The sequence below is a fragment of the Coregonus clupeaformis genome, chromosome 30, assembly GCF_020615455.1.
Source record: "Coregonus clupeaformis isolate EN_2021a chromosome 30, ASM2061545v1, whole genome shotgun sequence".
Taxonomy (NCBI): domain Eukaryota; kingdom Metazoa; phylum Chordata; class Actinopteri; order Salmoniformes; family Salmonidae; genus Coregonus; species Coregonus clupeaformis.
The window spans coordinates 46,589,732-46,717,369 of NC_059221.1; the positions used below are offsets into that span (position 1 = coordinate 46,589,732).

General features: G+C 43.2%; 4 protein-coding genes and 2 long non-coding RNA genes across 6 annotated transcripts; all 6 read right to left on the reverse strand.

Moving 5' to 3' along the window:
- Positions 1-23,843: 23,843 nt before the first annotated feature.
- Positions 23,844-35,368, reverse strand: ddx20 (DEAD (Asp-Glu-Ala-Asp) box polypeptide 20). Its single transcript, XM_041857093.2, has 11 exons — positions 34,964-35,368; positions 33,912-34,006; positions 33,569-33,737; positions 28,211-28,325; positions 27,202-27,344; positions 26,912-27,050; positions 26,683-26,741; positions 26,468-26,550; positions 26,208-26,313; positions 25,693-25,794; positions 23,844-25,547 (listed from the first exon to the last, which is right to left on the reverse strand). The coding sequence occupies exons 1-11, from the start codon at positions 35,157-35,159 to the stop codon at positions 24,229-24,231; spliced, it is 2,526 nt and encodes an 841-aa protein (XP_041713027.1). The 5' UTR covers positions 35,160-35,368; the 3' UTR covers positions 23,844-24,228.
- Positions 35,369-43,692: 8,324 nt separating this feature from the next.
- Positions 43,693-45,212, reverse strand: LOC121546797. Its single transcript, XR_005996416.2, has 4 exons — positions 45,128-45,212; positions 44,694-44,932; positions 44,494-44,594; positions 43,693-44,370 (listed from the first exon to the last, which is right to left on the reverse strand). It is a non-coding gene; the product is annotated as an uncharacterized LOC121546797 (long non-coding RNA).
- A 1,619-nt stretch (positions 45,213-46,831) lies between these two features.
- LOC121546077 (V-type proton ATPase subunit S1-like protein) lies at positions 46,832-62,953 on the reverse strand. Its single transcript, XM_041857091.2, has 6 exons — positions 62,788-62,953; positions 51,909-51,964; positions 50,297-50,373; positions 49,821-50,071; positions 49,321-49,615; positions 46,832-49,217 (listed from the first exon to the last, which is right to left on the reverse strand). The coding sequence occupies exons 1-6, from the start codon at positions 62,886-62,888 to the stop codon at positions 48,951-48,953; spliced, it is 1,047 nt and encodes a 348-aa protein (XP_041713025.2). The 5' UTR covers positions 62,889-62,953; the 3' UTR covers positions 46,832-48,950.
- A 6,798-nt stretch (positions 62,954-69,751) lies between these two features.
- Positions 69,752-74,622, reverse strand: b4galt3 (UDP-Gal:betaGlcNAc beta 1,4- galactosyltransferase, polypeptide 3). The gene is made up of 6 exons (XM_041857090.2): positions 74,273-74,622; positions 73,783-74,018; positions 73,389-73,579; positions 73,179-73,301; positions 72,580-72,684; positions 69,752-72,483 (listed from the first exon to the last, which is right to left on the reverse strand). The coding sequence occupies exons 1-6, from the start codon at positions 74,553-74,555 to the stop codon at positions 72,078-72,080; spliced, it is 1,344 nt and encodes a 447-aa protein (XP_041713024.1). The 5' UTR covers positions 74,556-74,622; the 3' UTR covers positions 69,752-72,077.
- A 95-nt stretch (positions 74,623-74,717) lies between these two features.
- LOC121546796 lies at positions 74,718-76,334 on the reverse strand. Its single transcript, XR_005996415.1, has 3 exons — positions 75,967-76,334; positions 75,226-75,319; positions 74,718-74,990 (listed from the first exon to the last, which is right to left on the reverse strand). It is a non-coding gene; the product is annotated as an uncharacterized LOC121546796 (long non-coding RNA).
- A 1,075-nt stretch (positions 76,335-77,409) lies between these two features.
- On the reverse strand, positions 77,410-121,628 carry bgnb (biglycan b). The gene is made up of 8 exons (XM_041857089.1): positions 121,365-121,628; positions 90,181-90,450; positions 82,638-82,750; positions 81,674-81,887; positions 81,436-81,546; positions 79,779-79,872; positions 79,287-79,425; positions 77,410-79,096 (listed from the first exon to the last, which is right to left on the reverse strand). The coding sequence occupies exons 2-8, from the start codon at positions 90,425-90,427 to the stop codon at positions 78,899-78,901; spliced, it is 1,116 nt and encodes a 371-aa protein (XP_041713023.1). The 5' UTR covers positions 90,428-90,450; positions 121,365-121,628; the 3' UTR covers positions 77,410-78,898.
- Positions 121,629-127,638: the final 6,010 nt, after the last annotated feature.

Genomic DNA, 127,638 nt, shown 5'->3' on the forward strand with positions numbered 1-127,638 from the left:
AATCTGGTAATGCATGGTGTGGTTGTTGAACAAGTTGAGGAGACTAAATTACTTGGTGTAACCTTAGATTGTAAACTGTCATGTCAAAACATATAGATTAAATGGTTGTAAAGATGGGGAGAGGTCTGTCTGTAATGACGAGATGTTTTTTTGACACAGCACTCCACATAGCAAGTCCTGCAGGCTCTAGTTGTGTATTATCTTGATTCTTGTCCAGCCATGTGGTCAAGTGCTGCTAAGAAAGACCTAGTTAAGCTGCAGCTGGCCCAGATCAAAGCAGCACATCTTGCTCTTCATTGTAATCAGAAGGCTACTATACATACTAAGCATGCCAGTCTCTATTTGGCTAAGAATTGACGAGAGACTGACTGCATTACTTCTTCTTTTTATAAGAAACATATTGTGTTGAAAATTACAAATTGTTTATATAGTCAACTAATGCACAGCTCTGACACACACACTTACACTGCCAGACATGCCACCAGGGGTCTTTTCATAGTCTCCAAATCCAGAACAAATTCAAGAAAGTGTACAGTATTATATAGAGCCATTATTGCATTGAACTCCCTTCCATATCATATTGCTCAAATGAACAGCAAACCTGGTTTTAAAATGTTGTGTGTACGTATTGATATGTAGGCTATGTGTGCCGTTTTAAAATGTATATAGTTCTGTCCTTGAGCTGTTCTTGTCTATTAATGTTCTGTATTATGTAATGTTTCATGTTTTGTGTGGACCCCAGGAAGAGTAGCTGCGGCTTTCGCAACAGCTAATGGGGATCCAAATAAAATAAAATAAATAAATAAATATTGTAAAAAGAAATAACTAGCAGGTCTACTATGCTCAAGGAGCTAGAATTTGTCAGTCCACAATTCAGCTGTGGGAACATGGCATCTCTCAATACCAGACAACAGAAAGAGCTGGCCGGTACTATACGAGAGATTGTTCTTGAAGAGATTACCTCTGCCCTCGATTTACAATTAAAACCGGTAAATGAATCATTGGCAGTGATCACTGCTAAAGTGGATAGCTATCCGAAGTGAAAAGTCTGGAGAGGATAGCCAATGCGACAGACTTGGAAACAGCGCAAACTAGGTTGGAAGGGATAATCAAACTCCTAAAAGAGAAGATGTAATTAAATGTGCGGGTTACAGGACTTGAAACTGTTGTGGAAGCGGGCAACCCAACTTCCTTCATGAGCAATCTTTTCTATGAACTGTCTGGGCAGGAGAAGCTGGGTCCCATGCCACTGATTAACATTGCGCGTCGCACAGGTCCTCTCCAGAATGGATCTTGTGTATGATTGTACGGATCCACAGCTTTGCAGTCAAGCCGTGAATTGTTCGATTTGCAAACTAATCCAGGGGTCTGACCTACACTAGCAGTCAAATGTTTGGACACACCTACTCATTCAAGGCTTTTTCTATATTTTTACATTGTAGAATAATAGTGAAGACATCAAAACTATGAAATAACACATATGAAATCATAAAGTAACCAACAAAGTGTTAAATCAAAATATATTTTATATTTGAGATTCTTCAAATAGCCACCCTTTGCCTTGATGACAGCTTTGCACACACTTGGCATTCTCTCAACCAGGTTCATGAGATAGTCACCTGGAATGCATTTCAATTAACAGATGTGCATTCTTAAAAGTTAATTTGTGGAATTTCTTTCCTTCTTAATGATTTTGAGCCAATCAGTTGTGTTGTGACAAGGTAGGTGGGTATACAGAAGATAGCCCTATTTGGTAAAAGACCAAGTCCATATTATGTCAAGAACAGCTCAAATAAGCAATAGAAACAACAGTCCATCATTACTTTGGACACGAAGGTCAGTCAATACGGATCATTTCAAGAACTTTGAAAGTTTCTTCAAGTGCAGTGGCAAAAAACATCAAGCGCTATGATGAAACTGGCTCTCATGAGGACCGGTACAGGAATGGAAGACCCAGAGTTACCTCTGCTGCAAAGAATAAGTTCATTAGAGTTACCAGCCTCAGAAATTGCAGCCCAAATAAATGCTTCACAGAGTTCAAGTAACAGACACATCTCAACGTCAACTGTTCAGAGGAGACTGTGTGAATCAGGCCTTCGTGGTTTAATTGCTGCAAATAAACCACTACTAAAGGACACCAATAAGAAGAAGAGACTTGCTTTGGCCAAGAAACATGAGCAATGGACATTAGTCCTTTGGTCTGGAATCCAAATTGGAGATTTTTGGTTCCAACCGCCGTGTCTTTGTGAGACGCGGTGTGGGTGAACGGATGATCTCTGCATGTGTATTTCCCACCGTAAAGCATGGAGGAGGTGGTGTTATGGTGTGGGGGTGCTTTGCTAGTGACACTGTCTGTGATTTATTTAGAATTCAAGGCACACTTAACCAGCATGGCTACCACAGCATTCTGCAGTGATACACCATCCAATCTGGTTTGGGCTTAGTGGGACTATCATTTGTTTTTCAACAGGACAATTACCCAACACACCTCCAGGCTGTGTAAGGGCTATTTTACCAAGAAGGAGAGTGATGGAGTGCTGCATCAGATGACCTGGCCTCCACAATCCCCCAACCTCCACCCAATTGAGATGGTTTGGGATGAGTCGGACCGCAGAGTGAAGGAAAAGCAGCCAACAAGTGCTCAGCATATGTGGGAACTCCTTCAAGACTGTTGGAAAAGCATTCCAGGCGAAGCTGGTTGAGAGAACGCCAATAGTGTGCAAAGCAGTCATCAAGGCAAAAGGTGGCTATTTGAAGAATCTGATTTGTTTAACACTTTTTTGCTTACTACATGATTCCATGTGTTATTTCATAGTTTTGATGTCTTCACTATTATTCTACAATGTAGAAAATAGTAAAAATAAAGAAAAACCCTTGAATGAGAATGTGTCCAAACTTTTGACTGGTACTGTATGTAGGGAAGTGGATCAGCATCTACCCAGACCTGTGTGCCGAACTGCTAAAACAGAGGGAGACCCACAAAGAGGTGAGATCCCAGCTACGCGAGCTAAACCTTCATCCACCCGACAAAACATATCTTTCCCTTCCAGAATACAACACACACATTTTCTACTGCCAAGGAAGCTAAAGACTTCTTCGATAAGCACATCTAGTCCAACACACAAAGTGACGAGCTGACAGTTCTAGGCTAACCCCAATTCGGCTGGCTCAATATTCAGGTTTGCTATCCACACACAATCACGCTATGGCTGTGATGCTGCCATAGGACAACGATGAGGAAGCCCTCTCAATTGGGTAAAAGGAACACTATTCTATTTTTGTTATTATATTGTCTATGTTCCAGGACATTTAGACATTGATGACTCCACACCAATTAATGAACAATGGATAATATATTGAAGTGCCATACAATGAAGTGCTATACAGACTGGGGCTGCTTCCTTGTGGGGCTACAGCACATTGCATCCCTATGGATTAAACTCCTTACGATAGATAGCCAGTCCCATATGGGCTTCCACACAATTCCTTTTTGCTTGTTTTTTTTTCTTTCTTCCTATGTTTAAGCTAATTTAGACCATATTGCTAATAAAAATGAGGATATTCTAGTTTTTCTTAGACGAAAGAAAAGCTCCCACCCAAAAAAAAAAAATGGGTGGGGAATGACCAATGGGTGTAGGTCCTGCTTTTTGTTTTATATCCATGGGCTTATTAACACTGAAGATAATAATTACATCATTAATAATCCTTATTTTTTATGGCAATGCTAGCTATTCACTCTTGGAATGTGAAAGGCCTAAACTCACCAATTAAACGTTCCCGCTGTCTTGATATCCTAGCAAGAAACCACATTGATATAGTAATGTTCCAAGAAATCCATCTGCTCCAAAAGGACATGCAAAAGGACAAACTGGCTGCTTTTTCATCAGCCCCAAACAAAGCTAAAGTTGTAATCATAATTAACTCAAAATCACCATCTTGGGTAAAGGCGAAGACCAAGAAGGTAGAATCACTTTCCTTAAATGTATCCATAATGAAAAGAAAAGTGCCTTTATTAATGTGTATGCTCCAAATTAATATGATTCATATTCAGGTTTTTTATTATTTGAACAGCATATTGTTAGAATTAACTGAATTCCAACTAGTTATTGGGACAGACATAAATGCCATTCTGGACATATCTAATAAGACCAACTACAATCCATAGGCAACCAAGGCTCTCCAACATATACTCTCTGATTACAACCTCATTGACGCCTGGCGAGCTCATAACCCTAAAGCAAAAGAGGACACTTTCTATTCAAACAGGCACAAAACATTCTCCCGAATTGATTTCGTACTATTATCTTCTTTAATCAAGAAAATAGAAATTCGACCTATGAGCATATCTGATCATCATGCCTATTACTGCCAGATACAAATTTCAGAGTCTCCTAAATGAGCCACAAGAAAGTGCTTTAATGTTTCCTTACTATAAAATTCTACTTTCTGTGAACAATTTGAAACTGAATTGAATAATTAATTATGATTCACAAAAATTCAGTCGATGATCCTTGGATTTTATGGGACCCCATTAAAGGTTTAATTGAAAACAATGCAACTGCATTTGCATCTTGGCTGAATAAATCACAATTAAAGAAGATATCAGATTTGGAAAAGTTGTTAACGACATTAGAGCGTTCTCAACAAACACTTTTTTCAAACCAGGTAGCAACTCTTTTCAAAGTCAAGACAGAACTACATCTATTGATAAGACAGAGATTAGAATTTGCCATCCATCGAGTTAGACTCAACCACTACTTCCATGGTAATCAACCCAGTCGTCTACTGGCTAACGCGCTTCGCAGTAATGATCAATTAGCGGATATTGCAACTATTCAATCTGAATCAAGTTAAATACTATCTGAACCTAAATTAATTAACCAAAGATGATCCCATTTCTATAAAGAATTTACACCTCTGATTGTAAATCCACACCAAGCCAGATTGAGTCATTTTTTAAAAGAAATAAGAACTTCTCTCAACTGAGGAAGCTGGCTTGCTGGGAGCCCACATGTCTCTCCATTAACCTTAAAAGGGCATTGGATAACATGAATAAAGGAAAATCACCTGGTTGTGATGGTATTCCTCCTGAGGTCTATTTTAAAAAAGGTAAGGAGGACACCCAGTGCTCTCACTATCGCCCTCTATCTTTGATCAAATAAATTACGTCGTCCCATCTGGAAATTGGTACACCTGGACCAAAGCAAAGTTTGTTAAAAAACTATTATCCTCAGATACTCTCTGTCGTCTATTACATATCTTACATGCTTCATCAGAAACTAAAGCTCCTTGGGCAGTTCTATCTCTTGACATAGAAAAAGCTTTTGATAGACTAGAATGGTCATATCTTTGGTCAGTTTTGGAACATATGGGACTTTGCTCAAATTGTATTAATATGATTATAATACTATATGCCAATCCCTCAGCCATAGTAATAACAGGCAATGCCTGCTATGTTCCGCTCAGAATAACTAGAAGTAGCAGGCAAGGTGATCCCATCTCACCTCTGCTATTTTTATTGTCTATGGAGCCCCTGGCCCAGGCAATTCGACAATCAAAAGAAATTAGACCAATATCTCTCAATTCTACAGATCATGTAATCTCATTATACGGCGATGATATCTTACTTTATCTAGACAATGTATTTCAATCCCTCCCAAAAGATCAGAAGATCATAGACAATTTCAGCTCTATCTCAAGTTATAAAATAAATCAAACCAAATCTGACCTACTGCCTCAAGACCCCGATGCAGGACTACATCTCTACTTATGGAATCCCAATCATATCCCATTTTAAATATTTGGGAATAGATATATTTCCTTCCTTAGATAAAACCATTGTCAAAAACTTTAAAGGGAAATGTCAAAAATGTTCAACTTCATATTTGTAATCTCCAGCACCATCCCAACATCAACATATGTGAAAATGGTGCGTTTCCATGTTTTGCAGTAAAAAAGATAGAGGAAGATACATTAAATGTTTCCATTGACATTATCAATCAATTACTAGATTTGTAGGCAATACCTACTCATAATTGGTTAAAATCACATAATGCACATTGGATGATGTCATTGGAAACACTTATCTTCCTCTATCTTTTTTACTACAAAACATGGAAATCTCAAACCAATTCAATTAGACCTCAGTAGATGGACTAATATCCCAGTTGCTTTAACCGGACGAATATCTGTTGTCAAAATGAATATATTGCCACGGCTGAATTTCTGTAGTTCTATGCTTCCCTTGTCTCCCCTTCTGGCTGTTGGGATTAAATCCATAGTGCGGTTTAAAAATGTATATGGCAAGGTAAGCGAGCCCGGATAAAATTAACAAACTTTCAAAGGGGGGAAGACGTAGGAGGACTATCTGTACCAAACTTTAAATTGTATTTCCAGGCACTAGCATTTCGTCCCATCCTAAATTGGTTTAGACATGATTCTTCCATCCCCTGGCTGAGTATAGAGATAAATATGGTGTCTCCTATTGCCCTGGAAGAGGTGGTCTTCCCTAATATATCAATCAAACAATCCAAACTACGCTTTGGTCCTATTATTGCTCACGCAATTTCTATTTGCCGCAAAATTTCTATACAATGTAACTGGGAATCAAAATGGCATGCCCATACTCCAATATTTCACAATAGCGCCTTGCGATGTGGAGGGCGGCCTTTTGCAACCCCCCAATGGTCCAAATGTGGAATTCGTACCCTTGCCGATATCATGTACAGTAATGGTTTGAGAACATTCCAAGACTTGAAAGACACATACACATTACCGGGCAAATCAATTTTTTTCTATATTTACAACTTAGGACAGCTTTATAAATAAATTATCTGGGCTCCCGAAAGGACTGATCTTAATAATATATAAACAACTTTGGAAAGCTCATATTCTGAGCTAGCCATTAAAAAAGTATGGTCCACAGATCTAACTGAATCTGAACAAACCTTTAACTGGAACAGAATGAGGAAAAATATGACCTTGGCATCCCGTAATCCGAACCATCAATTTATAACTGTTACGTTCCTTCACAGACTGTATTTAACACCACGTTTTAAGATGAGATTGGCCCCAACTCCCAACTGTTCACTGTGTCCCCTAAATCAGGTAGGCACATTCCTCCATATGATGTTCGAGTTCGCACTCCACACTGCCCTTTCCCACCTGGACAAAAGGAACACCTATGTGAGAATCCTGTTAATTGACTACAGCTCAGCGTTCAACACCAGTGCCCACAAAGCTCATCACTAAGCTAAGGACCCTGGGACTAAACACCTCCCTCTGCAACTGGATCCTGGAATTCCTGACGGGCCGCCCCCAGGTGGTAAGGGTAGGCAACAACACGTCTGCCACGCTGATCCTCAACACTGGGGCCCCTCAGGGGTGCGTGCTTAGTCCCCTCCTGTACTCCCTGTTCACCCACGACTGCGTGGCCAAACACGACTCCAACACCTTAATTAAGTTTGCTGACGACGCAACAGTGGTAGGCCTGATCACTGACAACGATGAGACAGCCTATAGGGAGGAGGTCAGAGACCTGGCAGTGTGGTGCCAGGACAACAACCTCTCCCTCAATGTGAGCAAGACAAAGGAGCTGATCGTGGACTACAGGAAAAGGCGGGCCAAACAGGCCCCCATTAACATTGACGGGGCTGTAGTGGAGCGGGTCGAGAGTTTCAAGTTCCTTGGTGTCCACATCACCAACAAACTATCATGGTCCAAACACACCAAGACAGTCGTGAAGAATGCATGACAACACCTTTTCCCCCTCAGGAAACTGAACAGATTTGGCATGGGTCCCCAGATCCTCAAAAAGTTATACAGATGTACCATCGAGAGCATCCTGACCGGTTGCATCACCGCCTAGTATGGCAACTGCTCTGCATCTGACCATAAGGCGCTACAAAGGGTAGTGCATACGGCCCAGTACATCACTGGTGCCAAGCTTCCTGCCATCCAGGACCTATATACTAGGCGGTCAGAGGAAAGCCAAAAAAATTGTCAAAGACTCCAGTCACCCAAGTCATAGACTGTTCTCTCTGCTACCGCACAGCAAGCAGTACCGGAGCGCCAAATCTAGGACCAAAAGGCTCCTTAACAGCTTCTACACCCAAGCCATAAGACTGCTGAACAATTAATAAAATGGCCACCCAGACTATTTACCTTGACACACACCCCCCCCATTTGTTTTTACACTGCTGCTACCCGCTGTCTATTATCTATGCATAGTCACTTTACCACTACCTGTACAAATTACCTCAACTAACCTGTACCCCCGCACATTGACTCAGTACCGGTACCCCCTGTATATAGCCTCGTTATTGTAATTTTATTGTGTTACTTTAGTTTAGTTGGTAAATATTTTCTTAAGTCTTTATTTAACTGCATTGTTGGTTAAGGGCTTGTAAGTAAGCATTTCACGGTAAGGTCTACACCTGTTGTATTTGGCGCATGTGACAATTAAAGTTTGATTTGATTTGAGTGTCCTGCAGTTAAATGCTTCTGGAGCAAAGTTACACAATTAATTTCAAAGTGCATTATTAGGTACACCCATCTAGTACCATGTAGGACCCCCCTTTGGCTCCAGAACAGCCTGAATTCTTAGTGGCATGGAAACTTTGCTCAATTAGTATCAAGGGACCTAATGTGTGCTAGGAAAACATTCCCCACACCATTGCCCCACCACCACCAGCCTGTACCGTTGACACCAGGCAGGATGAGGCCATGGACTCATGCTGCTTAGGCCAAATCCTGACTCTGTCTTCAGCATGACGCAACAGGAACTTGGATTTGTCAGATCAGGCGACATTTTTCCACTCCTCAATTGTCCAGTGTTGGTGATTGCGTGCCCACTGGATGGAGACATGTTGGCTGGGTGGGGTTGGGGGAATGGGATGGGATGGGAGGTTGGGGGTGGAGGCACACAAAAAAAGATATATATATTCCTGTTTATACTGAATTTATTATTTATTATTAAACTGTGTGTATTTCTTAGTTTTTATTTTATTTTGAGTGGCAGCGACATTTTTACACTCCTCAATTGTCCAGTGTTGGTGATCGCGTGCCCACTGGATGGAGACATGTTGGCTGGGTGGGTTTGGGGGAATGGGATGGGATGGGAGGTTGGGGTGGAGGCCCCCACATAATTTTTTTCTATTCCTGTTTATACTGAATTTAGTATTTATTATTAAACTATGTGTATTTCTTAGTTTTTATTTTGAGTGGCAGCCTATGGGTACAGGTTTTATAAATGGATAATGTGAAATGGATAACATACTTGTAACCTCCCAACAAAAAAATAACAAAACAAATACAAATTTGGTCTCCAAAAAATATGTTCCTCATACCCTCCTCTTTCTTTCTCTCCAGTCGCTCCAGTCTGAACATGCGTGTGGACGAACCCGCGCGACTCAACTGCCAGAGCGGCAGGATTACCACTGCAATCATCAGCATTCCGACGCCCCCAGCGACCACTCCTGTGGGCGACGCCTACCCTCCACCCCCTGGCCCCGCCCAACCTCCACCCCCTGGCCCCGCCCACCCTCCACCCCCTGGCCCCGCCCTTCAGAACGTTGTGAAGGTGTCTGCGCTGTGAGAGTAGGAGCGCAGCAGGACGCGCAGACAGACAGACAGATATGATGGATAGACAGACTCATGCAGATAGACAGAAGGACAGTGTGAAGGACAGGACAGAGGAGCAGGCGAATGCTCTGAAGGCCGAAACCCAGACTGAAGACATGGAGAAGGACTGCCCTCTAGTGGAGATCTACTGTAATGACATGGACTTCCTGTCGAAATGGAGGATGGATTTTAGATACAGACTACTGTATGTGTCTGGGCGCTTCTGTATGTTTGAGTGGGCGTTTTGCGTGTGTTTGAGGGGTATAAGTGTGTGTGAGAGAGAATGTGTGTTAGAGAAAACAAAAGTGGTTTGAGTTTTTGGAGTGTATGAATGAGTGTATGAAAGAGAAAATGTGTGTTTTAGGAGAGTGAGAGAGACGCACTTGATGGGTCGCTGGAGAGATGTTGATAAGTAAAGTCATACGTGACCGTGTACACAGCACCTTTTTATGGTTAGTGCTATCCGGGATCATTGGGACATCCCTACACTAAACCTTAACCCTTACCTTAACAATAACCCTTACCTAACCCTAACCCGTACCTTAACAATAACACTTACCTAACCCTAACCTTAACAATAACCCTAACCCTTACATTAACAATTTAAAATTTCAACTTCAATGGATGTCCCAAGGATCCCGGATAGCAAGGACCACCTTTTTATGGTTTGGAACCTGAGTTTGACATTTGATCCGTCTGGTCTTTACATCGTTACAGCAGGAAACAGTGACCATATCAAAGAAAAGAACGCAAACATATCGAAATCATTAACATTTTCTTCTGGTTTGTTTAGTTATTTGTGGTTTGATACATTTTGATCCACTTATAGATACAACATATTTTTTCCTTGTTTTTTTTTCCCACCAGGTATATTTTAATTTCACAATGAAAATTCTTAACAGATCAAACTATGGTAGGTGTCTGTGTCAGAGATACTAGTGGGTTTCTTATATTTGTGAACGTTTATGTGTGTATGCCTGTATGAGCGTGTGTTTGAGGACCTGTCTGTAGTTTAGCTCTTCTGTAAGTGTCCGTGGCTCCGTTTATGTGCAACTAGCTGCCACTCATGGAATGCTCCTGTACACATTTCTGTCCAAAATTCTCAGCTGGAAGCCTTTTACACAATATGTGCCTGTTTCGTTTGAGTAAATTCTTGATTTTATTTCTCTTTTTTTTTTTTGGTAGGTCGGTTTCCCTCCCTTTGCTTTCCTCTGGGCTCTAATTGTAGATATTCAACAGACCTTTTATGTAAACTTGCTTCATTCTCCGACACCAAGACCAAAAAGGTTGTATTTAAACTCAAACTACGTCTAACTAAAAGCACAAGGTGTTTGCTGAGAATTTCTGGCAGAGATCTGTCCAGAGCCTGGGTTATATTGTGAATATTGTTAATAGAATATTTTGTAATATTTGCCCATTGTTTGGCAGAGCCAGTGAAGCTGTCCTCTCTCTCTCTCTCTCTTTCTCTCTCGTTGTCGTCCTGTTGTATCCTTCCCTCCGTTCTGTGTGAACAACAATATGCTTTTGGTAGTTGTTTTTAGTCGTCAATGTTTTCTCCCCAAACTCAGCTGGCATTTTTCAAAGTTGTTGGGTGTCTGTAATCTTCTATGTGGATAGAAACTTGGTGTTTGTACTTTTTCTGTCGCTTTCCATGTTTTTCCCCTGAGACATTCTCGGTCTTAAGATGTTTTTTATTTTTCTGGAGAACTTGAACCTGGGACATCTGTTGTCATGGTGACCACAGAGGCAGGGAGGACTGGACCTAAACCAACCTTTCCATCTAACACTAGCCCTTTATCTTCTGGGTTACAGGGTCTGACATGTCTCTTTACCAGAGACAAGAGTTGGGCTCAGTTCCACTTCAATTCAGTCTATTCAGACTAAATTCAGACCCCAACCCTTCCAGAGATACAGACACATAAAGGGGCAATGCAGAGTAGATCTATGGCATCTATCTACGACATGACACAGGACCTGTGAACCAACCAAACCAAAAGGGTTCAACTATGTTTGATCAGGAAGTTAATGGTATTGTTTATTTAGTGTATGTGCTGTATTTGTAAGCACAGGTATTGCTACTTTAGAACTCAATGATGTATTCCGTGACCATAGCTCCTAGGATCTAGTATAGACCCAGTCGGTATTAGATAGAACGTCGTAAACCTGCCCGCCTGTGGGGAAAACAACTTGTGGTTACCTACAGTGCATTCGGAAAGTATTCAGACCCCTTCACTTTTTCCACATTTTGTTACGTTACAGCCTTATTCTAAAATTGATTAAATAAATAAAATGTCCTCAATCTACACACAATACCCCATAACGACAAAGTGAAACCAGGTTTTTCAAAATGTTTACAAACGTATTCAAGATAAAAAAACAGAAATACCTTATTTACATAAGTATTCAGACCCTTTACTTTGACACTCGAAATTGAGCTCAGGTGTATCCTGTTTCCATTGATCATCCTTGAGATGTTTCTACAACTTGATTGGAGTCCACCTGTGGTAAATTCAATTGATTGAACATGATTTGGAAAGGCACACACCTGTCTATATATGGTCCCACAGTTGACAGTGCATGTCAGAGCAAAAACCAAGCCATGGAATTGTCCGTAGAGCTCCGAGACAGCATTGTGTCGAGGCACAGATCTGGGGAAGGGTACCAAAACATTTCTGCAGCATTGAAGGTCCCCAAGAACACAGTGGCCTCCATCATTCTTAAATAGAATAAGTTTGGAACCACCAAGACTCTTCCTAGAGTGAGCGGCCGGGGCAAAATTTAGCAATCGGGGGAGAAGGGCCTTGGTCAGGGAGGTGACCGAGAACCCGATGGTCACTCTGACAGAGCTCCAGAGTTCCTCTGTGGAGATGGGAGAACCTTACATAAGGACAACCATCTCTGCAGCACTCCACCAAATCAGGCCTTTATGGTAGAGTGGCCAGACGGAAGCCACTACTCAGTAAAAAGGCACATGACAGCCCGCTTGGAGTTTGCCAAAAGGCACCTAAAGACTCTCAGATCATGAGAAACATGATTCTCTGGTCTGATGAAACCAAGATTGAACTTTTTGGCCTGAATGTCAAGCAATATGTCTGGAGGAAACCTGGCACCATCCCTACGGTGAAGCATGGAGGAGGCAGCATCATGCTGTGGGGATGTTTTTCAGCGGCAGGGACTGGGAGACTAGTCAAGATCGAGGGAAAGATGAACGGAGCAAAGTACAGAGAGATCCTTGATGAAAACCTGCTCCAGAGCGCTCAGGACTTCAGACTGGGGCAAAGGTTCACCTTCCAACAGGTCAGCGACCCTAAGCACACAGCCAAGACAACACAGGAGTGGCTTCGGGACAAGTCTCAATGTCCTTGAGTGGCACAGCCAGAACCCGGACTTGAACCCGATCAAACATCTCTGGAGAGACCTGAAAATAGCTGTGGAGCGACGCTCCCCATCCAACCTGAAAGAGCTTGAGAGGATCTGCAGAGAAGAATGGGAGAAACTCCCTAAATACAGGTGTGCCAAGCTTGTAGCGTCATACGCAAGAAGACTTGAGGCTGTAATCTCTGCCAAAGGTGCTTCAACAAAGTACTGAGTAAATGGTCTGAATACTTATGTAAATGTGGTATTCAAGTTTTTTTTTTTTTTATAAATTTGCTAAAAACTCTAAAAACCTGTTTTTGCTTTGTCATTATGGGGTATTGTGTGTAGATTAATGAGGGGGGAAAACTATTTAATCAATTTTAGAATAAGGCTGTAATGTAACAAAACGTGGACAAAGTCAAGGGGTCTGAATACTTTCCAAATGCACTGTAGGTTATTCCATTGGCTCACAGCAAACACTTGACCTTTTTCAAACGCAATTTTCTTGTTGTCTGCTTGTTTTAGTCAATTACAAAACTACATTTAAGAGAAGTACAATATGTCTAAAGATTACTTTTCAACATTGCCTGCTCCCTAGCGTTCTCATTACGTATTATTGTAGGGCTTCCCTCATGCCCCATTTCATGACGATGCTAGCAGCCACGTGAGTGATTGCTAGCTAGCTACCGACCGGAACATTAAGCTAGCCAAGACCAACAACACAACCAAATGGACTATACAGCTACAAGTAGTGAGTGGAGTTACAAACGGATGCTACTAAACAAGTTCAATGTCTTACCTGTGATTAAATGTTTTCCACACACAGATATGTGTAGCCTACTTGGATACCGTGTCCCCACATTTCCCACATCGAATAGCCTGAAGCCACAGGGCTCTTCTCGCAGGCTCTATCTCCTTATGGGGGAGCATTGCGAACCATAGGTTGGGATTTTTTACCTAGCTACATGTACATTGAACAACACAGCAGCTTTTCAGCATGTTTTGTTATTTCGGTATAACAAAAATGTCACAACAAAGTTGCCAATTTTACAATGGGGGTCAATAGGAAAGAATGTTGGTTTTCCCCCAATTTGTGGGCCTGGTCGAGGGGAATTCCGACTATGACTATTAGTGTATTGCGTAATACACTGTCAGACGTTCTGTCACAGAGCAAACATTGGAAAACAAGCACAGACAGGCAGGCACTTTTCCGAAGTGAATTACATCTTACTCACAGTTTCCTGTCTGGTTGTAACACTATTTGAATTAGATTGACAGAAAAGCGGTCTACAACAGCGGTCAGTAAAAGTAGGTTCCCCATTATTGAGTTGAAATAGAAAGGTGTTATCACAAGTCCTGCATACCATGACTTAAATCAAATAAAATGGCTGACGTTGCAGTGTAGCCTACCATGACACTGTAGGGGGGTAGTGATCAAACACACAATACTCCCCTAAAAAGAGTCAAATGATTGTTATCTTTTCCCAAAGGATTAATGCGGAGGTCTGTTATTGTGTCGGTCCTCTCTCGCCTCATTTTTATTTTCCTGTTCCTTAGCCTACTCGTCTTTTCTTCGGCTCAGTCTCTCTTTGCATTCCCCTCCCTGACTCCTGTCGTTGTTGACACTAATGCTGTGCGTATCCTGTCAGTCGTTGGTTATTATTTATGACCTTGTCTTGTGTCCCGGCTGTGAAACGCCTGATAAAAACATCGATATCTGCCAAAACCACCTCTGACTCTGTCTTTTTGTCATCAACTAACAGACCTTGGGGGTGGCGGGGTGTAGTGTGTGTGTATGATAGTTGTAAGTAGCTTTTCTTCATTCACTAATTGCAATTTCACACATGCTGATGACAGTAAGAACAGATGCTTAACAGTCATAGCCCTCATAAAGGCATCAATACGGCACATACTGTACAATCCCATTAGCTATTGTATATTCAATTCATACAGTGCATTCGGAAAGTAATCAGAACCCTTGACTTTTTCCACATTTTGTTACGTTACAGTCTTATTCTAAAATTGATTAAATTATTTATTTTCCTTATCAATCTACACGCAATACCCCATAATAACAAAGTGAAAACTGGTTTTTAGAAATGTTTGCAAATGTATAAAAAATAATAAATCTTTTTTTTTTTTTTTTTTATAAGTATTCAGACCCTTTGCTATGAGACTCGAAATTGAGCTCGGGTGCATCCTGTTTCCATTGATGATCCTTGAGATGTTTCTACAACTTGATTGGAGTCTATCTGTGGTCAATTCAATTGATTGGACATGATTTCGAAAGGCACATACCTGTCTATATAAGGTCCCACAATTGACAGTGCATGTCAGAGCAAAAACCAAGCCATGAGGTGGAAGGAATTGTCCGTAGAGCTCAGAGACAGGATTGTGTCAAGGCACAGATCTGGGGAAGGGTACCAAAACATTTATTCAGCATTGAAGGTCCCCAAGAACACAGTGGCCTCCATCATTCTTAAATGGAAAAAGTTTGAAACCACCAAGACTCTTCCTAGAGCTGGCCACCCGGCCAAACTGAGCAATCGGGGGAGAAGGGCCTTGGTCAGGGAGGTGACCAACAACCCGATGGTCACTCTGACAGAGCTCCAAAATTCCTCTGTGGAGATGGGAGAACCTTCCAGAAGGACAACCATCTCTGCAGCACTACGCCAATCAGGCCTTTATGGTAGAGTGGCCAGAAGGAAGCCACTACTCAGTAAAAGGCACATGACAGCACGCTTGGAGTTTGCCAAAAGGCATCTAAAGGACTCTCAGACCATGAGAAACAAGATTCTCTGGTCTGATGAAACCAAGATTGAACTCTTTGGCCTGAATGCCAAGCGTCACGTCTGGAGGAAACCTGGCACCATCCCTACGGTGAAGCATGGTGGAGGCAGCATCATGCTGTGGGGATGTTTTTCAGCGGCAGGGCCTGGGAGACTAGTCAGGATCGAGAGAAAGATGAACGGAGCAAAGTACAGAGAAATCCTTAATGAAAACCTGCTCCAGAGCGCTCAGGACCTCAGACTGGGGTGAAGGTTCACCTTCCAACAGGACAATGACCCTAAGCACACAGCCAAGACAACGCAGGAGTGGCTTCAGGACAAGCCTCTGAATGTCCTTGAGTGGCCCAGCCAGTGCCAGGACTTGAACCCGATCGAACATCTCTGGAGAGACCTTAAAATAGCTGTGCAGCAACGCTCCCCATCTAACCTGACAGAGCTTGAGAGGATCTGCAGAGAAGAATGGGAGAAACTCCCCAAATACAGGTGTGCCAAGCATGTAGCTTCATACACAAGAAGACTAGAGGCTGTAATCGCTGACAAAGGTGCTTCAACAAAGTACTGAGTAAAGGGTCTGAATACTTATGTAAATGTGATATTTCAGTTTTATTTTTTTAATATACATTTGCAAAAATGTCTAAAAGCCAGTTTTTGATTTGTCATTATGGGGTATTGTGTGTAGATTGATGAGGGGAAAAAACAATTTGATCCATTTTAGAATAAGGCTGTAACGTAATAAAATGTGGAAAACGTCAAGGGGTCTGAATACTTTCTGAATGCACTGTACATCTACACATGTGGAAAGGGCTACCAGCCTGGCTAGCATGTTTTAATATCTACCTGACTAAACTCAGGTAAAGACCCTAATAGTGAGATGTTATTAGTTCATTTACACATGATGATAGACTTCTCAATTGTATGAAATTATACTGTGCTGACAGGGCACTGTAATTGAATCCCCTGCAGACCTGCCTTTAGTTCTGTCCAGGTTTCCCAGTTCTCAGTCCTCCCAGTCCTGGGTCTGGATTGGTTCCTCAGCCCCTGCAGTGGAGTGAGGAGAGCAGCTTGCTGAACTCAGAGCGGAAATGTCTGGTGACCATGGTGTAGATGAGGGGGTCCACAGCAACAGGGACACAGGTCAGGACCATGTCTCAGGTCTCCAGCTCCCTCAGGACCCAGCTCTGCTGGAGAAAACAGGAAAGGGAGGGGGTGCAGGGGCAGAGGGAGAGACGAGGGAAGAGGAGGAAAACAGGGAGAGGGAGGAGGGAGGGGGGCAGAGGGAGAGAGGGGAGAGGAGAGGGGATGAAAGAGTAGGCTACAAAATTAAACATTGTAAAAGTTGTAAATAAATACACTGCTCAAAAAACACTAAAATAACACATCCTAGATCTGAATGAATGAAATAATCTTATTAAATACTTTCTTCTTTACATAGTTGAATGTGCTGACAACAAAATCACACAAAAAGTATCAATGGAAATCAAATGTATCAACCCATGGAGGTCTGGATTTGGAGTCACCCTCAAAATTAAAGTGGAAAACCACACTACAGGCTGATCCAACTTTGATGTAATGTCCTTAAAACAAGTCAAAATGAGGCTCAGTAGTGTGTGTGGCCTCCACGTGCCTGTATGACCTCCCTACAACGCCTGGGCATGCTCCTGATGAGGTGGCGGATAGTCTCCTGAGGGATCTCCTCCCAGACCTGGACTAAAGCATCCGCCAACTCCTGGACAGTCTGTGGTGCAACGTGGCGTTGGTGGATGGAGCGAGACATGATGTCCCAGATGTGCTCAATTGGATTCAGGTCTGGGGAATGGGCGGGCCAGTCCATAGCATCAATGCCTTCCTCTTGCAGGAACTGCTGACACACTCCAGCCACATGAGGTCTAGCATTGTCTTGCATTAGGAGGAACCCAGGGCCAACCGCACCAGCATACGGTCTCACAAGGGGTCTGAGGATCTCATCTCGGTACCTAATGGCAGTCAGGCTACCTCTGGCGAGCACATGGAGGGCTGTGCGGCCCCCCAAAGAAATGCCACCCCACACCATGACTGACCCACCGCCAAACCGGTCATGCTGGAGGATATTGTAGGCAGCAGAACGTTCTCCACGGCGTCTCCAGACTCTGTCATGTCTGTCACATGTGCTCAGTGTGAACCTGCTTTCATCTGTGAAGAGCACAGGGCGCCAGTGGCGAATTTGCCAATCATTTGTTCTCTGGCAAATGCCAAACGTCCTGCACGGTGTTGGGCTGTAAGCACAACCCCCACCTGTGGACGTTGGGCCCTCATACCACCCTCATGGAGTCTGTTTCTGACCGTTTGAGCAGACACATGCACATTTGTGGCCTGCTGGAGGTCATTTTGCAGGGCTCTGGCAGTGCTCCTCCTGCTCCTCCTTGCACAAAGGCGGAGGTAGCAGTCCTGCTGCTGGGTTGTTGCCCTCCTACGGCCTCCTCCATGTCTTCTGATGTACTGGCCTGTCTCCTGGTAGCGCCTCCATGCTCTGGACACTACGCTGACAGACACAGCAAACCTTCTTGCCACAGCTCACATTGATGTGCCATCCTGGATGAGCTGCACTACCTGAGCCACTTGTGTGGGTTGTAGACTCCGTCTCATGCTACCACTAGAGTGAAAGCACCGCCAGCATTCAAAAGTGACCAAAACATCAGCCAGGAAGCATAGGAACTGAGAAGTGGTCTGTGGTCACCACCTGCAAAACCAGTCCTTTATTGGGGGTGTCTTGCTAATTGCCTATAATTTCCACCTGTTGTCTATTCCATTTGCACAACAGCATGTGACATTTATTGTCAATCAGTGTTGCTTCCTAAGTGGACAGTTTGATTTCACAGAAATGTGATTGACTTGGAGTTACATTGTGTTGTTTAAGTGTTCCCTTAATTTTTTTGAGCAGTGTATAAAAGCTGTAAAGACACATTTTCTGATAATTTCATGATATAGCCTACTCACTGAGTCTCTGCCCCTCGTCACGATGACGTGTATTAGCAGAATCACAACCATGGGCATCCAGAAGAGAGTGAAGGTGATGACGATGTACCCGAAGCACTTAGCCAGTTTCCCCTCCGTCCTCTTCTGTCCCCTCTCCCTAGCGGTGGGGGTGAGGAGACACACGGCCCCCACTATCTCCTGAGCTTTCTCCAACGCAGGGTTGCTGACTCAGACACTGTGATCACTGTGCACCGGGTGAGTTATAGAATCCGCGACGCTCCAGCCGCGGGTAAGGATCTGAACGTGTGCCCCGGTGCTATCCGTGGTGCTGAAATAAGAGTTCTGACAACTCCAATGTGCCTCAACACAGCTGAATCCTGCGGTCGAAAACTTTGTTACCGTGTTGCCTGACTACTTTAATTATCCGCACCTAGTAAATAACTATTAAAGTTAGGCTGCAGCCCCACACTGGAACCAAAACATACGCGCAAAACAGGTTCGTGTTCGCCTACGTGACGATGGCACATCATATCCAAGATGGCATAGCAGTGCGGTCGTGTTTTCTGTAGTGTCCTCATGTAAATAGCCTTTTTTTTTTTTTTTCGTATATATTTCTGAATCTCACTTTCCATCCTTTAACTAAATATACTTTCCTGCAACCCGCCTCACCCAATGTGGAACGGATTCCATTATTTCTTCATACATTTTTATCCAGAACCTCTGGCTGAAACTAGCCAGCTAGCCAGCTAACTAGCTACTTGCTATTAGCCACCGTTAGCGGTTTTCACCATTGTCCGTGGCCGTGGCCTGCACTACCTACCAGCCAGCTCTAGCCTGGACAATTATCGGCCAGTCTGCACAGTCTGCACATCGCGTTATCGAGCCAGAGCATATCGGATTTTCTGCCGGAATCACTGAATCACTGGACCTTAACACCGGATCATCGCAACTAGCTAGCTGCAACCGAATGGCTGTTGTCATTGTTGGCTAATCACCCCCCAACCCCCCAACCCCCCGCCTCCTTCACCCAAATTCAGATAGCTGATGTTGTGAAAGAGCAGCAAAATATGGACCCCTACAAATCAGCTGGGCTAGACAATCTGGACCCTTTCTTTCTAAAATTAGCCGCCGAAATTGTCGCAACCCCTATCACCAGCCTGTTCGATCTCTCTTTCGTATCGTCTGAGATCCCCAGAGATTGGAAAGCTGCCGCGGTCATCCCCCTCTTCAAAGGGGGTGACACTCTAGATCCAAACTGTTATAGACCTATATCCATCTTGCCCTGCCTTTCGAAAGTATTTGAAAGCCAAGTTAACAGATCACCGACCATTTAGAATCCCACCGTACCTTCTCCGCTATGCAATCTGGTTTCCGAGCTGGTCATGGGTGTACCTCAGCCACGCTCAAGGTCCTAAATGATATAATAACCGCGATCGATAAAAGACAGTACTGTGCAGCCGTCTTCATTGACCTGGCCAAGGCTTTTGACTCTGTCAATCACCGCATTCTTATTGGCAGACTAAATAGCCTTGGTTTCTCAAATGACTGCCTCGCCTGGTTCACCAACTACTTCTCAGATAGAGTTCAATGTGTCAAATCGGAGGGCCTGTTGTCTGGACCTCTGGCAGTCTATGGGGGTGCCACAGGGTTCAATTCTCGGGCAGACTCTATTCTCTGTGTATGTCAATGATGTCGCTCTTACTGCTGGTGACTCTCAGATCCACCTCTACGCAGACGACACCATTTTGTATACGTCTGGCCCTTCATTGGACAATGTGTTAACAAACCTCCAAACGAGCTTCAATGCCATACAACACTCCTTCCGTGGCCTCCAACTGCTCTTAAGCGCTAGTAAAACTAAATGCATGCTCTTCAATCGAACGCTGCTTGCACCTCCCTGCCCGACTAGAATCACTACTCTCGGTGGCTCTGACTTAGAATATGTGGACAACTACAAATACCTAGGTGTCTGGTTAGACTGTAAACTCTCCTTCCAGACTCACATTAAGCATCTCCCCATATACTACCCACCATTGTGACCTGTACGCTCTCGTTGGCTGGCCCTCACTACATAATCGTCGCCAAACCCACTGGCTCCAGGTCATCTATACAGTGAGGGAAAAAAGTATTTGATCCCCTGCTGATTTTGTACGTTTGCCCACTGACAGACATTTTCAGTCTATAATTTTAATGGTAGGTTTATTTGAACAGTGAGAAACAGAATAACAACAAAAAAATCCAGAAAAACACATGTCAAAAATGTTATAAATTTATTTGCATTTTAATGAGGGAAATAAGTATTTGACCCCATCTCAATCAGAAAGATTTCTGGCTCCCAGGTGACTTTTATACAGGTAACGAGCTGAGATTAGGAGCACACTCTTAAAGGGAGTGCTCCTAATCTCAGTTTGTTACCTGTATAAAAGACACCTGTCCACAGAAGCAATCAGTCAATCAGATTCCAAACTCTCCACCATGGCCAAGACCAAAGAGCTCTCCAAGGATGTCAGGGACAAGATTGTAGACCTACACAAGGCTGGAATGGGCTACAAGACCATCGCCAAGCAGCTTGGTGAGAAGGTGACAACAGTTGGTGCAATTATTCGCAAATGGAAGAAACACAAAATAACTGTCAATCTCCCTCGGCCTGGGGCTCCATGCAAGATCTCACCTCGTGGAGTTGCAATGATCATGAGAACGGTGAGGAATCAGCCCAGAACTACACGGAGGATCTTGTCAATGATCTCAAGGCAGCTGGGACCATAGTCACCAAGAAAACAATTGGTAACACACTACGCCGTGAAGGACTGAAATCCTGCAGCGCCTGCAAGGTCCCCCTGCTCAAGAAAGCACATATACAGGGCCGTCTGAAGTTTGCCAATGAACATCTGAATGATTCAGAGGAGAACTGGGTGAAAGTGTTGTGGTCAGATGAGACCAAAATGGAGCTCTTTGGCATCAACTCAACTCGCCGTGTTTGGAGGAGGAGGAATGCTGCCTATGACCCGAAGAACACCATCACCACCGTCAAACATGGAGGTGGAAACATTATGCTTTGGGGGTGTTTTTCTGCTAAGGGGCCAGGACAACTTCACTGCATCAAAGGGATGATGGACGGGGCCATGTACCGTCAAATCTTGGGTGAGAACCTCCTTCCCTCAGCCAGGGCATTGAAAATGGGTCGTGGATGGGTATTACAGCATGACAATGACCCAAAACACACGGCCAAGGCAACAAAGGAGTGGCTCAAGAAGAAGCACATTAAGGTCCTGGAGTGGCCTAGCCAGTATCCAGACCTTAATCCCATAGAAAATCTGTGGAGGGAGCTGAAGGTTTGAGTTGCCAAACGTCAGCCTCGAAACCTTAATGACTTGGAGAAGATCTGCAAAGAGGAGTGGGACAAAATCCCTCCTGAGATGTGTGCAAACCTGGTGGCCAACTACAAGAAATGTCTGACCTCTGATTGCCAACAAGGGTTTTGCCACCAAGTACTAAGTCATGTTTTGCAGAGGGGTCAAATACTTATTTCCCTCAATTCATAACATTCATGACATGCGTTTTTCTGGATTTGTTTGTTGTTATTCTGTCTCTCACTGTTCAAATAAACCTACCATTAAAATTATAGACTGATCATGTCTTTGTCAGTGGGCAAACGTACAAAATCAGCAGGGGATCAAATACTTTTTTCCCTCACTGTAAATCCCTTCTAGGCAAATCCCCACCTTATCTTAGCTCATTGGTCACCATAGCAACACCCACCAGTAGTATGCGTTCCTGCAGGTATCTCTCACTGGTCATACCCAAAGCCAACACCTCCTTTGGTCGCCATTCCCTCCAGTTCTCTGCTGCAAATGACTGGAACGAACTGCAAAAATCTCTGAAGCTGGAGACACTTATCTTCCTCACTATCTTTAAGCATCAGTTGTCAGAGCAGCTTACCGATCACTGCACCTGTACACAGCCCATCTGTAATTAGCCCACCCAACTACCTCATCCCCATATTGTTATTTACATTATTTATTTTGCTCATTTGCACCCCAGTATTTCTATTTGCACAACATCTTCTGCACATCTATCACTCCAGTGTTAATACTAAATTATAATTGTAATTATTTTGCACTATGGCCTATTTATTGCCTTACCTCCATAACTTACTACATTTGCACACACTGTATATAGATTTTCTATTGTGTTATTGACTGTACGTTTTGTTTATTCCATATGTAACTCTGTGTTGTTGTTTTTTCCGCACTGCTTTGCTTTATCTTGGCCAGGTCGCAGTTGTAAATGAGAACTTGGTCTCAACTGGCTTACCTGGTTAAATAAAAGTGAAATAAATAAATAAAAATAAAACAGATCGTGTCTGGCCAGAGCCACCGAAAAGATGGCTAGAAGTAGCCCGAAAGCCCAGATGGAGAGGATCCAAACCCGAATCCTGGCCTTCGTCTTCTCGTTGTGAAATGGGAAAGCGATGGCCTGGAACCGTTCCATGCTGATGCTGAGCAGAGGGCATGCCATAGGTGAACTGCTGCAGGGAGCACAGCAGGACGGACAGCAACACCTCCTCTAACCCCCCTCCAGTAGCACAGACAGCAGAAAGAGGGCATTTCAACAGGTCGTTGGCAGCCAGGTTTACCAGCAGCGCGTTGTTGGCAGTCTGCACAGTCAGTCCTGTACATCACCCAGCACACCAACAGGTTCCCCAGCAGTCCCAGGAGAAAAGTCAGGCTCAACACCAGACAGTTGAACATGAGGAACCTCATGAAGCTGGTTGAGAGAATGCCAAGAGTGTCCAAAGCTGTCATCAAGGCAAAGAGTGGCTATTTGAAGAATCTCAAATATAAAATATATTTGGATTCGTTTAACACTTTTTTGGTTACTACATCATTCCATGTGTCATTTCATCGTTTTGATGTCTTCACTATTATTCTACAATGTAAAAAATAGTAAAAATAAAGAAAAACCCTTGAATGAGTAGGTGTTCTAAAACCGGTAGTGTATATATTTTTCTTAATCAGAATTGGTCTGCCTGTGTAAACGCAACCCATGTTCTCCTCCGAGTTTCTAGAATCAGATGGAGTAAAAATGACAAGGGGCATCAAATAAGGTCTGAAAGGAGGCATATTGAACAAAGGTATCTTTATTACAAAAGTACATACATAAACATGTACACCAAGTAGGCATAATAATAATGCATGTAGTACATTTATTTATCATGCAATAATATTAGCATAAGTCCACTATTTTACATTCGAAATTAACACATGTACAGCAAAATAACATTGTTAAGTGGAAATCAGTGATTGCCTTAAAATAACTGAAGAAATTATTAATGTCTGTTCACCATTTGCTGCTCCAACAAAGAGATCTTTAACGTTTTAACCATCTTTAACTTTTCAAAACTTTGTGTTTGTTTCACTGATAACAGCAGACATTAAGTGGACAGAATAGCTCATGTCTTTGGCAGAAGTTTAACTCAGTTTCTCTGGTCTAAGTGTGAAGCCCTGCGTTAGTGTTTTAACAGTTCTTCCATGTACACAGAGTTCATACGGTAGGCAGCCATCCAGCTGGAGGCCATACTGTGGTAGCCATGGTAACCCTGGTGGTGAGAGGGGGGCATGGAGGCGTAGTAATCCTCCCAAGCTCTGTAGTAGGCCCTCCAGTAGCCCTCATAACCCTCTCCATTCTCCTCCTCCACTACCTCACTCCCTCCATCCCTCTTCCTGTCACTCCCTCGATTCTCAGGCACCTTCCTCCAGCTCTCCTCTAAAATATCTCTCTCCTTCTCCCTTTTGACTTTCTTCGCCGTCTCCCCCCTCCACTGCTGTGCTGCAGCCTCTCTGCCCTTTGCCTTCCCCAATGAAGGTTCACCCTCCCCGGGGTTTGTACTCACAGCTCTCCCCTCTGGTCTGGGGAATCTGTGGTGGCTGGGCTGGGGTACAGATGGTGAGTTGGGATGGCTTCTAGGTGGCGCAAACTTTGGTTTCCTGGCCAAATCCACGACTGTGGATTGCTGTGCAGATTGAGTTTGAATCGGCATGATTGGTTTGTGTTCAGCTGCTCTGGACTGATCTGCGGAGCTCTGCGTCGACTCGTCAGCCTGCCGGTCTTCCTCCATGTCCGAGTCAGAGCTGGACCCATCAGAGGTCGACTCCAAAGTTGAGGGGTCAGAGTTCGCCTTTAGAGGCGGCTGTGTGCGTGTTGGTGGACGCTCTCCGTTCCGTGTCATGTGTGTGTGTGTGAGCGGCACATAGTCATTCTGGAGTGTGTGAGACTCCTCGTAGCTGTGCTGACCGTTAAATCCCTCGCCGTCGTCTCCGTGACCTCTGAACTGTCGGATGACCTCTACCGTCCTCCCCAGCCCCTCCCTGATGAAGCTCTGGAAGTCCAGCTCTGCCTGCTGGAAGGTCATGATCCCTGACCTTTGACTCTTGAAGGCGCTGAGCGGAGGGATCTTGGGCAGGGCATCCTGTTGCTCTTTACGGGAGAGAGCTAGGGAGGCCCCAGGGCCTACTGAAGCCCTGGGAGCAGGTAGGAGGACATCCAGGGCAGGGGACACATTTTTGGGCTTCGGCCCAGCCTTAGCCCCAGGCCTGGCTGTGTGCTGGCTCTTACCTGGTCGGCTGGGTTCAGTTCTCTCTGGGTAGACAGGGCTGGGGTCCTGATCCTGGTCCTGTTCCCTGGAGGGTTTAGGGGCTGGGGATTCGGTCTTAGCCCGTCTCCTTTTCTCTGTCTTGGGGAACACCTGGGAGTTAGTCCCTTGTGTCAGGGCCTCCACAGTGATGTCCCAGTCACAGGGCTCCTGCATCAGCCCTGGCTCTATGGGGTCTGGAGGAGAGATGTTGGGGTTAGGAGATTGATCACAATAACACAACACACATGCTCCATTTATAAAAAGAACCCACAATCTGATCTAAATGACTGAAAACACAACTAAGGTCACAAAGATGTCACAAGGACATCCAGATCTTACCTGGTAGAGCGCAAAGAATCAGGTTGCACTTCTGAGCGATGGCCATCATCTTATTCTCCTCCTCGCCATGGCAACAGTAGGTCACCGCCAGCCCGTGTGTACCTGGGACAAAAGAGAAAACACTCAGTATGAGGTCCCATGAAGCTAGCAGGTGTGTGTGTAAGAGGGAAAAACAAAGAAGAGTTCTGACAACAGAAAGATGCCACTCCAGCCAGCCTGAGGTTGTCATGAAAACCCAGAGAGTTTGTAGTCACCTAGAGGGTTCTGTCTATCACCTCCACAAACACGGCTGAGTGATTAACCAGCCTGTTGACCTTGGGGCCAATCTAAAGACTGAGTGCTACAGACACTAGGAACAGGCCGATGTCCTAGCCCTGTGATTGGGATGTAATAATAATAATAATAATAATAATAATAATATGCCATTTAGCAGACGCTTTTATCCAAAGTGACTTACAGTCATGCGTGCATACATTTTTGTGTATGTAATGGCTGTGTTGACGGGCAGAACTCACCAAAGCGTCCGGCTCGTCCTATACGGTGCATGTAGGTCTCCCAGTCTTGAGGAACATCCAGGTTGATCACCAGATTCACCTTCTCAGCATCTATACCCCTGGAGGTCTGGGAGAGAAGAGGATGGAGATGGGGGAAGCTGCTTTTAGCGAGTGATACAGAAATGTTCTGTTCTTGAGGATATTTGTGAGGTTAGGAGAGCCCTTTGTGAGGTTATTGTGGAGATGAGGTAGGTGTGATCTGAGGTAGCTGAAACACTCACCAGGTCAGTAGAGATGAGTACTCTACACTGGTACTGCTTCAGTTTAGACATGGCCTCCATTCTCTGGTCCTGACTCAGACTACCTACACACACATTACAGCATATTACATCTGATTTCGTTTTATTATGACAGTAGACTAGTAGTAGTCACAGTAGAATCTAGTAAGAGTAATGTACTCTAGTATAGTGCCCCCTGCTGGCCCTGGCCCTCTCACCTGAGATACAGACTGCAGGAAGGCCCTTTGAGGACAGGATGTCTGCTAAATGCTGAGCCCTGCAGGGATGAAAACCATACAATAAGAAATGATTGAACAAAAATAAAAATGCAAAAAAGAAAAATAATACTACTAATAGGGTGACTACACTGCAAAAACAAATGACTGTGTTGACAGTTATTTACATAGCTAGTTGATGTTACAGTAACACTCTAGGTGAGGGTCCTACCTGGTGTGCAGGTTGGAGAACACCAGAGCTTGATTGAAGGGAACTTTACTGAACAGCTCCAGCAGGTGTAGAACCTTCTCCTCAAACACCTTATGGGGCATGGCATGGGAGTGAACCAGCCTGTAGTACTGCTTCAACCCTGAGGGGTGCAGAATACACATCTCAGTGAAATAAACACACATCACAATCTTGTTGCTAATCTTGACCCAAAATCATGGAACATCTGTGTGTCTGTCTGGGACGTGATGCCTGCTGTACCTGGATGTTACTGGTTGAGCTGTGATACTGACCTATGAGTCCAGGGTCGGAGGGGTTAAGTCTGACGAAGGTGGGCTCTCTCATATAGTGGACCAGGTGCTGGGCAAGGGATTCTGGGTAGGTGGCAGACAGGGCCAACATCTGTTTGTTGACCGGCAGAGAGGAGAAGATCCAACTAGAGAGATAGAGCATAGAATTAGGAATAAGAATACTATAAATGGACATGAACCTTCTTATGATGGTATAAAAGGTCAGCCATTTTGGTGTGGCCAATAGCGCAGTCTCCAAACAAACATTTTAGCTTTTGGCTGCAGACACAACATGTTGGTGTTTTAAAGCTAATTTCCTGCAATTCTACACATTTTGCCATTGGGCTGAGAGAATTTGCAGTTTTAAAGCTAAATTTCCCGCAATTCTACACATTTTGCCATGGCTTATGCTGTGTTCTTACTCTATCCCAGTAACTAAAAAATTATAACAAAATCAATGGGGGCCCCATGCCATGATATTTTTGGAATTTTAGATTGTCCCCAACTGTCTAGTTTTTATTTTGGTGATTCTTAGTTATCAAAGAATCTTATTTAAAAAATATATAGCTCCATTATCCTTTCTACATACTTTATATCTGCCTTTAGTCATTTAAGTTTACACTGAAAACGTTTTAGCATCCCTGAATGCTATTTTTTCTTTAAAGTCACTGCTAACTGAATATAGGGGAATGACTGATGACAATCTTTTTGGTTGACAATAATTATATTACATAATTTATGATATATCACATGCCTTCCTTTATTTTCCTGCATACGTAAAAGCAGGAAATGCATCACCTATGCCTCTACTGTCATTAATTCCAATTAGACTGGTTTGGATGTCTCCCTGACCACAATGGCTGCCATTTTCAGGCCATTAAGGCTCTTTAACGGTTTAGCCGGTCTAGTAATTTAATAGGATCTCTATGAGACAGACAGACAGACAGACAGCAGACAGACGTCAGTCTGGTGGAGTTGAGCCATTGTGTGTGTGTGAGTGTGTGTCTCTCACTTGATCTGGTCCTGGAAGCTGCCTTCCTCCAGTAGTTTGTCAGCCTCGTCCAGCACAAACAGACGGATGCTGGCGGTAGCCAACAGACCCAGCTCAATCAGCTGCTTGATACGTCCTGGACAGGGAAGAACACATCGATATGAAATTATACTTATGATACATTTTTACATTTACATTTTAGTCATTTAGCAGACGCTCTTATCCAGAGCAACTGACAGTTAGTGAGTACATACTTTTATTTTATTTCACCTTTATTTAACCAGGTAAGCCAGTTGAGAACAAGTTCTCATTTACAACTACGACCTGGCCAAGATAAAGCAAAGCAGTGCGATAAAAACAACAGAGTTACATATGGGGTAAAACAAACATAAAGTCAAAAATACAACAGAAAAGATATATATACAGTGTGTGCGAATGTATTAAGTTATGGAGGTAAGGCAATAAATAGGCCATAGTGCAAAATAGTTACAATTTCGTATTAACACTGGAATGATAGATGTGCAAAAGATGATGTGCAAATAGAGATACTGGGGTGCAAATTAGCAAAATAAATAACAATATGGGGATGAGGTAGTTGGGTGGGCTAATTTCAGAAAGGCTGTGTACAGGTGCAGTGATCGGTAAGCTGCTGACAACTGACGCTTAAAGTTAGTGAGGGAGATAAGAGTCTCCAGCTTCAGAGATTTTTGCAGTTCGTTCCAGTCATTGGCAGCAGAGAACTGGAAGGAATGGCGGCCAAAGGAGGTGTTGGCTTTGGGGATGACCAGTGAGATATACCTGCTGGAGCGCAGACTACGGGTGGGTGTTGCTATGGTGACCAGTGAGCTAAGATAAGACAGGGATTTGCCTAGCAGTGATTTATAGATGACCTGGAGCCAGTGGGTTTGGCGACGAATATGTAGTGAGGGCCAGCCAACAAGAGCGTACAGGTCACAATGGTGGGTAGTATATGGGGCTTTGGTGTCAAAACGGATGGCACTGTGATAGACTACATCCTATTTGCTGAGTAGAGTGTTGGAGGCTATTTTGTAAATGACATCGCCGAAGTCAAGGATCGGTAGGATAGTCAGTTTTACGATGGCATGTTTGGCAGCATGAGTGAAGGAGGCTTTGTTGCGAAATAGGAAGCCGATTCTAGATTTAACTTTGGATTGGAGATGCTTAATGTGAGTCTGGAAGGAGAGTTTACAGTCTAACCAGACACCTAGGTATTTGTAGTTGTCCACATACTCTAGGTCAGACCCGCCGAGAGTAGTGATTCTAGTCGGGCAGGCGGGTGCAAGCAACGTGCATTTCGTTTTACTAGTGTTTAAGAGCAGTTGGAGGCTACGGAAGGAGTGTTGTATGGCGTTGAAGCTCGTTTGGAGGTTTGTTAACACAGTGTCCAATGAAGGGCCAGATGTATACAAAATGGTGTTGTCCGCATAGAGGTGGATCCGAGCGTCACCAGCAGCAAGAGCGACATCATTGATATACACAGAGAATAGTCGGCCCGAGATTTGAACCCTGTGCCACCCCCATAGAGACGGCCAGAGGTCCAGACAACAGGCCCTCCGATTTGACACATTGAACTATATCTGAGAAGTAGTTGGTGAACCAGGCGAGGCAGTCATTAGAGAAACCAAGGCTATTTAGTCTGCCAATAAGAATTACATTTACATTTTAGTCATTTAGCAGACGCTCTTATCCAGAGCGACTTACCGTTAGTGAATACATTTTATTATTATTATTATTTTTTTATACTGGCCCCCCGTGGGAATCAAACCCACAACCCTGGCGTTGCAAACGCCATGCTCTATCACCTGAGCTACATCCCTGCCGGCCATTCCCTCCCCTACCCTGGACAACGCTGGGCCAATTGTGCGCCGCTCATGAGTCTCCCGGTCGCGGCCGGCTGCGACAGAGCCTGGATTCGAACCAGGAACTCTAGTGGCACAGTTAGCACTGCGATGCAGTGCCTTAGACCACTGCGCCACTCAGGAGACGTGAATGCGGTGGTTGACAGAGTCGAAAGCCTTGGCCAGGTCGATGAAGACGGCTGCGCAGTACTGTCTTTTATCGAGCGCGTTTATAATATCGTTTAGGACCTTGAGCGTGGCTGAGGTGCACCCATGACCAGCTCGGAAACCGGATTGCATAGCGGAGAAGGTACGGTGGGATTCGAAATGGTCGGTGATCTGTTTGTTAACTTGGCATTCAAATACTTTCGAAGGGCAGGATGGATATAGGTCTATAACAGTTTGGATCTAGAGTGTCACCCCCTTTGAAGAGGGGGATGACCGCGGCAGCTTTCCAATCTCTGGGGATCTCAGACGCTACGAAAGAGAGGTTGAACAGGCTAGTAATAGGGGTTGCGACAATTTCGGCGGCTAATTTTAGAAAGGGTCCAGATTGTCTAGCCCAGCTGATTTGTAGGGGTCCATATTTTGCTGCTCTTTCGCAACATCAGCTATCTGAATATGGGGGAAGAAGAAGCGGAGGGGGGGGGGTATGGGCAAGTTGCAGCGGAGGGTGCAGAGCTGGTGGCCGGGGTAGTGGTACCCAGGTGGAAAGCATGGCCAGCCGTAGCAAAATGCTTGTTGAAATTCTCGATTATCGTAGATTTATCGGTGGTGACAGTGTTTCCGAGCCTCAGTGCAGTGGGCAGTTGGGAGGAGGTGCTCTTATTTTCCATGGACTTTACAGTGTCCCAAAACTTTTTAGTTAGTGCTACAGGATGCACATTTCTGTTTGAAAAAGCTAGCCTTTGCTTTCCTAACTGATTGTGTATATTGGTTCCTGACTTCCCTGAAAAGTTGCATATCGCGGGGACTGTTCGATGGTAATGCAGTACGCCACAGGATGTTTTTGTGCTGGTCAAGGGCAGTCAAGTCTGAGGAGAACCAGGGGCTATATCTGTTCTTATTTCTGAATTTTTTGAATGGGGCATGCTTATTTAAGATAGAGAGGAAAGCACTTTTAAAGAACAACCAGGCATCCTCTACTGACGGAATGAGATCAATATCCATCCAGAATACCCAGGCCAGGTCAATTAGAAAGGCCTGCTCGCTAAAGTGTTTTAGGGAGCGTTTGACAGTGATGAGGGGTGGTCGTTTGATCGCGGACCCATTACGGACGCAGGCAATAAGGCAGTGATCGTCAAGATCCTGTTTGAAGACAGCGGAGGTGTATTTAGAGGGTAAATTTGTCAGGATGATATCTATGAGGGTGCCCATGTTTACAGATTTAGGGTTGTACCTGGTAGGTTCGTTGATAATTTGTGTGAGATTGAGGGCATCTAGTTTAGATTGTAGGATGGCCGGGGTGTTAAGCATATCCCAATTTAGGTCACCAAGCAGTACGAACTCTGAGGATAGATGGGGGGCAATCAGTTCACATATGGTGTCCAGGGCACAGTTCGGGCTGAGGGGGGTCTGTAGCAAGCGGCAACAGTGAGAGACTTATTTCTGGAAAGGTGGATATTTAGAAGTAGAAGCTCAAACTCTTTGGGCACAGACCTGGATAGTATGATAGAGCTCTGCAGGCTCTCTCTACAGTAGATTGCAACCCCACCCCCTTTGGCAGTTCTATCGAGACGGAAAATGTTGTAGTTGGGGATGGACATTTCTGAATTTTTGGTGGCCTTCCTAAGCCAAGATTCAGACACTGCTAGAACATCAGGGTTGGCGGAGTGTGCTAACGCAGTCAATAACTCAAACTTAGGGAGGAGGCTTCGGATGTTAACGTGCAAGAAACCAAGGCTTTTACGATTACAGAAGTCAACAAATGATAACGCCTGGGGAGTAGGAGTGATACTGGGGGCTACAGGGCCTGGGTTAACCTCTACATCACCAGAGGAACAGAGGAGGAGTAGAAAAAGGATATGGCTAAAGGCTTTAAGTACTGGTCTTCTAGTGCGTTGGGTACAGAGAAAAAAAGGGGCAGGTTTCCGGGCGTTGTAGAATAGATTCAGGGCATTATGTACAGAAAAGGATATGTAAGGATATGAGTACAGTGGAGGTAAACCTAAGCGTTGGGTAACGATGAAAGAGATAGCATCACTGGAGGCACCGATTGAGTCGGTCTCCGTGTGTATGGGGGGGTGGGCCAAAGGAGCTATCTAAGGCAGGTTTAGCTGGGCTGGGGGATCTACAGTGAAATAGTACAATAAGAAATAACCGAAACAGCAATAAGCAAGGCATGTTGACATGGGAGAGAGGCATAAAGTAATCACAGGTGTAATTCGAGAGAGCTAAGACAACAGCTGGTAATGGCGACAAAGTTTGGGCTGAGGCTAAACATAAACAGGATGCGGTACCGTATAAAGGAACAGTCCAGCAGGTATCAGCTGTATAGCTGAGTTATCATAAGGTCCGGTGAACAGCAATAGGATAGTTCGGAGGTAGTTCGGGGGCTGCTATAGCACTAGCAAGAGGCCACGGCTAGCGTGTGCTAGCGGGCCGGGGCTAGCAGATGGATCTTCGTGGTCGACGTTGTAACGGGAAGCCTGTTGTAACCACATCAGACGATTTCGTCGGCAGACAAGTCGTGTTGGATCGGCGGGGCTCCGTGTCAACACTAGGAGTTCCCGTCCGGTTGACAGAGAGGTAGATAGCCGGGAGATGGGCCTGGCTCAAGGCTAACTCAGGGCTGATTAGACAACCACAAACGTCCATTTGGTTGCAGCTAGCTAGTAGCGATGAAATCCGGTGTTAAAGGTTCAGTGATTCCGGCAGAAAAACCGATATGTTTAGGGTCGATAACGCGCTGTGCAGACTGGCCGAATAATAGTCCAGGCTAGAGCTGGCTGGCTGGTAGGTAGTGCAGGCCACGGCCACGGACAATGGTGAATACCGCTAACGGTGGCTAATAGCAAGTAGCTAGTTAGCGATGATCCGGTGTTAAGGTCCAGTGATTCAGTGGTTCCGGCAGAAAATCCGATATGCTCTGGCTCGATAGCGCGATGTGCAGACTGTGCAGACTGGCCGACAATTGTCCAGGCTAGAGCTGGCAGGTAGTGCAGGCCACGGCCACGGACAATGGTGAAGACCGCTAACGGTGGCTAATAGCAAGTAGCTGGCTAGTTTCAGCCAGAGGTTCTGGATAAAAATGTATGAAGAAACAACAGAATCCGTTCCACATTGGGTGAGGCGGATTGCAGGAAAGTATATTTAGTTAAAGGATGGAAAGTGAGATTGAGAAATATACGAAAAAAAACAAAAAACTGGCTATTTACATAAGGACACTACAGAAAACACGACTGCACTGCTATGCCATCTTGGAAACATACATTTTTCATACTGGTACTGTTTGATACATATGATACTGTTGCCATGGTTATTTACTTATAAGACAAACAAACTGTATAGGTTCAGTGACCTGGTGATCCCACAGCGATGTGGCACTTCTTGAGACTGATCTTGTCCTGGCTGACGGGCGTCCCCCCAATGAAGACATGACACTGCAGGCCCTCCATGGCACTGCCTATAGCCATCACCACAGAGTGGATCTGCACCGCTATCTCACGGGTCGGGGCTAGCACCAGCACCTGTCACAGGAAGGGAAATATTGGTCAATGCAAAATGTCCATGCTATGTCAAAGATTTGCCTGTAATCTGTCCAAATATGGATTCAAGCAAACAGATGTCATAGATGACATTCAACCATGACATGTGAAATGAGTGAATGTCTCCTTTACAATAAATTGAGTGAGTTGAGTCACCTGTGTGGTAGTGTTCTCAATCACCAGAGAGTCCAGGGCGATGGTAGAGAACACACAGGTCTTCCCTGTGCCAGACTTGGCCTGCACTATCAGATCTAGAATACAGCACACAGACATGAGGCATGTAGGTTGCCAGCTTCCTGTCCTAAATAGCTATCTGTAAATATTTTGTAAACGATGAAAACACTTGCGCATGTGTCAGGTGACAAACACACCTGAGAGCCATGCACATTACATTTATTTGACAACTATTTTGACAAATTCGATTTAATGATACTTTACTGTGGATATTTTGTCCACTTCTAGATGACTGAAAGACCAACCAAATGGACAACTGCCAGAGTTATGCTGTGTTCATAACCAAGTGGGAAGGTGGTATTTACCACATACCACTGGGATAAATCCACTTGAATGCTCCTCCAACTCCTACTAGTGGGAAACTCATCCATGATCCCTGAGATCAGACTTCTCCCACATGCTGACCTCTGACATCACCTAATAGCAGCTCAGGCTGTTAAATCAGACTGAAGAGGATGCGAGACACCCCACTTGGTGTTTTTTTCTGGTTCAATTAAAGTCAATGTACTAGGTAGATCAGACCCAGCTGTTAATGCATTGGTGTCTATGGGAGACAATGATAAAAGGCCTAAGTGAACCATCTTTATTTATCCACAATTTTTGGTTAAATGTATCAAAACATTATTTATAAAAAACTATCTATTAACTTTTTTTGAACACTATAATTTGTTTACAAGCATTTTAGTTAATGGTTGACACAGCTTGTTGGCCATTAGCCAATCAGCGTTTCACAACGAGTTCAAAGCACGTGAATGCATCCAACTGGTATTTACGACTTCACAACGAGTAATTTCCACCATCCCACTTGGTTATGAACGCAGCATAAATTCTAACGAGATTCTATTCGAAATTCTAACTTGTAAAGAGACTAGAATACAGGCAGTTAGCAGGTTACAACATAAAATTGTTGCCTGCTGGCTAGCTAGCTAGCTAAAATGTAACTACTGTAGTAGACGCTGACGACCAGATCATACCGAGTCCGCATCGCCCCAACGGAATGGCTTTGAGCTGGATTGGAGACGGTTTCTTGAATCCAGAAGCCGCCAGTCCATCTAGCACGGGCTGCGACAACAGCAGGGCGTTGAAGTCGATACCGTCCGACAAGACAACATCATCAGTCCGTTTTCGCGTTTCAATATCGTGGGCAGCCTTCTTCATGGAGGAAGCCATGTTTCACTCAAACCCAGTAGTATCGCGAGATGTTACTGTTTCTCGTGATTAGACGTTTTCTTTCTTGTGTCCCTGTTCTCAACCTTTTGTCGCCATCTACTGTTTGGTCAAAGATGGTGGATACATTAAGATACTGTAGTTCTCTCAGGGCGTTTACCATTGAAAAAAATGGTATGCTGAAGGGGGTGGCTCTCCCATAGACACCAGTGCGAGAGCAGCAGGGTCTGGTCTATGTGGTTTATTGACTGTAATGTAACGAGAAAAAATGAGGGAGTGGGGTGTCTTGCTTCCTCTCCCGTCTCTGGTACAGTATCCATTGTTTTATTTTTGTAATGTATATTCTTAGTCAGAGGGAAGATCGCATACTCCTCGAGTCCTCTCTCCTCGTCTTCTTCTCCAAACCAATTGGATGAGAAAGCAAGAGGCCCCGCCCCTCTGACCTTCTCCTCCAATGGGTTTTGAGAAGGAGACGAGGAGAGAGGACGAGAGGAGTATGTAATTGAGATCTTCCCAGTGCATCATCTCTTGATTAACAATTTATTTGGCTTATGCCATCCATAAAACCTGCATCTTTGTAATGATAATGCCACACAGCTTTTCTTATTATCCGATAACAGACACACACACTCAAACACAGATGCAAACAAACACAGACACACACATGGGAGAGAGAGAGAGAGAGAGAGAGAGAGAGAGAGAGAGAGAGAGAGAGAGAGAGAGAGAGAGAGAGAGAGAGAGAAGTATATTTTAGGCTACCAGGTCTCTCACCACAGTCAATTATGTCAAACTATGGGTGTTCAAGGAAGCCATCACTTAATGGTTTTCTCATACTTCTCCTCTGAACATTTGAATTGGGAGGCCTGCCATTGGTCAGCTGCCGACAAGTAAACTGTCCCTGCGAGAGGCGACGACCTGTCAGGTGAGAGGAGAGAGCAGATGGCGCGCCGGAGGGGACACTCAGAGAGGAGTGACAGATCTGGCAGTGCATTGAGGTATGGGGTTGAGGAGCTGAAGGCTTTGGACTGAGGAGGGTTATACATTTTTATACAAGGCAGGCCAGATCATGAAATTAAATGCAAAAATATTTTTGATTTCAGAAACACATTTGAATAGACAGGAGTAAGCCCCTTGATGTGAAGAGTGAATTACAATATTTTGATGAATGAATTATTAGAAAATGTGAATCCTCCTGTAGATTACTTGGATGGAAAGGGACAATGAAGCAACAAGGGTCATTTCCATGGAAAAGGACCCATGAGCACCAACGTGAAGTTCATAGGAGCATGTCAAATCTGGTGTCAAATGAAAGCTAAGAGTCTATATTTTTAAGAAATGAAGGCATATATACATTTTCAAAACGTTCTAGCTTAAATATTAGGAATTAGCAAGTGCTTTAATTTCTGGTCAGATGGAAAAGGGGTCTTTGAAAACATCTACCAGAAAAAGTCTTAAAAGGTATTAGAAATACATGAAAACACAATCATGTTGAAGTAAAGACCCCTGCCAACTAATATCAACACTTATATTTAGTTTTGGAGAAATTATTTGCCTTGTGTACGTTTAAGAAACATTGCACTGTGCCTTAAAATTCTGTTACCAAAATCCTGCATATCTTTAAGATATTTTCACATTTTTCTTCCTCATGAGGAGGGAGGATAATGAAAGTTCAGAGACGTAACAATGAGTTATAGTGTGTTTTTACTGATATCTATTTGGTTTATGAATTATTAAGCGATTAAAACTCGAAATTCTGTTACCAAATTCGTAAAATAATTGGGTCACCTGCTAGCTTCTACAGTCCACCGGCATTCTGTTATGTTCAGCTAACTGTTTTCTTTCTCTTTCTGTCGTTTGGTGGTCAAATGAAGTGTGAAAACAGTCTGGACAACCCCTCCATCTATCTATCTATCTATCTATCTATCTATCTACAGTGAGGGAAAAAAGTATTTGATCCCCAGCTGATTTTGTACGTTTGCCCACTGACAAAAAAATGATCAGTCTATAATTTTAATGGTAGGTTTATTTGAACAGTGAGAGACAGAATAACAACAACAAAATCCAGAAAAACGCATGTCAAATTTTATGAATTGATTAGCATTTTAATGAGGGAAATAAGTATTTGACCCCTCTGCAAAACATGACTTAGTACTTGGTGGCAAAACCCTTGTTGACAATCACAGAGGTCAGACGTTTCTTGTAGTTGGCCACCAGGTTTGCACACATCTCAGGAGGGATTTTGTCCCACTCCTCTTTGCAGATCTTCTCCAAGTCATTAAGGTTTCGAGGCTGATGTTTGGCCACTCGAACCTTCAGCTCCCTCCACAGATTATCTATGGGATTAATGTCTGGAGACTGGCTAGGCCACTCCAGGACTTTAATGTGCTTCTTCTTGAGCCACTCCTTTGTTGCCTTGGCCGTGTGTTTTGGGTCATTGTCATGCTGTAATACCCATCCACGACCCATTTTCAATGCCCTGGCTGAGGGAAGGAGGTTCTCACACAAGATTTGACGGTACATGGCCCCGTCCATCGTCCCTTTGATGCGGTGAAGTTGTCCTGTCCCCTTAGCAGAAAAACACCCCCAATGCATAAAGTTTCCACCTCCATGTTTGACGGTGGGGGTGGTGTTCTTGGGGTCATAGGCAGCATTCCTCCTCCTCCAAACACGGCGAGTTGAGTTGATGCCAAAGAGCTCCATTTTGGTCTCATCTGACCACAACACTTTCACCCAGTTCTCCTCTGAATCATTCAGATGTTCATTGGCAAACTTCAGACGGGCATGTATATGTGCTTTCTTGAGCAGGGGGACCTTGCGGGCACTGCAGGATTTCAGTCCTTCACGGCGTAGTGTGTTACCAATTGTTTTCTTGGTGACTACGGTCCCAGCTGCCTTGAGATCATTGACAAGATCCTCCCGTGTAGTTCTGGGCTGATTCCTCACCGTTCTCATGATCATTGCAACTCCACGAGGTGAGATCTTGCATGGAGCCCCAGGCCGAGGGGAGATTGACAGTTCTTTTGTGTTTCTTCCATTTGCGAATAATCGCACCAACTGTTGTCACCTTCTCACCAAGCTGCTTGGCGATGGTCTTGTAGCCCATTCCAGCCTTGTGTAGGTCTACAATCTTGTCCCTGACATCCTTGGAGAGCTCTTTGGTCTTGGCCATGGTGGAGAGTTTGGAATCTGATTGATTGATTGCTTCTGTGGACAGGTGTCTTTTATACAGGTAACAAACTGAGATTAGGAGCACTCCCTTTAAGAGTGTGCTCCTAATCTCAGCTCGTTACCTGTATAAAAGACACCTGGGAGCCAGAAATCTTTCTGATTGAGAGGGGGTCAAATACTTATTTCCCTCATTAAAATGCAAATCAATTTATAACATTTTTGACATGTGTTTTTCTGGATTTTTGTGTTGTTATTCTCTCTCTCACTGTTCAAATAAACCTACCATTAAAATTATAGACTGAAAATGTCTTTGTCAGTGGGCAAACGTACAAAATCAGCAGGGGATCAAATACTTTTTTCCCTCACTGTATAGATGACCTGGAGCCAGTGGGTTTGGCGACGTATATGTAGTGAGGGCCAGTCAACGAGAGCGTACAGGTCACAATGGTGGGTAGAATATGGGGCTTTGGTGACAAAACGGATGGCACTGTGATAGACTACATCCAATTTGCTGAGTAGAGTGTTGGAAGCTATTTTGTAAATGACATCGCCGAAGTCAAGGATCAGTAGGATAGTCAGTTTTACGAGGGCATGTTTAGCAGCATGAGTGAAGGAGGCTTTGTTGTGAAATAGGAAGCCGATTCTAGATTTAACTTTGGATTGGAGACGCTTAATGTGAGTCTGGAAGGAGAGTTTACAGTCTAACCAGACACCTAGGTATTTGTAGTTGTCCACATATTCTAAGTCAGAGCCGCCGAGAGTAGTGATTCTAGTCGGGCAGGCGGGTGCAAGCAGCGTTCGATTGAAGAGCATGCATTTAGTTTTACTGGCGTTTAAGAGCAGTTGGAGGCCACGGAAGGAGTGTTGTATGGCATTGAAGCTCGTTTGGAGGTTTGTTAACACATTGTCCAATGAAGGGCCAGGTGGATCTGAGAGTCACCAGCAGTAAGAGCGACATCATTGATATACACAGAGAATAGAGTCGGCCCGAGAATTGAACCCTGTGGCACCCCCATAGAGACTGCCATAGGTCCAGACAACAGGCCCTCTGGTTTGACACATTGAACTCTATCTGAGAAGTAGTTGGTGAACCAGGCGAGGCAGTCATTTGAGAAACCAAGGCTATTTAGTCTGCCAATAAGAATGCGGTGATTGACAGAGTCAAAGATTTTTTTGTTGTTATTTTGTCTCTCACTGTTCAAATAAACCTACCATTAAAATTATAGACTGATCATTTCTTTGTCAGTGGGCAAACGTACAAAATCAGCAGGGGATCAAATACTTTTTTCCCTCACTGTATCTATCTATCTCTCTCTGCCTCTCTCTCTCTCTCTCTCTCTCTCTCTCTCTCTGCCTCTCTCTCTCGCTCTCTCTCTCTCTCGCTCTCTCTCTGTCTCTCTCTCTCTCTCTCTCTGCCTCTCTCACTCTCTCTCTCCAGTTAATGTCACCTCTCCCCTCTCTTTCCATTTACTGTAACCAGCATCCTTACCCACTGAGCACCGACTGACACCAGACATCCATGGACGTTGAAAAGTAGTTTAAATTTGGTCAGTCCGGAACGGCTTTAATTTCAACATCCACAGATGTTAATTTTTTAGCTGGTCCATACCGGCCTTGATCTGGACCAAACATAGACATCCATGATTTGTTCAGATTTGGTTCAGTCCGGACCCGACCAAATCTGAACCAATCATAGACGTCTATGTTTCACAAGTTTGAAGAGCACAGTACAGTAGAGCATAGTAGAGCACAGTAGAGTACAGTAGAGAAAAGTTTTTAAAAGGTAAGTATAGTTCAGTACAGTCCTGCACTGTACAGTACAGTAGAGTACAGTACATTAGAGTTGAGTACCCTGTAATGTACTGTACTGAACTGAACTCTACTGTTCTGTGCTGTACTGAACTCAACTCAACTGTGCTGTACTTTGATGTCCAAATGTGTGAAACATAGACGTCTATGATTGGTTCAGATTTGGTCTGGTCTGGACCAACCAAATCTGGTCTTGTTTGGGGGCAGAGTTCACAAAAATAATTTCCAGTGTATAGAATAATACCCAAATATGCAAAGGAGGATATGTCTACCTTTGTGTACCTATACAGGATACATCGCCATGAAGAGCATGACTTTCATATCATCATGATGCATTTCTGTGTAGGACAGATCTATGGAGGACTAAAAGTGCCACAATTAAATAAATAAATACACCATTAAATAATTACTTAAATGTGTCATTAATTAATTAAAATTAGAATTAAATACATAAATGTGTTATTAAATGTGTCATTAATTAATTCAAATACCGATTAATTTTATGTAAAATACATATATAATTATTTCACTATTTACATTTACATTTCATGATCCTGCATTGCAGTGATTCATGAATTACTTAAAACTGTCAAACTGACCCATCAAAGTCAGTGGGCGGGGCTAATGCGAATCTAGTCTGATCCATTGCTTTGGTCTGAAGTAGAGTAGGCCAACCTGGATAGAGACAATGGAGGATCTCCGTGAACTTTCCAGGGAGTTGGTTAGAGACATTTTAAACTTAGCAGAGGATGTAGAAGCAGGACCTGCTGACCCAGAGCATGTAGCTAGTAAAGCAGAGGAACCTATTGAAGTTGTTGGAGTCATTTCCGCACTTTCCGACGAAGATATCGACCACAGAGTGATTGCAAATCTAGAAGAAGTTGTCCACCGCTTCTCTGGTACCAGGGCACTTCAGGCCCAACACACACAGGGACCGGGGCGTTTGGCGTTTGACATACCGAGTGCAGTTCTGGAGCATCAACTTCTTTGTGGAGTTCCCGCAGTTCAAATTGCAGCGATGTTCGGTGTGTCAAAGAGGACCATCAGGAGGCGCATGCAACAATACAGTTTAAGGTATTTACACTAAATTCATGAGTTTTCTGTTTATGAATTGCTGCTCTCATACACTCGGAAAGAATATGACGTTTAAGGTAACATTACTTGATGTTGTGTTTTTCTTGTTTGTACAGAAAGACAGATCTCTATTCAGCTGTGAATGATGAGGAGTTAGACCGTATTGTAAGTGAAATTCACAGAAGTCATCCAAACACCGGCTACAAGCTAATGCGTGGTCACCTGAATGCAAGAGGTGTGCATGTTCCAAGTGAGTAGATAATAATATGGGCATTATTTAAATGTATTTTTAATTTGGAGCTCTGCCCCTTTGAAAGGTGAAGGAAGCCCGCTTATGGAAAGACATCGCCTCTGAGATGTAGAATGTGTAGAAGAAATGTGAAGAGAAACACACATTTCAGGACGGCTGACTTGTATCATCAGGATAGACATGTCCTGTGATTTTTAGCCTCCTGTTTAATAGAGGTGGAACAATATCTGACAGTAATATTCTCAGCTGTCCGGATGTGCCCCTGCTGTAAAGGGTATAATATAATCATAGAAAAGCAAAATATCATAGGAGGCAAAAAATCTCAGGTCATCTCTGTTCGAGCATGTGGTATCTATCTATCTATCTATCTATCTATCTATCTATCTATCTATCTATCTATCTATCTATATATGTGTGTATATATATGTATATGTGTATATATATGTATATGTGTATATATATGTATATATGTGTGTATGTATATATATATATATAAATATATATATATATATATAAATATATGTATGTATGTATATATATGTATGTATATGTATGTATATATATATAAATATATATATGTATGTATGTATATATGTATGTATATGTATGTATGTATGTGTATATATATATATATATGTATATATAATTTTTATATATGTGTATATATATGTGTATGTATATGTACAATATCTGACAGTAAAGTACATTTTTGAAGCTGTGGTGGTTCTGTAATAGTTGACTGTTTTACACACACATTATTTATTTTATTATGACACCACTATATCCTCAAAATAAGTAGCCAGTGAGTGTGTGGTTATTCATTTTAAATTCCTCCCCTCAGTCTCAAGACTGCAAGAGTCTTTACGCAGAGTCAATGCAGAGGGAGTCTACATGAGACGTCTGAGGCTGCGTGTATTAAGGCGACGGCAGTATTTTGTTCCTGGCCCAAACTCTTTGTGGCATATAGATGGCCACCATAAGCTTATCAGGTCAGTGATATTAGCAGATAAACAATGCATCTTTCTATATGTTTCATTACAATTGTTATACAATAAAGTTATATTTTTTCATGTGTTTGCAACAGGTGGAGATTTGTTGTCCACGGTGGGGTGGATGGATTCAGTCGTTTAGTGGTCTACCTGACTGTGGCCGGCAATAATAGAGCTCATACGGTCTTACAGAGCTTTATCGCCGCTGTTGAGCAGTATGGGCTGCCATCAAGGGTACGGTCTGACAAAGGGGGGGAGAATGCAGATGTAGCAGAATTCATGATCAGAAGCAGAGGTACCGACAGGAATTCACACATCACAGGCAGAAGTGTCCACAATCAGCGGTAAAGAAATATGTTTGGCAACTAGGCTCACACAACTAACATACTAGTTGAATGTACTTTAGCATATGTCATAAATTAACAATTTCTCAATTTTATCCTAAACACAGAATAGAGAGGATGTGGAGAGATGTTTATGAACATGCCCTGGACCTCTTCTATCAGATCTTTACTTCATTGGAAGATCAGGAGACACTGAATCCAGACAATGAAGTCCATCTTTTCGCTCTGCACCGGATTTTCCTTCCACTGGTTCAGCAAAGCCTCGACTCTTTTCGAGATGCTTGGAACTTCCACGGTCTTAGAACTGAAAGGAATCAGTCACCACAGCAACTCTGGAGAAGTTACAGAGAGCAAGGCCCTGAGGAGGATCCTACTGAGGTTAACAATGAACTTTAAACACTTTCTTAAAATTGTTTCCCCAAAGGAATTATGGGAGAAAAAATGGTGCTAAATGTGGTACTTTAAATGAAACATTTACTATAGATTATTGTCTCTTTAAAATCTCCCGAGCTTTTAAAGATCAACCTGTGAGCTGTAGTTTCTACAGTGCATACTATGCAAAGCTGTATTATTTAAAAAAACTGAATAAGTAACATTTCATTTCTCACTGCCTTGGTGACCAAAAATAACAATCTTGTGTAAGGACATGTCAAACTAGTTTTAAGTACAAGACTGATTATGCTTGTCATCCATTCAGGTTCCTGAAGAATATGGGATCGATTGGAACGGACCTCACTGCCTTCATCGAGGCACTGTGTCAGTCCCCGAGGTTCAGCTGGCCCGTGAGCTCTCAGATGAAGAGGTTGCAATTTTGCCAGCTCCAGGAGTTTCTGTTACTGATGCACTTAGACTATATGTAGAGACTGTGGAAGTGTTATCAAGAATGTAGAAGGTAGACTGATGTCCAACCCATGTTTTTATTTGTTGTGTTAGAACAAGCAAGGAAAAACTGAAAGTTTACTTTCCTTTTAAAAGAAAGGAAAAAAAGCTGTTTCTTTGAAGCTTCCTGTCTCATTATGGTCCACAGAATGGGCCAAAGCTTCCATTCTAAACAAACAACAACAATAAAGTTATCTATTACAGAGAGACATATTGTGAGTTGGCATGTTACCTGCATATACAGATATCCTCTCACTCTACAGAACAGGAGGAAAATTCTGTTCATTTCACTGACAAAACGTGAGACCCAACATCTTCAGAACCTGTCACAACGCTGAGTTGACATAAAAACAGCACTACTAAACAACTACAACTAAATATTAGAAAAATAGAAAAACCCAGTTGCATGTTATTAATTGTCTGTAACTGTATTATCTTATCTAATTATATCCTACAGGTGTTATCTTTCTATTAACTTTTCAGTTACACACAATCTTATAGCAACACTATTGTGATGACACAAACCACTGTCTGTTTCTTTGCGATCCAACTCCTCGTTGACAATCACTGCCGGTACTACTGCACTCTCAGCTGATGTTTCAGGCCTCACTGGAACACTGTCACTGACTAGGGCTGTCTCACTATCATTTTCTTCACTTTGGCCTCCCTCTTGTTCTCTTTCTGATTCCTGCATGGGTGTCCTTGAAGTTAACACAATTGAAATGATGGTCATACTCGCTTATTTGTGTGCACAACAATAAGAGAGACATATTCCCAAAGAAAATAAATTATGCTACCCTTGCATTGCTTTAAGAAGTACATACCCATTGCAGCTCAATCTGTGCAGCTTCATCTCTGAAAAGGGAACTTCCTTCTGACAAGTGATGCAGGGGATGACTGGACCAGAGGCAGGACGTGAGCTCTCCTAACAACAACAACAAATGGCTTTTAATTAATGATTAAAAGTCACCAGTAATCTTTGTTTTGATTATGTATTAAACTAAGTCTCTGTAAATGTATGTACACAATCTAAGGGTAGATCCTGTTGAAGTGGACGTATGTAGATTGTAGCCTGTCCAATCATCGTCGATGGATCTTTCAGATAGGCAAGGGTGTATCCAGTGCTGGGACACTGAAGCAACGCAAGATTTCGACTGCGAGTAGATCCTACAAGTTTTAGAAATTCAAAGCCTCCCCCTTGTTGGAGCTTCGGAAACACTTCCATCAGTTTATTTGTTATAACCATGGGATCGTGGTCATTCCCTGGAGAAAAAAACAAAACAAAATCATAACTCACCTCACCTTAAATTAAGCAAATAAGCCTGTGATAACTATTATTGACACTATGAACACCAATTAAGTTTGAGTCACTATAAAAAGAAATGCAAATAATTTCAACAAGCCACAGACAGTACAAACTTTTTTTTACTTTTGGTAAATGCCTAGTTTCGCACTGACCTGAAAATGTTACTTTTGCTCTCCAAGTCCTGAAGTAAGAAGTTCAGCTTTAAACAGTACGCTTGGAATTTTATCCGCATTGTGGTCAGACAAACAACAGACAGTGTGTGTGTAGCTTCTTCGGCTAACTTGGACTTGTGCTGGTCGTCTCGTCATATTCCTTCTGGCTCCAATGTTATATGGCGCAAAGAGCCTTGCTACCTCCGCTGCAACACAGAAAAACGTAACAGCTCAATGGTCACCAGTCAGCTAAAACAGCCTCTACTTCTATCTTGGGATGCTCAAGCCAGCTAACACCATTTAGCCGATTAGCGAACTAGCTAGGTTTATGCTTCCCCCCATTAACAATAAACGTGTCACGCACGAAGCATCATAATACCGCATGCAAATACATGTTCGAGTCGATCTAATTTAACCTACACGTGTGTCCCGAATCATTAAATAGTAGCACACCTGGCTAACATGAAATTACTTAGCTTACCTTGGACAGGTGTACGTGATTGAGCGGCCGGTATCTGCTGTGACTGAGCTGCCGGAGTCACCGGTGCCGCGGGAGCCGTTGGACTTCTGCTCAGAGCTTCCTCAATCAAATTCGCTGCTTCTCTCAGCAGCTCCGGGCAACTTTTAGACATTTTGTCCTGCACCTCACACAGCGTCTCAACATTGGGGCTAGCAGGACCGAGTCTTCTCTTGATTTTTAGCCGTTGCAATGAAAGTTCTGTTTAACCGTGTAACTAAACCAACGTAGAGGTGAATAGCGCCACCCAGTGTATTGGAATGTGTTCAGTAGCTCTGCATCAATCCATTATCCGGAATTGATTTGTCTTGGCTTGATGCAGAGGGTAACCAATCAGGCGTTAGGTTCCGCCTACCAACTTTTGATGGGTCAGTTTGACAGTTTTAAGTAATTCAGGAAGCACTCCAACGCAGGACCATGAAATGTAAATGTAAATAGTGAAATTATTATATATGTATTTTACATAAAATGAATCGGTATTTGAATTAATTAATGACACATTTAATAACACATTTATGTATTTAATTCTAATTTTAATTAATTAATGACACATTTAAGTAATTATTTAATGGTGTATTTATTTATTTAATTGTGGCACTTTTAGTCCTCCATACAGATCAGGGACCCATGATGAAATTCCGTTACCGTAATTCTGTTACCGTGTGTAAATCCACTTCACTTACTGTAGTTCATGTCATAGCAGACATCTTTTAATCTTAATTCAGAGCAGATATTTAACAGAGTTTTTGGAAAACATGGTCACATAAAAAACGGAGGGAGATTTTACCGAAATTCTGTTACCGAACTTTGCATCTGCACAGTTCTTCCAGTAAATATGTTTTAAAAAATATTTTCAGTGTCAATTGTTAAAAGTAGTCCTTATGCATAGAGTTTATGGTTTGTTAAACTTTGAAATCAATGGTTTTTGTTTGGCATACATTTTAAAGTGAAAAATGTGAGTCTCAGCGCAATTCCTGTAGCGTGGTCCTCTGTAGCTCAGCTGGTAGAGCACGGCGCTTGTAACGCCACCCATACACAAAAAAAAAATGTATGCACGCATGGCTGTAAGTCGCTTTGGATAAAAGTGTCTGCTAAATGGCGTATTATTATTATTATTATTATTATTATTATTAATTATGTTACCATGGCAAAGGCAAAACAACCCAACAGACATAACAACACAACTCTTTGCAATTTAATTTGATTATTGTTTATTGATCAAACTACATAAATTGTTCCATGGAGAAACATCCTCCACTGGTTTCATAGTTTTAGGATACATTTGTGACCAAAGTACACGTCGCACTGCTACAGACTGACAGAACTGCCATATCGAATGTAAGATCTACTTACTGTCATGCTGAGTGTTATTCTGTAATAGTGAGTTACTGATGTTGTTACTGGTTGCTAGTGTTGTCTCTGGAGTATAATGGCCTCTATATGTACCTGCGGACGGACGGCATTCCATAAGTATCGTCCCTATGTTTACATTTGTACTGGAAAAAAACAGTTGGATCAAAGGTAGACTCAGCAATATGACATCATCATACACAGCGGGGTGATATCCCGCTTACAGAAATCAACAACAACAAAATTGTAATCTGCCAAGACTGCCCCTATTGGCTCTTCCCCAGAAAGGGAAATATTGGCAGATTTGAATATGTTGTTGTGTCTGTGAAGCAGGAAGTCGCCCCACTGTGGACGATGATGTCATACTGCTGAATCTACCTTTAAACTGGACTGTACTTCTAGAGTGTCATGTCTGGCCCAGTTCAAGACAAATATATGATGGACAGTGTTATATGGTAATACTGTAGAAAAAAATGAATATGCATTGATACTGTCACCAATCCTCATAGCACAATGTTTAACTGATACCTATGTAATTGTGCGCTATTTGAAGATAGTAAACAGCTATGATCATATGACCTTAACATATCTACAGCACTGTATATCCTTGTGATTATGAGCAGTAGTAGAATAGCCTTCCTGTACCTAGTAGTATTTCTTGATTACACTGTATATAAAAAAGACTTCAGCTGAGAGATACATCTGTACATTTGAGTGTTTTTCGTTAGTTTTTTACATTGTAACTGTACTTCTCATGTTCACATTGTCATGCGTAATGGAAAATCCTTTATCTTCACTTTGGCAGTCAAAAACCCTGCAGCGTGGCTGGCAGCTCCTTCACCTCCCTTGTCCATACTCCATAGACTTTCAGTGAGTGACGTCTTCCTATAGACCTGCGTCATTCGTTGCCCTCAGAAGGGCAGTCTTGTGCAGCTTATTTCCATGTTTAGTCTTTAGTGTTGAGAGTTAGCCATTAGCGCCTGCCAGGCTAACCCATGTTGTGCTAGTTAGTGGAACCCCTCAGACTGGTGGCTGGTCCATTCAAGGCCATTTCACAGTAAGTCCCAGAAGTCTACGCCAGGGGCAGGGTGGGAATCCCCAGAGGTTCAGGAGAGCCACAGTGACCGATCTAGTTCACTCCAGCCAGGTGCCAAACCAGTGGTTCCCAAATAGTTTTGTGCCATGAACCACCAAAACCCTCTAGAATTCTTGAGATACCCTCCAAATTATCTCAAACAAGTTTCCAGCTCAAGTACAATCTTAACCCAGTAAGATTTGTCTGTGATCTACCAGTGGGTCCTTAGAAACACTGTGCTAGACCACCTTATGACAGCGTGCAGCTAATTCACTGAATATGCCATGAGATTCGACAAAGGATTCCTTGTGTTGGTATTGAAGATGAGATAGTGAATTTGGCAATGTGTCAATGCTAGGATGGGGAGCGGGGACTCCACACACCAAAGCCCAGTTATGCTAAGGGTTGAGGGCCCCTAAGCAGGCTTGGACGATGGCAGGGTTAGCTGCAGTCATTATCTGTTGAATCGGGTGCTTCAGTGCCTGGCTGAGGTGAAAGCTTGGTGACACTGTGTCCCTCCAGGGCCCCTGGTCTCTTCCTGACCTCTAACCCCACGATCAAAAGGGTCTAACATCCAATAACCTTAGTTAGGAAATGAATGTGAAGGTTCAGGTCAATGGAAAAAAAAGGAAGAATGGTAGACAAACACAGTTTTAATGCTCCAGAAAATGTGATAGCTTAGTAGTGATAACATGTTAACATGTTGGTCTTATAATAGAGAACAGGCAAAAGCCAACAGGTCAAACTAGTTGTCACTAGTAAACAAACATTCGGAAGCATGGAAAACAGTGTGGGTGTAACTTTTTCCCACTTTCATTCACCAGCATCCACGTCTCTCTATCTTCTCTCTCTCTCTTCCTCCCTCTCTCTTCCTCCCTCTCTCACAGGCAGTTCTTGTCGGGTAGCTCGTACTGCTGTGAGGCCCTGCGCTCTAGAGCTTTGCTCAGCCTACGTGGGAAGTACACCATAGCTTTATGTTCCTCGTAGCGGTCGATGTGTTTGAGGTGCACCACCATGTGCAGAGCGTAGGCCAACACCAACAGCAGGATCAGAGAGGTCACCAGCCCCATCAGTATGGCTGGGGTCAGGAAGGTGGCACAGTCGCTGGCCGACGCAAACTTATCAGACATGACGTTGAACGCCTGGATCTGCAGAGAGGAGGAGAGGAAATTTGAAATATTACAAGGTGAAGTGAACAGGTTTTTGTATAGATAAATCAATCAGTCAATAAAAACGGCCAAAGCCCCATACCTGGAAGTCAGTGAACGTGATGTGCCAGTTAGCTGAGGTGTCGGTGTGTGAGCTGGGTACCAGGAGGGTGTCATATTTGTGCTGACTGCTGACATGCTGGCAGTGATAGGAGGAGGTGGCAGGGGCATACACCTCGCTGGCGTTGAATGTAGCCTCATGGGTCCAGTTGTAGTGGATGTGTACGCTGTCTAAGGTGAACCAGTTCTGCCCTGCCGACTCGTAGAACGTGTTGGACATCTGCAGCCTGATAACAAGTCCCCTGAGGTCCTCCACATCGCCAAACTTCAGTGAGAGCCTGTGTACAAAAACAAACTCATTATGTTGATTGAAAAGGACCGGGCCTTTAGAAGGTATCTCCTGTGTGAGATATACAGTACTCATCTCATTGTAACAATATTTTCCTCCATGAATTGAATGTATAATTTAAACTTTTTCAAGTTATTTGATAGCTACATAGCAGTCGATACAACTCATGGTTGGACATGATTTACAGTACTTACGTAGCCTTCTCCTTGGTGCAGATGGATCCCTTGGTGTCCACAGGGGCGTTGGGTCCGAAGGTCTTCTCCGTCAGGTCTATGAAGGTGTGGTTCTTGTAGCGGACGGCCAAGCGCTTGGCTTTGAACAGGATGCAGGTCTTGCCATTGTAGGCCACGCTCAGGGGGGAGTATGGCCCGAAGATGGGGGACTGGAGCAGCTTTCTCTTGCCCTTGCCATGGCCATGCTGGTTGAGGTGGTGCCAGCCATCCAGCTGCAGAGAGGAGGGGGGGTGGGGGGTGGAAGGGATATTGGATCAATGAATATAATTGATTGGCAAGAAACACCACACACTTAGTTATCATGGTAGTAATAGTAAGACTAGTAAAACAAATTGTAGAGCATCTGAATAGTGTCCCCTAGGGGGCGATGTGATACTACGATGCACAGGATCAGAGAGAGAGGGGATAGAAAGAGAGTGAGAGAGAGAGACCTCTACCTTCAGTAATCTTTTGAGTGGGCTTTCCTCAGTAGGCACATAACCCTCAGCCACCAAGCTCATTCCATCAATCCCACCTGACAAACAGACACACAAATTAAACTGTCAGATACTATTTGGCAAAAATATACACTGCTCAAAAAAATAAAGGGAACACTTAAACAACACAATGTAACTCCAAGTCAATCACACTTCTGTGAAATCAAACTGTCCACTTAGGAAGCAACACTGATTGACAATACATTTCACATGCTGTTGTGCAAATGGAATAGACAACAGGTGGAAATTATAGGCAATTATCAAGACACCCCCCAATAAAGGACTGGTTTTGCAGGTGGTGACCACAGACCACTTCTCAGTTCCTATGCTTCCTGGCTGATGTTTTGGTCACTTTTGAATGCTGGCGGTGCTTTCACTCTAGTGGTAGCATGATTCGGAGTCTACAACCCACACAAGTGGCTCAGGTAGTGCAGCTCATCCAGGATGGCACATCAATGCGAGCTGTGGCAAGAAGGTTACCTGTGTCTGTCAGTGTAGTGTCCAGAGCATGGAGGCGCTACCAGGAGACAGGCCAGTACATCAGGAGACGTGGAGGAGGCCGTAGGAGGGCAACAACCCAGCAGCAGGACTGCTACCTCCGCCTTAGTGCAAGAAGGAGCAGGAGGAGCACTGCTAGAGCCCTGCAAAATGACCTCCAGCAGGCCACAAATGTGCATGTGTCTGCTCAAACGGTCAGAAACAGACTCCATGAGGGTGGTATGAGGGCCCGACGTCCACAGGTGGGGGTTGTGCTTACAGCCCAACACCGTGCAGGATGTTTGGCATTTGCCAGAGAACACCAAGATTGGCAAATTCGCCACTGGCGCCCTGTGCTCTTCACAGATGAACGCAGGTTCACACTGAGCACGTGACAGTTAGCTCTGGAGTGTGTCAGCAGTTCCTGCAAGAGGAAGGCATTGATGCTATGGACTGGCCCACCCGTTCCCCAGACCTGAATCCAATTGAGCACATCTGGGACATCATGTCTCGCTCCATCCACCAAAGCCACGTTGCACCACAGACTGTCCAGGAGTTGGCGGATGCTTTAGTCCAGGTCTGGGAGGAGATCCCTCAGGAGACCATCCGCCACCTCATCAGGAGCATGCCCAGGCGTTGTAGGGAGGTCATACAGGCACGTGGAGGCCACACACACTACTGAGCCTCATTTTGGCTTGTTTGAAGGACATTACATCAAAGTTGGATCAGCCTGTAGTGTGGTTTTCCACTTTAATTTTGAGGGTGACTCCAAATCCAGACCTCCATGGGTTGATACATTTGTTTTCCATTGATACTTTTTGTGTGATTTTGTTGTCAGCACATTCAACTATGTAAAGAAAAAAGTATTTAATAAGATTATTTCATTCATTCAGATCTAGGATGTGTTATTTTAGTGTTCCCTTTATTTGTTTGAGCAGTGTATTTGCTTACAAATACACTGCCTACCTACACTGACATTGATGCTTCAAGCTGTATTTATGGGCAGTAGTTTTTAAACCAATACTGCATAAACATGGCTAAGACAGGTTTGATTGCATCAGGCTCATAATCATGTGAGACATGATTTGTTACTTACCCGCTCTGATTCTCACAGCTGGGTATGGGACCTCTGTAACATAGTCGTCTTCTGTGCTGTAGAGACAAGAGAAAATGACAATGTGGTTAAAAGATGCAGCTACATGTCCTTGCACATTTTCTCAGAGTTGCCAGAGTAGGTTTCAAACCAGCACAAGGCCATATAGGCAAGCTATACTAACAGTGGCCAACCGAAATGTTCTATGTCCACATATGATACTATACTTTAAAAAGTTCACCTTTTGATCACTAAACAGATCATCATAGCCAATGTCTGGTGAGCCTTCTGGTAGGGTTGGGAATTGCCAGGGACTTCACGATACAATATTATCACAATACTTAGGTGGCGATACGATGTGTATTGCAATTCTCACGATCATATATGTATTGCGATTCGATACTGTGATTTTATTGCGATTCGATGTTCCAAACATATTGGTCACCATGTCTGCTGCAGAGGGACAAGAGAGAGCCATGAGAAAATGAGTTTGGATCAGTCAGGGAAATAAGTGTTGAAAACAAATTGGCTCCCTATTTATAAAGAAGATTTGGTGCAGATACAGCCAACTAACGCAAATATAATATTGCAATATTGTCAAAAGGACACGATATATCGTCGAAAATAATATCCTGAGATGTAACTGTATAAATGTTTTCCCCCTACCACTACTTTCTGGCACCAAAATGCTGGCATGCTGGTGGCTGCTACACATTGGTAATGGGTGGGGTTGGTGGTATATCTCCCCAATACAAAACAAAACAAAACGTATTTTATTTAATTTCAAACCTTGACACTAGCAGTGGCCTACATGCAGTATCAGAGGATAAACACAGTCATTTGACAGTGTAGTTGTGATCGGTCAGCTTTGTATTGTCCTGTCCTGTCCATGCTGACCAGGCTGACCATGCAGTAGAGCTGGGAAGATAAAAGGAAAATGATCGACGCCGACCGTACCGACCATTTATCCAGGCCATTTTACTGATATCGATAATCCCAATAAGTATCCTACTAGAGAAATCTGAAGTTTGAAAGGAAATAAGTCTGCTAATATGGGCTATTGCTAACGGTACAATTGATAGTTACAAAATTCAAAGTAGTAGTAGTAGTTTTAAGGGTAAGGTAATATATAAAAGTAGGCTAACAGGTGCAAATGAATGTTATAAACGTATCGTTCTATTTATCGTAATTGTGATAATTCAGTCAAATTATCAGAATACATATTTTTGTCCATAACGCCCAGCTTTACCATGCAGGCTGTCTGTGGCTTAGACCCCCGGTGGTTTATCTCAATCAGTGTGTGTGTGTGTGTGTGTGTGTGTGTGTGTGTGTGTGTGTGTGTGTGTGTGTGTGTGTGTGTGTGTGTGTTCGAGCGTGTGTGCATGTGTGGGAACTGGGTTAGATAATGAGCAGTGATCTTACAGACGGGCTGTACAGTCAGTCAGTACCCAGAACTGATCAGGCTGGTGACCAAACTAAGGCACCCAATTCCATTAAAGTTGCACTCTCCGATGACATCACAGTGCATCCATCAGACCAACTCATTGAATGGACAACTACTTGAAGTTTGCAGTTGTTTTATCAAAACATTTTTTTTTTTACACTTAAGTGTGTGAACATTACCATATTTATACATGGGATATTGTTTTTCAACAGGAAAAGTAAAAAAAAAATAGCTGGAGTGCAGCTTGGCCTAGATAAAGGAAAAGATTCACTCTGATGGTGTGCCCTTTATTTGAAGCACTTCATACGATGTTTTTGCGTCAATATCGAATGACAATGTCTGTGAGAGGAATAGCTTGCAGGGACTGAGGAGTGGAGCTTTTAACCCAAATTGACAACTCAGCGTAAAGTAAACATTGTGAGTGAACTTGCTGTGCGGTTTGCCTTTATCTCTGCTTTGCTTGACTGAATTGGGCCCTATAGTAAATTGTGCAGCAATAGCTGTTAATTTATATAGACCTGTACACCAAAACTGATGGAATTCACTGTCTGAACACTACCAGGTATTAGACAGATAGGCTGTTTAATAGAACCCCGATCAGCTGGATTTGAAGAAATTATATTTTATTCAATTTTGTATAACCTGATCATTTCCTCTGGGGGTAGCTTTTCATCTGGGGCATTTAATACCCCAGTCTTGGGCATGTTTGTGTTGTTACACATCTGCTGTTATCAGACAGTAACTTGCCAGTAACATGGCTCTGTGCATTTGTCCACCTGGCTCAAGATTATATAATCAGATTTCAGGAAGGGATATCAGAGAGGCACACCCCACTGGGCACAGATGTTAGTTCAATGTCAAGTTTTGATAACCATTTGATTGAGTTATCAACTAATGTGAATTCAAAGTAAAACCAAACAAACATTTTAATCATCTCATTGCATTAAGGTAAAGGCTGGGTGAAAAAACTAATAAATCCAGAAATTAATTTATGTCTCATTCATTTACTTTTTGCAAATCCCATCAGTTTTCCATGTTGACTCAACGTCATCACATTTAATAATTTTGTTGAAATTACGTGGAAACAACGTTGATTCAACCAACTGTTGCCCAGTGTGACATGGTCTAGTGGTCACCCACCCTATTTCCAGAGAGCTGTAACAAAAGCTGTTGTTCAGGAGTAGTTAAATGGTCTGGGGCAGTTAGCTCTGGTGCTATTGCCCAGGGCCCGGTTTCCCAAAAGCATCTTAAAGCTAAGTTCATCGTTAGAACCTTCGTAGGAGCATCGTTAAATGTGAGCGCAAAGAGCATCGTTAAAACCATTGTTACTAAAGTTGCACTTGAAAATGCTCGTTATTTACTGACTGCTTCAGACCACTAGTAGAACAGCCAAGTGCGTCGTTAGATGCTTTTTTGCCCTTCCGTGTCACTGTATTCACAGAAGATCTCTGCTAAACATAGAATCAAGAAGTTTATCTGTCTGACTGTGACCGCCGATAACTGCAGAACCAAGTTAACTACAAATACAAAGTTGCCAAAGTCTTTGCAATTGTTAAAAACAAGTGAAGAATACAAATATGCTTCAAATGGAAGCCAGATGACTGCATATGTGCCTAAATTGTTTCAATCATACTGAAATCAATTCCATGTTCAGTCAATTGAGTTATGTTTTACCAATAGTCTGTAATCTTTGCCTATATTTCATGATGCGTAACAACATGGCAATGATGTGCCCAATCTGTGATTTAGTGCATTATTATTGGTTAAGCATAATAAACCGCCTCAATATTTGCAGCCATTGGTGATAATATCTCTCTAGGAGCTGATCCGTCGTCAGTATTGTGGAATAGTTGTAATGTTAACATAACATTTGAATTCAGAAAGCTGATCCGAGAGCAGCGATGGTTTTCTTTCTATCCTACCAGTATCGACACATGGTCTAACGACGCATTCAGCGAACGTTCTCTCTATGAGGTGTTTTGGGAAACGAGTGTTACATCTTCGGCCGTTGTAGGAACGATGCAGCATTAAAACACTCGTAAACCTAAATTCCATCCCTATCAGGAAACCGGGCCTCGATAAAGCTAGCTTTGGCTTGACGTAGATAATTGGTGGGGCTGTTGCTCAAGTCAAGGACAATTACCAGTCTTATTATTAAAGGCTTAATTAGTTCTGAGAAGTGAGCTGTTAGCAGTCAGGGTTTAGAGGGGTTGCTGTTCAGGAAGCGTTAGATTGGGCTCCCGAGTGGCGCAGCTGTCTAAGGCACTGCATCTCAGTACTTGAGGCGTCACTACAGACCCCCTGGTTCGATTCCAGGCTGTATCACAACCGGCCGTGATTGGGAGTCCCATAGGGCGGCGCACAATTGGCCCAGTGTCGTCCGGGTTTGGCCGGTGTAGGCCGTCATTGTAAATAAGAATTTGTTCATAACTGACTTGCCTAGTTAAATAAAGGTAAAAGAAAAACATTTTAAATAGAAGAAGGTCACCCTAGTATCAGTTAGCGTCCGTCCAGGGGGCCAGATGGGGACAACAGGGGAAGTTCCTGCCAGGCCAGGGGCATCTCATTGCCAGCTGAGGGATCAGGATTAGTGTAGGGGTGGAACACTGGAGCAACGTCTCTGGGGCTAAAAACACAGTTAAGTGCCAGGAGAGCACCAGGATGAACTGGGAGCAGAGAGAGCTCCAGGTCCAGCAGCATGACAAGAAGAGAGATTAGACAATGAGTGGCTATTCTCATCTCAAAGAGCCTGTGTGGGTCCAAGCTTTTGTTCCAGCCAAGCAATATACCTACATGTGATTCAACATATTAACTAATCATAGGCTTCAACCAAGCTGGCTTTGATTAGTTGGGGAAAGAATAAGTGCACTCTTTGTGGAGAAGGGTAGAGAATTGGACCATGTGCATTGGAACAATTGGAAGAGATACCTGCCATGTCTACTTCCTGACTTCTTTGACCTATGACAGACAGTATGTGTCTAATCCTCCTTTATCCTCCTTAATCGTATTCTAGCTACATGTTAGGAAGCAAAGAGTCACAATGTCTAAACATGCACAGAGGTTGTCTAAAGGATACAACAGCCTAATTGTTTCCAAAACAAAGGAGAGTTGATGAACTTAAGGAACATTTAATTAGTATTTTTATTTATAAGTAGGCACACACACATCACAAGCAAGATTTTTCTCTACCGTAGTAGATTTACATTTTTACAAGAAAATAAGCTTGCCACTTGTAGGCTATCACTTATTTATTTAGCAAAAAGTGTTGGCCTTTTGTCAGAGCCTCTTCATTTACAAAAACAGAAAAAATAACACTCATAAATGCAATGCTTTACGACCAGGCGTTCTTCTGCTGACAGTGTCACACTGCTACTGAGGTGTGTATACTTCTACTGTACTAAGTTGGTGACGTGTGTTTACTTACATATAATCAAATACGCAAATACGTAATGAATGAATGTTCCTTAAGCAAGGTCACCTTCTCTCCTTTTGGTTGTTTGGATTACCTACCCTCCTGGAGCACTTTTCCTAATGTCCCCGTTGCCTTTATTGACCCAGAACTTTCTGATTGGATGGGTTGTCATGATAATGAACACATGGTTTCCAAGTATTTTATGCCTTTTCTATCTCATTTCAATCATTACCATAAGCCCATCCTCCGATTTCTCCCTCCACCAGCCGCCACTGTTGTGACGATAGTGTCCCTTGTAGTCTACCGTTGGTCATCTCCATTGCGCACACTACGTAGAGTAAGCTGCTATGTTCTGTGTATGAATCAAATTACGATGGAGTTTAGCTTCTCTGATGCAGGCTACAGCAGATCTAATGCAGACTGAGCTTACCCTAAGATGGAGGTGCTGAGATAACGATGTTGGAAGTTGATGTGTTGGATTCTTGATATGTGTGCGTGCCCTGGTAGTGTTGTTTGGCAGTTTGCCCTGGCGTGTGAGACTGCGATAGCATGCCAGGCTGGTTGACGTCTGTGACTTATCACCTGCATCTGTTCTCCTGCCCAGACGCCCAGCGTAAAATAAACAGACGCATAACAACACGGCCGCTCAATGCAAACATCCCATCTGATTTACACCCAATATGCATAGAATGTAACTAAATAAACACGAGGGCCTACGGCGCTGAATGACAGTAAAGACCTCATTTTACCCTCAACTACACTAATAGGTCCTTTCATTAGCTGGTTTCCTAAACATCACAGCTCCAAACACGAGTGAATACCCAGGCCTCAGCTGGCTAGAAGAGGCTGCCTTGCAAGCGTGTGTATATATACGCATGTAAGCCCAGCCGTTTGTTCCTGTGCCAGTTTGGCCAGGTCAGCTGCAGCCCTGTTACTGGCTGAGGCTGTCACACGGAGCCCGGGTGCTGAACAGGCCCTTTATATAATCAAAGCTATGCCACAGCCACTCTCCTTGGCTCACCTCACAGAGGCATTCATCAACACACTTATATTTTAGTCATTTAGCAGACACTCTTATCCAGAGCGACTTACAGGAGCAATTACGGTTAAGTGCCTTGCTCAAGGGCACATCAATAGATTTTTCACCTAGTCGACTTGGGGATTCAAACCAGCGACCTTTCGGTTACTGACCCAACACTCTTAACCGCTAGGCTATCTGCCGCCGGGACACACAGGGACACATGGACCCACACTCAAACAGGCACATATAAACTATACGCACGAGCATGTGCATATTCAAATATACAAAGAGTCATGCAGCTATGTCCAGACACAGACATTCATTCATACGTACTGTATGCATGCACACATTCACACACAAACATACACTGACAAATGATAACACAAACAACAGACCGATACACATACACTCTCTACTGGGCTGTACTGGAGCAGAGAAGGTGTGGTACGCACCAAACAGTAAACAGGACAAGCCCACTCTGCCAATGCAGTCACTCTGTTCAGAAGCACTGCTCTACAGAGATGGAGATAGGTACCTCACTGAACTCTCAGCCTCTCCTACCTCTCAGGGCCTCTCTCTACCTCTGCCTTATACATCAAGTAGTTTACCAGGATATTTATCAATTGTCATCTGTTTTATTTACCCTTCATTTATTCAGGGGAGCCTCGTTGAGGTTGTAATCTGTGTTATCCTGGTCAGGAGGCATTATCACTAAGCACCAATAGCCTGTCTGCGTTACCCCTGCCTACATGTCTTTGATACGTTAATTGTATGTGCAGGCGATGACTAATAATAGACTATTAGGGCAGATTAAGACTAAAGCGTTTAGAGAGACTCTAAGGTCCCCTGCTGCCACTCAGGTGGCTGTGTTTATGTGCTTAAGACCTGACCTCAGGACAGATTTGGGGGTGTGATAAATCTAGCGAGGTCTGCTTGGGATCAGGAGTCAGACCCCTGCTACTGGTCAAGATTACGTTTGTCAGAAAATAGTCCTCTGTTTTATGAGTACTTTGATAAGAGAGGTAAAACAGTATGAATAAAAAGAGAACGTATGAATCAGTACGAATGTATGTGTGTTTTACAGGTAAGTTTAAGATAACAGGGATGTTGAATGTTCATCAGTTGAAAAGTATTGTGATGTTGGACATGGCTGTAGTCCAGAGTCTATACTGTATGCAGCATCTCTGACTGTCCTTCTCCAATCCTGAGAAGATTACCCCTAAATACATTTTTACCATATCATTAGTATTTCACCTATTACTGTTTTATTACCATTTTATTACGATACATTTTTAAGTTTTCACTTTCCTTCATGTGAATAATTACTGTAAGTGTGCTGAAATATTTAATATTCCATTCAAAATAAAGGGTTGATTTGATTTATCCCTTCCCTAGGTAATCTCTAGCTCAGGGCTCTCCAACCCTGTTCCTGTAGAGCTTCCGTCCTGTAGGTTTTCGCTCCAACCCTAATCTAGTGCACCAGATTCTAATAATTAGCTACTTGATAAGCAGAATCAGGTTATTTACAACTGGGGTTGGAGTGAAAACCTACAGGATTGTAGCTCTTCAGGAACAGGGTTGGACTGAAAACCTACAGGACAGTAGGTCTCCAGGAACAAGGTTGGAGTGAAAACCTACAGGATGGTAGCTCTCTAGGAACAGGGTTGGACTGAAAACCTACAGGACGGTAGCTCTTCAGGAACAGGGTTGGAGTGAAAACCTACAGGATGGTAGCTCTCCAGGAACAGGGTTGGAGTGAAAACCTACAGGACGGTAGCTCTCCAGGAACAGGGTTGGAGTGAAAACCTACAGGATGGTAGCCTTCCAGGAACAGGGTTGGAGTGAAAACCTACAGGACGTGAGCTTTCCAGGAACAGGGTTGGACTGAAGACCTACAGGATGGTAGCCCTCCAGGTACATTGTTGGAGTGCAATACAGGACGGTAGCTCTCCAGGAACAGAGTTGGACTGAAAACCTACAGGACGGTAGCTTTCCATGAACAGCGTTGGAGTGCAAACCTACAGGACGGTAGCTCTCCAGGAACACGGTTGGAGTGAAAACCTACAGGTCGGTAGCTCTCCAGGAACAGGGTTGGAGTGAAAACCTACAGGACGGTAGCTCTCCAGGAACAGGGTTGTACTGAAAACCTACAGGACGGTAGCTTTCCATGAACAGGGTTGGAGTGCAAACCTACAGGACGGTAACTCTCTAGGAACAGGGTTGGACTGAAAACATACAGGACGGAAGCTTTCCATGAACAGGGTTGGAGTGCAAACCTACAGGACGGTAGCTCTCCAGGAACAGGGTTGGAGTGCAAACCTACAGGTCGGTAGCTTTCCAGGAACACGGTTGGAGTGAAAACCTACAGGACGGTAGCTCTCCAGGAACAGGGTTGGAGTGAAAACCTACAGGACCGTAGCTATCCAGGAACAGTGTTGGAGTGAAAACCTACAGGGTGGTAGATCTCCAGGAACATTGTTGGAATGCAAACCTACAGGACGGTAGCTCTCCAGGAACAGGGTTGGCGTGAACCTACAGGACGGTAGCTCTTCAGGTACATTGTTGGAGTGAAAACCTACAGGACGCTAGCTCTCCAGGAACAGGGTTGGAATGAAAACCTACAGGACGGTAGCCCTTCAGGTACATTGTTGGAATGAAAACCTACAGGACGGTAGATCTCCAGAAACAGGGTTGGAGTGAAAACCTACAGGACGGTAGCTCTCCAGGAACAGGGTTGGAGTGAAAACCTACAGGACGGTAGCTCTCCAGGAAAACCTACAGGATGGTAGCTCTCCAGGAACAGGGTTGGAGTGAAAACCTACAGGACGGTAGCCCTCCAGGTACATTGTTGGAGTGAAAACCTACAGGACGGTAGCTCTCCAGGAACAGGGTTGGAGTGAAAACCTACAGGACGCTAGCTCTCCAGGAACAGGGTTGGACTGAAAACCTACAGGACGGTAGCTTTCCATGAACAGGGTTGGAGTGCAAACCTACAGGACGGTAACTCTCCAGGAACAGGGTTGGACTGAAAACATACAGGACGGAAGCTTTCCATGAACAGGGTTGGAGTGCAAACCTACAGGACGGTAGCTCTCCAGGAACAGGGTTGGAGTGCAAACCTACAGGTCGGTAGCTTTCCAGGAACACGGTTGGAGTGAAAACCTACAGGACGGTAGCTCTCCAGGAACAGGGTTGGAGTGAAAACCTACAGGACTGTAGCTATCCAGGAACAGTGTTGGAGTGAAAACCTACAGGGTGGTAGATCTCCAGGAACAGGGTTGGAGTGCAAACCTACAGGACGGTAGCTCTGCAGGAACAGGGTTGGCGTGAAAACCTACTGGACCGTAGCTAATAACATTCCTCTTGAAACTATAAAGCTACCATTCTACCTTTCATATGGATCTTTCTCTACTATCCTACGTTCCCACCTGAATGTACACTACCATATATATCCTATGACTCTCTAGCCAGTGAATATAGCTCTTTGAAATGAAAGGCTGTTCTTCTTATATAACAGAATCTCAGTTTGTGACAGAGCAGAGAGGAACCAATATACTGTAGTAAGACAGACAAACACATGGGAGAACTATAGAAGTTATTGTCTTCTGTTTGTTTTTAAGATGCAGCTCTAACTTTTGAAAGATAGAAGTAAGGAGTGCAACTAAGGTAGCTGATGGTCAAAGTAATGAGAAAACAAAGAATTTGTCAAGCCTGTTGACATTGTCCACATTTGCGAGGAATGACTCATTAGCATGGAAATATATACAATTACAGAGATCCAGAATGTCTTTGTCTATAGTATGTGAAACTATTCAATGGAAACAAACACAAGTATACTGGCCCGGTAATTGTTTAGTTGCACCTGACGTGTCAAGCAAAAAAAGGCAAAAATAGTCACATCTGAAATATGAATATGAACAGAAAACGATTAGAATCCTCAAAACAACCAGTAGTTCTCAATGCAGTATTGACTGTAATTGATTGTAATTGATATATAGTGAATACAACTGTAATTTTATGAAGCATATTTCCAAGAGAGAAAGCATAAAGCCTCAACATTGCCCCCCTTTGTGGTGCTGAGAAAGAAAAATAATTCTCTGCCATCAATGATAAAAATTCCATGCAGAGATAAACATTGATTCCTGCACCTTTCCCAACGTCACTGCCCCTAGCAGCAGTGTTGACAAAGGCCCTCTCTCGCTCTCTCTCTCTCTCTCTCTCTCTCTCTCTCTCGCTCTTTCTCGCTCTCTTTCGCTCTCTCCCTCTTTCTCCCTCTTTCTCTGCATCTGTAAACAGAGCCCAACAGACCAGCCCCTCCTCTCCTCTGTCCCATCCCTCTGTTTTGTACCTACTCTCCCCTCCTTTCCATTGTCCTGGCCTTATTTACCTGCTCCTTGCCAGACAGACAACAGCCGTGTGATCAATTACAAATGCCTGATGCATGCTAAAATATACACAACCATACAGTATCCGGCCACAGATTCAACAACGCTTTAACAGATCTGATGCCTTGTGTATTTAAGTAGAGAGAGGGAGAGAGACAGAGAGAAAGGAAGGGAGAGAGGGAGAGACAGAGAGAAAGGAAGGGAGAGAGAGAGAGGGAGAGAGACAGAGAGAAAGGAAGGGAGAGAGAGAGAGGGAGAGAGACAGAGAGAAAGGAAGGGAGAGAGGGAGAGACAGAGAGAAAGGAAGGGAGAGAGAGGGAGCGAGAGAGAAAGGAAGGGAGAGAGAGGGAGCGAGAGAGAAAGGAAGGGAGAGAGATGGAGAGATAGAGAAATGAAGGGAGAGTGAGGGAGAGAGAGAGAAAGGAAGGGAGAGAGAGGGAGAGAGAGAGAGAAAGGAAGGGAGAGAGAGGGAGAGAGAGAGAGATAGGAAGGGAGAGAGAGGGAGAGAGAGAGAAAGACCCTCGTTGCACATCAGCCTCCCAGCATCCCTGGATTCCTCCACCCCCCCCCACCCCCCACCCCCCTCACTCTCCCCAATCACACACACAGAGGGTATTTACCTTCTCTCTAGGAGTGCAGGCACTTTATCGAAGGACAGGGTGGGCTGGCTGAGGGCAGACAGCAAGGCAGAGGAGAGCAAGAGGAATACGTGTGCAGCCATTGAGACAGTGAGAGGAGACTGCCGCTGGTGAGCTCCACTTCATTGTCTGCTCTCCCTCCTTGTATCGCCAGCCGCTGAGCTCACTGACAGACAGCCGTAGCAGCCAATCACAACGCAGGAGAAGAGATCAATGTGCGTCATACTCACACGGTCACACAGCCCCTCCTTTCCACCTCTCCCTCCCTCCTCCCTTCTCTGTCATCCTCCCTCTTTTTCTCTCTTTCGTTCTCTCTCTCTCATGCAAGCATAGCTGCAGGCAAACCCTAAGTATAGACAGGCTTATTCTTATTCACCCCTTGTCTCATTATACCTATTCCAGACCAATAATGTACATGAAACGTACACAAACACACACACACACACACGCACAAACACACACGGAGAGAGAGAGAGAAAGAGAGAAAAAAAAACAATCACCTGTGAATGTCAAGGTCAGATTGTGTAGGAGGACAGGACAGGATGTTAACATTATTTTAAGGGGAGGCAAAATAAGCTATGAATGCATGACCTAGATCCCCAGTGAGTGTGCTGCCACAATAGCTGAAGTAATTCACCAGGGCAGAGGAAACTGTCCACTGAGGCTGAATATGTGTATGATAGAAACAGCTGAACAGCTAAGGGACTAAATGTGGATCATACAACCCAGGTGGCCTGATGACTCAATGTCCACATTTTTGATGGTTTATATTTTAATTATATTTCCTGTCCATAAGATGTGGTTGGACGATTTGTCTGACACATTTTTGTTATTTGTATTTCTCTGCTGCTTTCTCGCATTTATTTGATGTGTTATGAGCAATACTGTGTATCAAATACTGTGTATCAAATACTGTGTATCAAATACTTTGTATAAAATACTGTGTATCAAATACTGTGTATCAAATACGGTACATAGAAATATGTACAGGTTACGCGTTATTTTACGGGTAGGTGCTATTCACATACCTATTTGGAAATGAAATAGGAATTCCAGGAACATTCTATAGAAATTAGATAACAGAATGTAACAATTAGATAAGGGATGTTTTGTTCAAGGTTTTTGTAGATTGTCATTACCATTGAAGAAATATTAATTCATTCTATGTTTACTTACTCTTAACATTCCTACATCTAGGTTTCCCCTTTGAGATTAAAAAGAGAAATCTCTTTAATGAATAGAGCAGAGTCCTTGGCAGAAAGAGGGTCGAGACTCTTGATCTGCTTGAGAGTGTCGTGCCTGGGATTCTCTGAGCGGGCCATGTCAGACTGGGGAAGTAAATGTGTGTGTGTGTGTGTGTGTGTGTATTGTGCATGTAGTGTGTGATTGTGTAAAGGCTGGGACAGGTCAGTCAGTCTCATAGGCACTAACAGGAGTTGACTAAAGCCTGTCTCAGCACTCTCTCTGTTCTTACAGATCTATCACACCAACATATCAGGTTGTCTCTCTAATGCCAAAGATGAGGTACAGTAGACTTTAGCTTGCTCAACCAAAGTGCAACTCCAGCCACAAAGCAAATTGGATCCACTGGATCTAAATAATATGTTTGATGACAAAGAGACACCTTTTTATTCCACATGTGAAATAGAGGATCATTTGAAATGTTGCCATTGAAATGGTTTTTATTCCTCATGTGAAATAGAGGATCATTTGAAATGTTGCCATTGAAATGGTTTTTATTCCACATGTGAAATAGAGGATCATTTGAAATGTTGCCATTGAAATGGTTTTTATTCCTCATGTGAAATAAAGGATCATTTGAAATGTTGCCATTGAAATTGTTTTTATTCCTCGTGTGAAATAGAGGACCATTTGAAATGTTGACATTGAAATGGTTTTTATTCCACATGTAAAGTAGAGGATCATTTGAAATGTTGCCATTGAAATGGTTTTTATTCCACATGTGAAATAGAGGATAATTTGAAATGTTGCCATTGAAATGGTTTTTATTCCTCATGTGAAATAAAGGATAATTTGAAATGTTGCCATTGAAATGGTTTTTATTCCACATGTGAAATAGAGGATCATTTGAAATGTTGCTATTGAAATGGTTTTTATTCCTCATGTGAAATAGAGGATCATTTGAAATGTTGCCATTGAAATGTTTTTTATTCCTCATGTGAAATAAAGGATCATTTGAAATGTTGCCATTGAAATGGTTTTTATTCCTCGTGTGAAATAGAGGATCATTTGAAATGTTGACATTGAAATGGTTTTTATTCCACATGTAAAGTAGAGGATCATTTGAAATGTTGCCATTGAAATGGTTTTTATTCCACATGTGAAATAGAGGATAATTTGAAATGTTGCCATTGAAATGGTTTTTATTCCTCATGTGAAATAAAGGATCATTTGAAATGTTGCCATTGAAATGGTTTTTATTCCACATGTAAAGTAGTGGTTCATTTGAAATGTTGCCATTGAAATGGTTTTTATTCCACATGTGAAATAAAGGATCATTTGAAATGTTGCCATTGAAATGGTTTTTATTCCTCGTGTGAAATAGAGGATCATTTGAAATGTTGCCATTGAAATGGTTTTTATTCCACATGTAAAGTAGAGGATCATTTGAAATGTTGCCATTGAAATGGTTTTTATTCCACATGTGAAATAGAGGATCATTTGAAATGTTGCCATTGAAATGGTTTTTATTCCTCATGTGAAATAGAGGATAATTTGAAATGTTGCCATTGAAATTGTTTTTATTCCACATGTGAAATAGAGGATCATTTGAAATGTTGCCATTGAAATTATTTTTATTCCTCATGTGAAATAGAGGATCATCTGAAATGTTGCAATTGAAATTATTTTTATTCCTCATGTGAAATAGAGGATCATCTGAAATGTTGCAATTGAAATTATTTTTATTCCTCATGTGAAATAGAGGATCATCTGAAATGTTGCAATTGAAATTATTTTTATTCCTCATGTGAAATAGAGGATCATCTGAAATGTTGCCATTGAAATTATTTTTATTCCACATGTGAAATAGAGGATCATCTGAAATGTTGCCATTGAAATGGTTGTAACTATTGTCACCTTCCGGGTGGCCTCTGTCTATGATATCACCTCAGTGTAATCTTGATCTAAATCCCAGGCTCCACTGTTCCTAGAGGGTAATTATTTGGAATGAGTTTTCTATGAATGCTACAGAAATGGACAAACATTGGTAAGAAGAACGTTAGTCTCTTTCAACTGCCACCGTGCACAGCCTACGACACACTAGAGGAGAGTTATATCTAGGCTTTCAGAAATGTTCTGTGAACCAACTATATTTAGCTGGAAAAACACTGCCAGTAAATGGTCCTGCCCATCTTTCAGACGGTTTCCACCAAGTTTTGTACTGACTCTACACCAGATTGTGAGACTCAGTTTCAGTTGTTCAATGGTAATTACATCAATGCAATGACTGGTCCCAATAGATTGTCAGTGTGTAATTACCGTATGACGTCTCTGTACAGACCTTGTACATTATGGATTTACAGCCTACCACAGAACGTTACTATGACTCTGTCTTAAATCACACCCTATTCCCCATCCAGTACACTCCTTCTGACCAGACTCTGATGCCTCTGAATCAGATTATGAAACAGATCGAACGTTAACAGGAGTCATCATCTATTTATAAATATGATCTCATGGCTCGCTCTATAATCCCCCACTTATGTTGTGTGATAGATCATTCAGGATTGCCATAACGTTAAGAGTGATGTAATGGTTTGATGTGTTTATGATATGCTTGTACTTTGTTGCTCTGATGGGGTGACAATAAAACATTCCCTATGTCCCAACTGTCCATTAACCATTACTGTAACAACCTATTCAAATCATCCTCCATTAAATACGGACAGAAAAGACAGCAGGCAAGTCTGGTTTTGAATGTGTTTTATTGGTATGTTTATTCTGTGTAGTCATGAAACACAACACTCCACAACATGGCCCAAAGAATAACCCCAATCTCTCTAGGGTGCACTCTATGCTGGCCACTAGTCTCTCCTTATCTCCCCCCTCTCACTCTCTTCAAACACAACCCAGCAATCATGGCAACCCCAGAGGACTAGAGCTGTCCAGTGTCCATTTCCTCTAAATATGATAGTCCATTTCCAGTGTCCATTTCCTCTAAATATGATAGTCCATTTTAATCTGAAGGTGGAAATCATGTTAGAAACTCAATAGTCACTAAAGCATGTGTCATAACTTTCCATTCAACTCCCAGTTCAAGTGATATATTATTATAATCCCCAAAAAACTATAATAATATTATAACACTTCTTAACACAGTATGTTACCACACAGCTATCAGTATGGAAATCAACACATCGAACTGACCATGACTGAAAAAGTCAAAAGCATGTTTTAGAAATAAAAGTCAAAAACCTGTGACTACATTAGTGACAGTAGATCGCCTATAGTAGTCTATACTATTTCCCCTGCATTTACACTAAACATCTGATAGAAAACTAGCTATTTTATTAAATATAGAATGATCTCCAGGTACACACGGTCTCCTATGATACATACTAGTCAGTTATGTCCCTATGAAGAACTGTGTTAAAATGACTGCAGATATATCCTATGGATGATATTTTACAATTGATTAACAGTGGATATGTCACCATCATCATCACCACCATCATCATCATCATCATCATCATCACCAAGTAGTGTATGGTTATAGTGGGAATACAGTAATTTCACTGGTATGCCACCTGTGTAGTGAATCTAAAGTCAAAATATTATTCTCTTTCTCTAAAATATCTCACACACGTGAGTTGAAAAGGTGACCTCAAACATGGGGGTGGCATTTCATATCCTCATTGTAAAGATATAATTGGGTGCAAGGTGCAGATAATGATTGACAGTATTGATTAATGGTCATATTGTACAGTCAGAGGCCTTGATTCCCATACCCTCCCTCCCTCCCTCTTCTTTTAGAAAGCACCCAGGGAACATTGCTAGAGGGCATCTATGCATGATATGCTGTACACTGAATCAGAGACATACAGTACATAGCTTACAGCAGGGGTAGGAAACCCTGGTCCTGGAGTGCTGCAGGCACTTCATGTTTTTAATTTAACCAACCTAGAAGACCAGGTGTGTTGAATTTAGGCAATTACTGAACTGATCATTTATCTCAGTTAGTCAGGTGTGGTGCCTAGTTGGAACACAATCCTGCAGTACTCCAGGAACAGGGTTGCCCACTGCATTCCATTCTTTAAACATGGGGCTTATTGAGGCATAATGTTTAGAATGTAGAAGACAGAAATAGAAATATAGAATATATCAAATTAGCTGTTCTACCTGATAAAGAATTCAATTGTTTCCATTCTAAATCTCATTTCTACAGTATCTGCAAGGTTTGGAACTTTAAGTCCGTCATATACAGTGGGGAGAACAAGTATTTGATACACTGCCGATTTTGCAGGTTTTCCTACTTACAAAGCATGTAGAGGTCTGTTATTTTTATCATAGGTACACTTCAACTGTGAGAGACAGAATCTAAAACAAAAATCCAGAAAATCACATTGTATGATTTTTAAGTAATTAATTTGCATTTTATTGCATGACATAAGTATTTGATCACCTACCAACCAGTAAGAATTCCGTCTCTCACAGACCTGTTAGTTTTTCTTTAAGAAGCCCTCCTGTTCTCCACTCATTACCTGTATTAACTGCACCTGTTTGAACTCGTTACTTGTATAAAACACACCTGTCCACACACTCAATCAAACAGACTCCAACCTCTCCACAATGGCCAAGACCAGAGAGCTGTGTAAGGACATCAGGGATAAAATTGTAGACCTGCACAAGGCTGGGACAATAGGCAAGCAGCTTGGTGAGAAGGTAACAACTGTTGGCGCAATTATTAGAAAATGGAAGAAGTTCAAGATGACGGTCAATTACCCTCGGTCTGGGGCTCCATGCAAGATCTCACCTCGTGGGGCATCAATGATCATGAGGAAGGTGAGGGATCAGCCCAGAACTACACGGCAGGACCTGGTCAATGACCTGAAGAGAGCTGGGACCACAGTCTAAAAAAAAAACATTAGTAACACACTACGCCGTCATGGATTAAAATCCTGCAGCGCACGCAAGGTCCCCCTGCTCAAGCCAGCGCATGTTCAGGCCCGTCTGAAGTTTGCCAATGACCATCTGGATGATCCAGAGGAGGAATGGGAGAAGGTCATGTGGTCTGATGAGCTTTTTGGTCTAAACTCCACTCGCCGTGTTTGGAGGAAGAAGAAGGATGAGTACAACCCCAAGAACACCATCCCAACCGTGAAGCATGGAGGTGGAAACATCATTCTTTGGGGATGCTTTTTTGCAAAGGGGACAGGACGACTGCACCGTATTGAGGGGAGGATGGATGGGGCCATGTATCGCGAGATCTTAGCCAACAACCTCCTTCCCTCAGTAAGAGCATTGAAGATGGGTTGTGGCTGAGTCTTCCAGCATGACAACGACCCGAAACACACAGCCAGGGCAACTAATGAGTGGCTCCGTAAGAAGCATCTCAAGGTCCTGGAGTGGCCTAGCCAGTCTCCAGACCTGAACCCAATAGAAAATCTTTGGAGGCAGTGACAGCCCCGAAACCTGAAGGATCTGGAGAAGGTATGTATGGAGGAGTGGGCCAAAATCCCTGCTGCAGTGTGTGCAAACCTGGTCAAGACCTACAGGAAACGTATGATCTCTGTAACTGCAAACAAAGGTTTCTGTACCAAATATTAAGTTATGCTTTTCTGATGTATCAAATACTTATGTCATGCAATAAAATGCAAATGTATTACTTAAAAATCATACAATGTGATTTTCTGGATTTTTGTTTTAGATTCCGTCTCTCACAGTTGAAGTGTACCTATGATAAAAATGACAGACCCCTACATGCTTTGTAAGTAGGAAACCCTGCAAAATCGGCAGTGTATCAAATACTTGTTCTCCCCACTGTAAGTTCAGCAAAGTGCTAGTAACTATGACAACTACGTGGCTAATATGAACCACCCTTTCTATCAAGTTAAAAGGCTGTACATTGCTGGTTTACATTCTGATATGGCGCATTGTTGATGCTATGGAATGCTCCTTTTGAGTATTTTGAGTAAATACTCACTGCTATAAGTAAGCTTAATGGGTACAACCCAAATCCTAACAGTAGCTTAATAAATAAAATACATTCAAATTAGCATCAGTAACACAGTAGTTAAGTGAAATAAATCATCATGAAAAAACAACCCTGGAATATTCAAAACACACACACACACATTATTCTTGAATGTTTATGATTAGTATTATTCACTTATTTATTTTATCTTTCTTATTATTATTTTTAAAATACTCTTATTGTTTGTGTTGCTTTTCTTGTCCATTAGTGATCTATATTTTGTCATGTTCTATGTTTTGTGTGGACCCCAGGAAGAATAGCTGCTGATTCTTCAATAGCTAATGGGGATCTGAATAAAAATAATCTATCAATTCATGAACAGCATAAAAGCTTGAAATGACCATCTCTAATGAAACCCTATGTCCTATACAGGAGAATTTTCATAACTCCCCAGACATACTACTTTATCCAATCACGTAGCAGCAGGAAATACAGTACAGGTGGTTACCTTATAGCTCCTCCTAAAAACTGGCTCCAGACCTCCCCTCACTAAAACATATCTTATCGTTTTTTGATTACAGTAAACTTGTATGATAAAGTACGTACAGTACATTCCAGATGGATGATATGAAATCAACATGGATGTCTATGATGGATTCTGTACTGGATGGACACAAGTCCATTCACTTAAAGAGAGTCAATTCAAACTAGACAACAAACTATAGAACCAAGTCTATGGTATCTGAGGCATAGAATACTTAACTTCCCTTTACGTAGAGATTTCTTTCTCTATGCGAGGTGATTAGTAACACAGTTTACGTTTTTATCCTTAGATTAGATTGTCTCTAAACCCAAAATACACAATCATAAGAGGCACCCGACTCAAAGTAAAACAAACAAGTAAACAAACATCTCTATATAAATATAAATCCTACAGTCATCTGATACGTCTGGAGTGTGAAAGCACTGATCGGGCAAACGAATATAAAATGGTGCTCGGAGTAGAAGTTGCCTGTAGATACAGATTTAGCATCAGCTTACCCTGACCCAATCCTAATATACTTAACAATAACAGGGACAACAGAAAACCGACCCCAGATCTGGGGGCAACTTTGTCCCACTCCATAAAAGAGCGATAGAAGAGAGAAGGCACAGAAACACTGCCCCACACAATAGGGCGGACCAACAGCAGCAGTTTCTGGGAGCGGATAGGCTGAAGCCAGAAGTCAACTAGGAGATGATTGGCTGAGAGCAGCAGTGGGTTGGCAGCAGATTGGTTGCTTGCAAGATCTGGCATCCCATTGGCTGAAAAAAGGAACTCAGGAGTTTCAATTGAGTTTGATTAAATGCTGACTTGTCACAATCTCTCCAGACTTAATGTTCACCACACATGACGTTACCTGTCCACCAGACCAGTGGTTCTAAAACCTCTCCACCCTTCCTCTCTCAGAAGACTACGACACCCTTCTCATACCAGTTGTCTGGTTCAGTGGTTCTCAAACCTCTCCTCAGGGACCCCCATGTATTTGAACTATTCCAGAGCTAGCTCACCTGATCCAGTAGCTCATCAAGCCCTTGACTACTTCAATCAGGTGAGCTAGCTCTGGGCTACAACAAAACGGTGAAACGTCTGGGGATCCCCGAGGAGAGGTTTGAGAACCTATGAAACCAGACAACTGGTATCAGAAGGGTGTTGTAGTCTTCTGAGAGAGGAAGGGTGGATAGTTTGTTTGAATACGGTGACTGTCGCTGGAGGTGAGTCACATTCAGAAGTGTTTTGAGTTGGCTGTAGCCTAGGCCCTATGCTTCACAATATCTACAGTTTCACGGACATAGCTAGCTTTACTGGTCCCCTCATAGCTAGCTTTACTGATCCCCTCATAGCGGACGATAATGATAAACCAGGAACAGGTGTGCATCTCAATAGTCTAAAATGGCTTCCTCTCATCATCTCCTTTCCTTCATCTGCACTGATGTGGTAGAACTGGACAGGACAGTAACAGCCTCCACATTGCTAACACCCATCCTGTGTTTTCAAATGCATGAGAGAAGAAGAGGAGAGGGAGCGGCTTTAGACTATTGAGACGCACCCCATATCTCCAGCCCAGCCTTCTTCCTACTTTACCACACCTGCCCTATCATCTACAGTCTGATGCACTGTCTTTGACTGGGCGTGGTCTACCTTGTCAGCTTTAGGTTTAGCCGTAGTCACAGCTGTAACCACACCCACTTTAACGTATTGCCCTTCCCCCTTTAAGTCATGTTTGGCCGCAAAGGGTGTGTCTCCCCTCCTCTTTGATCCATGTTTGCTCCATGGCACAAGGGGAGGTAATTCATCCCCCTTCACCTCACGTTTGGGCATAGGGGGCGTGGCTTTCCTCTGGGGCAGCCGAGGGTCGTCCCCAATGTCGACCGTCAGGTTGGTGTAGAGAGGCTGCAGCTCTTTGGATAACAGCTCGTAGGTCAGAGAGTTCAGACCATCAGAATGCCAGTTGAGCCTAGTCCGTTTCAGAAGGTCAAACCTGTGGAGGTACATGGGGAGGAGAGAGAGATGAGTCAATAAGGCGTGTGTGTGCGTGTGTGTGTGTGCGTGTTTGTGTGCGTGTGTGTGTGTGCACCTGCGTGGATTCTGCTCGTTGCCCCTATCTCCTTTATGCTTGATCATCTTGTAATGTCCGATGGCCACTGGAGGGCGCACTATCTTCATCCCAGACAGACGCACTCTGAGACAGACAGCAACACACAGGAAGAAGGAGTAACTGATAGACAGCACAGGATTAGATGAGGTAGCGTCTCAAGTTTTTCCTGACCCAATTGATCTCACTAGGAAAAACTCTGGGGCCTACTAATGAGGTGTGTAATCCACTATCATACTGGTCCATTGGTCCTCTATGGGACAGTATAGGTTTTCACACAACCACCTGAACTAAACAAACCAACTAATGGGGAGGAAATCTACCAAGCAAACTGCCCAACAAGCTGACATGAATACTTACTGAGCTCCAAACATGAACTGTGGGGAGAGACACAGCAAAGCCATGGCAGTGAGAGTGGAGATGAACAAGGTGTTATGACAGAGGTAGAAATAAAACACATGTGAAGACAAATAGCTTATGAAGAGAGAGAGAGAGCGAGAGAGAGCGAGAGACACATCTTTCAAGGCATTCACTGGTATAGTCACACATGGCTGTCCCTTCTAGACCCTCCCCCTACTCACCTGGCAGCGATGTCATCGTCCTCCCCACCCCAGCCCCAGTAGCTGTTGGGGAAGCCGTTCATCTTCATGTACTGCTCAGGTGTGACCGCAGACACCCCTCCGAAATACTGGGGGTACGGCAACCTGGGTGGGACAAATACCAGAAGATGCCAGAACCTCAGATGACACTTGACATACAGACTCTGATACACTGCATAAACACACACATACCTGTATCGGAACTTGTCCATGGCCACAGAGAGGTGTGTGGGGAACTGATTGTGACAAGTGTAGGTGTTATGGTCGTTTTCAGGCAGCAGATCTACGTCGTGTAGGAAGATACACCCCCAGTCCTCGTCTCTCAGCGCCTCACGGACCCCAACATTCAACAGCTTAGCCCGATTAAATGTAGAGTTACCCCACTGCAGAGGAAAATACAGGGATCAGAGAGCGAGAGAAAGAAAGAAAGAAAGAAAGAAAGAAAGAAAGAAAGAAAGAAAGAAAGAAAGAAAGAAAGAAAGAAAGAAAGAAAGAAAGAAAGAAAGAAAGAAAGAAAGAAAGAAAGAAAGAAAGAAAGAAAGAGAGAGAGAGAAAGAGAGAGAGAGAGAGAGAGAGATGAAGAGACCTGCTGGACTATGTAGATACTGTAGTGAATCTGTTGTCTCTGTAGGAAGGGGTGGAGATGGTAGAGTAGGGCTCGGAGGTGAGTCTGGCGGTTACGGTACGGCACCACGATGGCCGTGTGGTGGCGCGGCTCGCAGTCCGGTGGGCTGTATCGGCCTCCCGGTAACACCAACGGGTTCCTCTCCCTGATCTCCTCTAGAGAGAGAGGCGAGGACAGACGCACAGACACAGGACCGACTAGAGAAGAAAGAAAGAGGTAGAGGAGGGGAGATGTATCGTATTATGTAAGAACCTTTATTATTCATTTACATTTACATTTTAGTCATTTAGCAGACGCTCTTATCCAGAGCGACTTACAGTTAGTGAGTGCATACATTTTCATACTGTACATAATTTCATATTCATACAGTACATAATCCCTTACAGCAGGTGGCGTGGTTCTCCCTCTCTCACACTCGCTCGCACACACACATATGCACACACATATTTACCCAGTAGTGGTGAGGGCACCTTGCAGTTCTTCAGCTGAGCCCCTGTCCCTGGGGGTCCGGTGCCTATGTGGGGGGCTGGTGGTGCCCCCAGGTGGCTGAGGTTGGTGTACACGTCGTGGGGGCGGGAGTAGTCAAACTCAGGCTGCTCAGAGTGGACCAGTACTGACACCAGCCCCCTGAAGCCCCCCAGGGAGAAGTAGACCACAAAGGCAAACTGGAAGCCCACCAACAGGGCCAGGGTACAGGGGGAGTCAAGAGAGCGACCACAACACGCCATGGCCATGATGGAGGGAGAGGGAGAGAGAGAGAGAGAGAGAGAGAGGGTGATGGAGCGAAAAAGAGAGAGGCAGAGAAAGGGAGATAAAAGGAGAGAGAAGACACAGAGAAAGAGAGAAGAAGACAGAGAAAGAGAGAAGAAGACAGAGAAAGAGAGAAGAAGACAGAGAAAGAGAGAAGAAGACACAGAGAAAGAGAGAAGAAGACAGAGAAAGAGAGAAGAAGACAGAGGAAGTGAAAGACAATTCGATCAGAAAGAGGCTGGGATCAGAGGGGGTCGTGGTAGAGGGATGAGAGAGGAAGGAGAGATGGAGGAGAGACAGAGGGAGGGTGGGGAGGCTGTAGGGGGCTCAGGGGGTTAGGAGGGGGGCATCTATGTGTATGAATGTTGCAGCACTATAGCTCCGTCAACACGGCCATCGCTTCAACATCTGACGAGTCACTGCAAAAGACAGGGAACAACACTCAACATTGTATACTGTTACGCAATAACAATGACATAGCAACTACAGAGTGTGTGTGTACATAATAATAATAATAATTTGGTAGGTGCTTACACTTGTCCTAATTCACACCTGTACAAATGTGTGAATTAGAAATGTGTTTTTTGCATATCCCAACTCTCCCTGAGACCCTCGCAGAGTGGTGTGTGTGTGTGTGTGTTTGTGTGTATGTACCTGTGTTCTGTTGTAGTCCAGACTGGATGATATCAGAATCTGGCCTCTGGCAGAGAGAGTCTGTTCTCCCTCTCTCCTTCTACCCTCATAGTTCCTTATGGAGAAGAGAAAACACCAGCTAGTAGCCTACAATGACTGCAGGACTGACTGACTGATTTCATATCTGAATAGGAAGCCTATAGACTCAAATGTTATTCCTAATTAGGCTACTGTGTTTGACTCCAACGGTTCAGTTACTACATGAACAATGTATGAACTAACTGTAACAGCATTCCTAGCAACTAGGTTTTAGGCTATTACGTTCTGGTCCTCTGCCTATTTCAGTTAGATCTTCTATATGAGACAAATATAAGATCCAATGATACCATAAACAATTACTTTAAAAACAGACTGAAATGTGTAAATTGATGCGTCCATATTAGGTGAAACATAATGTCCGTATCAAATCGATGTCCATTTTATCTCCAGAATAGGCCGTGCAAGCTGTCAACATGACTAATAATAATAATAATAATTATTATTATTATTATTATTATTGCATTAATAATAACAATAATAATAATACTTCATGAAGTCTAGGCCTAATATTTTTCGTGATAATATTTTCACCTAACTAAACATCATTCTATATCTCTATATCATTGTATTCCTCCGTAATTATAGGCCATTCTCACGTTAGATGCGTATGTCTGCAACATTAATTTCTAGGGCAAAACTCGTTTGTCACACCCGTCGTCTCACCTCCATGTTCCTGCGACGTTCCAAATCTAGCTCCCGGCTTCGAACTAGGACAACTGGGCCGCGCTGAAATAAACACATTCGATGGTCTGGGTGGATGGAGCTGTTTCTGAGTGAGTCCGTTTCCTAATCTCTCTTATCCAGATCGAAATCCTCTACTAGCCGTTTAGAAAGCGCTCTTTCGCATGGTCTAAACACTGAAGGCCGTCGCTTCAGCCGCGTCCATCAGATATCAACATATAAACTGCGGTTCATCTCTCATCCTGGTGCTCAGTAGGCTATAGCGCTGCCGCTGCCGCTACGAGAGGCAGGCATGTAGAGGGGCAAAGAGAACATGACGTATTTTGCCGGGCAAATTCAACATGTTTGAGTGCAGAAACCCTCCCCGTGTTCTCTCTCTCGCTCTCTCTCTCTCTCACACACACACACACACACACACACACACACACACACACACACACACACACACACACACACACACACACACACACACACACACACCTTTCCATTCATAAGTTAGTTGAGGTTGTATTGTATTGTGGAACACACATAAGTGATTGTATAGCAGTGGAGGCTCTTCAGAGGAGGAAGGGGAGGACCAAATTAAAATAGTGAAATATGAAAAAAGTTTTTTTTTTTTTTTAGATAAAACTATATTAAATATATTAACGTCACCAAATAACTGAAACGCACTGTTTTGCAATGAAGGTCTACAATAGCCTCAACAGCACCCTCTAGGGTATCCCCATGGTGTAGCAGGAGGACAGCTATTTTCTGGCCTTCAATACAATACAAAACCTGGGAGGCTCATCCCATTGGGCAAAAACTGGTTGAATTAACGTTGTTTCCACTTCATTTTAACAACAACATTCAATGTGATGACGTAGAATCAACATGGAAAACTGATTGGATTTGTAAAAAGTCATCAACATAAGGGAATTTAAATATTTTATTCACCCAACTTTTAACATTTTGGTTAATTTCACGTTAGTTGACAACGCAACCAGATGTTGAACTGACGTATGTGCCCAGTGGGATGGTTCTCACCCCCTTCCATAGACTAACACAGTAAAAGTGTGACGACCTCCGGAGGACATCCTCCAACCTATTAGAGCTGTTGCAGCATGAACTGACATGTTGTCCACCCAATCAAAGGATCACATAATGAATCTAGTACTGAAAGCATAAGCTACAGCTAGCTTGCACTGGAAAATGGAACGTTATGGTCATTTAAAAAAAATTGTCCTCTCTAATTTTAAATGGCACCGACCGCAGCTGGTGTAGCCATAAAGTGAACCATGGTTTCTTGCTTGTTGAATCATTTAAAGGGAAACTGTGTGATTCTGCTTCCCTTCATGTCCACTCATCAAACCTGTTGTAGTTGTCCTTTATTTCTCACACAGCTTCTTTCCACCACCATACCATCACACGTTCTCTCTGCTATAGTCAGGCTGAAAATATATTTATTCTCACATGCAGCGGCAGCTTGGCAGAGTACAGAAAAGGCATTAAGAACTAAGGCAACTCCATTTATCATTTACACAGACTAAACACCCAGAGGAAACCCAGCAGAGAAAGCATTACAGAGACACTGTGCAAAACAATCCACCTAACACTGCTGTTGTAGCCTCCCTGGCTGCAGCCTCTGCCAAGGGGTCTGGACTTGCATGGCACAGGTGGTGGTGTGTTGCAGGGTCGCTGGTTTAAGTCCCGCTCTGGCTGTTCACCCCTTATTGCACTGTCACAGTATAGAGTCAGAAGACTGGATGCTGAAGTGGGATGGACACAAAATGGTGCCTGGGAAGAATCGGACTCAGGGCAGTTTCCCCTGGGGAGTAGCCTGCCTGATGGACACTGATGTCTCCAGGTTGAGGTCAGTTCCACTTGTGATGGTAATTCAGCGGTATCAAATCAAAAGAATCAAAAATATATGTTTTTGTTTGGATTTGTGATGTATTGGAATTGACGTTGTAACTTACATTTTGGAATCTGATTTGAAATAGTGGAATTGACTCCAACCTTAATCATTTTCTTTCCATAGGTTGGGTTTGCTTATGACATACAGTACAAATTGATTAAGGTGTCCAAGTTAGCCCCTGATAGGTCTGATGTTAGCAATAGAAGGAACGTTCAAATGTGACTCCCAAATAGACACAACAAACATACGTAAAAAGAGCACCTCTTATATGATAATCTATATGCAGGCATTGCTTTTCTATGTTTTACCTGTAATGTATCTTCACCAAAATTATAATAATACAAAAACTGTAATAATAATTAAAAAAAAGCTATCTTGTAAAAAAAAACAATATGGAAGGGAATGCTTCAAAATATTTCCATATCATATATCTCATCTTTGAAATTTGGTTGGGAAAAAAACCATCCTCAAAAAAAGATATTTCTGAGGACTGATTAATTTGACACAAACACAATAGTATTTATTTATTTATATTGACCCTGTTTTCAGGCTTTAATACCTGATTATTAAAAGCATGGTTTAAAAAAAGTCAGATATGGAAATGTGGATTGGGCAAGTACATCCTTCCCTTTCCCTTCCCCTCACACTGTTTGTTTCTCTCATATAATCAGGAATTAGAATACAGGATCTCTATGGTTAGAATCAGGAATTAGAATACAGGATCTCTATGGTTAGAATCAGGAATTAGAATACAGAATCTCTATGGTTAGAATCAGGAATTAGAATACAGGATCTCTATGGTTTCTCTTCTCTCATCTGTCCTCACCATCTCTCGTTCTCTCTCGTATACAGATTTAAATTTGGTCAGGGCAATTTGACTAATCTCCTTTCCCCAATTCTGGTCTCTGTCTCCTTCTCTCCTCAACCTCTTCCTCTCCCCACTCCTCTTCTCTCACTCCTCTTTGCTCCACTCCTCCTCTCTCTCTCCTTCCATCCTCTCTATCTCTCTCCCTGTGCTTATTTCTTGTAGTTGCCAAACTGGATGGCCAGACGGTCACTGACACAGCGGAAGGCAGCGGGTTGGACCTCCCAGTAGTTGACTGGGTTAGAATAAAGGCTAATGCCGTTATAGAACGTCCTCTTCATCCCAAAGCCTCTTGGGCAGAAGTCATCCACTCCCACCTGGCTGATGCTGTTGGAATGGAGGTACACAACCTACAGGGTGGGAGGGGGACAGCACATGGTGTAATAGAGCTGCTTCAAGGCCCTTCACCTGTCTGATGACTACCACTCTACCAGTACTACACACACACACACACACACACAGACACAGACACAGACACAGACACAGACACCCATACATACACATGCAGACACAGACACAGGTACACACACAGTCACTCACCTGTAGGTACTTCATGTCAGGCAGACCCTTGGGGATTGCTGTGAGTCTGTTGTTCTCCAGGTGCAACTCTCTCAGGCGGGGGACGTACGCTAGACTGCCATTCTCTATCATACGGATGTGGTTAAAACCCAGGCCCAACCTGGCAACCAGAGAGTCAGAGAGAGACAGAGCGTCATCATCCTTATATCTGTAACACCTACCAGTAGTTCTTGAAGTTACCACTGGGTGGCATGGTTGCCTAAGAAAGAGCCCGAATGGAGGGTAGACAACGTGTCCATACAGAAATATTTGATCACTGCTTGCCTCTTTTTTCAATCAAGCAGACTTTATTTCAGTCTCAAAGAGCTATTACATAGATTGAAGTGGGGTACATAACCCTAAACATTAAGAACTGGAGGCTCTCAGTACTCAATTACTGCAGTTAACTCTGCCTACGCAAACATAGCAGCACACTGCCATGTGAATCCCATTGTATTTCTCTCTTTTACGCACCTGTACAAGTGTTTGTAGCGGCTCAGGTCCTCCAGCTCGATGGCCTGTATCTGGTTGTGGTCCAGATGGAGCTCATGGAGACTGTCTGGCAGGTCTGGAGGAGACAGAACACATGCCTCTTAACTAACCTTCTGGAGGAGACAGAACACCCACCTCTTAACTAACCTTCTGGAGGAGATAGAACACATGTCTCTTAACTAACCTTCTGGAGGAGATATAACACATGTCTCTTAACTAACCTTCTGGAGGAGACAGAACACCCACCTCTTAACTAACCTTCTGGAGGAGACAGAACACATGCCTCTTAACTAACCTTCTGGAGGAGACAGAACACAGGCCTCTTAACTAACCTACTGGAGGAGACAGTACACATGCCTCTTAACTTTCTGGAGGAGACAGAACACACGCCTCTTAACTTTCTGGAGGAGACAGAACACACGCCTCTTAACTAACCTTCTGGAGGAGACAGAACACACGCCTCTTAACTAACCTTCTGGAGGAGACAGTACACATGCCTCTTAACTTTCTGGAGGAGACAGAACACACGCCTCTTAACTTTCTGGAGGAGTCAGAACACACGCCTCTTAACTAACCTTCTGGAGGAGACAGAACACCCGCCTCTTAACTAACCTTCTGGAGGAGACAGAACACACAGCTCTTAACTAACTTTCTGGAGGAGACAGAACACATGCCTCTTAACTAACCTTCTGGAGGAGATAGAACACCCGCTTCTTAACTAACCTTCTGGAGGAGACAGAACACACGCCTCTTAACTAACCTTCTGGAGGAGACAGAACACACGCCTCTTAACTAACCTTCTGGAGGAGACAGTACACATGCCTCTTAACTTTCTGGAGGAGACAGAACACACGCCTCTTAACTTTCTGGAGGAGTCAGAACACACGCCTCTTAACTAACCTTCTGGAGGAGACAGAACACCCGCCTCTTAACTAACCTTCTGGAGGAGACAGAACACACAGCTCTTAACTAACTTTCTGGAGGAGACAGAACACATGCCTCTTAACTAACCTTCTGGAGGAGATAGAACACCCGCTTCTTAACTAACCTTCTGGAGGAGACAGAACACACGCCTCTTAACTAACCTTCTGGAGGAGACAGAACACACGCCTCTTAACTAACTTTCTGGAGGAGACAGAACACATGCCTCTTAACTAACCTTCTGGAGGAGATAGAACACCCGCTTCTTAACTAACCTTCTGGAGGAGACAGAACAAACGCCTCTTAACTAACCTTCTGGAGGAGACAGAACAAACGCCTCTTAACTAACCTACTGCTACAAAAAAAAAAGTGTAAAGTGGTTTTTCCCACTGGCTATAGGGTGAATTCACCAATTTGTAAGTCGCTCTGGATAAGAGCGTCTGCTAAATGACGTAAATGTGCCCTTGAGCAAGGCACTTAACCCTAATTGCTCCTGTAAGTCGCTCTGGATAAGAGCGTCTGCTAAATGACTAAAATGTAAATGTAAAATGTACAACATCAAAACATCTCTACCAACTTCTGCTTACAATACGGTCCATCAGAATAATGTACACTGTACATTAGTGGTCTCCAACTCTGGTCTTTAAGAGCTACAGGCACTGTATTCAATAAGTTATCATCACTTCTGAGTAAACCACTTGCTGTGTGTACCGCGTACCCTTGGGTACTCCAGTGAGTTGAGCCTCAGAGATGCGCAGGTAGCTCAGTTTCAGTCCCTTGAAGGCTCCTGGCTCAAACCCACTGTTCTGGATCGGGTTCCCTCCCAGCTCTACAAGAACATACATAAGACACATTAGAACACGGCTGTGGCGAATTTGATTGAATTCCAGCATATTGAATATGCTGAGGTAATACTGAAACATTGAATGGCACTGTAATCTTTAATGAACTCTGACCTATGCAGTTCATGCTGCCCAGTCCAGAGAAGGCCCCCTCTTGGACCTTCTTTATGCGGTTCTCGTGGATCCTCAGCTCCACCAGAGAGGGGGGCAGATTCTTGGGGACGCCAGTCAGGAGGTTTCTGGAGAAGTACAGCTTCTGCATGTGTTTCAGAGGAACAAAGGCCTTGGGGTGGACCTTACTGATCTTATTATTCACCAGGGACAGGGCCTGAGGGATGGAAAGAGACAGAGAATGAGAGAGCGAGGGAGAGAGGGGTGTGAGTAAATAAGCAAGCTTTCTTTGCCCCCCTTCTCTCTCCTAAGTGCCCTAGTTATGTCCAGTCAGTGTCTTTCTCTCTCCCACCACCCCTCTCTCTTACTCCAGAGTGTGGCCAGCCTCTGCCTGGAGCTAAAGGGAATATTCTAGTTCACATCCTCTCCTCTCTGCTCCTGGAAAGCCTTCATTTATCCCTGTCGCCCACTCAGAACAGATGACCAAGCCCAATATTGAACACGGCCAGAGAGGAAACTCACATTAAATAAAACAGTTACCTCTCTATGGATGAAGACATTTTCACCCTGCCTGCCTGCACGTCTGCCTGCCTGCTGTGGTTTCCATCTGACACTTATTTCTGTTAAGTTACCTAAGGTGACTGACAGGGAATGTTGTCCTTCCCTGGTGGTTTGTTTAAGTGGTCAACCAAGCTGTCTCAGACAAAGAGCTTCTGTAGGAGTTGAGGGACTGAAATCTGTCCTCTTGAATTGTGCCAAAAAAAGGCCAGTTAGAATTAAATGCTCTTCCCCTCTCCCTCTCACTCTTAAATCTCTACACCCCCTCTCTTTCTCTCTCTCTCTCTCCTCTCTATCTCTCTCTCTCTCTCTCTCTCTCTCTCTCTCTCTCTCTCTCTCTCTCTCTCTCTCTCTCTCTCTCTCTCTCTCTCTCTCTCTCTCTCTCTCTCTCTCTCGCTCTCTCTCTTACGTAGAGGTTGCTGAGGCCTTTGAAGTCGTTCTCCTTCAGCTCAGTGATGCGGTTGTTCTGCAGGTCCAAGAGTTTGGTGTCAGCGGGAATGCCCTTAGGCACCTCAGTCAAACCTGCAAACACACACACACAGACACACACACAGTGTCAGTGGGGATTCATACACATACGGAACAAAAACATACACACAGTTACACACACGCCCACACACCCGGATGGGGACACCAGATGTCATCCAGCTGGTTTAGATTTCACTAAGTCCCAAAGGACGTGATTCCAACAACATCAGCAAGATCACATCAAATAAATTAAGAAGACGGAGTAGGGCACAACCCTGACACACACACACACACCCACACACACACACACACCACACACACACCACACACACACGATAAAGAGACTATGAGAATATGAAAGTACAGTTAATATACTGCAGAGAAACACCTGCTAACAACCAGAGACCTGATTGGCTCCTCATGTTATGAAAAAAGGTATCTCTGTTCAACTCCAAACTTTAAACCAGAACATGATGTCATTGTCTATAATGGGCAAGAAGTGACAATATCAATGTCATAGAACAGTTTCCTAAATTGTGGGTAGGACCAACTGGTGGGTTGCAGCCAGTGACAGTTGTCAGAAACCCTGGTGTTTTTATAAAGGAGAATTGTATTACATTGATCTTTCATCCTACCTGGTACATTCTGGTCCCCACAAGGATTCTGATTAAACTTCTTATAAACGTTTGATAAACATGATTGAACTCAGTGAACCATTTTAACGAGACAACATCATAAAGCAGTCTGTGTTACAATGTTTCAGTTCTCAGATGGTCGATTGGCCAGGTCAACAGAACCAAGCCGCTGCCATGGTTTCAACTCATCATGACTAGGGCTGTGGCGGTCATAACATTCTGTCAGCTGGTTATTGTCATGCTGGTCTCACCGTAATTGACCAGGCCTCCACGCATACAAGCCGCTGATGCGCGCCTTTGGAACATCTACATTTGAACAAGTCTAATAAATCAATTGAATATACACCATCACAATACATCCATTATTTATTTTAGGCAGGTATAAAGAAACATTATGATATGAAGAAAATGTATTTCAGAAGAACATTATATGAGTTGGCCTATTACTGTATGTTATCTGGCTATGCTCCATGCCATAGGCTGTAGGCTTGTTCATTTAGCAGACAAGTATGCTTATAAGTCCCATGTCATTATTTTATATTATATGATTTTATAGTAAGAAGAACATACTCGAATTTAGCTGAATAAAATAGAAAGGATCTTTTTCCCATTCTGGAGCGAGTGCGCATATGAAGGCTATGTTGAGCATAAAAGTCATCATTTGAAAATGGTCCTATAGGCTACGCTCGATTTAGAGTTATTTGGGAACTTTAGTTGTTAATTATACAAACCATAGAATGTCTTAGAAATCAAACCATATATGGGCAGCATGATGCGACTATAGGCTATTGACGATTTGAGAAAGTCGCAAAAAAAAAAAGCTTTCGCTCTGTTCTTTGCCTCAGGCTACACACACTGTTCTCTCATCAAGTCATCATATTATCACCCACCAGACCATTCTCAATGTAATATTGTCTATACTAATATGTTAAATTAGTTTCGATTTAGAATGGGAACAATATACATGTCATCCGCCTATGCACTCAAATAGCGAATGGAAGCCGCTTTCCCGCCTGTTCGTTTGGGTAGGCTACTCTGGTTATTTCATTCCAGGCATCAACCACTGTTTGATTCACTAGGTGATATTCCGCCCAAACTCTGTATGCCATGGGCTCCCCAACCCTGTTCCTGCAGCTACCAAGTGCTTCATTTGGAAAACCAAGTGAAATCTGTTCGGGAACATGAAAAGTAACATGTTTTCACAACGAAACATATTTTATTAAATTGTTGACAGCTCCTGTCTCTGCGTGCTTGAGAAAGTAATGAAGAAGAAAAGGGAGGAGATGGAAATGCAGGGTGGTGAGATATTCTGTAACTAACGGTAGCCTAATGGTCACACTATTAATTATGAAATTATTTTAAAAATCCCTATTACTAGGCTATTCAAAATCAAATACAAATTCACTATTGTAGGCTTACTCTGTAAGCCGCCCTGCACAATCAATGAACCAACTGCATCGCCTAGGCCTATACATTCTCTCCCAGACTCATTAATAGAAACTTTGGAGTGTAGCAAAAGGTAACCAGTCCATCCAGTATGCATAATAATACAGTCCACACTCAAAGGCGATTATTATAATTCCTTTAATTTTGGAATATAGGCTAGACCAATTAAAGACATCTTAAATCCGTTTTTTAAATGTTTTTCTGCGGTGAATAATATGCGGTAGGATACTGTATGTATGTATGTATTGTAAAACGAACGGCACAATCATTATTTTAATTCCGGGGGTTTTCAGGCTTGGGCTCATATATAGGCCTATGCATATGTATAAGCTCTATGGATGTTTTTAATGAATCATCTGTTTCTTTCTTCAAATTGATCAATCACAGTGAGGTGAGTTTAAAAGCACCATACAGTTGATGATAAGTGTTTGATGTGATTTTCTATTGCATTGGTGTCAGAGTGGTTGGGAGGACAATAGAGCCCTGAGTACCAGGCCATTAGCAAGCTGGATACTACTAACACATGTCCTGAGTGCATAAAAGGAGATTACCATGACTCAACAGTCATGTCGAATTTTACTGCGGTCATGATTCATGACCACAAAACTCATCACGACCACAACCCAGTCCAGCAACCATCATACTGTTGCAACAACACCCCTAGCATCACCTACTGTTCCCCTGTCACACCCTGACCACATCTGACACAAGACACACTACTACACTCTCCTGACCCCAACCAGGACACAACACAACCCAACATATTTTAACACTTTGAACACTACCAAGCTCTGTTCAACAGTACTGCCATTTGAATACAGCCAATGTCTCTACTCAACATACAGGATGTTCTGTGTGTCTGAAGAAACCTATTCTGGTCGGTATTGGTTATAATAACACAACTCAAACCCCTCCCTTGACAGAACACGTACCCCCAAAACCCTTAACCAAGCACCGCCCCAAAACAAATTCTTTACCACTGTACCACACAACTCTCCAGTATGTTGTCACAACCATTGCCCAAAACAAAACCCCATAAAAGCCCATACCAACACCCCACACACCTCCAACAACCCAAGCCCAATGTAAATCCCAAACATGTTCAATCATTTGAAAATAAATTAGACAACCTAATATTACAGTTATCCTACCAACGGGACATTAAAAACTGTAAACATTTATGTTTCACCGAGTCGTGGCTGAACAATGACATGGATAACATACAGCTGGTGGGATATACGCTACATCGGCAGGATAGAACGACTGACTCCGGTAAGACAAGAGGTGGCGGTCTGTGTATATTTGTAAACAACAGCTGGTGCATAAAATCTAATACTAAGGAAGTCTCTAGGTTTTGCTCGCCTGAGGTAGAATATCTCATGATAAGCTTTAGACCACACTATTTACCAAGAGAGTTTTCATCTATATTTTTCGTAGCTGTCTATTTACCACCACAAACCGATGCAGGCATTAAGATTGCACTCAATGAGCTGTATAAGGCCATAAGTAAATAGGAAAACGCTCATCCAGAGGCAGCACTCCTAGTGGCCGGGGACTTTAATACAGGGAAACTTAAATCCGTTCTACCTAATTTCTACCAGCATGTTAAATGTGCAACTTGAGGGAAATAAACTCTAGACCACCTTTACTCCACACACAGAGACGCGTACAAAGCTTTCCCTCGCCCTCCATTTGGCAAATCTGATCATAACTCTATCCTCCTGATTCCTGCTTATGAGCAAAAACTAAAGCAGGAAGCACCAGTGACTCGGTTAATAAGGAAGTGGTCAGATGACGCAGATGCTAAGCTACAGGACTGTTTTGCTAGCACAGACTGGAATATGTTCCGGGATTCTTCAGATAGCATTGAGGAGTTTACCACATCAGTCACTGGCTTCATCAATAAGTGCATCGATGACGTCGTCCCCACAGTGACCATACGTACATACCCCAACCAGAGGCCATGGATTACAGGCAACATCCGCACTGAGCTAAAGGGTAGAGCTGCCGCCTTCAAGGAGCGGGACTCTAACCCGGACGCTTATAAGAAATCCCGCAATGCCCTCCGACGAGCCATCAAACAGGGAAAGAGTCAATACAGGACTAAGATTGAATCGTACTATACCGGCTCTGACGCTCGTCGGATGTGGCAGGGCTTGAAAATGATTACAGACTACAAAGGGAAGCACAGCCGCGAGCTTCCCAGTGACACTAGCCTACCAGACAAGCTAAATCACTATGCGCGCTTCGAGGCAAGCAACACTGAAGCATGCATGAGAGCATCAGCTGTTCCGGATGACTATGTGATCAAGCTCTCTGTAGCCGATGTGAGTAAGACCTTTAAACAGGTCAACATTTACATGCGCTGACCAACTGGAAAGTGTCTTCACTGACATTTTCAACATGTCCCTGACTGAGTCTGTAATATCAACATGTTTCAAGCAGACCACCATAGTCCCTGTGCCCAAGAACACTAAGATAACCTGCCTAAATGACTACCGACCCGTAACACTAAATTCTGTAGCCATGAAGTGCTTTGAAAGGCTGGTCATGGCTCACATCAACACCATTATCCCATAAACCCTAGACCCACTCCAATTTGCATACCGCCCCAACAGATCCACAGATGATGCAATCTCTATTGCACTCCACACTGCCCTTTCCCACCTGGACAAGAGGAACACCTATGTGAGAATGCTATTAATTGACTACAGCTCAGCGTTCAACACCATAGTGCCCTCAAATCTCATCACTAAGCTAACGACCCTAGGACTAAACACCTCCCTCTGCAACTGGATCTTGGACTTCCTGACGGGCCTCCCCAGATGGTAAGGGTAGGTAACAACACATCTGCCATGCTGATCCTCAACACGGGGGCCCCTCAGGGGTGCGTGCTCAGTCCCCTCCTGTACTCCCTGTTCACCCATGACTGCAGGGCCAGGCACGACTCCAACACCATCATTAATTTGCAGACGACACAACAGTGATTAGGTCCAAAAGGCTTCTTAACAGCTTCTACCCCCAAGCCATAAGACTCCTGAACAGCTAATCATGGCTACCCGGACTATTTGCATTGTCCCCCCACCCCAAACCCACCCCAACCCCCTCTTTTACGCTGCTGCTACTCTGTTTATTATTTATGCATAGTCACTTTAACTCTACCCACATGTACATATTAACTCAATTACCTTGACTAACCGGTGCCCCTGCACATTGACTCTGTACCGGTACCCCCTGTATATAACCTCCCTACTGTTATTTTATTTTACTGCTGCTTTTTAATTATTAGCTTTTTTTTTTTTATCTTAAACTGCATTGTTGGTTATGGGCTTGTAAGTAAGCATTTCACTGTAATGTCTACACCTGTTGTATTCGGCGCATGTGGCAAATAACATTTGATTTGATTTGACCACAGCCCAACTCCAATCTGTACCCCCAAATCCCTCCTCTCTAACCACTACACACACACACACACACACACACACACACACACATACACACACACACACACACACACACACACACACACACACACACACACACACACACACACACACACGCACACCTAAACCCCACTACTGTTTCACACAACTATTCCACAGAAGATTGGTATACACTCAGAGACAGAGACAGACGCCATAGCCAAAATACATCTGTTCTAAATAAGCACTGACAACTCGCAAATTATATGCTTCCACATTTACTCACTTCAGTAGTCTGGGACAGGAAATGTAGTGTTAGGTGGTGGGATGAAAATGAAATGATGATTCAACAAAACCAAAAAGGAAACTACAGACCATTATTTGCAATATAACAGTTAACTTGAAGAATACTAGCTACACACAAAAAAGCAACACTCTTGCCCATGTAGAAATATAAAGAAATACTATACAAACATACACGACTCTCAGACCTACTGCACAGTGTGTGCACACACGAAAATACACACACACACACACACACACACACACACACACACACACACACACACACACACACACACACACACACACACACACACACACACACACACACACACGCAGTGCATACAACTACAATGTTCATATTTTGAGATAATAAGCATTTATTTCGAGGCTTGTCATTGGTCTTTGTTGGGACATAGGCTGTAAAGTCTTTGAGAGGACTATAATTTAGGAGAATGGAGGGTTATGGTCTGTGAATTTGAGTATTTATATACATTTATATGTGTATGTGCGTGCTTGCGTGTGTTTAGATGTAGGATCTTAATTTGAGCCAGTTTGCTACAGCAGGAAAATAATCCTGCAGCAACAGGAAAGTATGTGGATTATAATTAATGGACATTTTTGTAGGGGTTTATACCTTTTTCGTAAGGGAAAATCAAGTCTAAAATGTCAAAGAAATGTCAAACTTCAGAAGCCTTTTTAAACCTCAAATACACTACAAGTTTTACATTTCCTGCATTGCATGAAAGTTCTCCTGCAACAGGGTGATCAAATTAAGATCCTACATCTGTTTGTGTGTGTGTTCCTTGTTCCCCCTCACTTTTATCCATTATTTTACACATAATCAATTGAAAATGATGCCTCTGGTCCACAGTAGGTTAATCGTTCTCATTTATTTGAGCCCCTGTCTATTTCAGTGTTAATGAAATGGGACATACAACACTGATCTTTCCCAATCCTCTCCACCGAAGCTAAGGAGAAACACAAACACATGGCTTCCATCCCTTCTTTAGTAACACTCTTCCCCGCTATCTCTCTCATCCTTCTAAACTCCCCTCCATCCTTCGTTCTCTCCTTCCCTCGATTTCCGCTGAACATCCTGTGTGTGTAAAGAAAACCATGAAACAGCTCATTAAAGACCTTCAAGACCTCAAGGAAATTACACACCAAGCTTTCATCTCGTCTCCTCCCATCAAAGTGTCTCTCACAATCTCTACCTTTCTCCTCTCTCTTTCTCTCTCTCTCTTTCTCCTTTCCCTTCTCCTCTACCTTTCACCCGCTCTCTATTTCTCTCTCTGTTGTTCTACTGTTCTTCCCTTCTCTTTCCCTCTTCTCTCTCTTCCTCTCTCTCCGCCGCTCACTTTGGGAACAGAAAATCCCTCTAAGACTTTCTTTATCAAAATACACCCGTTATCCGTGGGAGAAATTGCTCTCTATGATAATACACCATCAGATCCCATTCTCTCTCCTCTCTCTCTCTCTCTCTGGAGTCATGCAATGCACAAAGTCATTCACAGAAGAACGCCAACCAGCTGACCCCTCTCTGCCTCCCATTCATATTATACTGGGCCCTCTGGCCTCCAAAACACATGTCTGTACCCTGCTTCAGGTAACCACATAGATAAACACGCACAATGGCATACGCACACATACACACACACATAATCACAGACATGCTTACGGTGGGACACACACTCACCCAGATCGGAGCATTGCACCACTCTGCGTTGGCACTGGCACCCAAAGGGGCATGAGGGCAGTTCAGGAGGGGGCAGCTCCTCTATTGCTGAGCCTTCCTCTTCATCTCTCATCATCGACGTCATCCCTCCCACATCACTGTCCATCGCAAAGTCCCAGAATCCCCTCTGCTCAAAGGGCAGGGCCGACGATGGGGCGGGCAGCCGGGCAAGACACAGCAGCAACAGGAGAGAGGAGTGGGCCAACATCACGGGACTATACACACACACACCTGTGGAAAGAGAGATAGTTAGGGCGAGAGAGAGAGAGAGAGAGAGAGAGTTAAAAACACACCTAGAGAGAGAGTTAAAAACGCACCTAGAGAGAGAGAGTTAAAAACACATAGAGAGAGAGTTAAAAACACACATAGAGAGAGAGAGAGTTAAAAACACACCTAGAGAGAGAGGGTTGAAAACAGAGAGAGAGAGAGAGAGAGAGAGAGAGAGAGAGAGAGAGAGAGAGAGAGAGAGAGAGAGAGAGAGAGAGAGAGAGAGAGAGAGAGAGAGAGAGAGAGAGAGAGTTAAAAACACACCTAGAGAGAGAGAGTTAAAAACACACCAACAGAGAGAGAGAGTTAAAAACACACCTAGAGAGATGGAGAGTTAAAAACACACCTACAGAGAGAGAGAGAGTTAAAAACACACCTAGAGAGAGAGAGAGAGTTAAAAACACACCTAGAGAGAGAGAGTTAAAAACACACCTAGAGAGAGAGAGAGTTAAAAACACACCTACAGAGAGAGAGAGAGTTAAAAACACACCTAGAGAGATGGAGAGTTAAAAACACACCTAGAGAGAGAGAGAGAGTTAAAAACACACCTACAGAGAGAGAGAGAGTTAAAAACACACCTAGAGAGATGGAGAGTTAAAAACACACCTAGAGAGAGAGAGAGTTAAAAACACACCTACAGAGAGAGAGCGAGTTAAAAACACACCTAGAGAGATGGAGAGTTAAAAACACACCTACAGAGAGAGAGAGAGTTAAAAACACACCTAGAGAGAGAGAGAGTTAAAAACACACCTAGAGAGATGGAGAGTTAAAAACACACCTACAGAGAGAGAGAGAGTTAAAAACACACCTAGAGAGAGAGAGAGAGTTAAAAACACACCTAGAGAGAGAGAGTTAAAAACACACCTAGAGAGAGAGAGAGTTAAAAACACACCTACAGAGAGAGAGAGAGTTAAAAACACACCTATAGAGAGAGAGAGAGTTAAAAACACACCTAGAGAGAGAGAGAGTTAAAAACACACCTAGAGAGAGAGAGAGTTAAAAACACACCTAGAGAGAGAGAGAGTTAAAAAACACACCTAGAGAGAGAGTTAAAAACACACCTAGAGAGAGAGAGAGTTAAAAACACACCTAGAGAGATGGAGAGTTAAAAACACACCTACAGAGAGAGAGAGAGAGTTAAAAACACACCTAGAGAGAGAGAGAGTTAAAAACACACCTAGAGAGAGAGAGTTAAAAACACACCTACAGAGAGAGAGTTAAAAACACACCTAGAGAGTTGGAGAGTTAAAAACACACCTAGAGAGAGAGAGAGAGTTAAAAACACACCTAGAGAGAGAGAGAGTTAAAAACACACCTAGAGAGAGAGAGAGTTAAAAACACACCTAGAGAGAGAGAGAGTTAAAAACACACCTAGAGAGAGAGAGTTAAAAACACACATAGAGAGATGGAGAGTTAAAAACACACCTACAGAGAGAGAGAGAGTTAAAAACACACCTAGAGAGAGAGAGAGTTAAAAACACATGTAGTGTATTAAGATTATGACTTTGTTAATGGTTTTAAGTGGAACCTGAGAGGATGTTTATTTAGTCAAAGAGAGCCGTTTTTAGGGTGACGCCCCATACAAGACAGGGGATTGGACAGTAGAGGGAGCCACCCATATTTTGGGGAAGATTATATATACTGGGTTTAAACGAAGAAGAGGTTATTGCAGACATTGTAATTTGGAGGAAACTGCTCTCCGGGTGGTCATGACATCCGTAAACTTATGCTGGAATCTTGTGATATGAATAAAACTTATGATCAAAGGTCAGTATGAGCGGACTACTTTGTTTAACAGCAATAATTAGCAACATTGACTCAACACTACAAAATGGCGCCCGAACAGGGACCGGTCTGCGTCTCCTTTGTTCCATTCATTGCCGCCAAGCTGACTCTCGTTCCGAAGTCATGGCCAGATAAGGGTGAGTTTCTCACCACTTTGGGCATTTGTTAGTTCGAAGGCTATTTGAGTGTGCGCTGGGGAGATGTACCGTGTTACCTGTGTGTGCTGTTATTTGCTGTTGACTAAGGGTCTGTCATAACTATTCTAAATTCGTTTGCACTGGTAAACGGCGCAAATGGCAGGGAGTGTCTATAGAAATATGTGGCTTGAATAGGAATTCTAGAACAATCGATGGAAGTGAATAAGGCAGAGATACGTATACAAATTAGGGCATTGCGAATCTGGCAAGACCTCAGGGAGGCGATCTTAGGATGGGCCGAAAATCCTCTAACGCGTTAGGTGTGTTTTAGGTGAGTTCTGGGAACTCGAGACGGTGGAATATACATTCTATTGCAAGTTACCGCTCAGCTGGTGGTTGACGAAGCATTTGTTTGATGTGACCGCTCATAGAATATCCATTGAACTCGCGGCAGCATAAAGTTAGGGACAAAGGAAAAAGGAATTTAAGGCGCAATGTAGGTTACATTGTTACATGCCACATGTTACATACATGCTAATGCTAAATGCTAATGCTAAATGCTACATGCTACATGCTAACATGCGACCTTAGAGGGCCATTGCGATGGAATAAAGCCTCTTAAATTATGTTTGTGTGTGTAGAATTTAAGTTCTATGCTTTGTGAGCTCTGTTAAGTGTTATTGTTTGTCTATAAGGGGTAAAAGAGAGGAGCTATAGCAGAATGCTAACGTTCTGTTGTCTGGAGCTGCTTCCACGGTGAAATCGTATTGGTGAATGTACTGCGCATGCGTGTGATTTTACGACACTAGATTACGACACGTGTGATTTTACGACACTAGAGTGACGTAGGGAGAATATGCCTCTGTTACACTGTGCAAGGGGGGAGACACAGACGAAGGAACAAAGAGGAGAGATTTGAACACGAATGGAATGTTCTAGTTGTTACATCGGCTGTTTGACGATGAAACTGGTTTCTTGAGACATATTGAATTGATAAAGGAGAGAGATATGTTGACGGATAAAAAATAAAAATAAAAAAATAAAAAAATAAAATAAAAATGTTATTGAGCTATTTATGCGATTCCTGAGTTAATTCTTCGAGCGAATGTGACTGGAGGAATATTGAATGGTTGAAGTGGCTCAGTGATTGCATAAACTACTAACTTCTTCTCTGTTTCTTTGACCTTTTGTCATATGAGAGGCGATGGGACGAGAGGAGAGAGAGAGAAAGAAAGAGAGGTGCTGACGTGTACATCACGTGACAAGGTGTGACGCGACAGAGGATCGAGTCAAATATCAGGCTAGTACTGTTCTGTTTACAAAAAAAACCTTCCCCTACAGGATATTTCATGTTATGACAATTTCACAGAGACTTGGCAAAAGACTGATAAAATTAAAATTGCATTTTGGAGAGTTTCTGTGCATGAGTTGGTTTGATTAGAGTTGTGTTGGGAATCGAGTACTGACATTATTCTGTAAAATTAAGATAATTGGATGCTTATTAAGCAATGGGATTTATGAGTACTGTAGTGTTGCTGGATTATAGATATTATACATACCACCTTCAATCAGGAAAGGTAAGATAGCCACTAATTGATAAATTAGTAAAATAGGAAATATAAATAAAAATTATTTTTGAGTATTCATAAATTTCTTGAATAAATTGTTTAATTGGGGGAGAATTTTTTTTTAAAATAATTTTGGGAATATTCATATTTTTATTGATTAATTTGTATTATTTAGGGGGGAATAAAAATTTGTTTATATTAATAATTAAAGGGAGGAAGCCATAGGCTATATAGTCTAAAATAAAATAATTCACAATAAAGGAATATAAAAGAGTTGTTACAATGGGGAAAAAGGATATCAGGACTAAGAAGGTAATTACACCTGTTGATATAGTACAAAATAGTAATCCTTTAACTAAAGTATTGCAAGGTTATCCGGCAAATGAAACAAAAGTTGGCCTGACATTGAACAACCATAGCTAGTGGAAGGGATTCTTAACCCTGACGTCATCAACATGATGAAAGTGGTTGAATAATAGAGAGAGGATAAGCAGAAACGATGATAAAGATGAATCCAAAACTCCAAAAGAAGAAGAAAAGGAGATGTCTGGAAACTAAGAGAAGAGTGAGGTTAAGGAAGATGGAACTTGAAGAAGATGAAGATGATGATGATGATGATCAGAGTGATTGAGAAGAGATCATGGGTGGATATGACTTTGTGATTAGAAGAAAGTTGGCAAGAGAGGAAAGAAGAAGGATACTAGAGATTTGATCTCTGATGGAAGTTGAAGGAAGAAGGATACAAGAAATTCGAGTTCTGATGAAAGCAAAGATGGAGAAAGCGATGAAGATTTGGAGATTAAAGGTGCTTTATGTTAAAGAGGATTTTATCCAACAATGATTAGCAAAGAAGAAATAGAAAGAGATATAGACCGATGCGTATCATGCCTGGATAAAGCGAATGATTTAGGAGAAGTAACACAACTGGAGGAACAACTCAAGAAGCTGAAGATACAGAAGAGAAGAAGAAACAGCTGAGAAAAGGATCCCAAGAATTGGAGGAGAAGAATACATTGAGGCCAAGGAAAGGGCCACTAGTAAGAAGATGATGGAAGATGATATTTCGAGGGCAAAACTTAGAATATAAGCTGTTGAAGAATACTGATATGTCAACAACAAGAAAGAACAGGACCAAGAAACTCTCCGAAAACTCAATCAAATACAACTGGTGGAGAAGAAGAAGGAGAAGAAAAGCTTTGGTTATGAAGAATCAGAGTGAACCAAATCAACAATCACTGCTACAGCTTCAACTGAACAAGGTCAAATGCAATTGTACCAGCCAAGTGGTACAAGTTGTTTCATATCCATAGATAGTTTCTGGAGAGAAAGAATTTCAGAGGAAGATAAAGGAGCAAGTGAAAATCACCTGTTCTCCAGGTGAACCCTTAAAGGAGCAAGGATTCTAGAGTGCCTAGAAGATCCGAAGGGGGGTGTCAGCTGATAGCACCGATTAGGAAGAAAAATATCCAACAATTGAAGTGAAAACAAAGGACTATGAGAAGTGATGGTGAATAGTGGAAAAGCTTTTATCTGTGTTGAGCCTAAAGAGGTTAAACATCTCACTATGTAAAATTAACTAATTAGGATAGGGATTTGAGGGAGTAAAACAGTTGAATACTCTTAAGGAACCAATTGAGCTCTGCTATAAAAAATCTAAGAGAAATTAAAATACACATACTGGTATTAGAACATATACCTATTGCATTGTTGGGAAGAGATGCATTGTGTAAATTGAACTGTACAATAAGATGTACACTAGACGGCTGTCTGGTAGAAGATTTTAAAAGAGTAGGGTTTTTGGGGAATCATATTTGCTTGAAAAGACAATCTGTCTGAAAAATAAAGTTAAAAGGGGTGACTGTTATTCTTGGTTACATTCCTACACCAAGAGGTACAAGAGATTTCAAACTAGGCTAAAAGATGTTTGATCGTTTGCCAAGTCTGTGTGTGAAGAAGTCAGAAGCAGGTGGGGATTACCCAATCACATGTTCTAAAAATTGGTGGTAAAGGCTTTTGTGAATAAATCAGTGGAAAAGGTTTTTAAAGGTTAGGAGAAAAGATTAGATTAAAAAAAGTTAGGAAAACTAGGGTTGAAGGAACTCTAGGACAGTAAGCTAAGTTTCAATGTTAGTAGGAAGAGAGAGAGAACTAGTGGTGATAGATGGAAATACAAGTAAGGAGTTAAAAGTCTTAGGGAGAATGGATGAAGTAACAACAAGGACATCAACACTTCAGTCTATTATAACAACAGTGGGAAGCAATTTAACTCTTTCAACATTGATAGTTATTAAAGCCATAAATATATTGCATTTGATTACAAGGGAGCAGATAGCTCCAGCACCAATTTTAGAGGAATTTCATAGTCTGGGAAGCCTATCATTGGAGGATAAGTCTAAGAGAGAAGTGGGGATTTTTCCATGGTATGGTGTAAAATTTGGGAAGATAACATAGATAATATTACCTATACCTTGCAGGGTTTGGCAAATGAAACGATAAGAGGGTTTAATCTTCTGTCGAAGATGTTTTGCTTTTGTAATTTGTTACTGACCTTTGCGAAAGCTATGATATTGAGATGGGTTGGAGTAGTGATGCCTGGAGACAACACTCAGATGCCGTTGTTGACTGTTCCTGATCTGGATGAAGAGGGACAAGTGGGACTGGATGGAGTGTTGATGGATAAATATCCTTTTTGATTATTTGATCATTTTTCAATTTCTTTTATTTTTTTTTCAATATTAGTGTGATTTTAGTATGATGTTATGAATCAAAGGGGGGAAATAGGATAATGTGATTCATATATCATTTTATATCATTTTTTATATTCTTAGTTGATATTGATGTTTTAATTTGAAAGTGTTGTTTTGCAAAAGATACTGTTTGGTCTTTTCTTTTCTTCCAGAAGCATTTGGGGGAATATGTAGAGATTGAAATACTCAAACAAGGACAATATGAAGGGACAATATGAAAGGACAATATGAGGGAAAGGAGGAGATGGAACAAGGAAGGTGTGGAAAAGTTCAGATTCCATCATCAACAATGCATTGGATCGACACTGCTGAGGAGATGAAGTGTAGTGGACTACATTCCAGTGTCTGCAATGAAATATAGACATATTTGCATGTGTAATACATAATTTGTGTCATATTCTGTCTTTATTAATTTTTGTAGAATGATATTTGATGTTATTGAATACATGTGGGGATCTTAGATGTTTTTGTTTATTTCGTGAATGCTTAGGGACATGGAGTCTAGGCAGGGATAGAGAGATCCACTGTAGGGTCCGATGGGTCGACCAGCCTTAGTGTGGATATTTTTTGGATAGTATTTTGTTTGCAGGGGCTTACATGTGTATTTAATTGCTTCATAGTTTCAAATGCATTAATAAAGATTTATGAATTGATCTGGAGTACCTAGGTGGTTGCCTGGGGCAGAGGGGCCGTGAGAGAATTTTACTGTCTTGATTGATGGATGGATATTTAAACGAAGAAGGCTGCCAGACAGGTTTTTCGCTCTCACACTTCATAAAGATTTGTTCATATTTCATAGTAATGTATTCACACTTCATAAAGATTTGTTCATATTTCATAGAAAGGTATTTACACTCCGGAGAGAAGTGTTTTTGGTTTATTGTTAAAGATACTCAATAAGAGAAATTGTTACTTGTCATAATCCTGTTCTTTTTGTTTTCGAGACTTTTAGTTAGTCTCGAAGGGGGGAATGTAGTGTATTAAGATTATGACTTTGTTAATGGTTTTAAGTGGAACCTGAGAGGATGTTTATTTAGGTTCAAAGAGAGCCGTTTTTAGGGTGACGCCCCATACAAGACAGGGGATTGGACAGTAGAGGGAGCCACCCATATTTTGGGGAAGATTATATATACTGGGTTTAAACGAAGAAGAGGTTAGAGCAGACATTGTAATTTGGAGGAAACTGCTCTCCGGGTGGTCATGACATCCGTAAACTTATGCTGAAATCTTGTGATATGAATAAAACTTATGATCAAAGGTCAGTATGAGCGGACTCCTTTGTTTAACAGCAATAATTAGCAACATTGACTCGACACTACACACACCTAGAGAGAGAGAGAGTTAAAAACACACCTACAGAGAGAGAGTTAAAAACACACCTACAGAGAGAGAGTTAAAAACACACCTAGAGAGAGAGAGTTAAAAACACACCTAGAGAGAGAGAGTTAAAAACACACCTAGAGAGAGACAGTTAAAAACACACCTACAGAGAGAGAGTTAAAAACACACCTAGAGAGAGAGAGAGTTAAAAACACACCTCCAGAGAGAGAGAGTTAAAAACACACCTAGAGAGAGAGAGAGTTAAAAACACACCTAGAGAGAGAGAGAGTTAAAAACACACCTCCAGAGAGAGAGAGTTAAAAACACACCTAGAGAGAGAGAGAGTTAAAAACACACCTACAGAGAGCAAGAGTTAAAAACACACCTCCAGAGAGAGAGAGTTAAAAACACACCTAGAGAGAGAGAGAGTTAAAAACACACCTAGAGAGAGAGAGAGTTAAAAACACACCTACACAACAATTGAAAGAGAGACTGACAAAGGTGATAACACCATCTTCTCTTTTGAATCATTTCACATACATAATACATACACTGTGGTATGGTAACAGACCAGTTTCTCATGTGTCGTCAAGACCTGACAACATTGTTATTACAGTGCCATTCAATCTCTAAGTAAATACATTAAATTCAGTTGCTGCCCTGTGAGTGTGGCGTCTCTCTTTAGTGGCCTGGTACTGGGGCAGATGGCTACTTGGCTGTCAGAGAGCTCTTTAGATTCAACACACTGCACCGCCTACTCTGGTCCGTGATTTGGTCACACCTTAATACACTCCACTGGCTATACTGGCTCTGAAGCTGCATGCCCCGGCTGCTATGGGTGGCTGACCCAGACAGGGTGTGCTCCTAACAACCACACCTGCAGAGAAGAGAGGGAGGAGAGACAGACGGAGAGGAGGCAGACAGCTGCGTAGAGGAGAGGAAAATAGAAATCAAGCCAGCATAAACCCATCCAAAAGTCTGGGAGGAGAGGAGGAGGAGGAGGAGGAGGAGGAGGAGAAGGAGGAATGGAAGCAGTCGGTTGCACATGCCAAGAAATAAATCCATATTGAGAGGATGACTTGTGAGAAAGATCACCCTTAACCTTTGGGACAGAGTGTGTCACAGTCTGCTTCCTCTGACCAATCACCCCCCACCCCCAAATACAGAAGGTGTGTGTCTGACCAATCACCCCCCAAATACAGAAGGTGTGTGTCTGACCAATCAAAATGCTCTACAGCCCAAATGGTGGAAAATGTGAAACCATGAACCCCGGATTCAAACACATCGTCCATTCATCCAGTCAGGAAAGCAGCAGTGTGTGTTATTGTGTGTGTGTGTGTGTGTGTGTGTGTGTGTCTGAGTTACTGAATGTGTCTGTGGGTGCAGAGCCAGACTCCATGATGTCACTGCTGAGCACACACACTCCTCCTGCTGCTAGTTGAGGTAACTAGGAATGTAACCCACCCACCCTGCCATCACCCCAGTCTACAGGAGTAGCAGCTACTTTCTCACTGAACTCTAACCTAAACCATAACTAACAATTACCATAAACCTAGGCCCAAATATTACACAGAAAATCTATTCCTAACCCTAACCTTGTAATAAGTGGCCATAGCTAGTGAGGTCTTGGTAAGCCTGTACTGACCTTGCCTAACCACTAGGGGTTAGACATCATCTTAGACTGATTCTAATGATCCGTCCATACTACTCCAACAGCCCTGTCTGTCAAGGCATTGCTAATGACACTCAGTAACGTGTGAAACCCCTGTAGAGGAAAGTGTAGCATTTTCAATCAACACATTATCAGGTTCTCATTATCACAGAGGGAAAACAACCATCTATCGTTCTACTCTTTGCCACATCATGATGGATAGGGAGGGAGGGAGGGAGGGAGGGAGGGAGGGAGGGAGGGAGGGAGGGAGGGAGGGAGGGAGGGAGAAATTGTCAGAAAGGGATAAATGGAGAGAAAGGAATACAGAGAATTTGAGATGAAGAGAGGAAGAAAGTGAGCGGTGGAGATAGGGACGGAGAAAGAGAGAAAGCCAGAGAGCAGGGGTGACGTGTGCTAAAGAGAATGGCACCAGATGTCCTAGTTACCCAGTCAGGATTATGTGTGTGTGTGTGCGTGTGCGTGTGTGTGTATATACAAGCCAGTGCCTCCCCATCCCTGTGCCGAACCTTCGGGACATGCCGTTCAGCCTCTTCCAGTCTCTCTACCCTGCGCTTGCCATTTCCAGCCACACCGGAAGCACGCTTGACTTTCAAGAAGAATTCAAAATAGATGATAATGCTGAGAGTAAAGTCGAGGAACTCACGATGCCTCAAACTAAAGACTTAACTGTGGAATAACAGACTGACCACTAAGACACAACAGCTGGACAGGCCACATACTTCATGTGGCTGTTTTCTTTCAGTCATCATACGCTTAAATGCCTGTCTTTATGTTTGTTGCGATTCAGAGATATAGAGATTGAATGCCAGGGATGTGATTATGTAGTGACTGAGAGGAACAGCTGGAGAGAGGCTTGAACCAGACCTCTTGGTGGACGGAGCCCATAGTCTTAAATACAGAGAGGTTACGATTCATAAGCAACCTTACCCTAAATCCTAACTTTTCCAACCTGAACCAGGGAGATGGATCTGACCTCACTGGCTATGGCCAACTTCTACCTTGGCCTCCTCCCTCTCTGGGGTCTGTCGAGCATCATTAACCAGATGGCTGTATACGGTAGTCCTAGGGGCCTGTGTACATCTGTGGTGTTTATATTTATACACACTCAAGAGGAAGTCAAACAAAAACTGTATACACACACATCAACTCAGCACTAACGTCCGACCACATCTACATCTTAGGATCGTAAACCAGAACACCATTAGGCCCTGATTTCAAAAAGACAAACTGTAAACAAACACATTAAGATGTTTGGAGAGGATATGAGGGTCAGGAATACGTCATGCCAAATAGTCACAGATGTCCACAGAGAGATAATGGTATTGTCTGACAGACACCCCACTGGGCAAACACTGGTTGAATCAATGTTGTTTCCCCATCATTTCAATAAAATTATGTTGATCCAATGTGGAATAGACGTTGTTTAAACAGAGTGTGAAAGTTGATCATGTTGTGTCTTAATGTTCATTCAGATAAGAGCTGATCCTCTGAAGATTAAAGTTAATGGTTTGGTTTGATTTGGTTTGAGTCAGTGACGTATGTGAGTGCTGATTAAAAGCTTCCCGTGCTATTAAAAAGATCACTCATACAATTAGGGCTCCCTCTCTCTCTCTCTCTCTCTCTCTCTCTCTCTCGCTCTCTCTCTCTCTCTCATCCCTCTCTCTCTCTCATCCCTCTCTCTCTCTCTCTCTCTCTCTCTCTCTCTCTCTCTCTCTCTCTCTCTCTCTCTCTCCCTCTCTCTCTCTCTCTCTCTCATCCCTCTCTCTCTCTCATCCCTCTCTCTCTCTCTCTCTCTCTCTCTCTCTATCTCTCTCTCTCTCTCTCTCTCTCTCATCCCTCTCTCTCTCTCTCTCTCTCTCTCTCTCCCTCTCTCATCCCTCTCCCTCTCTCTCTCTCTCTCTCTCATCCCTCTCGCTCTCTCTTTCTCTCTCTCTCTCTCTCTCTCATCCCTCTCTCTCTCCTCTCTCCCTCTCCCTCTCCCTCTGTCTCTCTCTCTCTCTCTCTCTCTCTCTCTCTCTCTCTCAATTCAATTCAATTCAATTCAATTTAAGGGCTTTATTGGCATGGGAAACGTGTGTTAACATTGCCAAAGCAAGTGAAGTAGATAGTAAACAAAAGTGAAATAAACAATAAATATTAACAGTAAACATTACACTCAGAAGTTTGAAAAGAATAAAGACATTTCAAATGTCATATTATGTATATATACAGTGTTGTAACAATGTGAAATAGTTAAAGTACAAATGGGAAAATAAATAAACATAAATATGGGTTGTATTTACAATGGTGTTTGTTCTTCACTGGTTGCCCTTTTCTTGTGGCAACAGGTCACAAATCTTGCAGCTGTGATGGCACACTGTGGTTTTTCACCCAGTAGATAAGGGAGTTTATCAAAATTGGGTTTGTTTTCGAATTCTTTGTGGATCGCTGTAATCTGAGGGAAATATGTGTCTCTAATATGGTCATACATTTGGCAGGAGGTTAGGAAGTGCAGCTCAGTTTCCACCTCATTTTGTGGGCAGTGTGCACATAGCCTGTCTTCTCTTGAGAGCCAGGTCTGCCTACGGCGGCCTTTCTCAATAGCAAGGCTATGCTCACTGAGTCTGTACATAGTCAAAGCTTTCCTTAAGTTTGGTTCAGTCACAGTGGTCAAGTATTCTGCCACTGTGTACTCTCTGTTTAGGGCCAAATAGCATTCTAGTTTGCTCTGTTTTTTTGTTTGTTCTTTCCAATGTGTCAAGTAATTCTCTTTTTGTTTTCTCATGATTTGGTTGGGTCTAGTTGTGTTGTTGTTGTTGTTGTCCTGGGGCTGTGTGGGGTCTGTTTGTGTTTGTGAACAGAGCCCCAGGACAAGCTTACTTAGGGGACTCTTCTCCAAGTTCATCTCTCTGTAGGTGATGGCTTTGTTATGGAAGGTTTGGGAATCGCTTCCTTTTAAGTGGTTATAGAATTTAACGGCTCTTTTCTGGATTTTGATAATTAGCGGGTATTGGCCTAATTCTGCTCTGCATGCATTATTTGGTGTTTTACGTTGTACACGGAGGATGTTTTTGCAGAATTCTGCATGCAGAGTCTCAATTTGGTGTTTGTCCCATTTTGTGAATTCTTGGTTGGTGGCGGACCCCAGACCTCAGAACCATAAAGGGCAATGGGTTCTATAACTGATTCAAGTATTTTTAGCCAGATCCTAATTGGTATGTCAAATTTTATGTTCCTTTTGATGGCATAGAAGGCCCTTCTTGCCTTGTCTCTCAGATCGTTCACAGCTTTGTGGAAGTTACCTGTGGCGCTGATGTTTAGGCCGAGGTATGTATAGTTTTTTGTGTGCTCTAGGGCAACGGTGTCTAGATGGAATTTGTATTTGTGGTCCTGGCAACTGGACCTTTTTTGGAACACCATTATTTTTGTCTTACTGAGATTTACTGTCAGGGCCCAGGTCTGACAGAATCTGTGCAGAAGATCTAGGTGCTGCTGTAGGCCCTCCTTGGTTGGTGACAGAAGCACCAGATCGTCAGCAAACAGAAGACATTTGACTTCAGATTCTAGTAGGGTGAGGCCGGGTGCTGCAGACTGTTCTAGTGCCCTCGCCAATTCATTGATATATATGTTGAAGAGGGTGGGGCTTAAACTGCATCCCTGTCTCACCCCACGGCCCTGTGGAAAGAAATGTGTGTGTTTTTTGCCAATTTTAACCGCACACTTGTTGTTTGTGTACATGGATTTTATAATGTCGTATGTTTTTCCCCCAACCCCACTTTCCATCAATTTGTATAGCAGACCCTCATGCCAAATTGAGTCAAAAGCTTTTTTGAAATCAACAAAGCATGAGAAGACTTTGCCTTTGTTTTGGTTTGTTTGTTTGTCAATTAGGGTGTGCAGGGTGAATACGTGGTCTGTCGTACGGTAATTTGGTAAAAGCCAATTTGACATTTGCTCAGTACATTGTTTTCACTGAGGAAATGAACTAGTCTGCTGTTAATGATAATGCAGAGGATTTTCCCAAGGTTGCTGTTGACGCATATCCCACGGTAGTTATTAGGGTCAAATTTGTCTCCACTTTTGTGGATTGGGGTGATCAGTCCTTGGTTCCAGATGTTGGGGAAGATGCCAGAGCTAAGGATGATGTTAAAGAGTTTAAGTATAGCTAATTGAAATTTGTGGTCTGTATATTTTATCATTTCATTGAGGATACTATCAACACCACAGGACTTTTTGGGTTGGAGGGTTTGTATTTTATCCTGTAGTTCATTCAATGTAATTGGAGAATCCAGTGGGTTCTGGTAGTCTTTAATAGTTGATTCTAAGATTTGCATTTGATCATGTATATTTTTTTGCTGTTTGTTCTCTGTTATAGGGCCAAAAAGATTGGAGAAGTGGTTTACCCATACATCTCCGTTTTGGATAGATAGCTCTTCGTGTTGTTGTTTGTTTAGTGTTTTCCAATTTTCCCAGAAGTGGTTAGAGTCTATGGATTCTTCAATTACATTGAGCTGATTTCTGACATGCTGTTCCTTCTTTTTCCGTCGTGTATTTCTGTATTGTTTTAGTGATTCACCATAGTGAAGGCGTAGGCTCAGGTTTTCTGGGTCTCTATGTTTTTGGTTGGATAGGTTTCTCAATTTCTTTCTTAGGTTTTTGCATTCTTCATCAAACCATTTATCACTGTTATTACTTTTCTTTGGTTTTCTGTTAGAGATTTTTAGATTTGATAGGGAAGCTGAGAGGTCAAATATACTGTTTAGGTTTTCTACTGCCAAGTTTACACCTTCACTATTACAGTGGAACGTTTTGTCCAGGAAGTTGTCTAAAAGGGATTGAATTTGTTGTTTCCTAATTGTTTTTTGGTAGGTTTCAACACTACTTTCCTTCCATCTATAGCATTTCTTAATATTATTCAGTTCTTTTGGCTTTGATGCCTCATGATTGAGTATTGCTCTGTTCAAGTAGACTGTGATTTTGCTGTGGTCTGATAGGGGTGTCAGTGGGCTGACTGTGAACGCTCTGAGAGACTCTGGGTTGAGGTCAGTGATAAAGTAGTCTACAGTACTACTGCCAAGAGATGAGCTATAGGTGTACCTACCATAGGAGTCCCCTCGAAGCCTACCATTGACTATGTACATACCCAGTGTGCGACAGAGCTGCAGGAGTCGTGACCCATTTTTGTTGGTTATGTTGTCGTAGTTGTGCCTAGGGGGCATATGGGGGAGGGGAATGGTGTCACCTCCAGGTAGGTGTTTGTCCCCCTGTGTGCTGAGGGTGTCAGGTTCTTGTCCAGTTCTGGCATTTAGGTCGCCACAGACTAGTACATGTCCCTGGGTCTGGAAATTATTGATTTCCCCCTCCAGGATGGAGAAACTGTCTTCATTAAAGTATGGGGATTCTAGTGGGGGGATATAGGTAGCACACAGGAGGACATTTTTCTCAGTTGAGATAATTTCCTTTTGAATTTCTAACCAAATGTAAAATGTTCCTGTTTTGATTAATTTAATAGAGTGAGTTAGGTCTGCTCTATACCAAATTAGCATACCCCCTGAGTCCCTTCCTGTTTCACACCTGGTAGTTTGGTGGATGGGACTACCAGCTCTCTGTAACCTAGAGGGCAACCAGTGGGTCCGTCTCCTCTATACCATGTTTCTTGTAGGATGACAATGTCTGTATTTCCGATTTCTTTGGTGAAGTCCAGATTCCTGCTCTTTAGGCCAAAGGCAGATGACCTCAGGCCTTGGATATTCCAGGATGAAATAGTGAAGGCTTTGTGTTCCATAAAGTGTCTAATGTTGTTGGTTGTGTGGTTTGGCCTCAGGCCAGTAATTGTGAGCAGAGCCTGCTGAGCATCTGGTACTCTCTCTCTCTCTCTCTCTCTCTCTCTCTCTCTCTCTCTCTCTCTCTCTCTCTCTCTCTCTCTCTCTCTCTCTCATTCTCTCTCTCTCTCTCTCTCTCTCTCTCTCTCTCTCTCTCTCTCTCTCTCTCTCTCTGTCGCTCTCTCTCCTCTCTCTCTCTCTCTCTCTTCTCTCTCTCTCTCTCTCTCCTCTCTCTCTCTCTCTTTCTCTCTCTCTCTCTCTCTCTCTCTCTCTCTCTCTCTCTCTCTCTCTCTCTCTCTCTCTCTCTCTCTCTTCCTCTCTCTCTCATCCCTCTCTCTCTTCCTCTCTCTCTCTCTTCCTTCTCTCTCTTCCTCTCTCTCTCATCCCAATCTCTCTTCCTCTCTCTCTCGTCCTCTCTCCCTCTCTCTCTTCCTCTCTCTCATCCCTCTCTCTTCCTCTCTTTCTCACATACACCCTCCCTCTCTCTCATCACTGTCATTCCTTCCTCTCTTCTTAAATTTTTTCCTGGTTTCCTTTCTTTCCCTCACACACCATGGCACCTCTAAGACAAACACAGACAGTGCAACAGGAATAGTTGTTCCGCTTTTATACATCTCCTCTTACTAACCCTAACCTTTATCAAATAAAAAAATTGAATCAAATCAAAGTCTATTGGTCGCGTACACAGATTTGCTGATATTATCGCAGATGCAGCAAAATGCTTGTGTTTCTAATAGTAGAGTAATACCTAGCAATACAAAACAATGCACACATAATCCAAAAAGTAAAAATACAGAAATTAAGAAATACCAGAACGAGCAATGTCAGAGTCCGGAATATATACATACAGTACCAGTCAAAAGTTTGGACACACCTACTCATTCCAGGGTTTTTCTTTATTTGTACTATTTTCTACATTGTAGAATAATAGTGAAGACATCAAAACAATAAAATAACACATATGGAATCATGTAGTAACCAAAAAAGTGTTAAACAAATCAAAATATATTTGAGATTTGAGATTCTTCAAATAGCCACCCTTTGCCTTGATGACAGCTTTGCACACTCTTGGCATTCTCTCAACCAGCTTCACCTGGAATGCTTTTCCTGGTCGAATTGCTGCAGAGAAACCACTACTAAAGGACACCAATAAGGAGAAGAGACCTGCTTGGGCCAAGAAACACGAGCAATGGACATTAGACCGGTGGAAATTTGTCCTTAGGTCTGGAGTCCAAATTTGAGATTTTTGGTTCCAACCGCCGTGTCTTTGTAAAACGCGGTGTGGGTGAAAGGATGATCTCTGCATATGTAGTTCCCACTGTAAAGTATGGAGGAGGAGTTGTTATGGTGTGGGGGTGCTTTGCTGCTGACACTGTCTGTGATTTATTTAGAATTCAAGGCACACTTAACCAGCATGGCTACCATAGCATTTTGCAGCGATACGCCATCCCATCTGGTTTGGGCTTAGTGGGACTATCATTTGTTTTTCAACAGGACAATGACCCAACACACCTCCAGGCTGTGTAAGGGCTATTTTACCAAGAAGACTAGTGATGGAGTGCTGCATCAGATGACCTGGCCTCCACAATCCCCCGACCTCAACCCATTTGAGATGGTTTGGGATGAGTCGGACCGCAGAGTGAAGGAAAAGCAGCTAACAAGTGCTCAGCATATGTAGGAACTTCTTCAAGACTGTTGGAAAAGCATTCCAGGTGAAGCTGGTTGAGAGAATGCCAAGAGTGTGCAAAGCTGTCATCCAGGCAAAGGGTGGCTATTTGAAGAATCTCAAATATAACATACATTTTGATTTGTTTAACACTTTTTTGGTACTACATGATTCCATATGTGTTATTTCATAGTTTGATGTCTTCACTATTATTCTACAATGTAGAAAATAGTACAAATAAAGAAAAACTGGAATGAGTAGGTGTGTCCAAACTTTTGACTGGTACTGTACATACAGTGAGGGAAAAAAGTATTTGATCCCCTGCTGATTTTGTACATTTGCCCACTGACAAAGAAATGATCAGTCTATAATTTTAATGGTAGGTTTATTTGAACAGTGAGAGACAGAATAACAACAACAAAATCCAGAAAAATGCATGTAAAAATGTTATAAATTGATTTGCATTCTAATGAGGGAAATAAGTATTTGACCCCCTCTCAATCAGAAAGATTTCCTGGCTCCCAGGTGTCTTTTATACAGGTAACGAGCTGAGATTAGGAGCACACTCTTAAAGGGAGTGCTCTTAATCTAAGCTTGTTACCTGTATAAAAGACACCTGTCCACAGAAGCAAGCAATCAATCAGATTCCAAACTCTCCACCATGGCCAAGATCAAAGAGCTCTCCAAGGATGTCAGGGACAAGATTGTAGACCTACACAAGGCTGGAATGGGCTACAAGACCATCGCCAAGCAGCTTGGTGAGAAGGTGGCAACAGTTGGTGCGATTATTCGCAAATGGAAGAAACACAGAATAACTGTCAATCTCCTTCGGCCTGGGGCTCCATGCAAGATCTCACCTCGTGGAGTTGCAATGATCATGAGAACGGTGAGGAATCAGCCCAGAACTACACGGCAGGATCTTGTCAATGATCTCAAGGCAGCTGGGACCATAGTCATCAAGAAAACAATTGGTAACACACTACACCATGAAGGACTGAAATCCTGCAGTGCCCGCAAGGTCCCCCTGCTCAAGAAAGCACATATACATGCCCGTCTGAAGTTTGCCAAGGAACATCTGAATGATTCAGAGGAGAACTGGGTGAAAGTGTTGTGGTCAGATGAGACCAGAATGGAGCTCTTTGGCATCAACTCAACTCGCCGTGTTTGGAGGAGGAGGAATGCTGCCTATGACCCCAAGAACACCATCCCCACCGTCAAACATGGAGGTGGAAACATTATGCTTTGGGGGTGTTTTTCTGCTAAGGGGACAGGACAACTTCACCGCATCAAAGGGACGATGGACGGGGCCATGTACCATCAAATCGTGGGTGAGAACCTCCTTCCCTCAAACAGGGCATTGAAAATGGGTCGTGAATGGGTATTCCAGCATGATAATGACCCAAAACACACGGCCAAGGCAACAAAGGAGTGGCTCAAGAAGAAGCACATTAAGGTCCTGGAGTGGCCTAGCCAGTCTCCAGACCTTAATCACATAGAAAATCTGTGGAGGGAGCTGAAGGTTTGAGTTGCCAAACGTCAGCCTCGAAACCGTAATGACTTGGAGAAGATCTGCAAAGAGGAGTGGGACAAAATCCCTCCTGAGATGTGTGCAAACCTGGTGGCCAACTACAAGAAACGTCTGACCTCTGTGATTGCCAACAAGGGTTTTGCTACCAAGTACTAAGTCATGTTTTGCAGAGGGGACAAATACTTATTTCCCTCATTAAAATGCAAATCAATTTACAAATTTTGACATGCGTTTTTCTGGATTTTTTTGTTGTTATTCTGTCTCTCACTGTTCAAATAAACCTACCATTAAAATTATAGACTGATCATTTCTTCTTTTCCCTCACTGTAAATATATATATATATATATATATATATATATATATAGTGCCTTCAGAAAGTATTCACACCCCTTGAATTTTTCCACATTTTGTTGTGTTACAGCCTGAATTTAAAATTGATTCAATTCATATTTCTGGTCAATGCCCTACATACAATACCCCACAATGTATTATGTTTTTAGATATTTTGACTAATTAATAAAAAATGAAAAGCTGAAATGTCTTGAGTCAAAAAGTATTCAACACCTTTGTTATGGCAAGCCTACATAAGTTCAGGAGTAAAAATGTTCATAACAAGTCACAAAATACGATGCATGGACTCACTCCGTGTGCAATAATAGTGTTTAACATGATTTTTGAATGACTACCTCATCTCTGTAACCCACACATACAATTATCTGTAAGGTCCCTCAGTTGAGCATTGAATTTCAAACATACAGTGGGGAGAACAAGTATTTGATACACTGCCGATTTTGCAGGTTTTCCTACTTACAAAGCATGTAGAGGTCTGTAATTTTTATCATAGGTACACTTCAACTGTGAGAGACGGAATCTAAAACAAAACAAAATCCAGAAAATCACATTGTATGATTTTTAAGTAATTAATTTGCATTTTATTGCATGACATAAGTATTTGATCACCTACCAACCAGTAAGAATTCCGGCTCTCACAGACCTGTTAGTTTTTCTTTAAGAAGCCCTCCTGTTCTCCACTCATTACCTGTATTAACTGCACCTGTTTGAACTTGTTACCTGTATAAAAGACACCTGTCCACACACTCAATCAAACAGACTCCAACCTCTCCACAATGGCCAAGACCAGAGAGCTGTGTAAGGACATCAGGGATAAAATTGTAGACCTGCACAAGGCTGGGATGGGCTACAGGACAATAGGCAAGCAGCTTGGTGAGAAGGCAACAACTGTTGGCGCAATTATTAGAAAAAGGAAGAAGTTCAAGATGACGGTCAATCACCCTCGGTCTGGGGCTCCATGCAAGATCTCACCTCGTGGGGCATCAATGATCATGAGGAAGGTGAGGGATCAGCCCAGAACTACATGGCAGGACCTGGTCAATGACCTGAAGAGAACTGGGACCACAGTCTCAAAGAAAACCATTAGTAACACACTACGCCGTCATGGATTAAAATCCTGCAGCGCACGCAAGGTCCCCCTGCTCAAGCCAGCGCATGTCCAGGCCCGTCTGAAGTTTGCCAATGACCATCTGGATGATCCGGAGGAGGAATGGGAGAAGGTCATGTGGTCTGATGAGACAAAAATAGAGCTTTTTGGTCTAAACTCCACTCGCCGTGTTTGGAGGAAGAAGAAGGATGAGTACAACCCCAAGAACACCATCCCAACCGTGAAGCATGGAGGTGGAAACATCATTCTTTGGGGATGCTTTTCTGCAAAGGGGACAGGACGACTGCACCGTATTGAGGGGAGGATGGATGGGGCCATGTATCGTGAGATATTGGCCAACAACCTCCTTCCCTCCGTAAGAGCATTGAAGATGGGTTGTGGCTGGGTCTTCCAGCATGACAACGACCTGAAACACACAGCCAGGGCAACTAAGGAGTGGCTCCGTAAGAAGCATCTCAAGGTCCTGGAGTGGCCTAGCCAGTCTCCAGACCTGAACCCAATAGAACATCTTTGGAGGGAGCTGAAAGTCCGTATTGCCCAGCGACAGCCCCGAAACCTGAAGGATCTGGAGAAGGTCTGTATGGAGGAGTGGGCCAAAATCCCTGCTGCAGTGTGTGCAAACCTGGTCAAGACCTACAGAAAACGTATGATCTCTGTAATTGCAAACAAAGGTTTCTGTACCAAATATTAAGTTATGCTTTTCTGATGTATCAAATACTTATGTCATGCAATAAAAATGCAAATTAAATACTTAAAAATCATACAATGTGATTTTCTGGATTTTTGTTTTAGATTCCGTCTCTCACAGTTGAAGTGTACCTATGATAAAAAAATTACAGACCTCTACATGCTTTGTAAGTAGGAAAACCTGCAAAATCGGCAGTGTATCAAATACTTGTTCTCCCCACTGTAGATTCAACCACAAAGACCAGGGAGGTTTTCCAATGCCTCGCAAAGAAGGGCACCTATTGGTAGATGTCACGCCCTGGCTCTGGGGACACTGTTATGTTGAGCCAGGGTGTGTAGATCTATGTTCCCTATTTCTATGTTGGCATGAGTGACTCCCAATCAGAGGCAACGAGTGTCAGCTGTTTGCTGGTTGTCTCTGATTGGGAGCCATATTTAAACTGTCGGTTTTTCCTTTGTTTTTGTGGGTTCTTGTTTCAAGTTGGTTGAGTTTGACCGTGAACTGTCACGTTACCGTCTTTGTTGTTTTGATCGTGTTTTCGCTCAATAAAGAGTATGTTTGCCTGCAACGCTGCGCCTTGGTCCTCATCTGTTCCTGACGATCGTGACAGAAGAACCCACCAAAACTGGACCAAGCAGCGTGAAGAGGAGAGAGGAAGGACCTGGGATCAGTGGAGTAGGAGTCTCGACTGGGCCCAGCTAAGTGAAGAGAAGAGAGGCTGGTCTATGGAGCAATGGATTAAGAGTCTCGACTGGGCCAAGCCAAGTGAAGAGCAGAGAGGTTGGACTTTGAAGCAGTGGGGTGAGAGTCTGGCGAAAACTAGGGAGGCCTGGTCCACGGGGAGGAGAGAACCCCAGAAATTTTTTAGGGGGGGGCTCACGACGTGGACGACGGGGCAGCAGGAGGCCGCGATGGAGCGGTCCAGCGGGTGTGCAGAGGAGGCCGCCAGGTTAAGGGGGCCACTGGTCACAGAGGAGAGGGAAAGTGTGGAGGCACGGCGAGAGGTACTGGGGTGTGTTACCAGTCCGGTCCGGCCCGTTCCTGATCCCTGCGTAGGGCCAGTGGTGTGTGTCCCCAGTACGGTCCGGCCTGTTCCTGTTCCTCGCATCGAGCCTGTGGTGCGTGTCGTCAGCCCGGCCCCGGCCTGTTCCTGCTCCCCGCACCGAGCCTATGGTGCGCGTCGCCAGCCCGGTCCGGCCTGTTCCTGCTCCCGCACCAAACCTGTGGTGCGCGTCGCCAGCCCGGTCCGGCCTGTTCCTGCTCCCCGCACCAAGTCTGTGGTGCGTTTCGTCAGCCCTGTCCGGCCCGTTCCTGCTCTCCGCACCAAGTCTGTGGTGCGCGTCGCCAGCCCAGTCCGGCCCATTCCTGCTCCAGGCACCAAGCCAGGGGTGCGTACGTCAGCCCGGTCCGGCCAGTTGCTACTCCACGCACCTAAGCCAGGGGCGCGCATCGTCAGCCCGGTCCGGTCCATTCCTGCTCCACGCACAAGCCAGGGGTGTGTATCGTCAGCCCGGTCCGGCCAGTTGCTACTCCACGCACCAAGCCAGGGGTGCGCATCGTCAGCCCGGTCGGTCCGTTTCCTGTTCCACGCACCAAGCCAGGGGTGCGTGTCGTCAGTCCGGCTCCGGCCAGCGGGGCCAGACCGGACCAGGGGTACTTTGGGGGGTTGGAGAGGGAGTGGGGATCGGGCCCAGAGCCGGATCCGCCGCCAAGGCGGAGTGCCCACCCGGTCCCTCCCTGTGGTATTTAGTTGGCTCGGTCGGAGTCCGCGCCTTTAGGGGGTACTGTCACGCCCTGGCTCTGGGGACACTGTTATGTTGAGCCAGGGTGTGTAGATCTATGTTCCCTATTTCTATGTTGGCCTGAGTGACTCCCAATCAGAGGCAACGAGTGTCAGCTGTTTGCTGGTTGTCTCTGATTGGGAGCCATATTTAAACTGTCGGTTTTTCCTTTGTTTTTGTGGGTTCTTGTTTCAAGTTGGTTGAGTTTGACCGTGAACTGTCACGTTACCGTCTTTGTTGTTTTGATCGTGTTTTCGCTCAATAAAGAGTATGTTTGCCTGCAACGCTGCGCCTTGGTCCTCATCTGTTCCTGACGATCGTGACAGTAGATGGTTAAACATTAAAAGAGCAGACATTGAATATCCCTTTGAGCATGGTGAAGTAATTAATAACACTTTGGATGGTGTATAAATACACTCAGTCACAACAAAGATACAGGCGTCCTTCTTAACTCAGTTGCCGGAGAGGAAGGAAACCGCTCAGGGATTTCACCCTGAGGCAAACTATGACTTTAAAACAGTTACAGAGTTTAATGGCTGTGATAGGAGAAAACTGAGGATGGATCAAATATTTGAAAACATGCATCCTGTTTGCAACAAAGCACTAAAGTAATACTGCAAAAAATTTGGCAAAGTAATTAACTTTTTTTGTCCTGAATACAAAGTGTTATGCTTGAGGCAAATCCAATACAACATATTACTGAGTAGCACTCTCCATATTTTCAAGCATAGTGGTGGCTGCATCATGTTATGGGTATACATGTAATAGATAAGGACTAGGGAGTTTTTCAGGATAAAAAAGAAACGGAGTGGAGCTAAGCACAGGCAAAATCCTAGAGGAAAAACGGGTTCAGTCTGCTTTCCACCAGACACTGGGAGATTAATTGACCTTTCAGCAGGACAATAATCTAAAGCACAAGGCCAAATCTACACTGGAGTTGCTTACCAAGAAGACAGAGAATGTTCCTGAGTGGCCAAGTTAAAGTTTTGACTTAAATCTACTTGAAAATCTATGGCAAGACCTGAAAATGGTTGTCTAGCAATGATTAACAACCAATTCGACAGAGCTTGAAGAACTTTGAACAGAATAATGGGCAAATATTGCACAATCCAGGTGCGGAAAGTTCTTAGAGACTTACCCAGAAAGACTCATAGCTACAGTTAACCCCCAACAACAACTGCTCCGCGGGTGCTGATGATGTCAATTAATCCTAAAGAGTCTATTGACACACCTGTCCATCAGTTTAACATAATAAAAAGATCCACATCAAAATCCGTCAGTTTAAGCTAGAGATATCAGTTTTTTGCATGGTCTGCATCTCAATATACCACATCCGCCTACGTCGGCCTTCTGCATCTGCGGTGGAAGGTGGCCAAGCTACAGCGATGTTTGTCAGACCATGAGACATCCCAAAAATCGGTCTTCTCACGAAAACGTCTGTAGCATCAGAACAGTTTGGCAAACTATTATGACCACTCTATGGAAAGGGGAGACTCTCACGAACACGGTGGTGTTCTCCGTTTTGCTCTACTACGACCCCCACAAGTGTCACGGGAATCGTCTGAAGGTCACCCATACAAACAAATTGAAGTATGGAGGTAGTTTTGTACCAACAAAAAAAAGGGGTTAAATATGTGTCCAAAAATACAAAATTATTTCCTGAGCTTTCTTATATCTCCTAGATACAGGACATAAACTTCAAAACCTTATTCCTTATTATCTTTTTTTTACTGTCTTCTTTTGCCATCTATGAATTTGGTATTCAATGCGTTTCTATGGGCTATAGTAGTAAAGGCCAACTTCAATATTTTATCAAATATTTTGCCATATTTTTTGAGGAGTCCTAAAATTCTAAATCAAATAGCTAAATTATCCATGGTACGCACACACTCACATTCCAGTTGAATACATTCAGTTGTGTGACTAGGTGACCCCTTTCCCTTCCCCTACCTTTTCTCAGCTCCCACTTTTCCTATACAGTGGCTTGAGAAAGTATTCACCCCCCTTGGCATTTTTCCTCCTGCCTTACAACCTGGAATTCAAATAGATTTTTTTTTTGGGGGGGGGGTTGTATCATTTTTTTAACCTTCATTTAACTAGGCAAGTCAGTTAAGAACAAATTCTTTTTTACAATGATGGCCTACACCGGCCAAACCTGGACGACGCTGGGCCAATTGTGCGCCGCCCTATGGGACTCCCAATCACGGCCGGTTGTGATACAGCCTGGAATCGAACCAGGGGGTCTGTAGTGACGCCTCAAGCACTGAGATGCAGTGCCTTAGACCGCTGCGCCACTCGGGAGGCATGTTGTGATTTACACAACATGCCTACCACTTTGAAGATGCAAAATATTTTTTATTGTGAAACAAACAAGACATAAGACAAAAAAACAGAAAACTTGAGCGTGCATAACTATCCCCCCCCCCCCCAAAGTCTTTGCAGCTCCTTCAGGGTTATCTTTGGTCTCTTTGTTGCCTCTCTGATAAATGCCCTCCTTGCCTGGTCCGTGAGTTTTGTTGGGAGGCCCTCTCTTGGGAGGTTTGTTGTGGTGCCATATTCTTTCCATTTTTTAATAATGTATTTAATGGTGCTCCGTGGGATGTTCAAAGTTTCTGATATTTTTTTATAACCCAACCCTGATCTGTACTTCTCCACAACTTTGTCCCTGACCTGTTTGGAGAGCTCCTTGATCTTCATGGTGCCGCTTGCTTGGTGGTGCCCCTTGCTTAGTGGTGTTGCAGACTCTGGGGCCTTTCAGAACAGGTGTGTGTGTGTATATGTATACTGAGATCATGTGACAGATCATGTGACACTTAGCTTGCACACAGTTGGACTTTATTTAACTAATTATGTGACTTCTGAAGGTAATTGGTTGCGCCAGATTTTATTTAGGGGCTTCATAGCAAAGGGGGTGAATACATATGCACGCACCACTTTTCCGTTATTTATTTTTTAGAATTTTATGAAACAAGTTATTTTTTTCATTTCACTTCACCAATTTGGACTATTTTGTGTATGTCCATTACATGAAAAAATCCATTTAAATTACAGGTTGTAATGCATCAAAATAGGAAAAATGAATAATTTTGCAAGGCACTGTAGTAAGATCATCTGAATGGGAGCTGAATGTGTCCTGCTGGGTATCTAAGTTCCTGTCAGTATACGGTCCCTCTACATTCCTTTGTCCAGGCCAAGCCAGCCATGTTTTTTTTCAGCAGCATGGTATAATTTGGCTGCTATTTTTACCAATTTGACCAGACTGCAGATTTGGGTTTTTTGACAACCAGGATCCAGGACCCTGGCCAGTCTACATCATGGAAAAACATTAGCTGTTTCCTGGGTGTTTATGTCTCTGAATAAATTATTTGGATTGTCTGGAATAATTTTTACTGGGATTCGCTAACCCAGTAACCCTTATATACATGCTACTAACACACTACTGTCTCTCTCTCTCTCTCTCTCTCTCTCTCTCTCTCTCTCTCTCTCTCTCTCTCTCTCTCTCTCTCTTTCTCTCTCTCTATGTCTCTCTCTCTCTCTCTCTCTCTCTCACTCTCTCGCTCTCTCTCTCTGTCTCTCTGTCTCTCTCTCTCTCTTTCTCTCTCTATGTCTCTCTCTCTCTCTCTCTCTGTCTCTCTCTGTCTCTCTCTCTCTCTCCCTCTCTCTGTCTCTGTCTCTCTCTCTCTCTCTCTTTCTCTCTCTATGTCTGTGTCTGTCTGTCTCTGTATGTCTGTCTGTCCGTCCGTCCGTACATCCGTCCGTCTGTCTGTCTGTCTGTCTCTCTATCCCTCTGTCATACAGTGTTCGTCTGGAATTCACCTCCAAGCGTCTATCATCATATTTATGTCTACATGTTGTGTTCTGTGTCTGAGGTTGTTTGTTTGATTCTAACAGGTATAAACCCATATGCCCTAGACACTAGTGGGGGACTTCCCTCCACCTCACTCTATACTTCTACCCTCTCTCCGTCTGTCTGTATCTCCTTCTCTCTCATTCTCTCATTTTATTTTTTTCTCCTCTCTGCTCTGCTCTCCTATTATTTGTTTTATTACAGCAATCATGGTGAGAAGACATAAATGAGTGAAAAAGAAGACAGAGACAGAGAGAGATAGAGTTTATTTATTTTCCCTTTTGTACTTTTTGCACAGTTACAACACTGTATATAGACATAATATGACATTTGAAATGTCTTTATTCTTTTAGAACTTTTGTGAGTGTAATGTTTACTGTTCATTTTTTTATTGTTTATTTCACTTTGGTTTATCCATTTCACTTGCTTTGGCAATGTAAACATATGTTTCCCATGCCAATAAAGCCCCTTGAATTTAATTTAATTGATAGAGAGGGAAAAGAGGACAGAGACAGAGAGATAGAGAGGAGGAAGAGGACAGAGACAGAGAGATAGAGAGGGGGAGAGGACAGAGACAGAGAGATAGAGAGGGAAAAGAGGACTGAGACAGAGAGATAGAAATGGGGAAAAGAGGACAGAGACAGAGAGATAGAGAGGGGGAATAGAACAGAGACAGAGAGAGAGGGGGGAAGAGGACAGAGAGAGAGATAGAGGGGGGAAAGAGGACTGAGACAGATAGATAGAGAGGGGGAAGAGGACAGAGACAGAGAGATAGAGAGGGGGAAGAGGACAGATATAGAGAGATAGAGAGGGGGAAGAGGACAGAGATAGAGAGATAGATGGGGAAAAGAGGACAGAGACAGAGAGATAGAGAGGGGAAGAGGACAGAGATAGAGAGATAGAGAGGGGGAAGAGGACAGAGACAGAGAGATAGAGGGGGAAAAGAGGACAGAGACAGAGATATAGAGAGGGGGAAGAGGACAGAGACAGAGAGATAGAGAGGGGGAAGAGGACAGAGATAGAGAGATAGAGAGGGGAAAGAGGACAGAGACAGAGAGATAGAGAGGGGAAGAGGACAGAGATAGAGAGATAGAGAGGGGGAAGAGGACAGAGACAGAGAGATAGAGGGTGAAAAGAGGACAGAGACAGAGAGATAGAGAGGGGGAAGAGAACAGAGCAGAGAGATAGAGGGGGGAAAGAGGACAGAGATAGAGATAGAGAGGGGGAAGAGGACAGAGACAGAGAGATAGAGAGGGGAAGAGGACAGAGATAGAGCGAGGGAAAAGGGTGAGGACTAACATCTGAGACGAAAAGGAAACCAGTGATATCTTTGAGTATCTCATGTCTCCAGCATGGTCCTTGGATGTTTAAGTTTCCCACACACCAAACACTACCCAGTCTACACGTATCTTTACATTTCCTATATGAACAATCCATCAAGCAAGTGTTGCATGTCAACGCTCCCATCCACCACAATGGCTTCCCAGTCAGTGAGATTCCCACATGACAACCACTCTCGACCTAAAACCAACACTCACCCCTGCTACAGAGGCTAGAGAGAGGGAGCACCACACATCATCTGCTGACTGAAGCTAAAGAGACCTTGTTAAATTCACTCCAGAATCAAAGCGTGTCAGACATTCACCCATCAGATACAGTGCCTTGCCAATTCATTTGAGATTAGGGCATAGAGTATAGCTGGATCTTCACAACAAATGGCATGTATATAAAAACACATGGATACACAAATGAGATTCAACTAACACCTTAACTGATTGAATCAGGTGTGTAAGGGCTGGGCTGTAACAAACGCCTGCACACCCTGTAGGCCTCCAATACCAGGATTGCAGATCACTGTGTCAGGAAGTTCAACTTGCACCTTATGAACTCATCAACCTCTACTCCATTCATGGTACTGGCAGCCCTACAAGGCAAGGTGGGGCAGGAGGGGTTGCCAACAGCTGACTGCTGGAAGTGGAATAATGGTGTATTGGCCCTGGCCACGTCAACACTCACTGCCTATTAATATCATATGGAGGAGGCAGGGCGTGAGACACAGCATGCTGAGGTGGCATGAAAAGCTTAATCAGGGTTAACTTTGGGTTGATTGGCAGCACTGTTAAATTGTCCTCTCTTCTCTTTCTCAGCACTTCTTTTTTTCTCTCTCTCCGGTCCTCACTCCTCTCATTTCCTCACGCTGTGTCCCCCTTCCATGCCACCACCACTGAGGCTTCCGCATGCTTCGGCTTCGGCTGGCACCTTACCGAACGAGTGTGCTGCATACTCCCTTAAAAGACCCTCGCTTGAAAAAACAGAAAAAAGTGGCAATAGTACTGTTTGTCCATCTTGAGATGCCGTAGCCAGTATACGCTTCCTCAAAATAGCCCGAATTAATCTAAGATAACTCAAGAAATCTGTCATTAATTTTGACGTTTTTGCAGAGGAGATCTTAACCGAGCAATGTTACATCTAACTAGGATGTTTGGTGCAGTATTTATCAATGTCTCTCGTTGAATGACACCAAACACTTCATTGAAGAATCCCTACAGTTGACCAATCACCGACGAAGAGGCGTAGACTTCGGCTTCCGAACTTCGGCTTGCCTCAACAAACAAATGTAGTGTTCACGAACAGCTGAAAAAACCCTTGCCGAAGGCCAAAACGAACAAAAACGTCCGAAAATGTTGTCATAATATATTTACGAACTGTTCCGAACTGTTTCAGATAGGAAGCCTTTAACACACACACACACAGACACACACAACCCTCTCTGACTGCTAGCACACACTAGGCGGGTCTGGGACAGGGCACTCGGGTGGAGTTAACTAGGCCTGCGGCTGTAATTTGGTGACTGGTGTCCCTAAAAAAGGATTTCTTTGGAAGCTTCTCTGCTGCCGCCAGGCTTAGATGTGGTAACCAGCTAAACACAGCCGAGACCAGGCCTAACTACACTAAACGAACACAGAGCTGTGTAGAGAAGATCACAGGCCTAACTAGTTGAAATCAGAACGAAACAGAACATAGGCCCCAGGCTCCTGGTAAACGTTTCTCTTGGCTGTACTGTAGGCCTAGCCTGTGAAAACCCTGAACACACATGGTCTTTATATCAGAGTGGCACATGAAAATGAAAAACAGGCTTGATTGACAGGCTTCGAAACCCTGGTGGTAACCCAGGCAAGGATATAGTTATCCTACTGCAAACCCTATAGGCTAGGCTTCCTTTTCGATAAAACCCAATAGGCTAGGCTTCCTTTTCAATAAAGCCCAATAGGCTAGGCTTCCTTTTCGATAAAACCCAATAGGCTAGGCTTCCTTTTCAATAAAACCCTATAGGCTAGGCTTCCTTTTCAATAAAACCCTATAGGCTTCCTTTTCAATAAAACCCTGTAGGCTTCCTTTTCAATAAAACCCTGTAGGCTAGGCTTCCTTTTCAATAAAACCCAATAGGCTTCCTTTTCAATAAAACCCTATAGGCTAGGCTTCCTTTTCAATAAAACGCAATAGGCTAGGCTTCCTCTAAGTAAAACCCAATAGGCTTCCTTTTCAATAAAACCCAATAGGCTATGCTTCCTCTCAGTAAAACCCTATAGGCTAGGCGTCCTCGCAATAAAACCCCAGACACCACAAGTCCAATTATGACTTCCATTAAACAGCATTCACTATCTCTCTTCATATACCACCAGCCTACAACCATGTGGCCCACAGGTGAAGGTGATGGGGGGGCACAGACAGACAGACCAGACAGACCAGACCAGACAGACAGACTGGCTGATGGCAGGCACAGTGAGGCAGTCAATTCATTTGACATGACATACTGTCAAACCATTTGTATTAGTGTAGACCTACTCCTCCTTTGAGATGTGCCCCTGTATCCATAGTGACTCAGAGTTAAATGGGTTTGGTATAAATGGGGCCCTTATTTGTGGCAGGCCATGTGGCATTAAACCATAGAGCTGGACATGATGTCATCAACATGAGACAGAATGAGGGCCAGACAAGGAATCACCACCTGCTGCTAATGCCACATATACAGTCTGGCACATGGGCACACCAGACACAGGTAGGCCATACACCAGCACACAGAGAGAATTCAATGAAACAACACCAAATGGCAACAACATTTATAATGCCATCCCACAAAACATCCAAAAACCATCTATAAACCATCTAAAAACCATCCAAAAACCAAAAACATATTCAACAGTGGGTTAAAGACAGGGCAGTCTCTTAAAGGTCGTTGACGGAGTTACAGGGTAGCACCATAGCGGGCTGACTTGATTGGCACGTTTGACTGCAATTATTCTCCCAAAATGATGATGCCGGTAGGGCATAAAAATCCCAGCTATAAATGCCTATAAATACCACAATCAGAGTGCGACGAAAGGAGAGATTAAAAAGAAAGCTCTGGGGAATGGGGAAAAAACTAACTTCGATCTGAGTCCATTGGACTGAGGGTAAACGGGGTGAGCGCACAAGGTCCTTTTAATTATCTATAATCCTAAAGACACAACGTTCATAAATTCTACACCGCTCCGTGGCGCCATCTATTGAACATAACTGATAGAGCATTCTCGATCATAATACATCATATTAGTTTGTGTGTCTAATGCAGGAGGCATGCCATGGAACGAACGGTGCAGCAGGTTGTATGTAGTCTAGGCTAAAACGTTACACCACAGGAAAATAAGCAAAATTGTATGTATCCATAGCATTAGGAATGATCTTCCCAATTCGGACTGTAATGTTAAAAATAGATTACTCAACTCAACTTTCATTTACATAATATTGTTCTAGCAACAACAACAAATACCCACATTTCTTTGCTATTTTACTAAACAAATGCAAAATATCTGTTTTACAATAATCGTGTCATCTTACCTTCAGTTCAAAAAGGAATCTATAATCTCCAACTCCAGTTGGATGGTCTGAGATTTTTCTCCTTATTTAGGATGTCAGTGCGTCGGTTTTTCTTGAGAGAAAGTCAAACGGAGGATTTTCATGACATTTAGGAATGTATTTATGTAGACTATTTTCCCTGCCCCTATCAGCCAGTCGCTGTGACCCAGCCCGTGAGTGCCAACGGTGTCGGAACAGTCAACTCGCTCCCGAACCAAGGAAATGACTAAGAGATGGGGGGGTAGAGCTCAAAAGTAACAGAGAGAGATGGAGAGAGAGAGAGAGAGAGAGAGAGAGAGAGAGAGAGAGAGAGTTTGCTTTTTGATGAAATGGAAAGGTGAGCAGCAAATATATTTTATAACATGTTTGCATTCCTTTAAATCGCTCGCAAGTGTGATGATGGACATGGACTCCCACACCTTGATCCAGAGGCAGGCGAGGGAATAAGCTACCTGCGGGCAGCCGTCGGATTCCTCAAAACCACTCCGCTTCCATGGATCGGGATGGATTCATGTCAAATGAGCACTCCTTTCCGGACCACAAAAGTCTCTTGAGGACCACCATTCAGTCATGATTTTTTTTACATAATATCTTGGCGGTCAATTTTTGTCAATATTTCCAGTGAATGTAACAAATTAAAGGCCTATTATTATTATTATAAACAATTTGCATTGTGAAAAGTAATGTAATATTGCTTATAATACCATTAATACTCCCAAAATCCTGTTAAAGAAAAATAAGAAAACACATTTGTATCAAACAGCAACAACCAAAAACATCTGCAGATGCTTCTGAGGGGAGAACAGGCTTATAATAATGGCTGGAATGGAGCCAATGGAATGGCATCAAACACATGGAAACAATGTGTTGGATGTATTTGTTACCATTTCACTGATTCCGCTCCAGTCATTACCACGTGCCCGTCCTCCTCAATTAAGGTTCCACCAACCTCCTGTGCTGCAGACCACCTGCAGTACCCCGGACCACAGGTTGGTAACCACTGAGATAGAGTTTACAACTTTTGTTTAGTGAATGGTAACCTCTTGCGCAAAGTGGCTAGTAATGTATCTCAGTTGGTAGAGCATGGCGCTTGCAACGCCAGGGTTGTGGGCCAGTATGAAAATGTATGCACTCACTAACTGTAAGTCGCTCTGGATAAGAGCGTCTGCTAAATGACTAAAATGTAAAAATGTAATGAGATTCATTGAATGGTGACCTATTTTATCTGATTTGATTCAATGGGCATAATCAGAAGTCATTGCAGGTTTTAGCCTATCTAGACTGAGTGATGTGTAGGTCCCTGTTAAGGTTACTACAAGCTTCAATCCGTTGATCTAGGTGCATGTGTGCACGTGGGTGGAGTGGGATTTTTGGAGTAGTGGACACCTTTTGGTAACATGATATCCTCGCCAGTCCCACTCCCATTCACAAGGTGGCAATAGTAACGTTTTTTATTTTTGTCTTTTAATTTTGTGAAAGAAAGGAAGAGTCGCCTTTCCTTGCTAGTAGTAGCTAGCTGGCAGCCTGGCTAGCTGGATTTAGCTTGGCTAAAACCATAGCAAGCTAGCTAGCCTTTTTAGTTTCCCACTGGCAAATATTCTTATACTTTCCAGTAGTGATGGGAAACCGAGGCTTTCTGAAGCCTTTGGGGCTTTCACTAAATTGTGCCGAAAAATTACTCAGAGCTTTTAACACAATGGACATTAGTGAGATCTGCTGGTCAGCAATGAAAAGCAGCGTTTGGTTTTCATATAGAAGTTTATTCCACAATATATAAAATCTATGTGGCGCAGTGGTTAGTCGTGGGTCTTCGCCTACTATCAGTTATGGTTACAGGTTGGCACCTTCCATCATGCTTCCCTTTTTTGCTGTGAATCCCTTTTTTTCTGTAAAGAAATGTGAATCTCTGGCATTATTTAGGATAGAAGCTTATACTTTACTAAATAAAATGGTTTGAACAACAATGTGCAGAAAGTGTGGTGTCACAACTATTTTCCAAATAATATGCCTTCACCGGGATTCAACCCTATTCCTTGTCGTCGCTGAGTGTTCTAGTCCCCGAGACCCCAACTCTACCTGCTGAGCTACCATTAAGGTGATGCTAAATAAAAAATCAGAACTATATTCTAAGTACGGTGTCAAGTAAAAGTCGGCGTTTGAAAGCAACTTTGAATCGAAGAAAGCATTGGAACCACTGCAAAATTAGTGGGATCTCGCATTTTGGAACACACGGTTTGAAAAACCACGTGAACTAAACCATTTTCTTGGGTCTTTTTTTAAAGATGAACTTTTTAGAAACTTCAAATGCAGGGTTGTTCATATTTGTGGTGTCCATTGCCAAACCAGAGCCTCCCAGAGACACATGCTATGATCACTCTCCCTATTTCTCTCTTTATTTCTCTCTCTATTTCTCTCTCTCTCTCTCTCTCTCTCTCTCTCTCTCTCTCTCTCTCTCTCTCTCTCTCTCTCTCTCTCTCTCTCTCTCTCTCTCTCTCTCTCTCTCTCTCTCTCTCTCTCTCACACACACTGTGAGGTGACACTCTTCTTTCCTAAGGCTGAAAATAAAGTAAATTAGTAACCAGCATGTCTTTAACACAATCACTCCACCAGAGGACACCTAGTCAGTCATCTGATAGGAATCTCTATAAAGCTGGGTAATCAGTGCTTTAATATCAGCTGGTTTTCATTCAAAGCAGTTGTTCTAATATCTCACTTTAGGGAGCTGTGATGGTATGGATCATAGAGATCCTATTAAATTACTAGACGGGCTATGTCATAAACCCGCAAAAGTTCCAGAATGGTATGATAACGGCAGCCATTTTGGTCAGGGAGAAATCCAAACCTGTCTAATTGGAATGAATGGCAGTAGAGGGATAGGTGATGCATTTCCTTCTTTTACTCATGCAGAAAACTAAAAGTAAGGCATGTGATATATCAGAAATTGTGTAATGGAATTATTGTCAACCAAAAATATTGTCACATAACTATAAATACAGTTTATACAGGTTTCATACCAATTGTATGTATAAATAGCCTCTAAAATATATGTAAACAGACCATAAATGTCTAAATGTTTGTTTACTTGAACAGCTGTGAGTGTTATTATATCATACAATATCAGTACTTATTGCACTTGCAACTTGTCTAAGTCCTATCATCAACTGATTTCAGCCAGTGTATGGCTGTGGATTGACTGCATTGTTTGTATGGAATGTTGGCATATTGGCAGTTAATTTGAAAATGAATGGAATCATTACACTAAAACTGTCTGGCTAGCTAGCTAATAAACATATAGTGCAGATAAATTATTAAAATTCATTGTTTTACACTATCTTATCACAGCGTCAACTCCCTTACCAAAATGGCTGACCTTTTATACCATCATAAGAAGGTTCATGTCCATTTTAGTATTCTAATTCCTAATTATATGGTATGGATATATCTCTGTTTTACATGAACTGTCATGTCTGTGGTGCTGATCTACCTGTCCCAGTCCCTCTCCATCTCTCTCCCTCTTAATCTCTCTCCCTCTCTCCCTCTCCCTCTCCTTCTCTCTCTCCTCCTACCTCTCTCTCAGTCTGTTTGTTATTTGTCTTTGGCGATCTGTAGTGTTATTCTATGACTGGTCCTTTGATTCCCCCTCCTCCACAGTGCCAGCAGCACCCAGATCCCTATAAGAGGTAGTTCACAGCACTCTCCTCCATGTTGGCACCAAGCATCATCCTATACAATGAGTTAGTTCACAGCACTCTCCTCCATGTTGGCACCAAGCATCCTATACAATGAGTTAGTTCACAGCACTCTCCTCCATGTTGGCACCAAGCATCCTATACAATGAGTTAGTTCACAGCACTCTCCTCCATGTTGGCACCAAGAATCCTATACAATGAGTTAGTTCACGGCACTCTCCTCCATGTTGGCACCAAGCATCCTATACAATGGAATTACTCCTCAGAACTCTCCATATCAACCAGACCTATTTAAAAGTATTTGAGGTGCACTTGATTTGATGATGGAGGAACTTGAATGCACACTCACTGTAATCTCAACTGCTGTATACTGTACTGTTCTCTCTTGTTCTTGCTACCCCCCCACCTCCCTCTCTCAGTTGGCTGGTTAATATGGTGCAGGTCTGTAGTTTGAACTGCTCTTTTTGTCTTCTGTTCTTTGTCGAAAGTACATTTCTCTAGAGATCAGCATTAACTGTGTGTGTGTGTGTGTGTGTGTGTGTGTGTTATTTTGACCCCTCGGTGTGACCTCTCGCTTTCTCTCCCTCTGTTTCTTCTTTTGACCTCTCTCTCTCTCTACTTCTCTGTCCTCTATTTATTGTCCTCTATGAGTCAAACTGAGGAATGCTTTGCCAGCCCCACTAGCTGCCCTTGTCTCTCTGTGTGTGTGTGTGTGTGTGTGTGTGTGTGTGTGTGTGTGTGTGTGTGTGTGTGTGTGTGTGTGTGTGTGTGTGTGTGTGTGTGTGTGTGTGTGTGTGTGTGTGTGTGAGATAGGAATGCTTTGCCTGCCCTGCTAGCTTCCCTGCACTGTGTGTGTACTGGCCGTTTTTATTTTATCAGTGAGGGCTCCCCTCCTCCTCCAATAACAAACACAGGAAGCGGCTGTCGCCGGGTAGAACAGACGTAGCGAGGGGGAAGAAAAGCATGTCATTTCTCAGGTCAAACTCTGACTAAACTCTGACAAACTGTGGCTCTCTCTTTACGACGACATCAAACTTCTGTTCAGAGCTGTAGTATGTTGGTTCAGCACTAATATGTTAATTGGATGTGTGGAATGAGTAAGGTTGAAGTAGCAGGTCAGTTAAATTCAGATTATTTCAATTCAAATTAAGTGGGCGGCAGGTAGCTTAGTGGTTAAGAGCGTTGTGCCAGTAACCGAAAGGTCGCTGGTCCTAATCCCCGAGCCCACTAGGTGAAAAATCTGTCGATGTGCCCTTGAGCAAGGCACTTAACCCTAATTGCTCCTGTAAGTCGCTCTGGATAAGAGCGTCTGCTAAATTACCAATTATTTTATATTATTATTAAGTTCAAGTTCACTCTTTACAGACATTCTTGTGAGTAGCAATGGGAGGTGTGTGTGTGTGTGTGTGTGCATGCAAGTACATGTGTGTGTGTAGTCTCTGTATCCGAGCTTACGTGTGTGTGCGTGTGTGTATGCCTGCGTGTATTCGTGCGTGTGTGTAGGTGTGTGTGCGGACGCACGTGTGCATGTGTATGTGAAGTGTCAGTGTGTGCTATGTCAGAAGTGTAAATGTTGATGTGTGGTGTGGTGGTTTCTTAGACAGTGGTGTACTCTCTTCCTCTAAATGACTACAATTATGAAACTGCACTACATGCACAAGACTAAGAGGTCAAATATAACAACGTGTGTGAGCGTGTGTGTGATCGTGTGTGTGAGCGTGTGTGTGAGCGTGTGTGTGAGCGTGTGTGTGAGCGTGTGTGAGCGTGTGTGTGAGCGTGTGTGAGCGTGTTCTCACCTCCTCCCTTCCTCTCTCCCTGTACTCACCTCCTCTCTTCCACTCTCCCTGTACTCACCTCCTCTCTTCCTCTCTCCCTGTACTCACCACCTCTTTTCCACTCTCCCTGTACTCACCTCCTCTCTTCCTCTCTCCCTGTTCTCACCTCCTCTCTTCCTCTCTCCCTGTACTCACCTCCTCTCTTCCTCTCTCCCTGTACAAACCTCCTCTCTTCCTCTCTCCCTGTACTCACCTCCTCTCTTCCTCTCTCCCTGTACAAACCTCCTCTCTTCCTCTCTCCCTGTACTCACCTCCTCTCTTCCTCTCTCCCTGTACTCACCTCCTCTCGTCCTCTCTCCCTGTACTCACCTCCTTTCTTCCTCTCTCCCTGTACTCACCTCCTCTCTTCCTCTCTCCCTGTACTCACCTCCTCTCTTCCTCTCTCCCTGTACTCACCTCCTCTCTTCCTCTCTCCCTGTACTCACCTCCACTTCCTCTCTCCCTGTACTCACCTCCTCTCTTCCTCTCTCCCTGTACTCACCTCCTCTCTTCCTCTCTCCCTGTACTCACCTCCTCTCTTCCTCTCTCCCTGTACTCACCTCCACTCTTCCTCTCTCCCTGTTCTCACCTCCTCCCTTCCTCTCTCCCTGTACTCACCTCCTCTCTTCCACTCTCCCTGTACTCACCTCCTCTCTTCCTCTCTCCCTGTACTCACCACCTCTTTTCCACTCTCCCTGTACTCACCTCCTCTCTTCCTCTCTCCCTGTACTCACCTCTCTTCCTCTCTCCCTG

Excerpts from the sequence above, each read along its gene's own strand:
- ddx20 (XM_041857093.2), bottom strand. The coding sequence starts at position 35,159 with ATGGCTTCCTCCATGAAGAAGGCTGCCCACGATATTGAAACGCGAAAA. Across the intron at positions 28,326-33,568 it reads CATCGCTGTGGGATCACCAG|GACGTATCAAGCAGCTGATT; the intron begins GTCACTGAACCT and ends TTCCCTGTCCAG. Across the intron at positions 27,051-27,201 it reads CTCCGACCCTGGACTCATAG|GGTTGAAGCAGTACTACAGG; the intron begins GTCAGTATCACA and ends TGCACCCCTCAG.
- bgnb (XM_041857089.1), bottom strand. The coding sequence starts at position 90,427 with ATGTTGGCCCACTCCTCTCTCCTGTTGCTGCTGTGTCTTGCCCGGCTG. Across the intron at positions 79,426-79,778 it reads CGCTACAAACACTTGTACAG|GTTGGGCCTGGGTTTTAACC; the intron begins GTGCGTAAAAGA and ends TCTGGTTGCCAG. Across the intron at positions 79,097-79,286 it reads CTGACATGAAGTACCTACAG|GTTGTGTACCTCCATTCCAA; the intron begins GTGAGTGACTGT and ends CCCACCCTGTAG.
- LOC121546077 (XM_041857091.2), bottom strand. The coding sequence starts at position 62,888 with ATGGCTGCACACGTATTCCTCTTGCTCTCCTCTGCCTTGCTGTCTGCC. Across the intron at positions 50,374-51,908 it reads AGCTGTGAGAATCAGAGCGG|GTGGGATTGATGGAATGAGC; the intron begins GTAAGTAACAAA and ends TCTGTTTGTCAG. Across the intron at positions 49,616-49,820 it reads TGCACCAAGGAGAAGGCTAC|GCTCTCACTGAAGTTTGGCG; the intron begins GTAAGTACTGTA and ends TTTTGTACACAG.
- b4galt3 (XM_041857090.2), bottom strand. The coding sequence starts at position 74,555 with ATGGCCATGGCGTGTTGTGGTCGCTCTCTTGACTCCCCCTGTACCCTG. Across the intron at positions 74,019-74,272 it reads GGTGCCCTCACCACTACTGG|TCGGTCCTGTGTCTGTGCGT; the intron begins GTAAATATGTGT and ends TTTCTTCTCTAG. Across the intron at positions 73,580-73,782 it reads GTATCTACATAGTCCAGCAG|TGGGGTAACTCTACATTTAA; the intron begins GTCTCTTCATCT and ends TTTCCTCTGCAG.